Raw genomic sequence first — 144,179 nt, 5'->3', positions numbered from 1 at the left:
CGGTGCGGTATGCCCATAAGGCTGAAAACACCATGTGGTGCCAATTGGTTTTATGGTTGTTCACCATATGCTGCAACATTGTTTTGAGGACTTTGTTGACAAATTCTACCTAGCCATTGGATTGAGGGTAGTATGGAGAAGAAAACTCATGAGAGAAACCAAGGTGTTGGGATAACTCCTGAAATATCTCATTCTCGAAGTGTTTTCCATGATCTGAGACCAACTCCTTGGGAACACTAAACCGTGTTATGACATGGTTAAAGAAAAAATGTGCAACAGTGTCGACAATGTTATTATATGTGGGCATGGCCTCTGCCAATTTGGTGAAGTAGTCGACAATGACCACAATGTACTTATGGTCGCCTGAAGACGGAGGGTTGTAGGTCATGAAGTCTATGCCCCATTTACAGAAGGGGCCTGCAATGATGAGTGTATTTTTGGCACCGCTCACATATTTTGACTACTTGAATGCAGTCATGGAACAAGGTGGGCCAGAAATAACTGGCATGGAGGATTTTTTGAGCGGTGGCCATCCCCAATAGGTGGCCACCGCAAGATCCATTATGGAAATCATTTAAGATCTTCTCAACTTGTTCAAGAGTAAGGCATCGACAAAGGATGGTGTCGATGCCTCGATGATAAAGGACGTCTCCCATAAGGAGGTAGTGGGGTGCTTGGTGGTGAATGTGCCTTTGATCATCATGAGTGAGATGAGGTTTGAACTTTTGAGTTCATAGAAAGAGGAGGATGTCGCTGTACCAAGGGTCATCTGTTGATACAAAGAACAAGTGTTCATTAGGGAAGGCATCATTAACAGGGGACCCTTGGGTCTCTGTGGGGAGATATGTGATGAACTCGGCAAGGATAAGTACCTTCTTGATTTTGGGGGAAGCAAATTGTAGGTCAAATTATTGTAGAATAACTACCCATCAAGCCGATTTGTGGTTCATCATATGACAAGTGAGAAAATATATCATGGGATTTATATTTGTGATCACAGTGGTGGTCTGCAAGATGATGTAATGGCAAAGCTTTTGTATGGGGTGTACTAGGCATAAGGTGGTATTTTTGGCTAACTCATACTTCAAGGTAGGCCCATAGAGGTTCTTGCTAATGTAATAAATTACATGCTCTCTATTATCAGGTCCTTCATGAACTAATACCCCAACAACCGTGACGTCAAATTGATAGGTAAAGGGTGTAGTCCTTATTATGGTACGAAGGGCTAATTAATGGAGCTTGAGATAATGCATATTTTAGGGTTTCAAATGATTTTTGTGCTTTCTCATCCTAGTTGAAGGGAATTCCCTAACGAAGGAGGCATAAGAAGCCATGCGCACAAGTGGCGTAGTTTGGTATAAAGCGACGTAAGAAATTGGCCTTACCCTGCAAGCTTTGTAACTACTTTAAAATTTTTAGAGGGGAAACTTCCTGGATGGCCTGAACCTTGAGAGGATTGACTCTAATACCTTTCTGGGAAACAATGAATCCCAATAGTTTTCCTATGTTGATACAAAAGACACACTTGAGAGGGTTCAAGCGTAGGTTGTATTATCGAAATCTATGAAAGACTAGGTAGAGGTCCTCCAAATGATCAGTACACTTTTTGGATCGTATGGTAAAGTTGTCCAAATAGGCGAGGATGAGATGAGCCATATCATGGAAGATATAATTCATGGCTTGCTGGAAGGTGGTGCCAACATTTTTAAAACTAAAGGGCATGACTCGGTATGCAATTTTTTCCCATGGAGTTGTGAAGGTTGTTTTATACTGATCCGTTTCGCGAATTTGAATATGATTATACCTAGAGAACCTGTCCATGAAGGATAGGGACTCGTGACTAGCACAAGAGTCAATCACTTGGTTGATGAATGGTGTAGGGTAATTGTCCTTGGGACAAGATTTTTTTAGATCTTGAAAATCAGTACAAACATGAATGGTGCATTGTGTCTTCATGACAGGTACAGGGTTGGAAACCCAAGAGGTGTAAGCGATAGGATAAATGAAGCAAGCTTTGTGTAGTTTATCAATTTCCTACTTGATTGCTTCAACTTTAGAAGGGTGGAGATGACATTGTTTTTACTGAACGGGGTGAGCACCAGGCCATGTGTAAATATGGTACCCCACGATGGTGGGACTGATGCCTGACATCTTAGAGTAGTTCCATAAGAAGATATCCCTATATTCTTGAAATAGGGCTTTGTATGAGGTTACCTCTTCTGGGGAGCATGCTTCCCCCAATGAGATTTATTCAACAATTCCAGGTTTTAGATAGGAGGAATGACCTGTTATAGAGTTTTAGTGAACCCAACGTTTCAGACTACCAAGTGAGTCCATCATTAGGGGATGCATCAATAGATATTCTTCAGATCTTAATGATGTATCCAGGAGCTAGATTTAGGTTATATATATAGGAAATTGAAGAAAAGATGTAAGATGAGTTTAGCTCTGGATAATCTTAATTTCTCGAATTCTGATGCGCTGTCCATCATATCCCTTCCATGGTAGGATTTGATGTTGTTAAATAATGAATCCATACAGGTGAGGATAGTTTTTAGATAGGAGGAATGACCTGTTATAGAGTTTTAGTGAACCCAACGTTTCGGACTACCAAGTGAGTCCATCATCAGGGGATGCATCAATAGATATTCTTGAAATATCGACCTTAATGGTAGGTGAGATATTAGACATGTTCCCTTCCTTGAATGCATCTACCGCAGGAATGGGATTTTTAAACCAATCTACCTATCCTAGTGGCAGGAAATCCTTTGACTCTATGGTGAAAATATTGTGGGTCGGTGCATCAATAGGTACAAAGGATTTTTCAGGTATGAAGAAAGACAAGTGATGTAGGGAATCCCAAGGACACTCGGGCTTCGTCATGGCCTCAAGAATATCTTCGTCTAAGTGAAAAATATTATCTAATGTTGAACCGGGTTGTGAGAGGTTGCAAGGGAGGAGTTTTGTCTTTGCTGTGCTAAAAGACGAGAAAGACAATGATTTAGTGGCTGATTATGTAGAACCTAGCAAAGTTGAAAACATACAGATGGGATGGGTCTGCATAATTGGTGATGGTATCATCGTGGTGGTGGGCTTAGCAGTCTCGACACAAAAAAATGATGAACAAACAACACGAATCATGGTTTATACGGAAGAGGAAATGAATCGTATGTGATGTTGTGTGTCGTTAGCATTAGGTGGTGGAAAAATTTTCATAGTGGCGGATTGATGGTGAGTGGGAGTAGGTTCCTGCAATAATGTTGGCGTCCTAGGAAAAAATGTATCTTCCTCCATGTGAGGTTGGTGCTGGATTCTAAGATGTCTAAATGTTTGTAACATAGGACATGTCTAAGAACTGTGAGAGTTACTGGTGTAAATATTGCATGTAGAACTAGTGCTAACATAATAAATTGTGTGGCTGTTAGTATCAGCTATAGTGTGAGACAATGATGCTTGGTTGGTGTCATGAGGTAGGGCATTCCTGGGTGCTGGCAGTCTCTGGATCTTAGTATCAGCATGAGGTGTCTCTCCAATGTTAGGTTGTCTCAATGTTTCTCTTGCTGCTCGAAAACTTGGAAGGTATTGGCAATTTCGAGTATGAGATGATTAAGAGTAGATGTGACACTGATGGCGTGAGCGTATAACGTGGTTCACGCGAATAGGTCATGGAATATGGACCAATAAGAGAAATATGGCTCTAATATTGCCCAATTCCCATAATTGATTTACCAGATGGTTGGGTCTATTGCATAGGGCACACATGTGGGGTGATTTTCACAATCTTGCTTGAGGCCATTTTGTCTTCCTTCTCGATACTGACCAATAGTGGTGGGAGGTTACATGTTGATGGGTGTCTACCTGTGTCACAGATGATGTTTTTTCCTTGAATAAGCATAATATGGTCCTAGATACGTCATCCCCCACTGGTGTGGTATTATCCGGGGATTGGATATTTGTTTCAACTAATGTCGAGTTCTCAGCGATGAATCAACGCATGGAATCCAATGTTTCGTAGAATCGGGGAAGGTGTGGGAAACAACGAGTATGATGGTTTCATGCACAAATGTGGAAACTATGACATCAACGTTTGGGTCTATTTCTAGGGGCAATGTGAAGGGTAGGCTAATACCTCCTAAATGCCCGTAACTCAGGACATTAGTTAATGAAATGGTCTAGTTCATCGGATAAAGAGCACAGGAAGGTAGGTTGTGGTATCATTGATTTTGGTTGCCTCTGCGTATGGTGGGAGGTTGGGTGAATATGGGAGGAATATGAGCATGAATATTCTTCCCCAGTAACATAAAATATGGTTTTGGATCCATCATCCACCATTTGTGTGGTGGGAAGTGATGGGGCCATAGTATTGTCTTGGGTGAGTGCACTTAAAGCATCTTGATATCAAGGGATTTTGGGGCAATGATGAGTGTAATGCCCATACTCTATGCATATAACGCATGCATGGTTGGTGCACAATGGATTATTATGTGCATGTGTGGTATTTTCTCTAGTAGGTGGAGGGGGTTCAACAAAATTTTTTGGGGCATGTAGAAGAGATTTTAACTCATCTAACTCAACACATATATTGGTAGGGTTCCCGATTACTTCACACAAAGCACAGGGTGGAGGTACCCTGAAGGAGGAAGCGTTTGAAGCTTCCACCTTCTTGCCTTTTTTCTTATCCCTATTTCTGGCACCAGCTTGTCCTGAGGAGGGGCTACATGAATGGTGCCTGTCGAGGTAATACTTGAGTTTGTCGACATGGCCTAAGCGGCCAAATACCAAACCGGTATCTTCAAAGCCATATTTGGAAATTTGAGTGATTCCATGACTTGGTGTGAGACAAAACCAGGTGGAGGGTATAAGAAGGGTGTTTGGGTGATAGAATATGGTAAGAATGTAGAATCAACAATTTATTTGCTGTTGGTATCTGGAATTGATTCCTAATCTTGAGGGGTGTTTGATGAACTCATAACTCATACCAAGGCTCCTGTGGCTGTAGGAGTATCCTCCAACACAAGTGGGTCTCCAGGGTATGTCTCGAGGAGCATTGATGGTTTAAACTTACCAGGTCTGAATTCAATATAGGTTGTGATCAACTCGAGAGAAGATTCGACGAAAGGTAGCACACCATCAAGGGAAGTTAATGTCCTCTTCTCATAGTATATGAGTTGGTCAATTGTAAAGATTTTACGTCATGAGGGAACATCATTTCCATCAATATGGAAGATTCCACTTCTTTCATTTCATACAAGTAAATTCTTCCAAGAAGGATATTGTAATGCAACTGCGCGTCCAACACTTCTATGTCAATGAGCATCGTTTTACCGGTAAATTATACTGGAACTCATTGGTATAGGCCTACGGTAACAAAAGGGCTCCCATCGTATATTATGGGAGTGTTGTCAAATGGTTTGAGTTCAGGAGATCCAAGTTTTTGCCAAACTATTCTGGATATAATACATGTGGATGCTCCCTCATTGACTATGCAATGATGAATGGTGATATTCTGGACTGAGACTGGAATTTGAAAAGTGACGAATGATGGAAGACATGGGGTAGCTTTATCCAAGTAAAAGACCATTAAACAAGAATCAGTAGGGTCAATTTCTCCTTGAGGAAAGTAAGGCTTTCCTTTAGGTTGGTCATGTTTGCAAAACTTCCAATGCTGACATAGCTGAAGGAGATTAAGCTAAGTCATCGACTATGATATAGTTGTGAGTGGTATTTTAGTTCTTTCAAGTTCACCGTAAGGTTCCTTTGACCATATTTGGGATGGGTTCTATGGTGTATAGAGGGATTTTCAAAGGTTCTATAGGTGTGGCAGTAGTCGAGGTGGAAGGGTTGTTTCCTGGTGGAGTTCCGTACTCTCGGTTCCACGTTTGTAGGAGAACTTCTTCCCACTACTACTTATTTACCACTTCTTAATGGGGGAAAGGATTTTGGATTACTATAGTTTTTTTCTTTCCCCCCCCCCTTGCCCCCCACTACCTTTCATCCTCTTCAACCCAGGGAGTTGTGGGCAATGATGGGTGTAATAACCATATTCCCTGCAAATGGCACAAGTATGATTAGTCTATAGAATGGAGTTCTTGTTTTGACTTTGTGGGTTGTTATTGGTTTGTCCCTGGTTTGGTTTCCAGTTGGGGTTTTCCCCAACTTTTGCTCATGGGGGTTGTTGGTGGTTGTTTGCCCCACATGCAAGCTCTACCTTGGGCTTTCTATTTCCTTTCTTCTTATGAGAATTGGGTGGATTAGTCATGTTATAACTATTCAAATTATTTCTGCTGTTGAGGGAGAGAAAGTTTCAAAAAATTAACGCCTACATTATTTTGTGCAGGTGGGTTATTTTGTTGAGGTGGTGGAAAAGAGAAATATTGGTTCTTTTGTCCTTGGCTAGCATATGTGATTTGGTAAGTGGAAATGCTTCTGCGGTCCTAGGGGGATATGCGTTTCCCTGTGGGGGAGGATATTGGCTACCTTGTGTGGGGGATATTGGCTACCCTACGTGGGAGGGTATGGGCCCACTTGCATAGTAGGGTTTTGCAGAGGGGTAGGTTGATTGGGATAATATACTATGTTTTGTAGTGGAGGTGCTGCAAGTGTGGCACCAAATGGTTGGCCACTGTACGTATTTCCATAGTACTGGAAGATTTTTACTGGTTTATTTTGGGTTATGGTCCCAATCAATCCGTTTGCAGCACTATATGTGCCTAGTAACTTAGGTTTAAAAGTTTGCAGGCGAGGTGCATCTGGAAGGACATGGTAGAGGTATCCAGATTGCGTGTATATAAGCTCTAATTGTTGAGATTTGGCAATAGATTATTCCTCATTTTTTGGGGAGGAATTTTCCACATATTTTGATATTCCTGACGTGATATCTTAAAAACAAGGTAAGGAGGATTTTGGCCTCCAGATGATATTTTCAAAAACTATGACATTTATGCCACTCATGGATATGGTCTAATATGTGCATAGCAGATGTTTGTTTGAAATGGGTTAGGAGTTCCAATCCTGAGTCTTGGCAGACTGGGAGTTGGAAGAATGTAAGGAATGATGTGGCTAGGGAACTGAAGTTCCCATGTGACCCAAAGGGTTGGTCTATGCGCCATTTTTCTGCAGGCCCCATGAGGGTGCGTTGAAATAGTCGCAAGAGAATAATATCTTCTGTAATACTATTGGATGAACACCAAAGGTGAAAGGTCATAACATGGTTTCCTGGGTCTTCTCCTTGTTTCCATTCAAATTTTTGAATGTCCAAAGGGATCTTGGTGGGAATGGGTGGCCAATTATAGCCATGTGCAATAGGGTCATTAGTTAACTTGCTTAAATCAGGGAGATTTAAGGAAGTTAAAAATGATACTTGAAAATTCTTCACCACTACAAAATGATTTGAACAATTATATGTAAAGGGGTTCCCTAATGAGGATGGTTACCTTGGTGAGAACTGCATGGAATCCTAGGAGGGGAGTTGTGTGGGCTCCCCTAAGGGGTAGCGTGAGGGGTCCCCTAAGGGGTAGCTTGTGGAGTCCCGTGAGGGGTAGTGAAAGGAGTGCTTTGACGAGGAGGGGTCCCAATCAAAGTTGCACCGATAAAGGATGATCCTAGAATGGTGGCTATGTGGTGTCTTCTATGCCTAAATGATGAGAGACCTAACACACATCCTGGTAATGGAGGGAGGTTTTGAAAACGTCTAGAATGATGGGGAGTCGTGGGGTCCCCTATGGTGTCGAGTAGAGTGTGTGTTACTTTGTGTGATGAGGGAAGGAGATAAGTATCAAAGCAAGTAAATCACATACATAAAACAAAGCGAAAATAAAATGATTACTTTCCCATTAACTTATGCTATGTGATCAATCAAACAAAAATCGATTTTCATTTGTTTTTTCATATGATAAAATATCCTACAAAGACTTGTTTTTCCTTACAAATCTCCAAGTAACTGGGACTTGCAGAGATATCTTCTGATGGGTAGTGGGGAAACATCTTGAGAGAACAGGTATTGCTTTCTAGTAATTGAAGAATCAACTAAGGTAACAAATGAGGCTTTAGTGTTTCCTACACCTCCACCTATAGGGAAATGATGCCCTAATTTTGGCCACTAATATACCTGCGTCCCACGGGAGCAGTCGTGTCTTAACTTCTTGGGAGCCAGTTACTGGTACTGAGCACTAAATGGGTCTGGTAGCCCTAAATAGTACCGTACACACTAGACCTAAGCCAAACCCCCTATGAGTTGGGTATTTTACACGCTTGGGTAGTCTTTTCTGTGGGATGATGAAGGATTTTAAGCACCCTAAAATTCAACTTCTATGTTTCAAAGATGTTACATGACCATGGCAACGTATGGGATGCCTACCCCTAATGGTATTAACCTGAATTATAACTTCTTTTATGGCCCATGTGGGGAAATTTAGTTGGTTCAAGTTGTTATCACTCAAGGAAAACCCTGGCTGTAGGGAAAAACCCTAAGGTAACCTCATAACCTATTTTAGGTTGAAGTTGGCCCTTCAACCCGGAGAGGGATCTCTACATAGAACTAAACTACCCTATGGTCACTCTAGTAGAAGGTTTTGTGCAATTGAGTTTGGGTGGCCAAATTTAGATTTATGGATGAATTGGTTGGGTGATCTTCAAAACCATTGGGCATGGAGTCAACTATTAAACAAATGAGATCACAACTCCAATGAGCAGGTTGTACAAAGCATGAAAAGTCACAAGTCCTTTGACTGTTTGGGAGATTTAGAAGAAAGAGGGATTGAAAGAAACAAAATTTATAGATGGCTGGAGAAAAAAATATTAATGACTGATAATTTAAGAGAGGAGCATCAATGAAATCCAATCTCATAAACTAACATTCTCAGACATGGAAGAAGACAATTATATAACAGAGAAAATACTGACAGGGAGAAGTAACACATGAATTTCCTACTAATTGCTCATTAAACACTGTGAATACATTCAAGATTTCTCAAATATATTTGGACTAAAAGTGTTTTTACAATAAAATCCAACCCTGTTTACATATTCATAAACTATTTATATAGTGCTTTACATAACAATTTTACAAAATAATAGTCCTCACATAATTACAGAAACAAAGATATTTTAAATATCTTTCAAGTTCATGTATGCAAAAGATAAACTTAAAAATATCCTGTATGTCCTAGAATAACTATAGGAAAATATACTTGCATTCAGGCAAAATAAATATCTGTCAACTACCTCCCTTGAAAGTAGAACAGGTCCCAAAACTGTAGTTTTAGCTTTTCTGCTAACATAACAGGTCCCTCTGCAAAAATCCATCAAAACTACTTCTTCGTTCTTCTTCAACTCTGGTAGAAAATATTTAGCCTTCAAATCTGGAAATTTGTTTATTAATGTTGATCCTCTGCCTTTTAAATATGGAGTGGCTGTAGTTTTTTTCGCACAAGCTTGTTGACTGTCCATTCCAAACTGCCATTCCTCTTTTCCTACGATTCAATTGCTTCCGACTCATACGCCTTCAATTCTCTATACCATCTTATTGCAAAAGTCTCCATTTTATTGTTTCACCAATATTCCTCGGCCCTTGTGTTTTGCTCCTTGCAGCTGCTGACCCATTCATTTTCTTATCTTCTACGTTACATAATCAGAGCTTTCCTCTTCGAGACTTTTTAATTAAAAGGCATTACAAAACAACAAGTTTCAATGTTCCCTTGACCCCCTTTGTTTATCCCTTTCCTGCATTTGTTTTTCCATAAGACCGAGAGTTGTGACCATATCGCCTAGTCTTGAGATGCTAAGGCTTTTATTCATTGTTGAGGCTATTTTTCTTTGTTAATTTCTTAGAGCCTAAGGTTCTTTGAGTCTTAACGATCACGCACCATTCCCAACATCAGAGCCCCCTCTCAGCAGAAGTTTTTCAAGTGGTAAGTATTACAAAGCGTCGATATCCCTCAACCTTTGATTTTCAATGTTTGACTATGATGTCATCACTACCATGTGGCACCTTGTGAGTGGTGACACATGTCACCTTGATTTTACCCCTTAGGGCCCCTCGAAATGCAAAAAATGCCTTCCATGTGGTACCTTTCGTACCGCCAATGTCATGCTGATGTCAGATACCATGTAGCTTTATCGAAACCAATTCTATTCTGCCACGTTTCCTGCTTGAGGAGAAAGAAAAGGGCCTGTCCTACCTTGGTTTTGTGATGAATTTATTTGTAAATTTGTTTTAGTGTTCTCTGACGGTTTAACACTATTAGCCCTTTTGTATATCGTAACATTGCATATCGACACATTTATATATCACAACGTTGCATATCGACACATTTAAAATCGTAACATTTTCATATCAGAATATTTATATATCATAACATTTGAAATTCAGATTGTTTGCACTTTTTCGATCGCCGAATGTCGATATGCTCTGGACTTGCAATTTTCTGATTGCTAATTATACAGTACCCGCCAACTCGTCGATATCTCTGTGGACCTCTGATCACCGATTGACGTTATGCTAAATGATATTATACGCTCTGCGCCGATATGCGATCATTGATTCAACCCAGACCTCCGATATTCCTTCCTCTCAAAGGCTTCAAACCCTTAAATTTCAACATGCCATATCTTTTGATCCAGGAGTCCATTTTTGGACTTCCACATGTCGTTGGAAATCTTATTCAGAGCACTTTGCAATGGTGAGGGTCTGGTGTAGACTTTGAGTCCTTTTGATGCTTAGAAAATGATTGTAAACTTCTCTGATTATTTACTTATATTCCCAAAAATGTTGACAACCCCCCTATCAAGAAAATTTTCCTTGTTTATTACAATTTGAAATACCGACACTACAATTATTAGCATTTTCTAACAAATATTTTTAAAATGCGAAAATTTTATTGTGATAACATAAGTTAAGGTTTCTTTTAGGAGTCTTGCTTTACTTAGGGTTTGAGAATGTAAGCAAAAATAAGCTAAGTACAAAAATCTCCAAAAATTGGATGCCTTCTTATACAAAGCTTATAAAAGCTTAGTGTGTGATGTGTAATGTGTGTGCAAGTGGTAAAGTGAACATACAAAGTGTGATAAGATGTGGATATGCGGTGATCCTTTACAATATCCTCTAATTACACTATGTTTTGATTGTTCCTTGCATGAAAAATAAATAATGTGTGGATAATGGGCCACTTACTCTTTTTCCTATTACACATTGTGTGCCTAAAGGGAGATGTTAACTCAAGTTATTTAAGAAATCTTTCATATTCAAGCCTAGGTTCGCCTAGAAGACGCAAGGGAAGGAGAGATTACTTACTTTCTGTAGTAACACTTGGTCCCAGTCTCGAAAACTAATGAAATAAAAATGCTTTGGTTAGTAACAAGATTTGTGGATAATGGGCCACTTACTCCTTACTAATTAAGCTATGTGAGTTGTGAAAAATAGCAAAATAAGTTGAAAAATATGTGTGGAATGTGGCCACTTACTTTTCCCCTAATTAAGCTATGTGAAAATTTCAAATAAAAACAAATATAATATATTTAATTTAGAAGGCGGAGAACCCACAGTAATAACCATTTTTTCATCAACGTTTCAAATCCCAACGGGGATCCATCATCAGGACATTCTTGAATGATGATAGTAGAAGAGCTTTAATGAGGGTATTAAATATTTTATAATAGTATGAAGTGGGAAGATATGTCGGCTGTTTTCTTTAATCATTATTTATTTATTAAAACAAACAACCGACATATCTTCCCACTTCATACTATTATAAACTATTTAATACCCTCATTAAAGCTCTTCTACTATCATCATTCAAGAATGTCCTAATGATGGATCCCCATTTGGATTTGAAACGTTGATGAAAAATGGTTATTACTATGGGTTCTCTGGCTTCTAAATTAAAAGATATAAACCACAGATGTCTCAAATCCAGAAATATAATCTATTTAATCTACTAATATGATTAGTAAAGAAATCACACAATCTAAACTAACTGGAAAAAAATTGCTGAGGTGAAGGAAATTCACTAAACGCTGCCAATCACCTAGGAAATGAAATCTACAATGGTTTTTTGTGCTCTCTATAACCACGCAGGTTTTCTTGTGCACAAATGCGCATGCATGTCTATCTGAAAAAAAGCTACACAAACGACAAAAACAATTGAACAATAAAGCTTTCCAACTGAGGATGGGTCCAAAAGGTCCTGCAAATATTCTAGAGAGATGTTGAGCGCACCAAAAAATGATAACGTAGAGAGGAGGTCCTGCAAAAACAATTGTTAGAGTAAAAAAAGACCAAGCCCCTCACCAAATCTGTGGTAATGTTTTTGTAGCAATGGGGTACCAAAATACACCTTCTTATTAGTTCATTGTTCTCTACAAAGAAATCATTGATAGAATTGGTTGTTGTTAGTGGAAAAACACGAGAAAACAAAGCATTGCAAATAGTGAAAATAATTCATACATAATGGGAACTAAAAAATAAAAAACAAAACACATAAATAATGATTGATGAAGCAAACAAGTCAACAAAATATTAGAAAAGGTCCCCCTTTATTGATCGCTGGATGTAGAGGATGAATACAATAGATGAATACTAAACACTTGGAGATAATTCTTTGAGCAGTGGTGCTAAAAAATCATCAATAGTGAGGTTCCTTTCTTCCCTCTCTTTGCAAGCTTCTCCTCTCCCTCAAAGAAGTGTTAAGGCTCTCTCAATGGTGAAACCCTCTCCACACTAGAGTGCTGGATTATTAAGAAAACAATTGGCCAACACAATAATGGTCTACTTCTTCTTCAACAATGGAATGTAGGATTTCTTGAGAACAATTTTTCCAGCATAACATGTCCTTGTATTTGGTTCTCCAATGGCCTATTTAGATATAATTTTGAATCCCTCTTCTCTCTCTTGGTCCATCAATGAGAAAATGACCAATGTGTAGGACAAGAGGATCCCTCGGGGGCTACATATCTTCAGGGCGACTCGAATTTGACTGTCCTTGACTGGAACATGTCAGGGAATCTCATCTTCTAAGTGTGTGAAGTGGTCCTAAATCGCTGAGTCACACTTTTCTTTGACCACGTGACTATAGAAGGAAAAGCTGCACAATTGTCAATTTTGGCCTATAAATAGGCCACTCGGTTCAATTTTATATATAAGATCTTTGGAGAATTAAATTTTTTGAGTTTTCACGATGTCTTCAGCTAGAAAATATTCACTTGTACATTCTGCTAGATGAATTTGGGTTCCATTTGGATTTTACAAATGTGTGTTCAATTTTCCTGTGTTAACAAGAAAAATAGAAAAGGAGGAGATGATAAGAAAAATATAATAGGAGAAGAAGAGAGCACAAGGAAGGTAGGTTGTTGAGGGATGAAGAAAAGAAAAGGGAAGAATTGTGTAGGCAAGTAGCCATGGAAGAATTAAGAAGGTATGAGTAGGAATATGCTCACCAAAAGGAGGAGGAACATAAAAGGAAAGAATGCTAAAAGTAAGAAGAGGACAAAAGTGGGAGACACAAACAAGGAACCCAATACCCCTATCACACCAATAACAAAATTTTCCAAGGCACACACACCTATTTTCCTCAAGATTGATTGCATAAATGACATCCAGGAGCATGTAATATCCTTTGAGGAGTACTTCTACTCCAGATAGTAGTGAAGCATTTTTAATAGATATATGATGTGAAGAAATATTGCATCTCCTCTAGACATGTAAATGGTCAATGAAGTGATGATATGTGACCTATCAACCCCAAACCTTAAGAAAAGGGCGTCCAAGATGACTTTAATCCTAGGAGAATTCACTCAAGCAAATGCATATTTATTCAAATGCTTAATTCTCAACTTAGGCTAACATTTAGGCTTGGTTGCTATTAGGCCCTTATACTACTAGTGTAACCCCTTATTGTTATTAGTACAACCCCCTTATTATATTGTTGTACCCATGTAGTCCCCATATTATTATTATTGTGCCCCATAGAAGCCCAATATTGTTATTATTGTGCCCTTACATTATTATTCTTATGTCGGCTCTGATTATATTATGACCCCTTAGACTCCTATATATAGAAAGGAGGTCTTGTCATTTGTATCATCCAAGAATTGTTCATTTGTGTAATGTAAAGGCAGTTTTCCCCTCGAAGAGGCTGAATTATAAGGTGTTGATCTATCTTTTCTATCTCTTTGTGAGCTGGTTTCATAACATTTGGTATTAGAGTTTTGGATGCTAGGGTTTCGCTGCTCCAAACAGGTCATCGTGGAATTTGCGCTATAACTTTTTTTTTGCGACGTTGCAGATGCTAAAACAAAAACCCATTTGGGCCGAAATCGTTTTGAACCTCGAGTCCAAAATTCAGAGATTTTCGCACTATAGTTGTGGAGATATGATTTGAGGAAGTTGGCCTTTTTGCAGACTCCCGAATTACATTCCAAATAGGTGACCTAGGGAAAATCACCAAAACATTTGTTTTGAGCATCAGATTGAAATTTTGTAAGAAGTTACAGAAAGAGGGCAGACTGTAGTTTCCCGTGTATATTTTTTAGATCCTAAGGTCAAAACAGTGACACATGGTACTTCATACAAGTTCGCTCTTCTGAAAAGGTATATAATCAGGTCATCTTGGAAGATTGTGCATAACTCTTTCTTGGAGAATCCAATTTTGATCAGACTGGTGGCATTGGAAAGAGAAGATAGAGGGCTACTGCATGTCATAATTTCAGAATTGGAAGAGTCGAAATTATAGAGTTATAGTCATTTCAGGATCGAGCTCCTAAAATCAAGAAAAGGTGATATGAGGAAGTTTGATGGCAAGGATCCGGTAAATTGGATACTTCAGATGGAGCAATATTTTGATCTACATTGTGTACCATTATTACAAAAGGTATGTATTGCATCTTCATATTTAGAACCGGATCAATTTTTATGGTATAAAGGGATTTTTTCTCGTAAACAACTTGTTACGTGGTTAATTTTCAAGGAGGAAATGATAGTACATTATGAGGATACAAAGAAAAACACCTTATTTAGCCAATTGATAAATCTCAAACAAAAGTATTCAATGGCAGAGCACATTGAGGACTTCCAAAAATTGAATATAATGGTAAATGATATTCCAGAGAAGCAAAGGATTGATGTATTCATAGGTACTTTAAAGGATAACATTCAACATGAGGTTCGTTTGTGGGAACTTGATTCATTGGAGAAGGCATTCAAGTGGGCAAGAAAAATTGAAAGCGAATTTATGGAAACAAGGAATCCCACCACTCACGAATATAATTATGAAAGTTTTTCTTCTCCTAGCCTTCCACAACCTACAAGGATTACACCACAACAATTGGAAGAAAAAAGAGAAAAGGGGCTTTGTTACAATTGTGATAGCAAATCCAATAAAGGTCATAAGTGTGCTGAGAAGAAATTATTTTACATAGAGTATGAAGATGAGGAAGAAAAGTATCAAGAAACATCAAAAGAAGAGGATATATGGCAGGAATAAACCCCAAAGAAAGAAGAAATGAATTCGACCATATCTTGTAAAGCATTGACAAGAATTACCACTCCTCAAACTCTCAAGATAGAAGGACATATCAAGAAGAAAAAGGTTCAAGAAGTGAAATATCATATCGAGAAAGAAGAAATGAATCCAAACATATCTTGTAATGCATTGGCTGGAATTACCACTCCTCAAACTATCAATATAGAAGGACATATCCAGAAGAAAAATGTTCAAGAAGTGAAATATCACATCAAGCATCAAGAAATGAATCCGACCATATCTTGTAAAGCATTGGAAGAAATTACCACTCCTTAAAATCTTAAGATAGAAGGACATATAAAGAAGAAAAATGTTCAAGCAATGAAAGATCATATCGAGCATCAACAACAAGTTCTCCAACTTTTAAAGGATAACACCACTTTGGTGCAGAATCGAATGAAACAATAGGTAGATCAACATCGCAGTGAAATTTTTTTTGATGTAGGTGATTGGGTATTTTTACGGCTACATCTCAAGCAAGCTATTTATGAGAAGGAAATGTTGGCAATACTACATGCACTTAAGAAATGGCGACCTTACCCAATGGGAAGACACTTCAAGGTAAAAATGGATCATGATAGTCTTAAATACTTTTTAGAACAAATATTATCTTTAGAAGAACAGAAAAAATGGGTCACAAATATGTTGGGTTATGACTTTGACATCATCTACAGAAAAGGGAAGAAAATTTTTGTTGCAGATGCACTCTCAAGAAAGAATGAGGATGTGGAAGCATTGTTTTGTGCTATTTCTATTATCCAACCAGATTGGATAAATGAAGCAAGGGATGAATGGAAGAAGGACAAATAAGTGTGGCCACTCATTCAAAAGTTACAGAATATCCCAATTCAAACAATATTGCTAGAACTTGAAGAGGAAGGAAAAATCATATTGGAACCTGGAGCAGTCACAGAAATAAGAACCCGACAGTTACGAAATTGATCAATTTCAGAGTATCTCATCATGTGGAAGAACTTACCCAACGGATATTCCACATGGGAGGACAAGGATTTTATACAGAAGCATCAAGAACCACTCAAGCGTTGAGGACAACAATTTTTGAAGGAGAGGGGCATGTTAGGCCCCTATACTACTAGTGTAACCCCTTATTGTTATTAGTACAACCCCTTATTATATTTTTGCACCCATGTAGTCCCCATATTGTTATTATTGTGCCCCATAGAAGCCCACTATTGTTATTATTGTGCCCTTAAATTATTATTGTTATGTTGGCTCTGATTATATTATGACCCCTTAGACTCCTATATATAGAAAGGAGATCTTGTCATTTGTATCGTCCAAGAATTGTTCATTTGTGTAATGTAAAGGAGGTTTTCCCCTCGAAGAGGCTGAATTATAAGACGTTGATCTATCTTTTCTATCTCTTTGTGAGTTGGTTTCATAACAGTTGCTACCTTAGAGGAGTAGATAAAACGAAAGGAATATTCATAAGATGTGGTACTCAAGAAACAAGTTGTGGCCTTGAATAAGAAACATGTGATAGAGATGTAGTGGCTTCCTGAAAACCATGTACACTAATCCACCATCATAGGCGAAGAAGAAACACAACATACAAAAACTTCAGAGCTACATAATAAGATTCTACAAGAGACAATGGAGTAGCATCAATAGGAACTATCCACATCGAGGGAGTAGTTGGACTGGAAAAATATGGAATGAGTAGGATTGAAGGAATTCTAGTACCTGGCTCCAAGAAAATTTGATGATCTATGAAAATCTTGACAAAAATTATTTATCTAAATGAGAGTTGATTAACTTCACCATGAAGTGGTAGTCAAATTACAAGACAAATGGGAATCATGAAAGGCTGAGTAAGGTAAGGTTCAAGAATACCTATGGAGAATTAAAGAATACCAATCAAAATACAAGGAGAACCCTACAAGCATCACTAGATTAGGTTGAAAGGATTTGATAAAATATCAAACCTTCAACAACTATTGGAAGGAGACTACCCCTAAGTTATATATAGGCTAAAATAAAATGGTATAGCTAGATTGTAGGAGAGCATTGAGAAACTCACCACTAGATCCAACATGGCTACCACAACTGGATTAAATCAAACCTAGGATCAAGAGAAATATGAAGAATATAGTCAAATATTGGAAGAGAGGGCTAGTGAATTGCACCAATTGAATTGGATTGACTAAGTTTCCCTCTTAAACTTCCTTGTCTCTTGTTCAAAATAGGTCCTAAGTCTGACATTTTGTGGAAAAATCATTGAAATGAAGCTAGAATCTATTTCTCAATTTTGAAATAATCTACATAAAATGGAAAGTAAATGTGGTTGAAGATGCACCATCTAGAATAGAATAAGCATTGAATTATATTCCATTACATCTTCAATTCTTGTGTGGCTGGAAGTAGCTCAACATCACTAGCGAGAAGATAATAATAGTAGCCAAAAAATACAATGTCTAAAAGAAGGGAAGAACTCTATGGAACAATGTTAATGGAAGAGAGATATCCTTTTCTATAATGATAATATATTTTTATTCCCTCAATCAAAGTTGAAACAACAAATAATAAAGGATTCTCGTATCTCCCCCATAGAGTGACATTTTTTATTCCTTAAAACATGTCAAAGGTTAAAATAATAATTATTTGGGGCAAGAATTAGGATAGATATTCATAAATTTGTAAGAGAATGTCAGGTATGTAAAATAATGAAGGAGAGACTATCTAGAATCTAAGGTTACCTCAACCCTTACACATAACCAATTATGAGGAAATATATCAATCAAATGGATTACATGTTGACCACATTCTAAATGTAAGTATGTCATTTTTGTTGTCATTGATAGTCTCACAAAATATTTACAATTTTCTTGGAATTCAAAGTACAAATAATACAATCCAAGTAGAATATGTTTTCATGAAATCAACTCATAGGAATGGTATATTTATTGAAGAAATACTGAATAACGAAGATCCAAATTCATAAGAAAATTTTGGAAGGATTAATGGAAGATAATAGAAAAAACACTAGTGTAACGCCCCAAGGATGATCCTTGTGTATATTTTACATGTCATGTTTAGGTTGGTGAGCTAGGAAATATTTTAGGGCCTACATGCCCATGCACATATGACATGGCACACTAAGGTGAGGACAAGTGATATTGTGATGACATGGAAAGATGACATGGCAGAGATAGGTGGTAGGATGATGACATGAAACCCTATGGTCATGACAAGTGGCAAGTGACACATGGTAGTGTCATGACCATGATGTGGTATGATAGGTGGAAGAGAGTGATGTGGCAAGATAGGTGGCAGAGAGTGATGTGGAAAGATAGGTGGCAGAGAAATGACATGGCAGTGACATGGAAGATGATGTGGCTTATCTCAAGATTTGTGCTAGGATGTTGGTTTGGCAAGGATTAACAATGTTAATGAAATTTGTTTGGGTTTTTTTATGTTAATCACCTATATGTTAGATATAGGGTCTCCTAAAATACCCATTTTAAATTTACTACTCTATGTTTGGGGGTTTAAGGATTTAGATTAATTTATCCCCTACTTAGACTATATTTTCAATGTAGAAATACAAATTTCTTGAAATCAACTGCAATGAAAAACTAAATCATGCACTCGATAGCCAAGTGATTGGTGGGATAAAGTTGAGAAGTACTTGGATGAGAATTTTTTGCATATATGATTCAAACCCTAGTTAATATTTCAAATCAAGATATGAAAATGAAAGTACCCACAGAAAAAGGAAGGAGGAGAAGTTAGATGAGGTAAATAATTAATAAAATAGAAGAAAAATCATACTTGTGCATTATGCCCAAATAATAGAGTAAAAGTTTCTCCTACTTCCCTACATGAAAAATGAGAGTTTGGTCTTACACTCAAATATAAACACAATGGTCAAAGAAATACAAATACTACATGATTTTTTTTCATGGAAAAGTTTCTTATTTCACTCTATTTCTCTCATACAAAACTAAAAGAACAATGCATGAAAGAAAATAACTGGAAATGAAATAAATCTACCATAAAAACTAGTAGTACATAATGAGAACATCACCATGACAATACATAAGCAAGGGGGGAATCCAACTCTCAACAATTCTAGTAGAAATCTGACAACATCTCAATATAACCAAAGAATAATCGATACAATGCACAAACCCACTTTATTATTATCTCACTACTTGACCTATCTTCTTCTAGACTAGAGCACATTCCCACTCATGACTATTATTTATTTAAAATGGGCATAAACCTTTATGTAACTCCCACTCGGCCAAGACATACAACAAAAATATCAAACAAATTTTGTTGTCTCACCTAAACCCTTACCATTTTGAGCTATTTGCTTCAGATAGTTGTTCCACTTCAACATCCGAATTGATACTAGTTGTCCTACACATATTCATGAGACCAATGAGGCAAACTTAGATTAAATTTGACCAAATATTAAATTTAATTGCATGAATAAATATACTTGAATGCATGAATACCTAAATGAGGTCCTCTTGGTTTTAAGAATAAATTGTTGGAATCATTTAATCTTGGAGCAAACCTCCCTCCTCTTGACAAAGCAACAACCAAGTCAATATTGACTTTGTTGTTTCTCGATTCGATTGAGGGTGTTTTTCTCCAAGATTATTCAAATCCTAATGTATTTTCTACTAAACAAGGCCAACAATGTGAAGGTGGAAGCTCTCATGGTCCCTCCCCTCCACTTTTTCCTCAATTTCAGGTACCCAATCTATCTACTAGGAAATAGTTGAAAGCAAGACATTAAGATACACAAAGAAACAAATAACAAAAAATTCATTCATTCATTCATTAGTACATCTAAAAAATATTTTATCTCAATAAATTTTATCACAAAACATATATTTACATAATATGAAATAAGGTTGTTCTAATTGTTTTCAATGGAAAAATCACAACTTTTTATTAAGATAGTCAAATTTACATGTGCACATGCCGTGAGGCATTCATCCTCTCAGTAAAAAATGTGGTACTAAAAAATTAGGGCTCTAAATAAACAAGTAAAATAATTTATTATCAGGTTTCTTTCTCTTTTTAAATATGTATTTATCAAGAACATCTTGATCTTGGTACCCTTAAGCTATTGTGGGCTTTGTATGTCTTGCTGCTGACCTAGTCCTACATCTATGTTGTTGTAAGTGGGGCCAAGCATGAACTACAACAAGAAAAAAATGTTACATTCCTATTTATAGCTATTATTATTACAAGTGTTTTATTAATAAAAATAGTGGTAAAGTGTTGTTTACGTGCTTCGGTAGTAGAGGGAAGAGAAATAATTTTGGATGTCGCCATATGTTCCTCCTCTTGTCTGGCCTCATCCTATACATGTTGTGGAGTAGAAACAAGAAAGATTATAATTAATACACAATTTTCATTTACATATTTTTAATTGTAATCCATACTAATTTTTTTTATAACACGTGAAATACCTCAAGTACTGAGCTAAATATGAGTTCCAAGAAGCACTCTACCATCACTAGGCTCATTTTTTGTATCTACAATGCTTACCTACTTTTCATAGTCAAGCACAATACTTTATGACCAAAAATAATAACCAATAGATTGTAAAAGTAATAATTTATAAATGCTGCGTTGATTTTATTTACTTGTGTTAAAATTTTCAACTAGGGCCAAACTTCATGTGAGTCATCTTATTCATGGCTGATAATATTTTTATTAGATTCCTCTTGTCGAGAGGTGTAGGATTGATATATAGATCATCCGATTCTGATAAGTATTCATGAAGATATGAATTTATTTTGATTATGGAATTATTATCAAGCCGACCTACAATTCATGTAGGCTCAGAAGCCCAACAGTTGCATCTATTCAAACATCAATAGTTGTGTATAAATACTGGAGGAATTTTCCTCATTTTCACTCACTCATCTCATCACATCTCTCTCTCTACTGTGCCGAAAAGAGTCTCTTCTCTACTGCACAGAAAAGGGTCTCTCCCTCACACATGTGAAGCTAGAAGCTGTTGAAACTGAAGCTGTAATTGCAGAAGTAAAGGTTGACCTACGTAGACTAGAAGATCTCCTCATATGAACTGTGCTGTAGGTTCATCTGAACCTTCTCTGGAAGCCACAACTTTTGGTGGTGGAACCAAGCCGATCCGACGGTCAGTTTGTGAGATATCATCTGCTCTAGTTTGATGATGAAGCCGCTAATGCTGATGCTGTTGATCTAGGGTTTGCTACTGCTGATATGAATCAGGTTTATTGTACTATTTCTCTCTGCTAAATTATTGAAGATAAAAGAAGATTTGATCAAAGGGTTTCCCCACACATTGTGGGGTTTGTCCCAGGCTAGCCGCCACATCTTGTGTCTCTTGTCTTGGCTTGTTTTCTATCGATCACTTAATGTTCTATTTGCACTTTACTTTATGTACATGTGATTTCTAATTTGTGGAATATAATAAGAAAAATAAGTAAACTGTTATAAGCATAGAACATACCATAGCTTAACAACTTGAGTGTCACATTGGGTGCTAGAAGAATGTGAAGATGCCAAGCTTGTCCTACATTCAACCATGACTTGATAGGTGTGCTTGTAAGCAAGCTTGAAGTCTTCCTCCATGGCATGATATTTGAATTGCGACACTTGTAATTTTGCATGAGAATATGAAATTTTCTTCTTCTCTGATATTAAATTAAAATTGTTAATAATTTATAAATTGGATGCAATTTCTTTTTTATACTTACAATTTTTGCTGTGTGTTTTTAGTAACCACTCGGGACAAGACGATGTTGCCCATGTTTAGCTATTCTCACCTTTGTGGTTTTGGATGTATCCGGGAGCCTATATTATTGAAAATATTGAAAAAATTAAATAGATGTTGCAATGATGAGAAAACATCATAATTACATTATTAAAAGTGCCTCATACCTTCCTGATTTGGGTGGTGCCTTCCCTTCTTTTCGAAGCCCCTTCTCCTTATCATCTTCCACGAGGGCTTTCCACTTCCTCTCTGAAATATTTGGAGGGTGCTCATACTTAGGTTTCTTTTGCAAATGAACCTTGTACTGGTCTCGCAGATATTTTAAATGTAAGCCCGCCTTCGAGGTAACTCCAATTTTGTTGAAGGTACCCTCACCGAACATGCCAACCATCTTGTTCACAAGTTCATCCTTCAACTTGGAACTTTGTGATTTTCAATTTTTGCAAATGGTGGTCCCAAAGAGTTCCAAGGTTAGGTCATACATGTGCCTATAAAATACATTGTTTCCTGCAAAACAATATTATGATTAGTTAAAAATAATCACAAACTATAGGTAAATATCAATTATATTATACTTAATATTTAAAAAACTTCTTAAATATCTGGATTTTTCTCTAATTTTGTGGGGGACATGGTCATCATCTACCAAACACATAATCGGTAGTGTTCTAGTGCTAGTAACACAAGAAGATCCAAGAAAGATTGCTTCAAAATGTGCGATGGGATCTTCCTCTGTATCCACAACATCATTTACAAATCTTGGTGTATATTGTTCAGGGGGTGCAGATCCCGACGTGTGTGGTTCAACAAGGGTACGAATGGTCTCAATGACTTGTGTGTCACTCACAGGTAGAGCATAAATGATGCTACCAATGATGACTCCTATAGTCACACCAATATGAGGATCGAACTCCCTTAAAAACTCCTACAAAATAAAGAGGGTTTTTTTTATTATAAAGGATGAGATAATTAAAATCATAAATAAATAGATGAGATAACTAAATGAGTTTCTTACCCCATAGTGATAAAATTGGTCCATGAGGGTTTTGATTTGGCCTCTTATCTCTTTTGCCCGTGGCTGAATCAAAATTAAAGCACTGAGTTGCTTGTTTAATTTCATTATAAGATTTTTTATTGCTTGGATTAGATGAAAGGACAAAAAAATTTCTTCACTAAGCACTTCCTCAGGAGCATCTGTGGACTTCTCTGAGGATGGAACTTTCCCCTTGTCACCTTGTTAATCAAATAAGTGTAATTTGTAATTTTTTTCCATCATCCTCAACTATAAACATTCAAAGATTTGAATTTCATAAAGCATTTTAGATCAACAAAAAATTCCATTTTTTACATAAGAGGGGAATTTTATCCAGTTAAATACTTGCTCGTAAATATTATGATATCCCAAAGTTCATTATAACACATTAAAAAAAATCAGGAAATTCATCCACAATAATTCATAATTATATTAATAAGAAATCTACTACTGACATATGTCTAAATTTATATAGAAACTTCACATTATATCATGGCCAATATAAAAGGTTCTAAATTTATAAAAAACTTCATTATCTTGGAAGGCTCTTGGAAGAGGCATTATGACAAGATCAATATATATTCCATATTGTATAGAAACAATAGTTTAAAAAGAATGAAGGAATGAATTTGTTCAAGTTGGTCATATGCATAGTGAATCTTTCATTTAGTGTTATGATGCCTAAAAATATGAATTTGAATTACTCTATAATAGATAAAATGCTACTCTAGAATAAATCTTGTGGTTATATTATTTTACGTACAATTACATTGATGTTTACCTATTGTGAGGTTGGTGCCCTTTGACCTTGATCAACCTACCATAATATTTCAACCATGACATGTTAAAATGGTTCCTTAACTTACAAGATACTTGAAATTATATTGTAGTAAATGACAATCATAACATAAAATAGGCATTGCTTACAAGTTGGGTAAAAATGAATACATATTGCCCCTGTAATAACAATATTTATATCTATTTGATTCAAATTGTAATCAATGAGAAACTATTCCCTTGTAGCTATTGATTTAATGACACATATGACTACACGGGTTTCTTCACGCCCCTCGAATATGCAATTGGGTTGCTTATTTGTGGTCACGAGCCGTGTACTATTTATAAACCTTGCAATATTCCCTGATTCTTTTGGCCTTCCATCAATATACATAGTTGTGCCTTTACTTTGATCATTGTGTTTTAGTTATATATAATTTGCAACCACTCCATATCTTCGCATACTTTTGGCATATTGGACTAGCCATACCAAATCATTGTAGATGTAACGGGGTCCAACATACTCCATCAATTCAGTTAATCATTCATAACATACCTTTATTCCATCCATGGAAAATAAACCCATACCATGCAATGACGATGATGCAATGTGGTATATCCTTTTATTGACAAAAAAAATAAATTTTTATTTCAGGAAGATGATTGGGTACCCATTGTTTCACTAGATGTTTGTACCTCAAGGGAACCTCAATGTCATCTATGCTCTTATTATCATAAGTGTTGTAACTTATTTTTACCCTAGTTGTTTTCTACTTTTTCCTTTATGTTGAAAAAAAAAATAGAAAAGAGAATAAAAATAAGAAAAAAAGAAAGAAAGAAAGATATGAAAAGAAAAATGAGAAAAAAGAAATAAATAAAAATATCAAAAGAAAAGAATGCAAAAGGGATATATAAAAATATATATATGAAAAAAATAAATAGAATAAAATCCCAAAGTTTGCGAGCAAGTACAAATACTGCATTTATTTGTTTTATATTATTATTATTTTAAAATCCTTCATATCATTTTCCAAAGGGTTATTTTTTATTGTAAATAAATATGATTTGACACTATGTCACCTAGCGATAAAGCACAATTAAAAACCAATGGATGGGGTCATCCCCGCCCGGATGATCTGGGTTCCTTCAGCTACCAGAATCATCCAAGATCTTTTACTTCTATGATATTGTTAGAATTTCATTTAAAAAGAGCATAAAAGAACACATATGCATGCTTAAGCAAGAGAAAGCATGAAAACGATCATCAAGTCAAAACACGAGACATTTAATAACTGAGTTCGTCCAGTGTGGACTACATCTCTGGGCCTGGTGTTAAGATGGTGGAGTCCGCTTCATATAATGCTGGAAATGATGATGATGTACATGGACAACACTTTGTTATAGCAAGGTCATATGCCCTCAAACAAGAGTGGCTTGTCTCTCCACGAGATGTTTCGCTTACAGGAATTCTCAATCAAGACGACTTCCTCTCAGCATGACAAACTAACATGATGTCACACAATGTGGCAATGAGTATCCCTTAAACATAGTTACACATGGATCTCAACAACAATAAAAAGCATAACAAGTTAAATACATCTCACATAATGTGGCAAAAGCAATCCCACAACATAATATCAAGCAGGGATCTCAAAACATAATTCATCATCTCAGCAATTATGAAGGAAAACATGACATGACTACTTCATGTACATTCACTTTTGAATTTTGCCAAAACATGGAAGGCTCAGCTGCAAAACCTAACTGCATCACTGAATTTTTGTCATCAAGAAGTGTAAAATCGACTATCCATTTGTTGAATTCCGACACCGTCAAAATTTGGGGCTATAGGAATCTTTTAGATTCCCTGTGATTCTCCATAGATTCCCTTCTATTGGCTAACTGGAGATATGCAACTCAGATCACAAATCATATCTTGCCATCATGATCCTTGCGAGATTATGAGACTTTTGAGTATAAATTTGCTTGCATTCTGACTCTGGCGAATTTCAGCCTCCAATGAATTTGGAAGATTCCCTCAAGATTCTTCAAAGATTTTGCTCTGTTGAGAATCTGCAAATTTGTTGCTCAGATGATGATTCTAATTTGACGATTGTGTTGCTTGCAAAATTCTGGTTAAAATGACTATAAACTTCATATCATTATGACAAAATGAAATTTTACCTCCCCGGAGAATCTTCAGGCATCAAGGAATATTCTTTGAGAATCTGTCTTGAAATGCATGCAATCATTCTGCCTTCCGGATGTGTAAGGGTTTTGCCTTCCTGCAACTCACTGTTCCATAGGCTTGGCGTGCTTTTGTTCTGCCTTCGTTCGGCCGATCCTTCGTTACCTCCCCATGTTGAGCAAATGATGCAGGTTTATAAATTATACGGCCAGGCGAAGATAACAACAAATGGCCATTGGCCCATTGGTCAACTTACTGTGCTAGGAGCCGGAGATCCCAAGGTCAAAACTTGCCCACGTTAAATTGAAATAACAATATAGTTTACCTTTATAGCCAGCGATTATGAAACCACTGGCGACATTCCATCGAGAAGCGCGGTTACATTATTTTTGGAAGGACGGTTACATGTGGTGTCGAACTTTTATGTTATATTTAACAGTCGTTACGGTGACAGGTTTGAGGTGTTACGTTTGGCCTCCTAACCATATGCCATATGGCTTAACACTACCCACGATATTTGTTGATTTAACTATGGTAAATGTTTGTTTTAATGACCCTTTTTGATATGCGACATATCTTTACTAACCACTCCATACTAATTCGTTGGATGGCTCTTTATTGGTTGGATTCAAATATGCCCAATTTTTATGGCATAAGTTTAATATAACAAACTTTTTAATATATTAACTTTTGTTTTGTTAATATATATGAATTTTGGTTATTATGTTTATTTTTATTTTTTACAAGATATTTTAATATTTTGTTTTTTTATCTTTTTGTAGGAGAGAAGGAACCAATGGATGAGCACCAAGTGTCAATGGCTAATAGGCCATTAGTTGGTTGCCATGTAATCCGTGGGTCTCACTTGCTGATTGGGATGCCACGTGGCACATTGTGGGCCCCGCTTTTTACCTTGTCATGTCAAACTTTGAAGAGCTCTATCTCCCTCATACGAGCTCGGATTTGAGTGCCGTTCACACCGTTGGAATGAGGACGATGATAAATTTTGTATGTGTCTAGAGCCATCTGGATCACCGGATCAACAATGGAGGGTGAATTTGAGACCCCTGTGGATTTTTCGAAGATAACAGGGGGGTCCGAAAAGTTGATTTTCCGAAACTGCCCGCTCATATGTGGTCGCCTCACGTTGAGTTCGAGACCCCCCACTCCAATATTGTTAACTACCCACCCCAAAAACCACTCTTCATTCTCGCTTCCACTCTCACTCCTGTTCATACCCCGCCACTTGTCCCTCTCCTATTCACTCCCACCAAATAACCATTAAATCATTAGTTCCTCCCACCAAACAGCTAAGTAACCGTTAAATAATTAATTCTTCCTACCAATGTCTAGCGTATTAATTAGACACACCCAAAAACGGTTACAATATGCTAAATCCGTTAAAACCTCCTCTTTAAAAAAATGTATTACCCTGCATTCTCCTTTTTTTTTCACCATTTCTCCTTCTCGTAGCACCAGTGAGGCCTTGAATTTCACAAATACGCAGTCATCCTCATATGCCAGTCATCACCATAGCTTGGTAATTCGACACACTAGCTGATAATTTGTTGTTCAAAGATGTCTTCTCACAAAGGAAAATCAAAATTAGTTGTAGAAATCCCTACATTGCCCTCTGTAATTAACCTAGATGAGCTCCCTCTGGTCGATAATCAATACAAAATCTCAGAAACCCAGTGCGAGTTTGATCTATATGAACTCCACAATCAGGAAAACCAGAAATTCATAGATGTTAGTGATGAATTGAGTATCTGAGAGTCTTTCTTGCCTCAATTTGTCTTTCCCCAAGCTCATACCTTCCCAGAATTTTTCACGTGGTGCCATCTCAGGTATCTTCCCAGTCAGAGGGCTGTAATTGCCCAAAACAATGAAGTTTTATTTTCCATTACACTTGAATCCATATCCTGATCACTCCAAATCAATTTCCAAGCTCCTCTGCACCCCTTTTCTATTGATTCCCTCATGGAGATTTATCAGAAACTCACATTTCCTCAGCAAGCCTATATATTTGAGTCATTCCTATCTGAAAATTCTGAGTTACCTAGAACTAATCCGCTCTATTCCACTTCAATTTTTCCATAATGTCAAGGCAAGTTATTTCCATGGTCACTTTTTTGTTAGGTTATCCTACCAATACTTGGGCAGATGAAGTGATATTGACATTTTTATCAGTGTTATCTGTAGGTAATAACCCCTCGTTGATTTTAAATTAAAGTCAGTTTTTGTTGGACATTATTCATGATTAGTTTCTAAAGTTTTATGCTGAAGGTGCATTTAAACATCAATCAGTTCTTGTGTATTTACTTTTATTTCATCAAACAGAAAGGTTTAAATTCCCATTGCCGAAGTTAGATTCACAAGGAAAACATCAATCAGTCATTCACTGGACTTCCTTGGTAAGGAAGAACACATAAGAGTATTCCTTCAGTGACTTTGTAAACCAAATTTTGCATATTTCCTTATGTCTTCTTAGCAACGATGTAATACCAAGGATTTCACCTGAAATTAGAAGAATTTTGCACCTTGCTGACCAAGACAAAATTGGATACTACTAACTTTACTATAAGTATACAGAGATTACAATATATGGATGTGAATGCCCTCCCTACAGGTTACCAGTATTTGTGCCAATAAGGATCTTTGCCTTAGAATACATTAGGAAAATGATGAATATAGACGATATTCATTTTGTATCCAAGAAATAGAAAGCAGAATTCAAGCTGAAGGCACAAATTGGCCCTTTGATTGTCAATACTAGAGCTTTAGCAAAGGAGGCAGATAATTTGTTAAAGTAGATGAAATTCAAGTTGAGTTTTACTTGGTCCTATGATCCCTTGGGAATGATTTTGTTAAACACACATGGACAGCAAGAGAGATATGAAAGATAAAACATGCAATACATTTTTTATTAACATGAGATATACATTTATAGTACATTATGTGACTCTTGGGTTTCAGATCCCAAGGTCTCTTGGACTGCTTTGGTCTATTCGGCTTCCACACTAACCCATTTAGGATTAGGTGTCCAACATTCCCCCCCTTAATCCGAAGGGTTATGTATGAGTCCAAGAAGAGAGCTGTAATATAAACTGTGCAAAAAAATGCATGGCAGCACTAGGCTAAATGTGCTCTATGAAATGTTGGTATAAAGGGCAATGGTTTAAGGATGAGCACCAACACTGGAACGCTTAGTGCAGTTCCCGGAACTCTTCCAAAACTGGCAAGAAACTGAAGTTTTCTGCTAGAGGAAGTGATCCTATTGTTTTAAAGAGGGAAACCTTCAACCATAAAAGGGAGGTCTCACCCCGCATAAAAGGTAAAACTTCAACCTGAAAAGGGAAGTCTCAACCTGTGATGGTTTAAGGATAACCAACAACTCTGGAATGCTTAATGCAATTCCTGGAACTCTTCCAAAACTGGCAAGAAGCTGGAGTCTTCTGCTAGAGGAAGTGTTCTCAATTGTGTTCCTGGAACTCTTCCAAAACTGGCAAGAAGCTGAAGTCTTCTGCTAGAGGAAGTGTCCCAGATTTCCAACTGAAGGCATGTTCAGGCATCTTTGTCTCTGGCTACAATTCTGAAACTGGTGTGACAGGTTGTGGCTCAGGCTCACTTGATGTGGCTTTGAAGCTTGTAGATGACCATCATTTCCCCCCCTGTTAGATACAAGGTGAGAAGATGGAGAAAACTCAACTGCAAGACTGTTCAATACTCTGGAACAAGTTCTGACATGTGTTTGGAATATCTTCTTGGCTGTTGATGCCCATTGCCAAGAAGCGATCCATCCAAGATGAATCTTTTTTCTTGCAGGACGTTTGTTTCTGAAGCATCTGTGTGAAGAATGGCTGGTTTTATGACAGTGCTTACATGGATGAAGATCAAAACAGTGATCTTTCAGATGGCCAACTCGGTCACAGTGTTGGCATTTCACGATCTGTTGTTGTTGTTGTTGTTGTTGCTGTGGAAGAGGGGCAGAGTCTGGAACAGCTGAAGCTGAACTGTCATGAGGAGCAGTTGAACTGTCATGAATGAATCCAGCACTCTGAAACTGAATGGGCTTGGCATAGTCTAGAATATGAAAGGACAAGTCCTTGTCATATCCAAGACCAGTTCTGTGCTTGTTGTGGACAAGCTGTTCCCAAGGTCTGATGATGGGCTTGGGAAGTGCAGACTGAGTTTCTGCATCTGCATGTACAATTTCTGCTTTATTTGAATGAACAGTAACATTATTGACTTGCTGTTGATGGGTTGCAGTCTCAATGTTCTGAACAGAAACAGGTTCAGAATGATGTCTATTTTGATGTAGCTCTTCTCGCTGTAGTTGTGATTCAAGCTGCAAAAAATCAATGTTTTCTTGTGCATGTTGTAAAGATGTTTGAATATCTTTGAGAGTGTCTTTGCTGACTTTAACTGTGCTTCCATCAGCCGATAATATTAGAGTGTTTAAAAACTCCAATAATCCATGAATTTTCTCCATTATTTAAACAATCAAATCAATAAATGACCACGTTTCCTACTTTCGTACCAAACCAGAAATCTGACTTGTAGAGCTCCAAAATTTGTGTAGCCTCTGTTAGAAAAGTTCATCAACCGTATAGCCTAAATTAAGTAAGCTCTTGTTTCCAAACTCAAGCTGCCGACCAGAAATAAGAAATCCTTTTTGTTTCTCCTGCTTAATGGCATATGGAAGCAACCATAATTAAAAACACACGATAATGTGAGAGACGCTTTACATAGAGTCACATGAGACAACGTTACTTAAATGGACAACGGTGGTATATGGATAGCGTATGCATATGGAGGTATGAGTAGCGCAATGTTATACAAGGAAACAAATAGAAAACAATGGTATGTTAATGAATGGAGACAGCGTAAATATCAATGACTAGAGACAACATATGGTTAACGCTGCGATATCACAAGAATGGCCTCAAACTCTGTCCTGCTCTGGGTTTCTTGATAACAAAAATATCAGTTGGAAATTCAACTAGAAAAACAAAACGCAGAACCTTGGTGAAGATGCAAATGTGCTACCACCAAATCCAGGCGGTTTATTACCAAAAGGAATGGAAGACGATGTAGCTGGTGTAGATGCAATAGATGCTTGACCGAAGGCAATTGTTTGACCACCTGAAAGTGCAATCATAAAATCGACCCACAGTTTATGGCAGCGTATGGCTCTTCTTTTAATGGTTTATGGCAGCGTATGGCTCTTCTTTTAATGGAAAAATCGGCCCATAAGCCTCACAAAGTGATAATATTTTCCAGTTGATCTCGCATCAACCATCACATTCCCTATCATCTCTGCATAAATCTTACAAGTTGTGTCAAACCCAAAACTTGTTGGAACTTCCTTGGACTTAAGATCACCATCAATTGTTTTTGGACAGCCAATCACCTGTGTTTTTAACTTTTTCTCTCTGAATTTTTCTGCAAGAAGGAAGGCATTTGTATTTGAATCATCTCCACCAATGACAACAAGACCATCTAAATCAAGCTTCAGTACAGTCTCCTCCGCTTGCTTGAACTGTTCGGGAGTCTCAATTTTGTCTCGGCCACTGCAAGAAATAAAAGATGGCAAAAAAATCTGGCGCAACAACCAACAACTCTGCTCGCCAGCCTACCAAAACAGTGAAGACGACCCCTACAAAAGCCAATGCACGATTGGAAACGAAGCAAGAGGCAACAAACACAAAGGTCCCCCCGAAAGTTCAATCACGCCGTGAAAAGTACGAAAAGTATACTAAACATCTGGAATTCGTCACAGAACCCAGCAGAGACACGGGCACGGGCTACACCAATGGCACCGGGCAGACCGTCGATTGGTTATTGCCAAATCAAACGGGAAATTTTCATAATCTGACCAGAAGGCTGGGCTTCAACAGAGGTGGGCAAACCATTGATTGGTTATTGAACTTGGCATCTAATGAATTTCTAAATCTCACCTTCTCGCTGGGCTTCCAGTATAATGGTGTAGAAACAATAAAATGGTTATTACAGCAGGCAAAGCCCGCCATTGACAATAGAAACAATACACAGGTATATAATCATCCCCTTGCATCTCCCGCTACTGTTACAGGATACCCAGCCACATATTTCATTATTCCTGCTGGGCCACCTTTGAATCCAAACAAAGTGCTATCCTTAGTGTTATTTTGCACGTAATCGAACAATCCCGCAATGACATTGTGACCACCTGGAGCCTGGCCAACAGAAAGCACGACACCGATGTTCAATTTTCGGTCTAATTGTAAAGCCGCTGTATCGCTCGGCTCGAGATGGACCGATGGCTGTTCGTAGAGTTGCGGAAATAGTTTAGCAATGTCCTCTGGACTTCCAGCAGCGTGTATGGCTGTGTGGGTGTGAGAAGACGTCCAGCAGATCAAAATTCTACGGAGAACGAATAGCCATCGACCAGAAAGGAGACAACATCGACCAGGGCGAGGACGTACGACGCACAAAACAGAGACAAAGTTTCCGGCTTAATTACTCAAAATTTCCACAAAATATAGAAAACCGAAGAGAAACTTCGCATTGATGCTTGTACAGACTCCAAATCGTATCCAAAAAACATCTAACCATCGTTTTGGCTTCAGAAATCCATTTAACAAATGGATCCAGAAATGAACCCGTTTGAGCTCGACAATACTTTGAGAACTATTCCCAGAAAAGCCGTTTTTAAGGCGTATAATTAATTCAAAGGGTACAATTTTACCGTGGAAGAGGTGAAGGCCAGCGTAAATACCCCACACAGATCCATCTTCCCATGGCAGTAAAAACGCCTCCGATTTATTAGGCTTGGGTTTCAGAAACGAAAATCCAAAGGCCACTCACCTTCGAAGTCCGCAATCTCCATGATAGAAGGCGCTGGAATTCGATCTCCTTCTCCTTCAACGCACACTTCCAAATAATTCAAATGCAAATAACGCTCAGTGCACTGCAGAAAACGAATAATGCAGAACAAATATAATTTCTTTTGTCAGACAACAAATTTTAGTGGAGTATCAGGATCCCTATGGACAGGACAACGCTCAGGTTATGACAGCGCTCAGGTGAACGTTTAGGAATAGGACAACGTTCAGACTCTGTCAGGACAGCGTTCAAGCGTTTCAATGTCAGGATGACAGCACAACAGAAGAGCAGGGCGCAGGTTTTGTAAAAGGTATATGGCAAACAGACAAACATTCATGGACAGATGCGTTATAAGGCAGCGCTGGAAAAGAATATGGCACAGGGCCAGGACTGCTCACAACAGAGGAATGGCAGCGCTGATAGAGGTAACATCCTCTATTCTAAGAAATGCTCAGAAAAGTATCATCAAGAGGAGAGCATTGGTTTACAAAGGCCACACAAACAGGTGGCTCACAATGGAGCAGGGCAGGAGATCGCCCGCTCTGATACCATGTTAAACACACATGGACAACAAGAGAGATATGAAAGATAAAACATGCAATACATTTTTTATTAACATGAGATATACATTTATAGTACATTATGTGACTCTTGGGTTTCAGATCCCAAGGTCTCTTGGACTGCTTTGGTCTATTCAGCTTCCACACTAACCCATTTAGGATTAGGTGTCCAACAGATTTCAAGGTTGTGAGTTGAGCATAAAACAACACCATATGTACATACAACCAGGCTAGAGATAGGACAATATGTTAATAAAGAAGAATGGTAGGAAAATACATTACAGGAAGTTGAGGAATAAATTTTTAGTCAGATATCTTCAAAAACTCCATTTCCTCAAGAAAAAGAAACTAAAATATCAAGAGAATGTATGTCTCCTATAGACTCGGAAGCTCAAGCTACAAGTTTTACAATTTTCAAAAGGAGAAATAAGACAAACACTCATGAAGAGTCTCTAGAAGGAAAGAGTTCACAAGAGCAGGCTACAGGTGCTATAAGGTTTTCCTACTACTTTATTTCAACAAATTGAATAGATAACATGTTCTCCTATGTCATCTATCTCTCAAGATAAAATGCAACAAAATATTTTTACTAGATACAGAGAAATTAATATGAAGAAATAAGCATTAAAGGTCACTACTTATTTAGAATTTTGTAAGCAGTCTTCAACTACCCAACATCGAATTTTGTCTTTACTTGATACTGAAAAAGGACAATTTCAAATATCTTTCTTGGAACCTAAAGTTCAAAACCCTAAAAGTGTAGAAGATTATAAAACATCTATTTTTGCTTTTGATACTAAACAAATTCATGCCATTGATCAAATTGACCTTCATAAACAGGAAGGTGAAATGATATATTCTACATTGAAAAGTTCAGCCATGGTAGCCTCTAAACTACAATCTTCTTAAACAATATCCATACAGGGTTAAAAATGGAAAGAATGTCATCTTTGGCTAAAGATACTAGAATCAAAGCTCTTGAAAATTTGCTGATCAAACTAGGATATGATCCTAGTGATATCAAAGTAGCAAAAGAGATGATAAAAAATAAAAATGGTGACATTCAAGCATTGAGGAGGTAGCTTAAACTTCCTACTATAGAGCATCCACAAGCTAAGGAAGTTGGTCAGCTTGAAAAAGAAAAAGAAAAAGAAAAAGAAAACATGATCAAATTGATAGTTGAACAAAATATTCAAATTCAAAAGATGGAAGCTGACATGGAAACACTCTTAAAAGAAAAAGAGCAACAACTCAATATTTCAACTTCCATTCCTATAGTGACAACTTCTACAACAGGGACATCTGTAGCAACAACCATCATAGTAGAAACATAGTCTATTGATTCAACAGAACAACTGTCAAAGGCCATGACAGACCTATCTTTGAAGGATCAAGAAATTGAGAAACTCAAGATGCAACTTCAAAAGATTCAAAAACAAAAAATTAAGTCTGATAATTCATATTTGGCTGAAATTCAAAAGAATTATAAATTAACTTAGCAATTAGAAGTTTATGAGAATGAATCTTTAATTGCACAAACTATCGTTTAGGCTAAATAAAATATATGGATTGACATTAATGCATCAATGACTGTGTTATGGCCTTAAATTGATATTTTTTTTTTTGAGAAGGAAGATTTATTGCAGAGGTGACAAGAAGAAGTAGCATAAATAAAAGAAGATCTGGACCACAAACCAGGAGATGCCACAAGGATAATCAAAGTTTTAAACTCCGAGAAAAAATAAGAACTTGAAGAATTCAACAGTGAAGACAAAATCGAAGTTGTCTTGGAGGTGAGAAAGGTTCTAACCAAGAGGAATTTGATGCTACAACTTGAGAACAAGTGCCAAAATTTAGAGGTTCAGATTAAGAAATTTCACAGGAAATTCAATGCTCTACATTAGAAAGGACTCCCAGGTTTGCAGGATATTGGTGGAAAATTGATTCCACTTGAAGATTATCAACACAAGTTACATGAGGTTGCCAAAATTAGAGGAATTTTAACTGGTAAAGCCTTAATTGAAGGTTTACGTTATGGTTTTCTAATTCAACATGAAATTAAGCATATGTTTCTAACTAGGCACACTTTTGAAAATATACTGAAGTTGATGGGTCGTACAAAAAATTTATAAAAAAAATTATCCTTGGTGAAAAGAGGTGGGACAAATTATGTGAGCTCATCGAATAGGAACAAAATGCTAAATTTTAGGAGTAGACAACAGATTAATAGGGTCAATGAACAAAAAAGCATATTTATAGCTACAATCATCAACAACAACCCTCGAAATCTGTGCAAAGTGTTCAAATCAGTTCAGATCTAATATTTTTCACTTCTATTTTTGTAATATCCCAACTATTTTGGATGATATTATGTTTTCTAAATTTTTTAATTCAAGTTTAGATATACTTGAAATCGAACTCTATAAATATATTGTAATTTAAAGAAGAAAGGGTCGAACCCTTGTGAGGAACTAGTGGACATGCTTGTAACTTTCTAAGCTATTTCTGAAGTTAATAGAAGGATTTTGGATTCATTCTGAGCAACTTGTGTATCTCTATGAATTCTTATGGTTATTCAATTATGTATTCATTTTTATTTTCCCTGAACATGTTCAAGATAACATAGAAGTTTGGGTAAGATTAGATTGAATGTCAATCTCTCTGAAATCTCCTGCAAAGTTATCGTTATGAAAAGAGATTAATTAACTGAAACTTTCTATCTTAGTTAATTCCTCTAAAATTTTTAATTGTTTCCTTTTGTCATCTCTTTCACATGTACTATTTGGCTATAGAAAAATTCTATACGCATCTGCTATATATAACAAATTAGATGTTCAATCTGAATATTTAAGGAATTGTATATCTTCTTAAATTTTTCTTTCCAAATCATTTTAAAGCTTAATTCTATTAAGAATGAAGAATAAACCCTTATGTTTTCTCGGAAGTACTTAGGATTTGCAATTGTTTAAAAATTTAAGCATTCATGATCTATTCAAATTCAAAAACCTTATTTTAGATGCTTTGGAACAATCCCTTAGCCTAAGACTATCTACAAAGGACAACATCAGATTGGCGCTATTGTCGGGGAACAAATATTGAAGCTTGTTTCCCTGGGACAATGATTATACTTGCCTCTTAATGGTGAATAAGAGGTCAGTAGGCTAAAATCCTTCACTTGATGACTCTACATATTAAATTTGGCTTCACGCAAGCATACCAGATCATAGTTAGATCCAAAGATTTTCTCTCCTTTATCAGATCTAGAGAGATTAGTTAGAATTACATCAATTAGACATAGGTTAGAAGCCTCTCTTGTTACTTTTGCCTTTATTCTATCTGAAGTACCTTCGCAATTTCACCCTTCACAGTCAACTCCAGTACCTGCTAAATGATGAGATCTTCCTCCAAAAGTTTTAGAACTCCTTTCTAGAGAAGTAGATCTTCAAACTACACTTTTATTGCATCAACTTGAGGCTTTTGAACTTTATTCCCATTTTGAAACTTGTGATAGTGAAGACGATCCTAAACTTTCTCTTTTTGAGTTTAAACCACTTGATTTTAAATCTTCTTTTGTACATACTTATCCATCCATTTCTACTAAATCTAAATAGGAACTTAGTTTTTATACTAATCCTATAGCTTTTGAGGAGCCTGAAAAGGTTTTACTCGAAGTTCAAAAATGAGTTATTAATCCTCAATTCTTCCAAAAACCCAAACCTTCATCACCTCCTTCTTCTAGTAAAGTTGTCTCTCCTAAAAATACAACCCCATCACAACATAAAATGGCTGGTATTCAACCAATCGTGGTAGCACGTTATGTAGCCTTAGTCCTTCCACCTACAACCCAACTTCATGCTTTTCCTGATGGGTATTTAAAACATTTACCTAGATTTAATGGAGAGACTGTGCCATCTGTTGAAGATCACTTAGCTGCATTCCTAGATTTTGTTGATAACATGAATATTGAACATGAAGATGTCTACACAAGACTCTTTGTTCAATCACTTGAAGGAAATGTTAGAATATGGTTCAGACAACTTCAAGCTAATTCCATTAATTCGTGGGCTGAACTAGTCAATATTTTGAAAAATCAATGGGGAATTAAAAAGGATGTTGTTTATTACTTAACATAATTTGAAGACTTAAAAATAAAATCTGGTGAACCTATAGTTTATTTCATTAAGAAATTCAGTAACTTTATAACAAAATGCCTTCAGATTGCAAACCTCTATTTACTGCTACTAAGGTTAGGTTTTCTAAATAATTTGAAGATGACTTTTCTACAATTCTTAGGGAGAGAAAATCAGAAACTTTAGTAGACATGCAAACTAATGCAATTGAAGTTGAAGCTAATAGATCAACATCTGCTAAATTGAAAGCTAAGGCTAAAAAGAGGATGAAAGCTAGAGAAGAAGGTATCTAATCATAAAAAAATAAAGATGAAGATCACAAAATTGATGAAATAACCTATCTAATAAAAAATGAATGTAATAAAATCTCAAGAATGGAAACTCAACCTAGAGTAACCCAACAAGTTGCAAACATACCACAAGTTCAATATAGAAGACCTTTTCAACCTCAAATTTTGCAAAGACCAAACACTGATAAACAAATTCAACCTCCCCTAATGATTGATGATCAAGATCTTGAAGAAATTGTTCCTGTCAATACAAATGATATCAATTATTTTGAAGATCCATCATCATAGAATGTTATTGTTCCAATCACTCAAGATCAATCTTTAATTCAAAATCAAGAAAATTCTCAAATTTCCAAGTATCAAGTTTTTTTTGAATTCCTCATTGCTGAATTAAATAGAAGGTATGACCTTAGACCAAGACTAGGACCTGGTAGGAAAGATTTTTTTTTTTTTTTATCTTTGATGACCGTCGAGTAAAATCAGTTGAAACAAAAACATCATGAATTCAACCACATAATTAGTTACAAGAACAAGATATTGCTGAAAAATCTGTTCCAACTCTTTTTAATGTTGAAAAAGAGTTAGTGAGAGTTAAAATTCCAATCTCATTACTTGAACTCTAAAAAAATCTAGGTTATAAACATCAAGTCTCTAAATGGATTCAATCTTCAAGTGTTGATGTAGAGGGGGATGTCATTAGTTTACAGGATGAAAAACCTCAAGTTGTTTTTGGTCCTAGTTCAGATATGATTGATGAAAGTGTACCTCCTTTTTATGTCACCTTGAAAATTCATGATTACCTTTTATATAATTTCATGTTAGATTCTGGCACTTCCCATAATATAATGCCTAAAGTAATAATGGATCAACTTCAATTACAAATCACTAAACCTTATCATGATGTGTATACTTTTGATTCCAAGAAAGTTCATTGCCTTGGATTAATTAAGGATTTAGTTGTAACACTTGCTCAGATCCCTGTTAAGGTTGTAGTCTCAGACATTGTTGTTATAGATATTCCCCCAAAATTTGGAATGTTATTATCTAGATCTTGTTATGCCAAGTTAGGGAGAATTATGAAAATGGACATGTCTTATGCTACAATCCTAGTTTATGGAGGTAAACATTTAAGACTATACAAAGAAGTAAGGTTCATCATTACAATTTGTAAAGAAAATCAAGCAATTAATCATCCCATTTATGTAATTGATTAATATTTTGGATGCTTTAATTTAGTTGCTAACAATCTTCTAAATCCTCAAATCAACATTCAAGAAACTATTAATACCCCTCAAATTTTAAACACTAACATTTGGATAATGTATTTTGATGGAGAAATTTCCAAAGATGGGGTGGGGGGTGGAATTGTACTCATATCTCCTGATAAGAAAAATATAAGCCAATCTTTTAAATTAGATTTTGAGGTCACAAACAATGTGGCAGAATATGAAGCCCTAATTTTTGTTGTCTAGAATATGAAGTCTAAACGTTGAAAACTTGGTTGTATATGGTGATTCAGAGTTGATTCTAAAACAAATCAGAAATATTTGTCAAACTAAGCATCATAGGATTAGAGCTTATAGGAATGAAGATTGGGATTGTGTAGATAATTATTTTCAAGCCTTCAATATCACATAAATCCCAAGAGAATAAATATTCACGTTGATGATTTGACAATTTCTGCTAGGTCTTTTAAATACCCGATCCTCTGCAATTGCATTATCAAATGGAAGTAAAACACATGCCTTCCATTCCTGATAATCAAACAGTCACAATTTTTTGAAGATGATAAACATTTTGTTTTTTACAAGCAATAGATGAATTTTCTGCTTTACATGCAGAAGAAGAACACATTGATGATATCAAATCAAATGAGGATAATCAAAATTGACATTTAGAACTGAAAATTGTTGATCACGATATCATCCAGTTATAAAATGATTACATTCCAAAAGGATTAGTTTCCCTTGAATTTTTTTTTTGATCATAATGATGTTTCAAAAACTTTATTGTTAAATTCACAACAAGAATATGTTCATGACTATAATATTGGTACTTCTGAAGAAATCAGAAATGTTAAAATTTCAGCATCATTGCCTCAAGAAATCAAAGAGAAATATATTAATTTTTAAAAAAATTATAGAGATATATTTACATGGTAATATGAAGAATTGAATACCTATGACACAACCATTATTGAACATAAAATTCCTCTCAAACCTGAAGCTAAACCATTTCAACAAAAATTAAGAAGAATAAACCCAGTCTTGCTTCAAATCATTGAGAAAGAAATTAAAAAACTATTGGATGCAAAAATAATTTTTCCCTTAAGATATTCTGAATGGATAGCCAACCTAGTACATGTTAGGAAGAAAAATGGTGAAATAAGACTATGTGTTGACTTTAGGAATCTGAACAAATTGTATTTAAAGGATAATTATCCATTACCAAAAATGGACCAACTACTTCAGAGGGTTTTAGGTTCAAATATGATTTCAATGTTAGATGGTTTTTCTGGATATAACCAGATTCTGGTTAGTCCAAAAGACAAAGAAAATACAACATTTACAACTCCATGGGGTACATTTATGTATGCTAAGATGCCATTTGGTTTAATCAATGCTGGAGCAAAATTTCAAAGAGCAATTGATCTTGCATTTGTTGGTGAGATAAAAAAATTTATTGTCATTTATCTTGATGATTTAACTGTATTTTCTGATTTTGATGAGAAACACTTGAAACATTTGAGATTTTTTTTTGAAAGATGCAGGAAATATGAGATTTCTCTTAGTCCCAAAAAGTCACTTTTTGCAATGAAATAAGGAAAGTTATTGGGGAATATAATTCCAAAGGACGGAACTGCTATTGATCCAAAAAGAGTCTCAACAATTTAGGTAATTAGTTTACCTAGAAACAAAAAGGAAATTCAATCATTTTTAGGAAAAATAAATTTCTTAAGAATATTTATACCTAATTATGCTGAGATTGTGAAAGATATTACTGATATGCTTAAAAAGGATCATGAAGTAAAATGGACAATACAAGCTAGATATTCTTTTTTCACAGATCAAGAAAGCCATTTCAGAAGCCCCAATACTATCAAGTCCATATTACTCAAAACTTTTTAGTATCTTCTCCTTTGCCTTAACACTACCATAACTACCATAACAATTATCTTACTACAAAGGAATGGTGATGGATATGAGCATCCAATTGCCTTTTTCATCAAGGTGATGAGAGATGCTGGACTAAGATATGACATCATAGAGAAGCAAGCTTATGCCCTTGTACAAGATTTAAAAGAATTCAGGATTTATGTCTTACATTCTCTTGTTATTGCTTATGTCCCCAACGTTATAGTCAAAATAGTTCTAACATAACATGATACAGATGGAAACAGGGGAAGATGGATTGCCAAGATACTTGAGTTTGATCTAGATATCAGACCTAACAAATTGGTGAAAGGATAGGGTTTAGCTAAACTTTTGGTTGAATCAAATTGTAATATTCTTGGTATCAACACCATTTTGCAGATTTCAAGTGAGAAGAATCCACAAGAACCTTCTCAGATTTTAGAAGAGAAGAATCCACAAGAACCTTCTCAAATGTCAACCAAGAAGAATCCACAAGAACCTTCTTCCAGTTCAAATCTTGTTCCTCTTCCTTTACATATTGATGAATTTTTTACTTTCATATTAGTATAAAGACATAGTGAATTTTCTTTGAGATTTAAAGTATCCTCCTGAATTTACAAAAATCAATCTAGATCTCTTAGACTCAAAGCTATGAAATATTGTATCATAAATGCCAATTTGTATTGGAAGGATCCTTTGAATATCCTTTTATTATGTTTGACTGAAAGTGAAACTGAAGGAGTCATTGAACAGTTTCATGAAGGCATTTGTGGAGGACATTATGCTTGGAAGGCAACTGCATATAAAATTCTGAGAGCAGGTTTCTATTGGCCCAAATTGTTTGCACAGGTTGGAGCAAAGGTAAGAAGTTGTATCCCATGTTAGATATTTGCTGGAAAATAGAGGCTAGCAGCACTTCCCCTTGTCCTAGTTTTAATTGAAGCTCCTTTTTTACAATGGGGATTAGATTTCATAGGTGAAATAGTTCCAGCTTCTAGCAACCAACATAGATGGATATTAACAACCACTGATTACTTCACCAAGTGGGTAGAAGCAATCCCTGTTAAGAATGCAACTGATACAGTGGTCATAAAATTCATTGAAGAGAATATATTGTCTAGATTTGGGTGTCCACAACAAATAGTTACAAACAATGCACAAACTTTCAACAACATTAAAATGATAGAGTTTTGTCAGAAATATCATATTTCATTACATCATTCTACACCATATTACCCACAAGGTAATTGGTAGCAGAATAATCAAATAAAAGTTTGGTTAAGGTTATCAAGAAAGTATTGGAAAATCACAAAAGAAGTTGGGATAGTCATCTCAAATATGCAGTTTGGGAAAATAGAGTATCACCCAAAAGATCTACTAACAAGTCCCCTTTCCAACTTGTATATGGAACTGAAGCAATTTTCCCTACACAACTAGCATTCCCAGTCATGAAATTTTTACAGGAATCATATGAAGAAGCTGATGATTTTTCAAGGAGAATCAATCAAATTATTGAGCTAAACCAAGACAGAGATGAAGTTCAACACAAAATTCGTCAATATCAAAACAAAATGAAAAGTTTATTTGATAGGAAGGCTAGAGAAAGAGATTTTAGACAAGGTGATCTAGTTTTAAGATGGGATGCCAGAAGAGAGGAAAGAGGCAAGCATGGAAAATTTGATAATTTGTGGTTGGGACCATTCAACATTGCAGAAGTAAAGGGTAATAACACTTTCATTCTACACAACTTGGAAGGACAATATTCTTCATTTCCAGTCAATGGGCAATACCTCAAACACTATATTCAGTATTAAATGCTTGCAACCATGTTCATTGTAAATTTCCGGTTTTCTTTAAATTTCAGCATCAAAGTGTGTTTTCACAACAAAGACTCCATAGCTCGAGGAGAAGGCACATGGATCTGCAAGTTCTCTACATCCCATAGGGGGAAGCAGTCCCCAGATGGAGTCGATGTTGTAACTTATTTTTACCCTAGTTGTTTTTTACTTTTTCCTTTATGTTGAAAAAAAAGAAAAAAAAAATAGAAAAGAGAATAAAAATAAGAAAAAATGAAAGAAAGAAAGAAAGAAATGAAAAGAAAAATAAGAAAAAAAAAATATCAAAAGAAAAGAATGAAAAAGGGATATATAAAAATATATATATATATATATGAAAAAAATAAATAGAATAAAATCCCAAAGTTTGCGAGCAAGTCAAAATGCCCTGTTTATTTATTTTATATTATTATTATTTTAAAATCCTTTGTATCATTTCCAAAGGGTTATATTTTTTTGTAAGTAAATATGATTTGACATTGTGTCACCTAGTGATAAAGCGCAATGAAAAACCAATGGATGGGATCATCCCTACCTGAATCAATAATGGAGGATGCATTTGAGACCCCCCCACACTTTCGAAAGTTAACGAGGGGGTGGGGGGGGGGAGGTCCAAAAATTTGATTTGCTGAAACTGCCTGCTCATATGTGGCAACCTCATGTTGAATTCAGGACCCCCCACTCCAACACTGCTAACTACTCATCCCCCCTCTCCAAAAACCACTCTTCATTCCCGCTTCCGCTCTCATTCCCGCTCATATCCCGCAATTTGTCCCTCTTCTATTCGCTCCCACCAAATAATTGTTATATCTTTAATTCCTCTCACCAAGCAACTAAGTAACTGCTAAATAATTAATTATTCCCGCCAACGTCTAGTGTATTAATTAAACAGGCCCAAAAATGGTTACAATTTGCTGAATCCATTAAAACCTCCTCTTTTAAAAAAATGTGTTACCTTGCATTATTCTCTTCTTTCACCATTTCTTCTTCCAGCAGCACCAGTGCGGCCCCAAATTTCACAAATGCACAAACATCCTCATATGCCAATGATCTCCATAGCCTGGTAATTCGACACCCTAGCTGATAATTTATTGTCAAAGATGTCTTCTGACAAAGGAAAATTGAAATTAGTTGTAGAAATCCCTACATTTCCCTCTGTAACTAACCTTGACGAGCTGCCTCTAGTCGATAATCAATACAAAATCTCAGAAACCCAGTGCGAGTCGATCTGTATGAACTCCACAATCAGGAAAACCAGAAATTCCTAGATGTTAGTGATGAATTGAGTTTTTGGGAGTCTTTCTTGCCTCAATTTGTCTTTCCACAAACTCATACCTTCCCATAATTTTTCACCTGGTGCCATCTTAGGTATCTTCCCTGTCAGAGGGTTGTAATTTCCTAAAACAGTGAAGTTTTATTTTCTATTACACCTGAATCCATGTGCCAAGCACTCCAAATAAATTTCCAAGCTCCTCTTCACCCCTTTTCTATCGATTCCCTCATGGATATCTATCAGAAACTCACATTTCCTCAACGAGCCCGTATCTTTGAGTCATTCCTACCTGAAAATTCTAAGTGACCTAGAACTAATCCACCCTATTCCACTTTAGTTTTTCCAGAAATGTCAAGGCTGGTTATTTCCATGGTCACTTGTTTGTTAGGTTATTCTACCAATCAGTGGGTAGATGAAGTAATATTGGGATTTTTATTAGTGTTAAATGTAGGTAATAACCCCTTTTTTATTTTCAATTATAGTCAATTTTTGTTAGAAATTATTCATGATCAGTTTCTAAAATTTTCTACTGAAGGTGAATTTAAAAATCAATCAGTTCTTGAGTATTTACTTTTATTTCATCAATCATAAATGTTTAAATTCCCATTGCAGAAGTTAGGTGAACAAGGAAAACCTCATTTAGTCATTCACTAGACTTCCTTGGTAAGGAAGAACACAAAAGAGTATTCCTTTAGTGACTTTATAAACCAATCTTTTCATATGTCCTTATTTCTTCCTAGCAATGATGTAATACTAAGGATTTCACTTGAAATTAGAAGAATTTTGCACCTTACTGAACAAGCCAAAGTTGGAGACTGGTACCTTTACCAAAATTATACAGAGATTAGAATATATGGATGTGAACTCCCTCCCTATAGGTTACTAGTATTTCTTCTAGTAAGGATATTTTCCTTAGAATACATCAGTCAAATGATGAATATGGACAATTTGCATTTTGTATCCAGGAAATAGAAAGCACAATTCAAGCTGAAGGCATAGTTTGGCCCTTCCATTTTCAATACTAGAGCAACAACAAAGGAGGCAAATACTTTTTTAAAGCAGATGAAAGTCAAGTTTAATTTTACTTGGTCCTATGATCCCTTGGGAATTATTTCAAGGTGGAGAGTTGAGATGAAAACAACACCATATGTACATACAACTAGGCCAAAGATAGAATAACATGTTAATCAAGAAGAATGGAAGGAAAATACATTATAGGAAGTCGAGGAATAAATTTTTAGTCAAACATCTTCATAAACTCTAGTTCCTCAAGAAAAAGAAACTAAAAGATCACGAGAAAGTCTGTCTCCTACATACTTAGAAGCTCAAGCTACATGTTTCATAATTTTTAAAAGGAGAAAGAAGACAAACACTCATGAAGAGTATTCAGAAGGAAATAGTTCACAAGAGCAGGATACAGTGGTGCTATCACTTCCACAAATTGAAGAGATAACATATTCTCTTGTGTCATCCGTCTCTCAAGATAAAACGCAACAAATTATTTTTGCTAGAAACAAAGAAATTAAAAGGAAGAATGAAGCATTAAAGGTCACTACTTATTCAGAATTTTGGAAGAAATATTCAACTACCCAACATCAAATTTGTATGCACTTGGTATTGAAAAGAGACAATTTCAATTAGCTTTCTTGGAACCTAAAGTTCTAGTCCCTAAAACTGCAGAAGATTATAAAACATCTATTTTTTCCTTTGATATTAAAAATATTCATGCCATTGATCAAATTGATCATCATAAACAGGAGGTGAAATGACATATTCTACATTGACGAGTTCAGTCATGGCAACCTCTAAACTATGAGCTTCCTTGAACAATATTCATACACAATTAAAAATGGAGAGAATGCCATATTTGGGTAAAGATACTAGAATCAAAGCTATTGAAGATTTGGTGATCAAACTAGGATATGATCCTAGTGATATCAAAGTAGCAGAAGAGATGATAAAAAATAAAAATGTTGACATTCAAGCATTGAGGAAGCAGCTTAAACTTCCTACTACAGAACATCCACAAGCTAAGGAAGTTGGTCAACTTGAAAAAGAAAAAGAAAACATGTTCAAATTGATAGTTGAACATAATATTCAAATTCAGAAGATGGAAGCTGACATGGAAACACTCTTAAAAGAAAATGAACAACAACTCACTATTTCAACTGCCATTTCTATAGTGACAACTTCTACAATAGGGACACCTATAACAAAAACCATCATAGTAGAAACACCGTCTACTGATTTAGCAGAACAACTGTCAAAGGCCATGGGAGGCCTATCTTTGAAGGATCAAGAAATTGAAAAAATCAAGATGCAGCTCCAAAAGATTCAAGAACAACAAATTAAGTCCAATAATGCATATTTGGCTGAAATTCAAAAGAATTATAAATTAACTAACTAATTAGAAGTTTATGAGAATGAATCTTTAATTGCACAAACTATTTCTTAGGCCAAAGAAAATATCTGGATTGAAATTAATGCATCAGTGACTGAGTTATGGCCTTCAATTGAAATTATTTTTGAGCAGGAAGATTTATTGTAGAGGTCAAAAGCAGCAGTAGCAGAAATAAAATAAGACTTGGACCACAAAATAGGAGATTCCACAAGGATAATTAAAGTTTTAAACTCCAAGACAAAAGATGAACTTGAAGAATTCAACATTGAAGACAAAACTGAAGTTGTCTTGGAGGTGAGAAAGGTTTTAACCAAGAGGAATTTGATGCTACAACTTGAGAACAAGTGCCAGAATTTAGAGGTTCAAATTAAGAAATTTCACAGGAAATTCAATACTCTACATCAGAAAGGACTCACAGTTTTGCAGGATATTGGTGGAAAATTGATTCCACTTGAATATTATCAACACAGGTTACATGAGATAGCAGTGGACAAGACCAAGTTTGCCAAAACCAGAGGAATTATAACTGGCAAAGCGTTCATTGAAGGTGTTAGCACTCCTCAGTGTCCTAAGACTGAGAATGGAAGCCAAAGAGGTAACCTCAAACCAACCTTTTGATTTAGCATTTAGCCCTACCAAATTTGAGAGGGCTCTCTCAAGGATCTCACAACCAATGAAGTGACTGGAGAGGGAATTTAGATGTTAGGCTAGATATTAAGCTCAATGGTGTTTGATTTTAGGGTTTGCTGGATGAAGGTCTAAGTCTAGGGGGCTAGGTTAGGGTTTCCAAAAGATGAGTTTGCAGAGATATAATGGGGCAAGGTAGGCATGCTCAGTTAGCATTCTTGATTTGTCATGGTGGATAGGGTAGAAAAGTAAGGTTTCAAAATGAGCATGAGTTTCATGAATTCATTTTTATCAGAGGAAAATGTAACAAAAATATGAGAGTTTCATCAAAACAGAGCAAATACTTAAGAATTTTGTTTAACACTTATGAAACAATCACAAGAAAGCAATGAGATGGAAGTAGAGAGAACAAACAGAAGAAAAAACACTGCTAATGAACATACCACATGAATCCCACTATAATAACTGCAACTCCTGTATATTACTCCTACAAATAATCACAAGTACACTAGCTCCACAAGCTTTTGACTAAACAACATCCAACCCCTAATACTTTGAAATCTGAAGTATTTATACAATCATTTACAAAAATAAATATCTTGAAACAAAATTCAATATTTGTTACAAAAAATTATAAAAATAGTTTCAAACTGCTAATAATATCGGTCGGTTGAGCTCTGGTGCTATTTTGGGCATTTTGATAGTAATTGAGGCCTCAAATAGACATTGTTGTTAGTCCTATTGATTGATGAACTATGATGCTTTCCCTATTTTCTGCATTCTATTTGAGTAGAGGGTGGAATGGATATGCATAAAAAATGTCCTCGCTGTCCTCTGAGCGGAGGAAAAATGGATAATTTGGTGCTCTATGAATGGAGGAAATTACATGAAAACTAGTGGCTGGGAGTGTAAAAATGAACTGATTTTGACCATGTGAGAGGATTATGAACTGTTGATCTGGGCCGATTAAATATGGGTCATTGATTCGGGCCATTATATTATCACAATTGCAACAGGGAAAGGGACCTTTACCATGTTCCATAGTGTTTTGTCGACAAGCTGGACCCAAAAATTTATCAAGCACAACTTATAAAATATCTCATCTGGGAGGGTGGTTTGCTGTATAACTATCGCAAAGCAGAGGAGGGGCGTTTACACAAATTTATGGTAGTTTCCCGATTTTCCAGATGTGACAGTTTATATAATGCATCACATAAAATATCGCATTTGAGAGGGTTCTCGCACATCGCAATCTCAAGTTGGAAGGGACCTCGGCAGAGGAGGGACTTTGACTTGTACAATCCCTGATTGCGATATCACAATAGGAGGGGGAAGGAATTATCACAATCGACGAGAAAGAATCTATCGCAATCGACAAGCAGAGGAAATATTACAATCAACGAGGTTGAGGAGGGACCTACGTACGATAATCTGCGGGCAAATTGTGATATGCGATATCGGTGAAGGAGGGACTTTAAAATATACGATATCGCAATCACAAAAGGAAAATGGATACAGGAAGATATCGTATCGCAAAAGTGAAGGGACCGATAAAAATATGGTTTACGGGTCCCAACCCTTTAAAAAGGATTGCGGCATGATTTATGAATGTTTAAATGGTATGCGGCCAGATTTGGAATTTGAGATGGATTTCAGCTAGAGTTTGGATAACAACTCAATCTCGGTTAGAGTTTGAAAATGAGTTTTTCCAAGGAAAAAATGGGTTTTGGCTAGGATGTAAGGATTTTTCCAAGAAAAAATGGGTTTTAGATGGAATGAGGGGATTTATGAGGGAAGGTTGAGGGAGGTATATGGAGTATGAATGAGGATGTTGAAACAAGCTGAAATATCCTTGAACATTTTTTCCCTAATTACTACTCCCATGATGATGATCTAGGTGATGTCATGACTCTTTTTGACCATTTTGATGATTTGACCTTAATAATGACACCTAATGGATCTATGAACTGATGATTTGGACCTTGAAACTTGCAATATGACTGACCATGAGATGATGACTAAGATGGTGATCAAGACATTTTACTGATGACTCATCACAAGGAGTGATGGCATGACCAAGATGGAATTTTGACCATGAAATGAAGGGAGTAGTAACATACCTAGACACACTAACCAGTGACCAAATTTTTATTTGAAAACCTATTGAAACTATAAAAATTTGACTTAGGACCCTATCAACCATATTGAAAAGGTACATTTGATCACTGGTGAATGGTAGGACTGACATACACTAACAAAAGGTTTAAGTTATGATTTGTTAATTAAACATGAAATTAGGTGTCTATTTCTAACTAGGCCAACTTTTGAAAAATATATTGAAGTTGATGAGTCATACAGGAAATTGTTAAAAAAAATTATCCCTGATGAAAAGAGGTGGGATAAATTATGTGTGCTCATTGAATAGGGACATAATGCTAAATTTTAGGAACAATCAACAAATTAATAGGGGCAGTGAACATAAAAGCAGATTTCTAGCTTTAGTCATCAAAAACAAGCCTCGAGATTTGTGCAGAGTGTTCAAATCTATTATTTTTCAATTCTATTTTTGTAATATCCCGACTATTTTGGATGATATTATGTTTTGTAATAAATTTTGATTCAATTTTAGATATGTTTGAATCCGAACTCAATAAATATTTTTTAATTCAAAGAAGAAAGGGTTGAACCCTTGTAAGGAACCAATGGACATGCTTATAACTTTCTAAGCTATTTCTGAAGTTAATAGAAGGATTTTGGATTCATTCTGAGTATCTTGTGTATCTTTTTGAGTTCTTTTGGTTATTCAATTATGTATTCATTTTTCTTTTCCCTGCACATGTTCAAGGTAAGATAGAAGTCTGGGTAAGATTATATTAAATGTCAATCTCTTTGAAATCTCCTACAAAGTTATCATTATTAAAAGAGATTGATTAACTGAAATTGTCTGTCTTAGTTAATTCCTTTAAAAATTTAATTGTTGCCTTCTGTCATCTCTTCCACATGTATTTTTTAGCTATAGAAAAATTCTATGCACATATGCTATATATAACAAATTATATGTTCAATCTAAATATTTAAGGAATTATATATCTTCTTAAATTATTCTTTTCAAATAATTTTAAAGCTTAATTCTGTTAAGAATGAAGAATCAACCCTTCACTTTTCTTAGAAATACTTAGGATTTTCATCTACTTAAAATTTTAAGCATTGGTCATCCATTCAAAATAAAAAACCTTATTTTAGATGCTTTTGCACAATCCCTTAGTATAGGACAATCTACAAAGGACAAAAATAAGAACATGACCCATCTTTAGCGAGAAAAAAATCCATGTGTCTATGGAATTTTCTTCTAATACTTTCACCTCTAGTTGATCTTTGCTTACTAGACGACATAGTATATGTTTGGTCAATTTATTCTATCCTACTCGGACTTCCATCACTTGACGAAGATAGATATGAAAAATACATGTTTGGTTGAAAGTCCTATAACACTCCATCAAATGAGAGAAACTATTAACAAGTGTTATAAGGGAAACCACAAGAACATTGTAATAGTACAAGTGAGTTACAAGTAAGTTTTGCGTTTAAAATATTCAAGTAATATTTTAAAACTTGAAAACTTGAGAACATATTCATCCTAACCAATGTTGAATGAACTCAACCAATAACTTGAGAACTCAACACAATTTGATAGCATTTAATCTTCCATTACAAAAAAATATTCACATACTTCAATATGTTGAAGAATGTAACTACTTTCGGTGGAATAAAAGGCAAATTTGTTGGATGTCAAGGCTGTTGAGATTTGTAGCTTGGGAGGTACTCCAAAACCTAGGCTAGAGGGTTTTGGAGGAATTGGCACACAAAAGTGACTTGTGGGCTAAGAACCCAAGCCTATGGGCTTTGCACCCAAGTTGGTGGGTGTGGAACCACAAGGAATTTCAATGATTTGACACATGGAGGTGTTAGAGGACTTCGGGAGGAACCATATTCAATCAAAATCATCGAAATCTGAGTTGTCTATGATGAGATTTTTATTTTTCTATATGGTTGTTGGGTTTGCGCATGATATTTTTAAGTCTTATTGTATAATTTTATGAGTTTCCAAGCCCACAAGGGCAGATTAGATGAAGTGCTTGAGAAGTATATAAATTATAGTGAGGAGAAGCCTCATTCTCACCAACCCAAGTGCAATTCATCATAAGTGGAGAGCATCTGAAGTAGCCGCAACCTAAAGGAGTCTTGTCAAGCGAAGTAGGAGGCAATTTTGGGTCTATTTTGTCTCTATTCCAAATTTCTTCTCCCAATCTCGATATCTCTATTTGGAAAGAGCTTCTATAGGATAAATATAGACACATCAAAATACACTACCTAGGCATTTTTGATGCAATCATGTTAAAGAAAACTCAACAAAAATAATCTTACCACTGCCAGTAGGTGTTGCAACTAAAACATGATCATTTGATTACAAAGCACTGCAAATACTTGAGTTTGAATAGGATTGAAGTGTCTAAACTATTGAAATAGTGTTGCATATGAAGGATTTCTTAATGTAGACACATGAAGTGGTTGTAAGTCTAGAAACTCAGTTGGAGTTCGATATTTATTTGGAAAAATAAGATGTCTACATGAAACTGTTAGTATTGTTTTTGACCCCAACCACTTATCAAATACAACATGAATAAAGTATTAGGGAGGAATAGGTATCTTCATGGATAGGGACAGTTAAGCTCAAATTATGGTCATATTCAACATACTTCATTTTCAACATAAAATATTCGTTGATGGAGTATATATTCACCATTCTTGTCTTCTACTATTATCCAAAAAGGTTTGACATATCCATGATTTTTTCATCCCATTAAGAATATGGAAGGATAGTTGGTTCCATCTTCAATACAGTTTGTGTTATTGATTAGACATGGGAAGAAAGAGCTAGCTATGGAAACTGATTTGAAAAATTTATGAAAGGTTTTCCCCATTTTTTGAAAAGGAATGATCTCCCCAATCTCTTGAGCAGAGAGATCATAATATCGATCCCAAGATAAATATTTCTTTTCAATTTTGGTCCAAATATCATTTAGAATTCCTTTGAATTGACAAAGTGGAGTTTTAACACTCCACATGCACTTACTAACCATCTTGCATAGGTTAAGAGCTCTTTCAGCTAACAGAGCCCATCCTCTTTTAAGAACAATCTCAAAAAGTGCTCTCATGAGACAACCAACACTCTGGAAACATAACTAGAAAAGGAAATTTTTTGTAGCAGCCCTTTAGGATAGCCCTAGCTTATCTCTAAGTCACCTTCCTTGCCTTCATTCTTAAACTAAAGTCAAGTTCTTCTGTCCTCCCACAAGTCATTGACTTGTTTTGACCTCTAAACGTAAGCCTAGGGTGGAACGACCCCTCTATCTCCTAGCTATTCTACAAGTGAGGTTCAAACAAAACCATTTCTCTAGGAAGTGACATAGGCAAAGGGAATATCCCTTGCAAACCTTCCTCCTTCACTTATGTATCCAAATTTAGGATATGTGTGCCAAATTGAGGAGGAGATGCTGGTATTTGTACATATATTTGTACATTGGTTGTCAATACACCTTCCATATGGAAATTATAGGAAAAAGGGGAGAAATTCATGAAGGTTAGAATGGTACCAATACCCCTATTCTTTTTTGAATTCTATGAGGGTGAGGCAGGATTGTTTCCTTGAAAAAGAATAATGGAACCAAAATAATTGGTGCACCAAAATACTTAATCAATATTGTAAACCACTCCTAAGAATTTATCACATAAGGCCCTTCTTGTCATACTTGAAAAAATTATTTAGTTAGAATACTTGTCTCTCATGTGTCTAACATCAGAATGAGGCTAGTGCCACACTACCTAATATTATTTGTGAACCTTGTGTCATTTTTTGAGAACTAGTGCATGCCCTATACAACCTAACAATATAGTTTAGGGTTAAAGGCATTATTTTATAGCCATGAATGATTCCATGGGCCAAAATCCCACCCTTGGTTCACCAAAACCTTAAAATTCATATTATATGCCACTTGAGGGAAAAATATCTCCTATGGAGGTCCTATTTTATGTTTGAGAATCTAAAAACATCCCATGAAAACTAAATGCATCATATAGGGCCTATGATCCTAGGTTTCATCCCTTAACCATAACTCAGATAAGGAGACATATCCCCAATATTTCGAGCTTCATAGTCATGTGAATATTCCACTTATGGGATAAATATTATTTATAGAGGTCTTTGTATTGACTAGGGACCTTATGCAGAGACCATAATAGTAGTTCATAATGCTAATGGTGATGATAATTCAATTGGATAATGCATTTGATGAGAAAACACATCCTTAGTGTGTCATACATTAGAATCAATCCAAATCAAACTCATGAGGCAAATATTCCTTCTAGATACCTTATGTTATTTTTTAAGGCCCAATATGTGGATTAAAAAACTTAAAAGTCATGTTTAAGGCCTAAACTAGTAGTTTTTACCCCTTGATGATTCCTTGGCCCACAAGACTTGTCATTGGTGCACTATGGGTGCACCAAACCTTATAATTAGTCTTGTATGTCACTTGTGAAACAAATATTCCTTCCATAAGTTCTATGTCAACATTAAGGTCCCATGATTTTTCCATGAGCCCTTGAAGAGTTGGTATCTACAAGTAGGGATGTCCATATAGATGAAATCTAGGTTTTGTGATAATTTTGAAATATACAAGGGAAAGTGGATCCTAAATGCAATACAATAGATCTAGTTCTTCTTAAAGAGGAATTTTAGGTAGTTCTTAAAGATTTATTTGTTATAAGAATATATTTAAGAGGAACTCCACCTCTTGAAGTTCAAAGAATTAGATGGGGACTATATAGTCTAAGAAGAAAAATGGCACCAATTGAGACCTATTGAAATTTTGCATGAAGTGAAAAAGTTGGTGATGAAGGCCTTGGTGTGAGCATTGGAAGAAATGTTTGTGAGAGCCAAAGAAGATAGTTATTGCAAGTGCTAAAAAATAGTTAAATATGAGAAAGTAAGCAACATTTGGAGCAAATTTAAGTAGATCCATGTGACTATTGAGAACAATAGGATGATCATACTCTTTTGGATAATAAAAGTAATATAAAAGAATCCAAATGAAATATGCTAATGTAGGGTAGGGTTGGCACTGATTGGAGTGAAAATTATTTCAAAACTTGTGGAAATTTTTGAAGAGGGTAACTTGCATGAGAACTTGAAGGACCAAAAAAAATGTCATGAATTTATATGGGTACGAAAAATCCTTAATTCCTCAGTGGTTATGCTATGTGTGGTAGGAAGATAGAGAATATTTTAAGTGAAATATATACTTCCAGTAATTGTCAATTTTTATCACCCTTTTGATCTCTTAATGAAGTGAAAGAAGTTGATGTTTAGAAGCATCCAAATAATAACTAAATTTTAAATTAAAAAAAAAATGTAAAAAAAATTACTAAGCTTACCATTTTGGGTATGTTAATCACTCCCTCACAGTGTAGGTGGTGTCAACTTATCCTTGGATGGATTTTCAAGCGATCTTGTGTATCCTCCTACAAAAGACAGTAGCAAAATCGAATATAAAGAAAACCCTCAAATTAAACTCAAAGCTTGATGAAAAATGTTAATCCAAATTAGATTACCTCAATGGGGTTTGAAATAATATCCAAACTAGATGCAAATTGCAGTGATGACCTGCAAGAGGGTGATGGTGGTAAAATTTAAATTACAACATACCAATTCAAGGTTGAAGACCCTCAAAATTAAATGATTCAGCTGCAAAATGTCCAAGCAAGGAAATATTTTCACACCAACAAAGAAGGCATAGCTCTCTAGAATTGCGACCAAGAGAAAAAGGCCCAAAAAGGTATGTGAAAATGAGTGGGAAGTTAAACAACTTGGGAGAGTTTTGAAGGAGAGATGAGTGGAGGAAGCATGTAATGCTCACTAACAACATACATAATGTGACTCCAGGGCTTGGAATCACTCTCATTGCCTTTGGTGTCTATTTGTTCGTCAATGTAATGTACGCCAAGTTTTCCTAGAAAACCTCCATTTCTTCTCACTGATCTGACCTATTCCAAAGGGTAAATAGGAAAAATGAAGGAAAATAATATTTGGAAACATTTTATGGACATAGAACTGGAAGAGTTATTCTTTTGAACGTATTTGGGGATTGTATATGATCTCCACAACTATGCTAATTACCCATGTCTAATTTTTCTTTAAAAAACAAATTACATTATATCTCTAAGGCCCCAAACTAGAAGAGCAGACCCATTCATTCATGATATGTTGGAAGGACTAAGAACAACTCGATCAATGTCGCTCATGTATATCTTCTAGTGTTATGTCTTCTCAAGAGTTTGATGAGTGAGATCATGTTCGCGAATGAGATATATATTCAGATCTTTGAGAGCCAACGACATGATGTAGGAGGGTTCAAGAGCTAAAGGCGCGATGTAGGAGGGAATGAATGGTTTCAATAATGTTTTTTGTTTTTAATTTGAATTTGGTTTTTGGTTTTTGTTTTTATTATTTATTAATTTTTTAGTTATTATAATTATTAATAATTTTAATAATAATAATTAAATTTTAATAATAATAATGAAATTTTAATAATAATAATTTTTTTTAAATAATAATTAAAATAATAATAAAAATAATAATTAATATTTATTTATTGTTAATTTTTATATTTAATTTAGCTAAGATGTAGTGTAATGAAGGGGCAAACTTTCACAGAAAGTTTGATTTTGCAGGCACGATGAGAATACTAACTAATGAGACTACTACAGTCATGGAATAGGTCCAATTTTCTCCTGATAGAAGGTTTTAATCCAAAGTTGAATCCACAACCTCTACTTCTACATTGATAGATTTGCTTCCTAGTTCGAAGGGAAACGATGATATGACTCCCTTTGGCCAAAATAAACTCCTATCAAATGGCTACAACATGGTGCATGACGAAACCAAAGAGGGAGAACACATATCATTCCAATAAGATGAAGACATGACACAAATTGAGGCTCCTTCATCATCTACATAACAATAAATGTTTATTCCATACAACTTAACTTGAATTTGAAAAGACACTTTATGAGGAATCCTAGGTATTTATTGGTCCAAGTTGAAGGAAATGTGTCAGATATGTCAATGTCACTAATTGAATTCAACAATGCCTTCCTTTGTAAAATGAAATTTTGGAGGACTTCTTCAAAATACATGTGGGACACATGGAATAGGGTCAACATGTGGCTTCTCTATGTGGAGAGGGGAGCAAAGGATTATTCGTAATAGGAATCTTTCCTAATGCATCATAATTGAAAGCTTGAGTTTGAGAATTAATGTATTTGTCACATAAATAAACAAATGCACTTGGGTAGAACCCCCATTTTGAGAGATTTCCACATTTCCCCTTTGCGGGGGTGGGGGAACAACCACCACAAGTTTCTGCTACAACGGAGGAATTTTTTTTGTTAGAATAGCAGGTTCATGCGATGTGGAACTTCATTGAGATAAGTACTTGTGTATGTCATCAATGAGTGGAAAATGGTGGGTGAGATGATCCCTTCATGTATTTTACTAGTAAAATGGATCATCTTCTTATGACCAATATATGTAGTAGAAATAGTCATGTTTTCTATAGTTTAGTGGAACTTCTGACCCACTCATACTTTTGGCTAGTTTTCAAAACCACTAAATCATGCACATGATGTTCCACTCTAGTAATTAGTGCATAAATTTATGCAAACCATAGAGCCATTTCCAGGGAACTAGTATTTACTTATAAAAATGTGGCAACTTATGCATTATTGATCAGAACTATGGGAAATGTTTTGTGCTACTTTCCAATTCTAGGGGAAGGATACATCATATGCCAACTTACTTTAGCACATTCATAGTTCCAACAAATGGATCACTCATAGTGTCTAATAATAATTTCCACAATAAGGGACTCCATAGAAGTATATGTTGCAAAGGTGAACCCCACAAAAGATAATCTTGCATAGGAAAATCCCTATAATGTTGACCTTATACAGGCGCTTCAACATTTTCAATTTGAGGAAATAGAAGATCACCACATAGTTTAGGATACAAGTGATATTAATAATCTAGTATTCAAACATATTATTATGTGCCACTAGAGATGAAGCAAGTTAATATTGGGAATAAATCTAAGGTAAAATTTACAGTGCTAGGGATTACTTGTAACTTAGATGAGCTCCTCTGTTTGTAGTCAGTTTTGGGGAAGCATCGATTGAATAGTGCATGACGTCTCTGCACAAGTTCGTTCAAGGGTACATTCAGGTGAAATAATAAGGGTCGTTTGATCAGATTTCAATAATTTGGACTCATGATTTGGTACCAGTATGAAGGACCTCCACCACTTCGACGAAGCTCCGCAAAGAGCCACCTCCATACCGATTGAGTCCTTTCTCCTTTCATGCTTTATTGGTAGATTTATATTAGGCTTGGTTGATGGCTTTCTTTCTTCAATATCTCTTGTATTTCTTTCCCATCTCATGGGTACCTACCTTATATTTAGTGGATGTAGACTCGTCACCCCATTCAAACCACTTAAAAAAAGAGAGGTGATGACTGGTTATACTTGGCCTTGAAGGTTGAGTCTCATAGTTTGAATCCATGCATCTCCTATGACTACTATGACTACTACATCTAGCCAAATCAAGATTTTCACTTCCCTTAGTAGACATCAACGTACTAGTACTGATTTCTCTAATTATGGTTTTTCTTGTTTGTTAGTATTGGTGTGTCTTTGTATTGGTGGTACATTTGGTTTTATTGGTTTTGATGGTATTTGTCAAGATAGACCACAAAGGAATCTGGCTGGTTAAAAAAATACAAAAGCTTTAGATAGGCAGGACAATGAGCCTTTTGAATTTGGGAAACTCAATATCACTTTTATGATCTGTTATTTTATGAATTTCTTCTTCACACACACGATTATTGAGATTGGTTTGAAACTCCTTTTAGGGTTTGGTATCTTCGACCTCGAGTCATATAGTGTGAGGTGTTGTGTATGAGGCCAAACCTGAATCATATATTGGAGAGGGTATTCTCCCAACCTCAAGCATGTTTGTGATATGTGGGGTTCCACTTCCACATGAGCACTAGTATTGGGCAGTTGTGTAGGTGCGGATTTGAAGCCTCCAAATTCTCACCCAAGGAAAGCTCCGGCTATGATATGTAACACAGATGAAAACCAATAACCCATTTATGAAACCCAAAAATAAAATCTAAGAAATTAAAGCATAATTTCAACTAATTGGTAGCTTTAATTTTTACATTCATGGGGACTCATATCCTTAAATATTGGAAGTAGGATCATAAGAGACGTATAATAGATTATGTGTTATTTAATGAGGCATAATTCCTTTTCATATAAATGATGTTGATGGTGGTGATGATAATGATGATGACGACGATGACAACGATGTGATGTTGTTGTTATTGATGATGATGATGATGATGATGATGGTGATGGTGATGATGTTAATGATGATGTGGATGAAAAATATGACAATGGTGATGATGATGCTGTTGATAAAGATGACAAATATGATGGTGATGATGACAAAGCTAATGATGAAGGGAAAGAAGTTTTATTAAATTTAAGGGTAAAGAGTTTTCCCAACCTATAGACTGTGAAATACATTATAAGCCTGCAACTGGTAAATAATAATAAATAATTTCATCTCCTTAACATTTATTTATGTTATAATTTTTTTGTTTGATTGTCAAATTCTGTAGAAATTCTTCAAATTCTCTACAAATCTCGCTCTAAGACCATGTAGAAAATTTGACTGTAGATTAACCCAATAATTCAATATAACCAAAGCAGAATACTATAACCTACTTCTACTATTAATTTGCGGAAGCTTAAAGATCGAGATGAACACATATAACCAGAAGAAGAAGAATCAATGCATAATACGCATGAGAATACTTTGGGGAAAGCCTCAGCTAAAACCCCACTATCTGTATTATCATACAAGGTGGAAATACATAGGAATTATACAAAGCCTTAGCTCTCACAACTAGCCATCTCTTAGTACAATCCTCATAGATGCTCACAGGCAATCTTGGCTTCTCACAAGCCTTCCTCTCTGCCCTCCAAGCTCCTATTTCCTTGCGCTATTCTTGTTGGCTTGATGGGGCCTGACCCAGGTTCAGAAGTGATTTAGCCAAACAAATCCTGAAACTACTGGCCCTTTCGGCAACAGTCCGTGGTGTGTGGACTGAGGTCTCACTTGAGGTAGTATGGGAGGGTGCTGGAACTAGGTTTCTACACCCTAGGGATGTCTTGATGAAATCTAGGAAGTCTGCGACCCGAACCCGCGTGCTTGTGCTGCTCCGCGCAACTGTCTGTCCTTCGTAACTTGTGCAACTTCTTCTATGCAACTCTATAAAGAGCGTGAAGAGGTGCTACCTAGATACTTTATCTTTATTGTGCTATTATTATAGATCTTGACTTAATTGTGTGTACCCAATATTCTCATTAACCATTTAACATTCATAACAAGTGCGCGCAATCATAGAATTGTAAGAGATGCAAAGATATAACAGAAGCATAAACACACAGATCTACGAGTAGATGCACAATATTTCAAATCAAATTATCTTTTATTAATCCTGTGTTCCAGTGCAATCCCAACTCCGCCCTATGCACTCAGCTCTAGGGGTTTGCGCACACAGTTGCAGACTTTATTAGGCCTTTGCGCACACAACTTGCAGAGCCTCTTCCTAAAACTATAACCCGAGACTCGGACTTACAAACTCAGAGCTTAATTCATCATCAAAATAACATCTTCCTTTGCTAAAACTATGATTGACTTTACACTTAGAGCCTCGCTCTATTTATACAATCCCATGGTCTGCGGACCATGGGTAGGTCGACACACTTTACATTAAATTATATTATTTTAGGGTGGACAACTCTAGACTCTCGCGCTTCGCCCCTGCATTTCGTGAGGTCTTTACATTACACTTGACCAAAATCCGGGGAGGATTCTCACCTCAATAGTTCCTAGTGGATGATTCTTCCGCTCCACATCCCTGGGATTGTACTAGCCTTAGCTCTCATAGCTAGCCAGCATTTTGCGGGGTGAGGTGAGAATAATCCACTATGAAATACTCCCTCTCAACAAGAAAGGGATTATCTTCCAACTCGATCCTATCTCTATGGAACTCGAATCTACACTTTGACAATGCCTTTGTCAAAATGTCAGCATCTTTCTCCTTTCTCGAAATATACACTGCAGCAACATGATCCTCCTTGATCTGTGAAAAGCCACAGGTAACAAATCTTACCTTATGCTTCTCTACACTACCATCAGCAGCTTTCTTTACCTTTTAAAGCCAACGAGAAATCACAACTAACTTGTTCTCCGGTCTTAGAACCACGTCCCAAACACTGTTATGAACTATGGAGTCATACTCCTCCACCATAGCATCAACCCAAATCGGTTGTTGCACTACTTCCTCAAAGGAAGATGGCTCGGTATCAACACATTCCCCAGCAAGGGCCATGTATCTAGTGTACCTTTCAGGTGACCTCCTCTATCTTTGCTGAGAATATGGTGCTCCCACATTCTCTCTCGCATCCTTCAACAATATATTACCTTCTCTTGTGCATTTCCATCCATCTCTGGAAGACTCTGCTTGAGTGGATGTCTCCACTCCTGGAACCTCTGCATGAGGCTGCCCTGCATCAGTCTGAGGCTCCTCCTCCTTAGGAACCAACAGTTCCTCCACAGCCTATAGTTGGAGATCCCTCTCAAGGGAAACTCGCATGGCCTTCTGCTCATCAAACTTGAGATATCTGCAAACCACTATCCTCCAACTGGTAGGCAAGAACACTCGATAGTTGTGAGGTGTATCAGTGTACCCCACAAGTATCCCCAACTTTGCTGTCGTCTCAAGCTTATTCTGTGCATCCTTTGTCACATGGCAATATGCCGATGAGCCAAAAATATTGAAGTGACCCACATCTGGTCTTGTTACACAAAAATATCATCACCATGATTATTTGCAGTCAGTATGGGTCTATCATCACTTGTACTGTCCTCCTAAGCAAGTCTCAGACCTCAGCTCTTCAAATCAAGCTTTGAAAATGGGAGAAAGACATTAAAAATCAATGAAACTCTGGTTCCGCACTTTCTCTCACTGTCACCTATGGTCCCGCACCTTCTGTGTACAAAAACTGCGGACCTGCCCGCTCTGTCCCTAACGGTGTAGGTGCAGACCCCTATGAAAGTGAAAAGGCGCAAGTTTTATCTTAAAAAACTCACTTTGGGTTAATTCTAGAGGTTTCTAGAAGGAATTTTGACGTGGATTGTTCGCTCTGAGGTGGTTCATGCATCCCAAAAGAGAAGGAGCTAATCCCTTGATGAGAGGAGCTATCCCTTTGAAGGAGGGCTTTATCCCTTTGAAGGAGGACCTAGTAACCTCCCTCCATTGCACTATAAATACAGGCATTGGGCTGGTTGCTAAGGAGGTTAGAAGCTGAACATTTTTGAGGGTAAATGCTGGTGAAATCAAGACTTCCTAGTTGAGCTTAAGAGGAGAGATCACATACCTTTTTGGCTTCATTTGGGAGTGAGTGAAACTTGTCAAAGTAGAGGAGACTTTTTGCTAGACCCTGGGAGGAGCTTGTACAACGTCAAGGCAAAGGTTGTAAATTTCTTCTTCTTTTGAATTAATACAATCAAACTCATTTTTCTCAACAAGTATCTTATGTTATTTGTTTCATGGACTCCTTGACTTTCATGTTAAATATGTTTTATGCAATTGGCTTTTCATGTGCTATTTAATTTGTTTGCCTTGTTTGTGTTTGCAGATTCGCGAAAAGGAGCTCATTTGGATCAAAGGAGCGAGGGCATCCACAAGCTTGCATTGGACCTAAGGTAGGCCCTAAAAACACTTGTTTGCTATTGTTTATTAAAGCATATTTAGAGAAAGATAGTGTCTGGTTGGTTTGCTTGTCATTAGGTCTTCTTTAGATTCTAGGAAGGTCTATCTTGTTCGCAAGATCGACTTATTCCGTGTGACAAAATGGCGACTCCACTGGGGACTTGATTGTTTTCCTTGTTTTTACTTTGACCTGAGAAACTGTGTTTTTGTTTCTGTTTTTGGCTTGTTGTGTGTAAAATTGGGTAGAGTTTGTAGATCCAGAGTTATTTTTTGTTTTTCATAGCTTTGGGAGAGGACCGCACCCTAGCCGTTTGACACAGTGCGTACCTACCCGCAGCTTGGCTTTTAGCACAGAGCGGGACCGCACTTGTGTTAACCGTGGGCCTGCGGACCCTGTCAAAATTTTGAAAAACCCTAAGATTTTCTCTGTTAGTCAGGTTAGTGTTTGTTTAGAAATTGTTATCTACTGCCCAAACCTGCATATAACTTGTCAGAAGCTTTCCTTAGATTGATTTCGTTAGTGTTAGGGTTTTAAGTGAAATTCCTAGGAGTTTTGCTTGTTGGGTTTGTTTTTCATTTTGGTTGTGTAGTGGCTCTGAGCTTAGAAGCTGTAGAGACTTCAGATCACCTTAGTGTCTACCAGCCTTCTTATGAGTCTGACCATTTATGAAATCTCCCCTTGTTTGAGGAATCCGCTTTGAGTTTTCTCTTTACAAAACTTCGAAAAGCTTGTGTTTGAGAGTTTGGATTTTCATTTTCAAAAAGAAAACAAAATTGGTTGTTCTTGACTTATTTGTGATTCTGCATAAATTGGTCCTTAGCTTACATCTAGCTAAGTAAAACATCCTTAAAAAGATTTTTAGTAGGCTTTGACTTCAAATAGGTTTTTTAATTTGTAGATCTCAAAGTTAGTCATTTTCATAGTTTTGAGTGTTTTATTAAAAAATATAAAAATCTCTTTTGGAAAAAGTTTGTTTTGTAGTGATTGAGTGCGTTGAAACGAAAAAGGGAAATTTTTGTGAAATAACTAGTTGTCTCGTTTTTGAGTGCATTGGAAAAGGACAAAAACTCTTCTTTTAATTTGTTGAATTAAGAAAGATTTGTGTTTATAAAGTATTTGCATTCTCAAACTCTTTCTTAGTTAGGAGTTCATCGAAGAGAAAAAGATTGTTTAAATCATCTTAGGTGCATTTTTAGTGATTTTGAGTCGAGTCTTCATACCACGAGTTTCATCTCCACACCTTTTGACTTAAACAAAAACCACTAAAATTAATGCTTAAAGTAAAATTCACCTAGTAACATTTTTATTTCAAGGGCTCTGATACACCAACTTAGCTTAGGCTAGTGTCTTGGAGTAGGAGAGTAATTAACTCTCCAAGACAGTAAAGACAAACAAGTAGTTGTATCTTGTGGTAGGGAAGAAATCCAATTGTTGCATTTATGCTCTGGGAAAGCTCCTCTTAAAGGAGAAGCACGAGATCGTGTCCGAACCAGTGTGGGAATCAATCCTTCCTCATTGGGAATGATGCCAGATATTCACGTATTAAAAATGGTAAACCTCGGATTAACCATTGTCGAGGAGCCTGGGGTCACTTGTTGGTAAACCTTGGATTATGTCAAGGAGCCTTCAAGGGGATTGAGCTTGCTACTCTGCCCTTGTGTGTGTATCGGATCGTAGACTGTTCCCCCAGGTGTATTTGTCTCAGTTGGTAACCTTAGTGGCCATATTCTTTAGGACTCTTCCTGAGGTGACAGTGGTGGGAAGATCCCACTGTACCTGGAGCAGACGTCGGCTAGACTCACTTGGATTTTCTGGGGGGTTCACTTCACTCGAGACAATTAAGTGGAGGAACTTGTTCTAGTCTATTCATTAAGCAGGTTGCCGGGGTAACTGTTCCAACCACCATTTCTGTATTGAACTTTGCAACGTTGGATTTCATCACCAACTAGTGTTTTCAGTCCGGAAAGTTACTGTTTGTGTCTGTTTGATCTCCTAGATTCTTTAGGCGTGTGATTCAAATTTGTTTGGTTCTTTAGAGACTTTAGGTGTTTTTCATTGAAATTTTACTTTGTTTGCGTGTGAAGTAGTTAAAAGTTTTCAACTGTGGCTGAATTACCAAGACAGTCCCGTAGACTTCGGGGCCAGTCTCCTAAGTTTTTAAACGTGCTGAGTTACTGAGGAAGTTCCGTAGACTTCGGGGCCAACCTCCTGAGGAAGTACCGAGCCAGCTTGAAGGCTTGAAAGTCCTCGTAACTCCTAGAGACAGTAGAGTAGGGTCACCTGAGGAAGGAGAATCTTCTTTGATAGTACATCCTGATTTTCAACCGTTAGTAACAGATTATAATCCACAGTTAGTGTCTGTTTCCGAAATTGCTGGTAGCTTTTCATCTACTAGTGATATAGGTGAGGAACCTGAAATATCCAAGCCTGAAAGTGAATTTGCTGCTACTCCAACATTGGGGTTTGTTTCTCCAACTTCTAGTGGTCCTGGTTCACCTAGGGTAGAAAGAGTAATCACCCAAGATCTTCCTTCTAGACTTATTCCTATTGAAGAACTTACTCCGGAAGAAGAAGTAGGCATCCCTATCCCTGAAAATCAATCTGTTATTGAACTAAGGGAGCGTGAATCAATTTTTTACAGTCCACCTAGGAGTAGTTCTTGGTATCTTTCTTTGAATAATTTTCTAGAAAACTTAGGGTTAAGTTTTTCACCACCTCATGCTCCTTATCACCCAACACCTAGAGGTTTTTATACTCCCGTAAATATGTCAGGATAGTCATCCATGTTTACTCAATCGCCCGAATCTTTTTTGTACGGTGGTCCTTCTGTTCCCTCTGGGTATCAGTCACTTTCTGGTACTTTTTCGGGAGCATCTCCTCAACCCATTGAGCAAGGGTTACTAACTGGAAACAATGGTACTAAGATGTTGAGCGTAGAAGACATTCTCATGATGTCAGGTTCTATTCCCAATCCTCAACCTCAAGGTGGCCAGTTACCGCCTAGGGGGCAGCCTCAATTAACACCTGGGGGGCAACCTCAAGGTACACAGTTTGCATCTGGGGGGCAACCTCAAGGACAGTACATACCTATGGGACAGTACGTTCCTCAAGGTCAACCCCAGACTCAATATGTACCCCAAGGTCAACCCCAGTATCAATTTATACCTCAAGGTCAACCCCAGTATCAGTATGTGCCTCAAGGGTATCAACCCCAAGGTCAATACTCGAACCAAGGTTTCCAACCACCCTCCGGTCAAACGTATGTTCAAGGAATGGGAAATGTACCTTTGAATTATCAATCCTACCCTCAATTCGGTTATGGTCCTCAGTATTCTCAACCAGTTATGGGTCAGTACCCCGGAATGAATATAGTGTGGGATCCATCGCAAGCTCAACAGGTATTGCAGCTAAGTGTACAGTTGTCATCTCAAACTGGACAACCCTTAGTTTCTGGTTCACCCCAGCAACCAGTCCAATCTAACATTCAAACTTCTGTACCTTCGGTAGTTTCTCAGCCTGGGCCTAGTACACCTTGTACTCCGCCTCAAACGACTGCTACAACTGCCGCAACATCTGTTCAATTTACCCCACCTACTTCTGGAGTATCGACAGCTCCGACTTCTACTGTTCCTGTATCTACTCCTCAGACATCTTTACCACCATCTGGATCTACGATTCAAACTTCGGTTCAGATGCCTGTAGGACAACCTGGTTTAAGTACGGTTGTCACAAGTCAACCACAATTCACTTATCAACCGTACCAGGGACAGTACCAATTCGTTCCTGCTGTGCAGCAGCCAGTCTATCAGTATCAACCGTACCCTGGGTACACTTAACAACAACCTCAACAACCCCAGTATGGTCCAGTTAATCCTAGTTTTCTGGGAGGATACAATATCCCGAACGCGATTCCTATTCCTAGTTATCCTGGATATCCTCCTCCTGGGGCTGGTCTCATGACCCAGAGTTTTAGGGATCCTAATCGGCAGTTACCGTTTATCGCAACTCTGGACTTACCTGACTTGTCACGCCTAACGAAAAATCCCATTAATTATCTTCCGTTTTGGCCGCCAATGCCGAATAAGTTGCCCAGTGACATTCCCAAGTTCGAAGGTAAATCAGGAGAGGACCCGTCGAACCATGTGATGACTTACCACCTCTGGTGTGCGTCTAAGTCCATTACAGATGATTCAATCTTTCTTAGACTTTTCCAGCGCACTCTAATTGGTCTCGCGGCCAAGTGGTACATTGAGTTACCGCGAGGCACTTTTTATAATTTTAGTCAGTTAGCTACCTCGTTTTTAACTCATTTTCAGTTGCCAGTCTGATATGACAATGGCACGAAATTGTTAACTTCGCTAAAAAATCGACATCCACTTACATTTCAAATCATATTCATGAGTGGAGACGTCGACGACGTTTAGTGAAGGTATTTATTCCGGATCAGATCTTGGCCGAGTGGTTTGTAAAATCTTTGTTGCCAAAGATCACTGAAGATGTTGCTAAAGCCGGAGTTGTTACTGAGGAGCAAGTAATTGCTCAAGCATAGTACCTTGACTTGGTCTATACTCAGTTGGGTACGTTACACGAAAAAATCCCCGATCTTCCCAAGCAAAATCAAATCACTGTAGCTCCTTTGGTATCTCATGCCACCGATGGTATGATTAGTACGGTTAACACTAAAAGTAAAAAGAAGTCTTCCAAGAATTCTTCGCCTATCATAACTTTTCCTGATTCCCCAACAGGAGATTCTTCTGCAGATATCTCCGCCGATATTCACGTTGTAGAGTCATCTACAGCCAAATCAAAATCCAGTGGGAAGAAGAAAGGAAAGAAGAAGAATAAAATGGACAAAATTTCAAAGGAGAAACCTGAAAAGGCGGAATCCAATGATGAAAAGCGCAAACCTCATTATCCTTGTCTCTTTTGTGACGATGAACATTTTACAAGAGACTGCCCTCATCGTGCAGAGGTTGCGAAGATTTTCAAGGGTTCCCAAACTCCTGCTGTTTTGAAGGATCCTTTTCCAGCTCAAGACAATAAGATGATAGGTTCATCCTCGAATGCCAATGAAGAACCCATACTGATGATGTCCCATGTTAGGATTGCGACTCGATCGCAAGATTATGGTAGTAAAAGTCCTGTTGATGGTAAAGAAGCAGAATCTTCTCATTCTAGTCCATCAACCTCAGCTCCCGGTTCCCATCCACTACAAATCGAGAAACCTAATCAAGACTTGGTAATCAAACCGCCTGCCAAGGGTATACTTCGAAAGTCAGCTTTCAATCCACATGCGAGAGCGGCTCAGAATTATAACATTGTTGAGGATTTAGCTATTTCACCCTCAGCAATGTCGGCTTTGGAAGTGCTGCAATCATGTCCAGCACAACGTAAATTACTTTTTTCGGCTGTAGGAGCTGTTGACGTTCAGGACCCGAACCTAATAATTTTCGATCTAGAAAATAATACACCGCGTTTGCCTCATCAAATGGCTTTCCAGATACCAGTGATAGTAAAAAACAGGCCTATTCATAGGACTGTAATTGATGAGGGAGCCTCAACGTGTATTATGTCGATACAGTGTTGGAGATCGCTTGGTTCTCCTTCGCTAAATCAATCCCCGATAATTCTAAAGGCCTTTGATGGCCGTGGGTTTCATCCTTTTGGCATTCTATAGGATTTGCCTATAGGGGTTGAAGGAAAAACCGTTAGTCTAGATGTGGAGGTGGTTGATGCCCCTCTAGATTACAACCTTCTCTTGGGTCGAAGTTGGTCTTACGCTATGACAGCCGTCGTTTCATCTGTCTTTCGAGTAATAAAGTTTCCACATAATGGAAAGATCGTAACAATAGACCAGCTGGCTTACTTTTCATCTGACCCAGCCTCTTTGGAGAGTATTCAGCATGTTGGTAAAACAACTATCCCATATAAGGATGTTGGAGTAGGACTAGTTAAAGATGCCAGTTTACTGGGAACTTTTCCTTTTCCTCCAATCAACGCATCATCTTCATTTGCAACCATTCATATGATTACATCAGACACCTTTATTTACGATGATCCTTGGATCGCCCCTTCTGAATCTAAGGTAGACTCATTTGGTAATGCCATGCCTTTGAGTCCATATGAAATTGCCTATGAAGCCGTGCAGTCGTTTGCCGACCCCTGTTCAACTAAAAATGACTTAATGAATGTGGTCCGTGAGGAATCACTTTTCACATCAACCTCAGATTTAACCACGTTTTCTAAACTTGTTCACTTTGATGAGAAAATTCGTGAAATCCTATGTGTAGATGATTTACCATGGGAAGATCTCCATCACAGATCTTCGTTTTTACCTGAGGATGATCGTTTTGAAAATGATTTCTCATCAATTTTTACAACTGAATATGTCAAGGAACCTCATAATCCAATGAAACATCCCGATTCAGAGTTAAATTTGGGAAACATCTCTCGAACTATTCCTATTGACATTTCGGTTAAGCCCGGAATTGTTGAGAACATTCATATAGGTGCCTCGTGTACAGATGACGAAATTCAACTATATAAGGCCCTATTTCAAGAATTTCGCGACGTGTTTGCCTGGTCCTATGAGGAAATGCCAGGAATTGATCCCGCGATTGTTGTTCATGAGATCAAGACTTACCCGGACGCTAAACCCCTCCGACAACGTTTGCGTCAGATTCACCCATGAAAAGCTGCTACAATTAAAGTAGAAGTTGAAAAATTATTGAAAGTAGGTTTCATTTAACCGATCCCGTTAACGGATTGGGTATCGAATATTGTTCCGGTTAACAAAAAGCAGGGAACAATAAGAATATGCATCGACTATAGGGACATTAATCGAGCTTGTCCAAAGGACAATTACCCAACTCCCTATATCGATCAAATCATTGATGATTGTGCCGACAGCGAAATATTCTCCTTCATGGACGGTTTTTCCGGATACAATCAAATCAATATTCTACCTGTCGATCAACCAAAAACAACTTTCATTTGTCCATGGGGGACATTTGCTTATTGCAAGTTACCTTTTGGGCTTAAGAATGTCGGAGCAACTTTTCAAAGGGCGATGTCTTATGCGTTTCATGACATCAAGCACATTGTGCAACCCTATCTCGATGATTTGCCTGCTCATTCATTACATCGAGCTGATCACCTCGTCCATTTACGAGCAATCTTTATGAGGTGTACGCATTATCGTATTCGGTTGAACCCACACAAATGTGTCTTCTGTATAGAAACGGGTCGATTGCTGGGGTTTGTAGTTTCGAAAGCCGGCATTCGCGTTGATCCCTCGAAGGTCGAAGCTATCATCAAATTGCCTCCTCCTTCGAGTCTTCGCCAACTCCAAAGTTTGCAGGGGAAAGCAAACTTTTTACGACGATTCATTCCTAACTATGCCGAGGTTACAAAGGGTTTTACCCGGTTGTTGAAACAGAATACTCCATTCTATTGGGATGAGATAGCTCAGAAATCTTTTGATGCACTCAAACACGCGTTGACCCATGCACCGTTGTTGCATCCTCCCAACTACAACTAGGATTACTTCTTGTATCTCGCCGCCTCTCATTCCACCATTGGAATGGTTTTAGTTCAGGAAGATGAATTCGGAACTGAACATGTGATATATTACCTTAGTCAACTTTAAATCCAACTGAGCTAAAATGCTCACATGTGGAGAAATTGGCATTGGCAGCTGTTCAAGCTGTCCAACGTTTTCGTCACTACATTCTACTACGTAAAACTACGGTAATTTCGGATTGCAACCCTATGATCTACATTTTGACCAAGCAATTGCTAGGGGGCAAGTACTCTAAATGGATCGTTATCCTGCAGGAGTTCGACTTGGAATTTGAGAAATCTAAGTCTAAGAAATCTTTAGTTTTTGCGGAGTTAATGTGTGACTTCCCGCGTGCTGACACGGAAACTGTGGCAGAGGAGCCCATTGTGGACGAATCCTTGTTTCTAATCAGCACTTTAGATCCGTGGTATGGGGATATCATCGTTTATCTCCAGACCCAATCCTTTCGGCCAGAAATTTCAAGGTCAGAACGTCAAAAGATTCGATTCCAGTCCCAACAATTCAGGATTATTGGAGATACACTTTATCGCCATGGGGCGGATTCCGTTTTTCGACGTTTCTTAACTCACGAGGAAGCTGAAAGGGTTCTAAATGACTGTCACTCTGGAGCGTGTGGCGGTCATATGTTTGGGTTTGCCACAGCCCAAAAGATATTGCGCGCTGGCTACTTCTGGCGTCTTTATTTAAAGATTGTATTACGGTGGTCCGAAAATGCCACAACTGCCAGATTTTTTATCGTAAGATGTGCGCTCCACATGCTCCTCTCCACCCTATAATTTTCGTTGGTCCTTTTGCCAAATGGGGTATCGATTTTATTACATGTAACCCTCACTCGGACGGGGGGCATGCGTATATCATCCTTGCGGTAGATTATTTTACTAAGTGGGCCAAGGCGATGCCTACATTTGAGGCAGATGGCAAGATAGCTGCAATTTTCGTGTTCAATCATATAATTGCTAGGTTTGGTGTCCCATAAGAAATAATCACTGATCATGGGCGTCATTTTCGAAACGTTATGATGATCGAACTTACAGGCCAGCTTGGTTTACGTCACGATAGTTCAACCCCTTATTATCCACAAGCGAATGGTCTGGTTGAATCCATCAACAAAGTTTTAGTCATCATGATCTGACGAATCATTGGGATTCATCGGTCGAATTGGCACAACATGCTATTTTCAGTGCTTTGGGCGTACCGAACTTCAGTAAAAACATCAACAGGGTTCACTCCTTTCCAACTAGTCTATGGTTTAGAAGTTGTGTTACCCATTGAATGCGAAATCCCGTCACTGCAAATGGCCATCGAGTTACTTCCAGCCACTTCCGAAGAAGAAAAGCGTTTGTTATACTTGGCTCAATTAGATGAGAATCGACGTGATGCTGCATTGGCGATCGAGACTCACGCAAAACGAATGAAAGCTCAGTATGATCGAAATGTGACCCCTCGAAATTTCTCGGAAGGAGATCTAGTCTTAGTTTATGATCAAGCTAATGATAAATTAGGCGCTGGAAAATTCGTTCCTATGTGGCATGGTCCCTATGTTGTCAAGTGAAAGCTAGCCAAAGGGGCCTATGAATTGGTAGACTTTGACGGGGACTCTTTGGGTAAACCCAGAAATGGCCTTTACTTGAAGAGGTATTATGCTTAAAAGAATGGGTATGGAGATTTAGTTAGGATAGTTTTTCTTTCTAGCTGGTGTGTTTTAGTTTAAACAGTGTGCTTAGCTTAGAGAGTGTTTTTCGTCATTATTCCTGCTTATCTTGGTTTTACTCTTGATATTGCAGATGTCGATGCCTCTCCAAACATACATTGGTTTCGCTGATGGTGCTTGTCGTAATACACGGAACATCTCTTCCGCAGCTTGGGTTATCTATTCGCCCTCTGACGAGTTAGTATCTATGCATGGGGTAAGCCTCGGTCAAACAACGAACAACATTGCCGAGTATAGTGCAGTGATTGAATTATTATCTGAATCTATTTCATTTGGGATTCAGAGTTTGATAGTGAGGTTAGATTATGAACTCGTTGTATTATAGATTAATAGAGTGTATGCCATTAGAAATCCAGTGTTATTAAGATTATTTTTGAGAGTGCGTCTCTTGGAACGTGAATTTGATTATATTGAATATCAGCATATTCCAAGATCTTTAAATACATTAGCAGATGCAATTGCTTCTCGAATGTTAAATAGACATTTGCAATAATCATACATGTAAATTCAAAACCATTCCATGATATGATTTACAAGATAAGCTGGTAATAGCTATATATATATATATAGGAGTGTGTCAAAAAATACATCGTCCTCGATCATAGGTTGAAAAACACCTTACGATCGGCAAAAATGATAAGTACAAAAAACAAAAATGTCACATGTGCCCACAATAGGCGATCATCCTATCACTGGTGATGATCTCTATAAGAAACCACTGCACGGGCCACCTTGCAAAGGAACCTCCTAAAAGGTCCCGGGACCCCAATCACATAGCGCTGAAGTCGACGAGGAATGTCGTCTATAGTGGTCTCAGGAATATCTCCTGTCAAGCGCTCGAGATGACCCTCCAACTCGGCCAAAACCTCTACTGATTCGTCCTGTGGGGCTGGCGCGGGTGCAGCTGGTTGCTTCCTCTCGTAAGGCCGGAGAGCGGTGGTCGTTGTGGACCCACATCTGCATTTGAAATTTTTTACTATCAGTTTTGAGACGATGAAAAAATAACAAAAAAAATTAAAACACAAAAAATGTTGAAAAGAATTTTACCTGACTCATCCCACTGCTCTCCTGGTGGAAGAACCATGTCTGGGTCACCACGAAAATCTATCCCAGCGTAAGGGAAGTCCTGAATAGAAAAGACCTGGTTTTCCAGCCATTGGAAATACTCAGGTTTGAATCGAGCAACCTCTGTCCTCTCGTCCGGGTGACGGGCCATAACTGCGACCCATCGCATCAGTTTGGGCTCTCGAGGAAGCCCAGCTCCAACAGTAAGGTGCTGTGGGATCAGCATAGGAACCCTCTCCAGGCCAAAACTCACAACCAAAGCCCCATAACCAAAGGTCTTTAGTTGTCCGTTTTTGGCCCTGGTCAGTTGGCCTTTCAAATTGGCCAACACGGCATCGCACCAATTGAAGATGGTGCCTCGAAAGCAATCAACTGCCATACGCATCTGGGATCCGGTGGCAATATGTAATGCGGCAGCTCCGCAAAGTCTGGTGACAGTGAACGCAATCACCATGAGCTCAGGACGGGATATGGTCTTTATGTCTATCCCTTTGTCTCTAGCCTGGCTGTTGCAGTACTCTAGCCTGAGGCTATCGACAGACTGGCCACCTGGCCTAGCCCCAAACAGAGTCAAGTCTTCGCCTCTCTTAGGCAAACCAGTCAAGAAATATATGTCCGCCGGCTCGATTTCGAGCTGGTGGCCACCAATGAAGAAGCACTGGTCCTGTATGCTCCATCTGTCAACCAACCACTGTAAGAAATCCACCTGAGCCCTCATGCCAGGAATGGCCCAGAATTTGTACAAACCGCATGCCCTCAAAGCATCAAGTGAAGGCTGATGATTCCATGCGGCAGCATCCACGTCCTCATGCTCTCGTTCACGCCAATCTAGCATGATGTACTCTCTGCATCAAGCATAAAGACAAATTAAAATGCTAGAAATTATTTTGTGTGGTCCATTTTTGAGAATTTTTGGGTTAAAAACCCTTGCGACGGGGACCGCACCCTCCGGGTTAGACACAGTGCGTGGGACCGCACTTTGTCTACATGGAAGGTGCGGACCTCGAGCTTTTTCCCAATGGAGAAAAAGTCGGGGTCCGCAGTGGTAAACCTGCGAGCCCCCGCGCACGTGTTTTGTGCCTAAAAACCCTCCCAAAAATGAAATAAATGACTAAAACAAAAAATTAAATGGTTAAAAATGAAGAGTGGGATGATGTGGATTACCTGGAGAAGACGGCGTTCGATTCCGACGGTTGGATTTCCCGCAATCTTCAGGGGAAGTTTTCTGAGCAAAAACACTATTTTCTCACCCAAACTCAAACGGTAAAAATGAATTGACAAAGACCCTTTTTATAAGTTTTTTGAGTAAATAAATTGCAAATTTTTTATGTTTCACTTTGGAAAGGTATTTTTGCGACATTTTTATCTATTTCAAACAGGTATGAGTAATGTTTGTGTTTTTGTGCAGAATAAAGGATTATTCAGGCGAAATCTATCATTTTCGACGAAAAAACATGTAGAGTCACATTTAAGCTCTTTTCTGACTCCTGAAACATGAAAATATTACAGAGTGTTTCTTTTAAACTCGTTAAAACGGATAAAAGACGGTCCACTTACAGCTCTTTTCCGACCGTAAAAAACATGAAAAGATTGCTGGATTTTTGTCGTTTCAAATTCGATATCGGTTATAAAACGATGTGTCGTTGATCGCTTTTTTACTTTTTTGGGTCAAGGGCACTAATGACGAAAAGTACTCCTTGGTCGTAAAAGATCAAGCGGTTCTCTCAAGTATTATTTTATACTTTTTCGGGCTTGGGAGACACAAATTTACGAAAAAGGTCAACCCTGGAGTCTTCTTAAGTTTTTTCAGACTCTCTAAAATTGAAAAACGCCGAGTTTCTCCTATACTGGACTCGTTAAAATTTCACAGTAAAGGACCTGTTCAATTACAAACAGGAACGAACCACTCCTTCTTAGGGTTCGAATTTAAACTAAGTTGGACTCATCCGAAGGATGAGCTTATAATCAAGCAAATGTTATCCTCCTCAAGCTTGTCAAAAATAAAGAGGTACTTGCCAGAAATGGTGGGGGAAAAGAGAGAAAAATGAACCTGTTTGTCATACTTTGTAACCACTCTTGAACACGACACTTTTATTCACCTGGGTTGGGAAATCCTTTGCCTAACAGTTGATCAAACCACATTGAAAGTCTTTAGCCGATTTCTGGGTATTAACTTTGGGTCAATTGTCACCAAGCCATCTGTCGTGTCGTTATGTGTTCAAGAGGTCACTGCCAATAAGCCATTCATCTGCAAAATATTTGTCATCCATCTTGACCATCCCTGAGTCAGTCCTTGCAACTAAATTTCTTCAACTTGATCTATGATTTTGTGTTGTGGGCTTGCCTACGACGGATCGCTTTCTATCGACATCAGCTCATTATCTAGAAAGATGATCTAGGAATCGTCAGTACCTTGAGATCTGCATGCCTCAATGGCAGGTTTCTCGCCTTTGATGACAGTTTACATCATTGACTTTCGATCAAAGGATTCCGTGACATGTTCGACATCAATACATTTATTCGCATCTCATGGATTGTACTGGGTACTTTGAGAGCCATTGACATCACTGGTGGTTTCTCTCACACTTGTTAACAGTTTACATCATTGACTGGTAATCAAGTGGTTTCTACCATGTTCGACATCAACACATTCATTCGCATGGATAGAATCGTACTATTTCGGGAAGTAGAAATGAAGACCCTGGATCTAGTTTCCACAATCCAGGCTGCGAGGAATTTTGTATTCATTATATAATGGACTATTCATAAACAGATGGTTGCGTCCATACTGTGTCCACATGAGTCTTTACTTGTGATTTTTTACAAGATCATTCCTATATCAGAGCAGTAGTTAGTTTTCTAGTCAGTTTTAATCTGAGTATGGGAATGCCTACCTCAGCGATGATATGATCTCATATATATATCTTGCATTGAATGTTTTTACAGGTTCCAACCAGGCTCTCCACAAGATGATCCTCGAAATGATAAAGTACTTCACTCTTCCTAAATGATAAGAAATCCTCATCTACTACAGACTTCGCACTTTAGGGGGCAATATGTTACACAAAAATATCGTCACCATGATTATTTGCAGTCAGTATGGGTCTATCATCACTTGTACTGTCCTCCTAAGCAAGTCTCAGACCTCAGCTCTTCAAATCAAGCTTTGAAAATGGGAGAAAGACATTAAAAATCAATGAAACTCTGGTTCCGCACTTTCTCTCACTGTCACCTGCGGTCCCGCACCTTCTGTGTACAAAAATTATGGACCTACATGCTCTGTCCCTAACGGTGTAGGTGCGGACCCCTGTGAAAGTCAAAAGGCGCAAGTTTTATCTTAAAAAACTCACTTTGGGTTAATTCTAGAGGTTTCTAGAAGGAATTTTGACGTGGATTGTTCGCTCTGAGGTGGTTCATGCATCCCAAAAGAGAAGGAGCTAATCCCTTGATGATAGGAGCTATCCCTTTGAAGGAGGGCTTTATCCCTTTGAAGGAGGACCTAGTAACCTCCCTCCATTGCACTATAAATACAGGCATTGGGCTGGTTGCTAAGGAGGTTAGAAGCTGAACATTTTTGAGGGTAAATGCTGGTGAAATCAAGACTTCCTAGTTGAGCTTAAGAGGAGAGATCACATACCTTTTTGGCTTCATTGGGGAGTGAGTGAAACTTGTCAAAGTAGAGGAGACTTCTTGCTGGACCCTGGGAGGAGCTTGTACAACGTCAAGGCAAAGGTTGTAAAGTTCTTCTTCTTTTGAATTAATACAATCAAACTCATTTTTCTCAACAAGTATCTTATGTTATTTGTTTCATGGACTCCTTGACTTTCATGTTAAATATGTTTTATGCAATTGGCTTTTCAGGTGCTATTTAATTTGTTTGCCTTGTTTGTGTTTGCAGATTCGCGAAAAGGAGCTCATTTGGATCAAAGGAGCGAGGGCATCCACAAGCTTGCGTTGGACCTAAGGTAGGCCTTAAAAACACTTGTTTGCTATTGTTTATTAAAGCATATTTAGAGAAAGATAATGTCTGGTTGGTTTGCTTGTCATTAGGTCTTCTTTAGATTCTAGGAAGGTCTATCTTGTCCGCAAGATCGACTTATTCAGTGTGACAGGTCTCTTATCAGAGAAAGCTTCCTTTGGTGTCTTCATCCCAAGTATGCGATGCAGGCTTCTATTCGGAAAATAGACCGCTATGTTGCATGCCTCAGCCCACAAGTGAAGTGGTAGGCCTTGGTCATGCAACATTACCCATTCTGCCCCTAAAATAGTTCTGTTCTTCCTCTCAACCACCCCATTCTGTTGTGGGTTATGAGGTGCCATCAACTCTCGTTTAATTCCTTCTGTTGCATAGAAGTACTTAAAATATTGAGAGACATATTATCCACTGTTGTCACTTCTTAAGGCCTTGATCTTCTTCCCTGACTCTTTCTCGACCAAAGCTTTGAACTCACAAAACTTTGTGAAGGTTTGGTCCTTCTTCTACATGAAATAAATCCAGAATTTACGAGAATAATCGTCAATGAAAATCACAAAATACCTTTGCTTCGCTGTGGATGCCATCGAGAATGGTCCACACAAATGAGTATGAACTTGCTCTAAGATAGCTTTTTCTAGACTGTCTCGATCATGAAAGGACGACTTGGTGTACTTTCCCAAGGTACAACATTTGCTTGTGTCAACTTGCTCAAGTTTACCTTTGGGAAGTCCTGTAGATATCTGTTGCATTATCTTCAAAGCCCCATGATGCAAATGGCCCAACTGTTTGTGCTACAACTTGCCAATGTCTTGGCTTTGCACCAATTTTTCTTTCGTACTCAATGCTACACAATAATCTACCTCTAGTTTATAGAGATTCTTCACCCGAATCCCTATCCTCTTGGTCTGACCCATGGCTATGTGTCTTAGGAATGCCTTTCCTTTACTAAAGGAAACATTGTAGCCTTTGTCCTCCAACATCACGACTGATTCCAAGTTCTTCTTCAGTCCAGGCACATATTTCACATCTGTCAAGGTGAGAGGAGCTCCATGCTCCCTCTGAAAAGCAACCGTTCCCACTCTTGAAACACTATACCTCCCGTCGTCACCCATCTCTATGCACATCTTGAGGTCTTTCTCCTCCAAGGTACTGATTAAACTTTTACCATACCAGAGACAACCCATCATCGATGACACCATGTATGTGATGAGGGTAAAGTCCATTTCGAACTGAGAGGCTAATGCCTCATCTTTCGATCCTTTCGAGGATCCCTTCTTGGACTTCTTCGATGGGATATTAGTCACATAATGTCCCATCTCATGAAAATTAAAACATCTTACTTTAGACTTGTCACCCTTTTTCCCTCCATGAGAAGAATTCGATTTGAAATGGGAAGCCTTCCCCTTCCCTTTCCTTGCCTTACTTGCTAAGGCCAGATTTTCTTCATCATCACCCTTGGATGAAGAACCATCTCATGTGCTCCTCCTAATCTCCTCCTGCATGAGATCCGACCACAGTTGTTCCCAATCCTACAGTTTCTCCCTTCCATTCACAGAGTCCTGGTAGCTATTCCAGCTCTTTGGAAGGCCAAGGAGAGTGAGGCTTACCATATCATCATCGGAAATAGTTATTCCCACACTGTCAAGCTCATCTCTATAAGTGGTGAGCTTGTTCAGATATGTGGAAATAGTATCACCCTTCTCCATCTTGATTCTTCAAAGCTTATCCTTGAGCGCCAATGTCCTCTAGTCACTACTATTCTGGTAGAGGTCCTTCAATGTCTTCCACATTGAAAATGGAGTACCCTTCCCATGAAGACTCGAGACAATATGTTCTTGAACTCCCTCAAGGATGATTTGTCTTGCCTTTGCCACACACTTCTTCCACTTAGCCAACTCTTGTGCATTAGTTGAGGCTGGCTTTGGGATTTCTCGATCAATGAAATCCTTCAAGCCGCTGTCTTCTAATACAAAATCCATTCTATCTTTCCATGCTATGTAATTCGAGCTACCTTCCAAGGCATACTCAAGTCTCAAGCCATAGAACGCCATTGGCCAAACTTGAAGTATGATAAGAATTCTATTTTCACTTGCAACCCTGAACTTCAAACTTTGAATTTTCTTCTCAGTATACTGTTCACATCTCTGATAAACTTGGCTCTGATACCATGTAGAAATTCTTCAAATTCTCTACAAATCTCTCTTTAAGCCCATGTAGAAAATATGACTATAGATTAACCTGATAATGCAATATAACTAAAGCAGAATACTATAACCTACTTTTACTATCAATTTTCAGAAGCTTAAAGATCGAGCTGAACACATATAACCAGAAGAAGAATAATCAATGCACAATACACATGAGAATACTTTGGGGAAAGCCTCAGCTAAAAACCCCACTATCTGTATTATCATACAAGGTGGAAATACATAGGAATTATACAAAGCCTTAGCTCTCATAGCTAGCCAGCTCTTAGTACAATCCTCACAGATGCTCACAGGCAATCCTAGCTTCTCACAAGCCTTCCTCTTTGCCCTCCAAGCTCCTATTTCCTTGTGTTGTTCCTAGTGGATGATTCTCACCTCACCAAATGGAACACTGCTCTCACACACTGTCAGAACTACGCAATCCCCAAGGAATATTGATCCTTCTACATGCATGAGTTTTCTTTATAGGAAAACACATGAAACTGATAGTACATTGTCCTTGACATTTAGCTCAACTGGGTCTTTCTCAGAATAGACATGCATGAGTTTCTGATGAGGGAATATTCAGTTAACTGGAGTACAATAGTTGAGTGCATGCATGCATCAACTGACTATTAACTCTCTATTAGTTCCTCCAACAGTTCGGAACTAATTTAACTGGGCTTAACTCAGTAAACTGAGCCAACTAATTACAACTCAAATATAACTCACTCTTATCTCCTAAATTTTAGGGATAACTCTTGCATGACTTTAGAAAGACTTCTAACTTGAATTTCTCCAACTAATTAACTTGAAACAAATTAATTAATTATTTTCAAGTAGCTGTTAAGACTAAATTCAATTTTAATTCACAATTTAATTCAAGGACAAATTAAATTGGAATATTCTTGTTTCCACATTTCAACAAATTCTTTCTGTGAGTTGTATTTGAGTCTCAAAACCCTCCCATATCGTCAATGCATGCATATACCATAACCATGTCAAATTTTAGTGCATATGAGCACAAACTGAAACAAAAATCAATGTTGGCCCCATTCTCAAGTCACATCATGACTAGCTCAAGAGACTTCTGCAACCCTCTAGAAATCGATTCACTAAAACTTGCAAAGAATAGATAGTGCAAAACAATAAATTATACAATCAATTGATAACACTTTCATATGATGATGATGGTGATGAGAATAATGGTGATGCCTCCTAGTAGTAGAGAAACAAATATATCAATCAACACAAATCATTAGCTCATCAATAAAAACAAAATATTATCATTTGTTAGTACCATGTTGCATAATCAATCAATTATAAACCAACTTTTAACACCTAAACATTTGTTTAGTCAAAATTTTAAAAATCATTATGATAACCCCTTGTAGAAACTTCATTGTTACTTTCCATGATATATAAGAGCCCAAAATTTATAGAGGCTCAACATACTGACAAATATTTTGAGATATTTGATGCCCTAGTTGTTGAACCAAGTTGGGAACCTAGAAGGTCCTCCTTAAACTTAGGGGATTATTTGAAGGTTTTGGATTATTACATTTGTGAAGAATATCATCCTAGAAAAAATTTCTCTCATTACCTTGACCTTGGGCATAGCTACATCATGACTTGTACCTCAACCCTAGGCCTCGTGTAGCTTAAATGTCAAGGGGTATTTCATGGAAATATTTGAAGCCTATTCCGAGGGCTTGAGCCCTTATTGTATCTTTCCACTAAATGAATTATCCTTTCCCTACTTTAAATTTTTTCCAAGACTCGCCTATCACAAGTAGGGAATACTAGGACTCCTCCTATCGAAGAAAATATGAGAAGAGAAGGGGACTTAGGCTATGGTGGCAGTGGCACTTAATCCCAAATTTTTGTTATGCATCCTGTTATCACAAAATCATGTACTGATGGCTGCTACCAGTTAGACTTTATGTAACTACTTCAGACCAGACTCTTGGCTAAGGATTAGCCTCCCTAACCTGAGAGGGCTCTCTCAAAATAAACTACTGATTGTGATTAACACTAAGAGGACTAACTCTTGAAATGAGAACTTAATAAACATGCTGGTTGGACAGACAACATCAGATTTCTTCCATTGGGCTCATGGAGTCAAACACCGTTTCAGTAAACCATTCAACTACTCATTCATGGAAATCAAGGCATATAATGTCTAAACACTCAAAACATTTCTCAAAGGAACCTCAACTCATAAATATGCACAGGAAATCTGAGCAACTAGGTGAATTCAGAGTGATTGCACATCTATGGAGCTGTAAAATATGCAAGATAAGACAAAACCACATACATCTTGAGTATTTTAACACAATATGAATCTTGAGAAGAAAAAGTAATCTCTTATATTACTGCAACAAGTCTCTTTACACAAGCAACTGTAAAACTCTGTTTTTCAATAACATCCAACCCGAATTACATCAGAGTTTTCGCTATATATAGGAAAACATACTTAACTACTTCGAGTCTCCTCCTCAAGCATGAGGGGAGCTCGATGAACTATCATTAACTATCCTTATCTACTTTAAACAAACTCATTAAATACACAAAGTGTTGAGCTGTAATTACAAAGAGTCTTAATCAAACTAAAATTCTAATTTCATCTCCTCGTAGCATGATTCTTTTCTTGATCTTTGACAGCTGTCTTCTTGTTGGTTAGGCTGAGATGACTGGGCTACAGGTGCAAGGAACGCTGACTTTGGATACCTGAAGGCGCTGATGGATCATTTATCATTAGAATCAAAACCCCTGTTTCTATGGTCCCTGTCTCCTACCATCCTCCGAAAAACAAGCAACATGTCCCAGCTCCTTAAATATCCCAAAACTTACGAGCCTCACCATACTTCAAATGCGTTGGAAGCTTCATGGATAGCCAGGTGTATGAACCAAGAAGATACTCCTCGTATGCCATTCTGTTAAACCCTAACTTGTCATAAAGTAGCTTTTCAAAAATTTAACTTGAGACAAAAACTTTACCTTTACCAAAAGGTCCACCTGTCATTCTCTAAATGGCTAGGATAGCCTTGAGTGATATCTCCTTCATTACTTTGGCGTTTCCTTCAAAAATCTGATGACCTCACCATTAAACTGCTTATTTTCCTTATAAATCAGCACCTACAGCAGTTTCGTAGCGCGCTACGAAACTGCTGTTTTTACCAAAACAGAACGCATTTGCACTAAAGTTTCCTTTACTTGAACTTTTAACTTTCAAACCCTTTCTACAGGTGCCAAACACTTAGATGACTTCAAAAATAGTGAAACTCAAACAAAATTGACCAAAACTGAAAATATCACCTTTTCCTCAAATCAATGAGCTAGCTGACCTAGCTGCCTCTTCAAATTTGAAACTTCTTTCTTTAAAGCTTTGTTTTTAGCTCTCAGAGTCAGGTTCATTTGTTTGAGGAGTTTTGCTTGTTTTAGAGCTGGGACAGTCCAAGTATATACATCAGCCACAGATTCTGTCTGACCCATTAAGTTACTGCTGCCCTTCAACACAGCTCTTTTATAATTGGCATATCTCACAGCACGCTCCTTAGTCACATTTTTGGCTTTGACAATTTCTTCTTTGGCTGCTCCCACCTGATCTTTCATAGCTGTCCTCACTTGACTCTTGATGGCAATCACATTTCCCCCTTGGGTGATGATGACCTTCTTATCCTTGTCTTTATGTTTGACTGCCTCCACTGTTTTTGTCAATACATCAATTACCTCAGTTCTGGGTGACTTTACAGCCTTCTTTGCCTTATGCACTTTCTCCTTTACAGCTTCTTCTTCTTTATTCACCTTCTCAGCTTCTTTAATTTGCTTCCTCGTAACTGGCCTTCTTGGCTTGAACATAAAGGCCTCACTAGGCTCATCAAACCTTAATCTTTTCGAGGCTTTTGACTTCTTAGTGCTTTCAGGAGAAGATTGGGTCAAGTCAATATGCATAGGTTCAAGATGCACTGGTTCTCCTTGTTCAAATTCAATAGCCTCAAGTAGGTCACTTAGACTGGCCTTTGAAATTGGACTCTCTTCCACAGCCACTGATTTACCTTTCTCTTTACTTAGTTGACCCCTAGTTTTGACTCTTGATGTTTTTTCAGACTCAGCTGATCCATGAACATCCTTCTTTTGCTTGACTTTTCCCTTTGATGATGACTGAGGTGGCTGAGACGGCTCTTTAATAATCAAGGGTTTGACTGGTTTGTTTAACTGAGATTTAACTTTCTTTTTCTCACTAACCTCTTTCCTAAGCTCAGCAATAGTGGGTTCCTCCATCAACTCTTCTCTTTCTCTGAGTGGCTGTGGGGTGAGGCCTGTCTTGCTCTGGAACCCGACCATATAAATGAAAGACTCCCAATCCTTACCAATCTTTTGCAAGGCATCCATCACTAATAGTTTAACTAGGCCATGATGAAACAGTGATGACTCACAATCGTCCTTCCTCAATTGAATTTTATCACACATTTTACTGAGGCTTCGAAACAAGTAGAATGGGAGATCTATATGTGCTTTACCGGTGAAATGCAGCAACAACTTGAAATGATATGAATAAACTTTGTTATACCTGCCCTCACAAGTTAAATATTTTTGAATACAAGTAAGCAGCATAGCATAACTCTCCTTGACATAACTTCTTGGTACAGCTTTGGTCAAATCTTCATTCACATAGGCTTCCTTCAAGAATATTTTACAGGGGCTCATATCAAACTTGAAATTTTTGAACCACTCTTGGCCTCCTCTAGGAATCTCAGTCACCCTAGCAATAGCTTCTGGAGACACTGGAAATTCTAACATAGAAACTTTGGAACTCAAGCCTGTAAAATTTAATGCAAATTCCTTTGTTACCTGAGTGTGTCCTCCCTTCAGCTTCTCACAAAAACTCCAGCAACCAGCGTCTTTGAAGGCCTTTTTAACACCTTCCTCCCTCAATGTCAAGTCTAATCCTTCGGGTTCTGCTCTTTGGCACCTTCCTGATCGATGCTCTCTCTTCTCCATTACGCCTTGAAAAGTTTTTTGCACACAGTAACACCGGCAGCTTCAACTCAACAGGCAACTTCGAACTTTAGAACACGGGCTCGCTTGCAATGCAGCTCTTTTGAAGAAGAAATTCGGGCTCATTACAATTCAAATAGCTTAACATGTAAGCTGGCCGCTTCAAATAATGATGATAGAACATCATGACACAAGCATGCATGACAAGGATATTTAAATGAACCTAATGTGCATGACACTGAACCTATTGGGGAAATGATGCCTCTAAATGTTTGGAAGGTACATAAACTGACAACCATCTGACCGGACATAATGACTCATCCCTGGACATGACATTTTGAGAATGTGCGCTGCAAAATCCCGAATCCGCGATTTCGTAGCGCAGACGGTTATAATTCGGTGACATGTGCTGCGAAATGGCTGGCGCTACGAAAAGGATAAAACATTACTACGCTGCAAAATCAGCCAATCAAACAGCGCTGCGAAACTGCGGAAAAGTGCTGCGAAATTGCGAAAAAGGACAAATGACACATACGAGACAAGACATATCTTAATGAATCATGATGAAGGGTGACTCGTGGTTTTGAAAATGATTCTCAACAACTTCATTGAAGAACATGACACCTAAATGGTAAACATAGGAGAACAACCAAATAACATTCATTTTTACCCATGAAATTTTGGACTTAACTTATATACATGCCAATGTATTTCTCAGTGATAACACATCCAAGACTTGACCTACTAGTTTGTGTAATAACATTCATAGGTGACTTTATGCGGGGTCAAAGCATAATTTCCACTAATAATGATTAAATGGAAAACCTTGGAAATTATTAGACGAACCAAAGTTAAATTTTGAAATGATGGTATACATTTAAATGAGCTTCTCTTCATTTCAAGAATAATATATTATCTACTAAACAAGGCAAAACAATTGAAGGTGGAAGCTCATATGGCCCCTCCCCCATCACATCACTCTCAATTCCCTAATACCCAATCTATCTACTATAATATATTTGAAAGAAACATAGTAACATTTAAACATAAAAAATAGAAAAATAAAAATTTAAGGTGAATGAAAGAGAACAAACGAAGTGACGTACTTTTCAATATTTTGATATAATTAATCTTATTCCTCATCCAACTCATCATTTGTATCATCTAGTTCATAATTCATGTTCAAAGGATTTTCCATATCAACAACATCATCATCATCGCCTATATCATCATCTGGAACATGATTTTCTACATTTGGTTCAACTTCTTCAACTTGTTTGTCTGACACAACGTCAATATCATCTAGTTCATCCAAAATAACACTTTCTAGATTAACATATATTCCTTGAACTTCTTCAATGTATTCATATATCACTGCATGAAAGCCATACTCCTCTATATCATCTTCTTCTTTAATTTCATCTTCTTCCGCTACATTATACTTTACGTTCCTTCCTCTGGGATCATATCTAACAAAATATGACCAACCTGATTTACCTAGAACATCTACATAAAATACGTATTCACATTATCTTGGAAGAACATATGGCTATGATCATGGCTCAACATTCCTTGTAACAACCATCATAAATTCGTTAGCATACTCAATATTAGTTCCATCAGGGTCATGTTCACGGATTCCTAGTCTGAACCATTTGACACCGAACACAACTAACTTGAAGGATTTAATGTCACATTCAAGTATGTCATGCGAATACCCATAATATCAATTTTCATAGAATTTTGGATGTATGCCACCTCTAGAGGCAACATTGATAACCTGAAAAATCGCAGTTATCCCATTATCATAAGTTTTCATCTTTTCATCCAACCTTTTGATATGAAATCTGAGGCCATTGCACCACATTGTTTTGTTTTCAACTACAATATGTCAAACACATAAAATTTTCATTTTCAATTGCTAAGCATATTTATACTTGGAAAATTTTCCAATTAAGGAAAAAACATGCCATATGAATCGATATAATTGTTAAAAAAACTTAGTAGTATGGGTGAATATTCTTGTGTGATAATCTTTTATACCATATGTTAAATCAATTTCCCTCTGTGTAAGATTGGTATCTCCACTACTTTGAGCTTCTTTGACCAATGTAGACACACCATACTATGATAACCTACCATTATTAGCTTGTTTGCATCGTTCAATCCATACTTTCATCCAATCAATATTGTTCGCAACGTATAAATGTATTTCATCCCACTCTCGCCCCACTATATTAAAATAAAACAATTCACACACACACACATATATAATTAGTTACCATGTTATACCTTCATAATACTGGATTATGTAGGAAGACTAAAAATTAAATAAGTACGATATACATAGAAAAAATAAGTCATATGTACTACAAATCTCTACTATCTACTTAAATCTCACTTTCCAGATTATACCTTTCCCCAATATGTTCTCCCCTTCAAATTTGTTCATGGAGTTGACATCCCAAATGCAATCCAATACATTAATACTTTTTTCCTATTGTTGTGTCACACATGTGTTTGACAAACCATTTAACACCTTTAAGTTGACCAGCAACAATACAACAAATAAACGACATGTTTCTAAGGCTTCATAAAAAGGCTGAATTTTCCTCTCAAGTACAAGTATATCAAAAGCACGAACATCATACTCGTTTCCATCATCATCAATTCTAACATTATTAAATGTCTCCTGGATCAATCTATTTTTCCCATCTTCTTCAACTATGTTATCAACATCATTATCTTCTTCCATAGGATCATTAGCTTGATCATCAATATTTTCTCCATGTTCTTGAACAAATGATTGTACTACAACCACCTCTTCCTCGTCGAGCAATTCCCTAGGGGGGACATACTATACAACTACAATCAATAAAGTAATACTAGTATATATAACAAATATTTAAACATCGATACAAATGTTTACAAATATAATATATAAGGAAAACAAAGACAAAAAAGACAACACAAAAAAAGACAAAGACAATTTAGGTGAGACCAAGAAACAAAGAAAACAAATCAATGATGATGCTTGTGCAATTTATCAAGATATTTATGAATATGTTGAAAAAATCTAAGAAATATGTTACTTTTCTTGACATGTAGGAAGTGATACACTTTCTAAGATATATTTTCACAACCATAATAAAAAAAATATTGATCTTATTTTGCATTTATCATTATAATGTCGTGTTCTTTCTTCATTTCACTTAGAGACGTCCAAAAGTTTTAAGAGGATGGGTGAGAAACCATGAGCTTGGGTGAGAGCAAGAAACAAATACAACAAATCAATGCGATCACGAAGCTTGTGCAATTTAGCAAGATGTCTAAGACTATGTTAATTTTTTCTAGGAAAAGTCACCTAACAATGATCAAACCCTTTTCATTCCATCACATGTACAAATGTACTCAAAGTTTTCATTATATGTTTTCAATTATAAACTTTGAAATCAATAACCTATGTAAGAAAATCAAATAGGATCTCGTTACTTTTCATCAATACAATTACAATTAGTAGATGATAGAACTAGTTTCGTAGGAAGCAATTCAATTGATGTAACACTAGACTCTATATTTTGGACACTCTATTTTGATGGCTCTAACTGCCTTGAAGGTGTAGGTGATGGGAGCGTTCTCGTTGATCCACAAGGGAAACAACATCTGATGGCTAGCCCTTTGGAGTTCACGTGCACCAAAAACACGGCAGAATACGAAGGCTTGCTACAGGGCCTGAAAAAGGCCATTGATATGAAGGTAAAAAATCTTAGTCTTTGGTGACTCACAGATAATTGTAGACCAGGTAAAGAAGAGGATACACTGTAATCCGCCACACCTGGTAAGGTACCTACATGAGGTATGGAAATTAATTGAAAATTTTGATTCTTTTAATATCACATACATTCCTCAAGGATAAAACCAAGATGTCAATCTGATGGTTGGTATGGCTGTAGAACTTTTGCTTGATTTTAGATTAAAGAAGATTAAATGTTATGTTGAATTGATTTTTAGACCATCCGTGCCTGATAACATCTCAAATTAGTAGGTGTTCGAAGATAACAAGCAAATCCTTGAGTTCTTACACTAGGAGAAGACATTCAATAATGCAATCATTGATGAAAAAGAGCACGACGGGCTTATAAATGAGAGGGAAGATGAGGAAAAGGATCAATCCAATATGATTCCCAAGTCAATTATCAAGATGGATCACTTGTATGACCTGCATGGTAAATTCAAGAAGCCAACTAATTTCAAAACGCATAGCTCCTCCATGAAGTACGAATTGGTCAACCTTGGAACCAAAGAAGACCCAAAAACTGTTAATTTGGGATTGGGGTGCTCTCCAAAAGAAAAGGCTGCATTTGTCAAGCTATTTAAAGAATACAAGGATGTCTTTGCATGGACATACAAAGACCTAAAAACCTTGGATACCAGTGTTATGCAGCATGTAATTCCTTTGGAAAAGGAGGCTAGGCCCTACCAACAAAAGCTTCGTAAGATGCATCCAAGCCTAGAATCATTGGTGAAAAAAGAATTAAACAAAATGCTGGATGTTAAAATCATCTTTCCTGTCGGACACACACGCTGGGTAGTCAATCTCGTACTAGTGAGAAAGAAAAATGGAGACGTTAGGTTGTGTATCGATTTCAGAAACCTAAACAAAGCATTGCAAAAGGATAACTACCCTGTCCCTTCTATGGAACACATTCTTCAGTGCGTTTCTGGGTCTAAAATGTTGTCCCTATTAGATGGGTTTTCAGGATATAATCAAGTGTTGGTATCTAATGGGGATTAGCTGAAGACAACCTTCAACACTAAATGGGGCACCTACGCATATCGTAAAATTCCTTTTGGACTTATTAATGTGGGCGTCACATTCCAGAGAGCTATGGACATAGCTTTTTGAGGGTTGATTAACAGATCAGTAGTGGTTTACATGGATGACTTCACTATGTATTCATATCATAGAAGAGATCATATTTATCACCTAAAACAGATTTTCGAAAGCTGCCAAAGGTATGGAATATCGTTGAATCCCAAGAAGAGCATATTTGTAGTCACAGAAGGGAAACTACTGGGTCATATCCTCTCTAAAGAAGGGATTTTTATTGATCCTGAAAGAGTAGAGACTATCATGAGAATACAACCCCCTGCAAATAAAAAGGCAATGTAATCTTTCGTTCGGAAAATTAATTTCGTTAGGAAATTTGTTTTAGGTTTTGCAGAAATAGTGCGTCCTATGCAGCTAATGATGGAAAAGGACATTGTGTATAAGTGGAGCGATGAAACTAAGAAATCATTTTAGTGAATGAAGGAAGCCATCACAGAAGCTCCTGCATTGGTCAGCCCCAATTTCGCCAAGGAATTCTTCTTGTACACTTTTGCTTATGATCTTTCATATGCCACGATCCTCACTCAAAGAAATGATGATGGAAACGAAGTCCCTATTTCTTATATGAGCTCTAATCTTCAGGGAGCAGAACTGAACTACCCAGACGTGGAGAAACAAGGCTTTTCAGTTTTTAAAGCCGTAAAACACTTCCTCCCTTATTTATTAAAGGCCAAGACTAAAGTAATTGTTCCCCATCCTGCTGTAAGTGCCCTCTTCATGCAGAAATAAATGGGTGAATTGAGAGGCAATTGGATCATTACACTTCAAGAATTTGACCTCGAGATTAAGCCGACAAAGATAGTTCGAGGCTAGGGACTGTGCAGGCTAGCAGTAGAAGCCTTGGCAGATAGAGAAGGGGTATCTAAAGAACCAAAAGCACAGAGCATGAAAAATGAACAAGTAGAACGCAGGGAGGAGCCCCTATGGATTAATTGAGCGCTGATATATGAACGTGAAGCGTCAAAAGCCCTTTTGGATCCTGAGTCGTGGTATTACAACATCCGCTTTTATCTTACATGGGGGTCATGTCTTGAACACATGGATGCATCACGAAGGAGAGTGCTCAAATTGAAATATAATTAGTATCATTTGGCCAATGACACATTATACAGAAAAAATTATGATGGAATCTGGCTGAGGTGTTTGGAAAAGGATGATGTCGACCATTTCTTGAAAGAAATGCATGATGGCCCAGTAGGTGGTCACTATGGTGGAGAGACCACTGCTCAAAAAATATTAAGAGCTAGATATTATTGGCCCACAGTGTTTAGAGACTCGCATGCCTACACTTGGAAATGCAAGGTATGCCAAACTTCCACAGGACAAGAAAGAAATCCACTTGTTCCCCTCAGGCCCGTTATGATTTATCGCCCATTCCAACAATGGGGCCTGGATGTCATAGGCAAGATCACTCCAAACTCTTCATAGCAAACTATGTATATACTCACAGCGACCGACTACTTCACCAGATGGATCGAAGCCATCCCGATTTGGAAGGTAAACAAAGATGAGGTAATATCAATTATTAATAAATTCATCATCAACAGGTATGGCATCCCTGGCGCTCTCATATTTGATAATTCTTCTTACTTTTCATCACTGAAATTGCTTGAATTTGCTATTGATAAATCAATTCACATAAGGTATGCATCGAACTATTACCCCCCAGGGAAATGGAGTTGTAGAGTCCTCAAACAAGAACCTCATATGCATAATCCATAAATTTGTCATTGACAACCAGAGGAACTTGCACAATGCTCTAACAAATGCCCTTTGGGCCGATAGGGTCACCCCAAAAGTGACCTTAGGAAACTCCCCATTCTTCCTCGTCTATGGAAAGGAAGCCATCTTGCCTCTAAATGTTACCCTTCCCTCTTTACATCTCTCCCAAGCTTCAAGAGGAACCCCTTCAGCCTTGCTTCAAGAAAGGATCAACCAACTGATGAGGTTGGAGGAATTGAGAGATAAATCCATAAATAAATTCAGAAATCACCAAATGATTATGAAGACGTGGTTTGATCGCCATTTGGAAAGAGATAAAGGTTACCGAGTAGGAGAGCTAGTCCTGAAATGGGACAAGTTGAATGAGCCAAAAGGTAAACACGCAAAATTCCAACACATATGGTTGGGCTCATTCCATGTTGTGGAAAAAATTGGTCAAGGAACTTACAGGTTGAAAAATTTACAGGGAGAAACTGAAAAACTCCCTGTTAATGGCCAACATATTGTTAGCCTCCTGTTGCAACAGGGTTTCATCTTTCATGATTGACATTTTTACATGCCAAATATGTCATACTTTGCAAGCTGCAGTGTTCCATATTTCCAGAAGAGACCAAAGAAGAAAGCCATGAAGTGTGCTAGTCCAAATGCCACTGCTGATTCCAATTTTGATGAGTTGTTCCAGTTTTGAAGAGTTTTCATTTAAGGGAGGTCCAAACAGTCTAATCTTGGTCTCCCTAGGTTTCGATTTCCTATTTTAGAATATAGAGAATGCATCTGACCAAACAGTTTAATCTTGGCAAATTTGTAGATAGGTAGAGAATCAAAGGGACCCAACTGTTTAATCTGGGCCATGGCAGAAATAAGTGTAGAGATAGATAGGAAACATTCAAAAGAAAAGTTGTAAATCTGGGTCTGCAAGTCTAAGTGCACCCAAACCAAAAAAGAAGAAAAAAAATGTTAGGTGAGTAGGCTGGGTAGGTAGCTGAGAGGTTGCAGAAAGATGACTTATGATCAATTTTATGTTACTAAGTGTATATTTTTCCGGATCACAGTGCAGGCATTTTTCATTCAAAGAAGCTCAAAGGTGGACATCACTAACTCCCCCTTCTTCTACTTCCCTAAGTCACTTACTAACTTCCCAAAGAGGTCAAGATCTGCTTGATTCCTCTTAGTTTCATCATCATCCATATCAGTTGCCTTGGTGAAGATCTGCTTCACTCAAGGATTTTATTTCTTTTCAAATTCTTTTCCCCAAAATTAGCCTAAGGCCCCTGACCTTAGCGCCATTTTATCATCACCATATTAACCACTAACTCTACTATATAACTCCCTATCAGTCTTCCCCTTTCCCCTACTAAAAGAATGTATATAAAACTCCCCTATGTAAATATCCCCTCCCTGGCAATATAGCCATATTTTTTCCAAGTCTGGGAAAAAATGGTCCACCTGGGGCTGTTTTTAGCCCATCCGAGTCATAGCAGGAGTTAGATGACACCTAGTCATGCTAACAACCTCTCCCCTAGCCCTAAAAACCCTCAAAGACCCTCTTTTCCGCCCCCTTACCTTAAGTTTTGGGCATAAATCGTTAAACCCACGCGCATTAAACCCATGTTTTACCCCTTATCCCTAAGCCCCAACTGTAAATACATTAACCCGCCCATTTTAGACCCCATAACCCACTTTCCCTAAGTCTAAAACCCCCGCCGCGCATTATTTAAATCGGGATATTCCTGCGAATATCCCCGCCCACTAACCCGCCGTTGCCTCGCCCTTCCCGCCAACCGTCCAATCGCCGTGCGCCCAGATCAACGGTTGACGGGCCGTCGCATCTCCGAAACGCTCGAAGGTTAGCGTCCGGGAGATGGGCGGTATTGCCGCCGTACTCCCGCCACGCGTCACCTCCTGGGCTATGGTGGATCCCCCTCTGACAAAACCGCTCATGCCCAAAGGTGGTGCGCCCCAAAACCAGAAACCGCCCCCTACCTGGTGACGTCACCTGCCTGCGTCACCCCCCTGCCCAGTCACCATGACACGTCATCCGCCTGCGTGGCCCTCCTGCCACTGTACCGCCGAGTCACCTGCCACGTGTCCTGCCACATCTTCAGAGCCGCCGTACTGCCACATCACCTCCGTACGTGATGACGTCATCATGCTGACGTCACCTGCCGTACGAGGTCCCATCGCTGACGTCATCATCACTTTTTTGGCGCGAAGGGCAAAAATCGCACTCCGGAGCCCCGGAATCAGTTTCTGAGGCAGTTTTTGATGAGCAATTTGCGCCTAATGGGGAATCTTTAGGGAATATTTTCATTTTGCAGCCCCCAGCAAGCCAGAAAGGCGCCGAATGACCCATTTTTCTTCGCGAAGCTTGCTGAAAGTAGCAGAAGATAGTTCTAGAGGAAACAGAGGCCAAACAGTGGCCATTAATTTGTGATTAGACCCACAACAAAGGAAAACAACGACCCAGTTTATTGTCAAAGAGTATCAAAGGAAGAAGAAGAGCCAAAGAGTATCAGTCAAGATTTTTTAGGGGCTCGAAGCACTTGAACATTGATGAGCCCCCCAGAAAGTCAAATCAAGAGGCGTAAGCCCATCCTTGCCCTCAAATCACAGTTAAAGCTTTAAATGCAGACAAACAACAAAAAAGCAGAAACCCATACACATTTGTTGCAGAAAACACTGCACCAAGCCGCCAAGGACTACATCATTTACTCAGTTTTGATACGGCAGCCTTGAGCGCAGCCTGAGATATTTTTTTGCATTTATTTTTGGATAGGATTAGGTTAAGTGATCATCTTTCTTTCAGACCTGTTTAGGTCAAGTTGTAATAAAAGCAGTTGTAGAGAGTTTTTCCCTATATATACCGCCCTCTACATTGTTACAAGGGTTGGTAAATTGAGAGTTTTCACTAGAGACTCGCATTGTATACCCGAGTTTTTTCTATAATCAAAGATTGCTGAAAGCTTGGAGAGCAAACTGTCTGTTGTAAATGAATGTTTTTGGAGATATGAAGATGGAATTCTTGTGCTGCAGTCTGAAGCAATAAGTGCATCTTACCTCTGTTTATTGTTTACCACTATCTAAATAGCAGAAAGAAAGAATAGCTTAGAATTTGTTTAAGTACACGCTATGCTCAATTTCTGTTGTTTCTTTATGTTTTCCTATGAATGAATTGGTTATGAATGTGAATTCCCCCAGGCTCATATTTACCCCGATTCACCTGTGTTTTCCAATTATCTAGGGATTCTTTACTGCCCCTAGGTAGAGCTCTGTTACCCCCATCTGTTAAGCTGATTGAGAGATTCTTAACTGCCTCTCATTACTTAGCATTCTTTCCATCATTTAAACCTGAAATATTGTTTCATGCGCAGCTATCTTGCTCCATTTTCCCTCTCTTATGACCGAAGAAATGCACCAGCAGTTCTCCTCCTCGACTCCATGCCCAATGATTTGAAACTTCCAGACTATGCCTTGCCTCTCTGTCTGAAAACATCAATTTTCCCACCAAAAACAAAACAAAAACCCTCTGAACTCAAAACCTAGCCTAAAATCCTTTTCAACAAAGCCAAATTTAAAAGAGAGAGCCCTCTCTGATTGCAGGTTGGCTAGAACCTGTAGTCCAAAGTTGGTCTGTGGTTACCTCGGCCGTATCCTTTTCCGGAGCTTAAGGACAACCTGAGTGATAACATAATGGCGACTCCACTGGGGACCTTCCTCAAATAGTTTCACGAAGAAGGTAAGAAAGCTCCGCTGAGACCATAAATCAAACTTTCCAATTGTTGTTTATCTCTTAAAACTACAGATGAAGCCTGAATGTCAGCCAGGAAGCCTTTGAAACTGTTTTTTGCTTTGCATTAACAGGAGTAAATAAATGCTGCTTCAGTCAATCTTCATGCTAGTTTTAAGTTACAAATAAGCTGTCCCAAATTTTAATTAGTCCCTTGTTGATTACAAAAACATTCCCAGGAAAAATACCCAAAAAACAATTCGGAAGCTGGCTCCCAAGAAAAATCCACGATATACAAGGTCAAATCCAGATCCCAACCCTCCAGCTGTTTTTGAAAACCCTAACATAATCTCGAAAATCCTTAGGAAGCAAGAAAGACAGGAAAATTTTGCTGATTTGAGCCCTGAAACAGCTTACCCTAGCTGTATTCCGACTCCTGTCAAGGTTTTGTTCCGTTCAACCCCTATTTCCCTTAGTTCATCATCTACATCTCGTAGTACTCCTTCCACACCTTCATTCACTGTACATACTAACACTACTGTTGTTTCCAGCGTTCCAGTTACTCCTGTGATCCCCGCTACTCCAGTTGTTCCATTTATCCCCGTTTTTCCACTTATACCTGCCAATATGGCTAATAGATATGCACCCCTGCAATTACTTGCTAATGTTGGGGCTTTACCTCAAGATTACCAATCTAAAATCACATATTTTGACAGTACCGGTCCTTTCACAGCCCTTCAGCACACCAAAAAGATGCAAGACTATTTTGAAAACTACGAGATAGATGATGATAGTGTAAGAATGAGAATTTTTGTTCAGAGTTTAACAGGTGATGTAACAACTTGGTTCAGATCACTTGCTGCAAATTCCATAACCACCCCAGATGAGCTTTACCAATCCTTTACCAACAGATGGGAGAAAAAGAAAGACCCCTTGCACATACTAGCTGAATATGATACAATCAAACGAGGTCCTCAAGAGACTGTTTTGGAGTACTGTGCAAGATTCAATAATGTATATAACGCAATACCACAGAACTTAAGGCCTCCACCTGACCTTGCCTTGTACAAATTTCCCGATGGATTCGACCTGGATATGGCATACTAGTTAAAAGAAAGAGCTCCTCAGACCCTTGCGGACATGCAAAATGTTGCTGTCAGCGTAGAAGCCAATTTAATTGCTAAAAGAAACAGAGCTGGAATGGAAAGAAGAACCACCTTTAAGGAAGAACCCTCAGCTTTTGATCAAAACCTTGATGCTATCATCAGTGGCCTGCAAAGGCTGGAAGAAAGAGTAGAAAATGTTGAGAGAAAAACATCATGGGAAGGACAACAGTCTAATACCATAAGGAACCCAAATTTTAGGAAAACGTAGAACACAAATGCTGGTAGGCCTATCCAAGACCATGATATAAGACCCCCTTTCCAAGATAATTATGTTGAAGGATCTACTTCTAGTGAACCCATAGAGGACACTCACATGAACTTAATGGATCTAAAGGGAGAGCACCAAACTGTCTTGTCCCAAGGAGACCAAAATGAACCCGATTACAATCAGTTTCAGACTTGGTCTGGCGAGTCTTTTGATTTTAAACAAGGTTATGATACCGCTGTGTATGAAGTACACAAACAATATAAGTTGAGAACTAGGACCATTGACATTTCCGAACCTAGTAAACCAAAGGAAAGCAAACAACCCAACAAGACTAAAGGCAAGGCTGTCATAACAGAACCAGCTGATATACCTGTTCCAAACCCGCATCAAGTGACTGTAGAAGACATAATAGAAATACAGCCTTCCAAAGATCAGCCTTTTCCACCTTCTTCCTTGAAAGAAAGCTCGAACAGGGTTCCAAAAAACTTTCATGAAGTTGAAAAACCGCAAGCAAAAACTTCCCATAACGCTGATAAACAAGAGCAAAACCCAGACAATTCAAATGAAACAGAAAAAACTGCCATTATCAACACCAAGACTCCAATGGAAAAGCCATTTAATTTAGAGACAGAAATATCTAAGTTAAAAATATCCATTCCCCTCTCAGAACTTGCCAAACACGATGTATATAGGCAGCAAATTCAAAGATCACTTCAAATGCCAGAGGTTAAGGATGATGTAAATGTTTTAAACGACACCCCAGAGCTACTGTTTGGCCCAGAAGTTAATGGAAAATCAACACATGGACCGGTCCCACCCTTTTATGTCAGTTTGCATATACATGACAAAGTTTTGCACAACGCTATGTTTGACTCAGGGGGATCGCACAATATTATGCCTAGAGCAGTTATGGAAAAACTGAATCTTGATGTTACAAGACCTTACAAAGATTTATACTCATTTGACTCAAGTCAAGTGAAATGTCTAGGCCTCATCAAAGACTTGTGTGTCTCCTTAGTCCAATATCCAAACAAGACCATCCTCATGGATGTAGTGGTTGCTGACATTCCACTAAAGTACGGTATGCTCCTGTCAAGATCATGGGGAGCAAAGCTCCAAGGATCCCTTCAATTAGACCTTTCCTATGCCACCATTTCAGTCTTTGGGCAACCAAAGAGACTGTATAGAGAAACGCTCATGAAATATGTGGTAAGTAGTGAGAGCAAGCCTGAAAATTTTCCCATTTACTCAATCCACTCTGATATGGATTCCTTTATTTTGTTTAATGATGATACAAATTATCCAATTGATAATGAGCCCTTTATTCTAGAGCAAAAAGCACGCATCAACGAAAAATTAGTTGCACACACTGATGAAACTGCCACAACAGCTAATGCAACCAGCATACCAAAAGAACTTTCCCAAACAGATGTTTCGAATCTGCCCAATCCTAAGCTGACTGACACTTTAGGCATCAACCACAAGCAGGAAATCACATGGTATTTATAATTTGATGGCTCTGTTAACAAGTTAGGAGCAGGGGCAGGTGTCTGGATTCACAATACATATAACAACCATGCAGAAGGTCATGCCTACAGACTGAATTTTAAATGCACAAATAACATGGCAGAATATGAGGCTCTGTTGCTAGGCCTTAAACTCCTCAAAGATCTAGGAGCTGCAAAAGTGTCTATTTTAGGAGACTCTGATTTAATTATACAACAGATGAAAGGCAATTTTGTAACCAATGACAACCGAATGAGAGCCTATAGGACCGCTGCTACTAATATACTCCAGGCATTCACTGAATTCAAGCTTGACAAGATTTCCAGAAATCACAACATTCATGCACATAGCCTAGCCACCTTTGCTAGTACATGCAAGCTTCCTTTTGACCCAAACCATCACTTCACAGCTGAAATAAAACATAGGCCCGCTGTCCCAAATAATGTTAAAGATTGGCAAGTGATCGAAAATGATGCCCAGATTAATGATTTCCTCACCCTTGAGCATGAGTTTTCGAATATTAACATCGACATGGATGCTATGAATGGCTCCCAACACCAAACAAATGAAAATTAGCAAGATATAACAACTGCAACAGTCAAGCAAATCCTGAAACCAACTATTTTTGACAAAGAAAACATAGAACAGTTGAAACAAATACACTTGGAAGATATAGCCAAAACAGAGGCAGACATCATTGACTTAAAGGATAACTTTCTGCCTACTGGCCTAACCCCATTAGAAGACATGTTTGATGCTAATGATGTGCCAAGAAAGCCAAAATTGCAGCCCATAAACACTGATATAGAGGAACAAAACATTGGGACAGCAGAAAAGCCAAAAATGATCAAACTGTCCAAAAATTTACCACCTGATCAAAAGCCCAAGTACATTGACTTATTCAAAGAGTTCCAAGATGTATTTCCTTGGAGCTATGAGGATCTGAAATCCTATGACACCTCGGTGATCCAACACACCATTCCTTTAAAACCAAACCAGAAACCCTTCAAGCAGAAACTTAGAAGAATTAACCCTATGCTTCTTCCCCTGACTGAGAAGGAAGTAAAGAGGATGTTTGAAGCAGGCATAATAGCACCCATCAGATTTCCTGAATGGGTGTCTAATCTTGTTCCTACGAGAAAAAAGACAGGCGAAATCAGACTCTGTGTAGATCTCAGAAATTTAAATCAAGTCTCCCTAAAAGACCATTACCCTTTGCCTAAAATGGAACACATCTTGCAAATAGTAGTGGGATCATCTAGAATCTCTTTGCTAGATGGTTTTTCAGGTTTCAACCAGATACTTGTTCACCCGGACGACCAAGACAAAATTGCCTTTACTACACCCTGGGGAACATTTAAGTATGTAAAGATGCCATTTGGTCTTAAAAACGTTGGTGCTACCTTTCAACGTGCAATGGATATTGCTTTTGCCAAAGAAATACATGACTTCCTAGTTGTCTACCTTGATGACTTAACCCCATTTTCCAAATCTGATGAAGAACACCTCAAGCATCTCAGGCAAATTTTCATGACATGTAGGAAATATGGCATTTCCTTGAACCCCAAGAAGTCTCTGTTTGGCCTTGAAGAAGGCAAATTACTTGACCACATCATATCAAAGGATGGGATCAGAATTGATCCCGAAAGAATACAAGCCATCCTCCAAATCCCATTTCCAAGAAACATTAAAGAGCTACAAGCATTCCTTGGGAAAATCAACTTCTTGAGAAGATTTATTCCAAATCTAGCTGAGCTGATAAGATTGTTAAGCAACATGTTAAAGAAGGATGCCAAGGTAAAATGGTCTCTTGGAACCAAGCAAGCATTTGAGAGTATCAAATCAGCCTTAACACAAACCCCTGTCCTCACTAGCCCATAGTTTGACAAAGATTTTATCATATTTTCGTTTGCATCTGATCACACTATAGCCGCTGTCCTTTTGCAAAAGGATGAACAGGGAGCTGAAAAACCAATCGCTTTTTTCAGCAGAGCCTTAAGAGACGCCCCTTTGAAGTACCCAATAATGGAAAAGCAGGCCTACGCACTTGTTAAGGCCATCAAGGATTTCAGAGTGTACATTTTATATTCACACGTGATTTCCTATGTCCCACATGCTGATGTAAAGGACATATTGACTCAAGAGGGATTAGAAGGCAAAAGAGGCAAGTGGATTGCAAACATCCTTGAATATGACATAGAAATAAAACCAACCACGCTGATAAAGAGACAAGGTTTAGCTAAACTGATGTCTGAAACAAATTTTCAAGCCTTAGAGATTAACCAGCTGGACAATGAACTGGAGTTGGCGACTCCACAGATCAGTGAAATATTTTTACAATCCCCATGGTACACTGATATATGCTTTGTATTGTTAAACCTATGTGCTCCGCCAGGATTGTCCAGAACCAAGAAAAGATTTTTGAAAATGAAGGCTTTAAAGTTTTGTGTTATAGATAGTGCATTATTTTGGAGAAATCATGAAGGTATATTGCTTAATTGTTTAACCATGAATGAAACTAACAATGTCATGAAAGAATTCCATGCAGGTGACTGTGGAGGACATCTATATTGGAAGTCCACTGCTAATAAAATTATAAGGGTTGGTTTTTATTGGCCCTCCCTTTTTGCAGATGTAAAGAAGTTTTCCATGTCATGTCACAAATGCCAAATTTCTGAGGGCAAGAGAAAGCTGTTACCCCTGCCCCTTAAACCCATCTCAACCTAACAACCTTTTCAACAATGGGGTCTTGAATTCATTGGAGAAATCCATCCCTCTTCCTCAGGCCAACACAAATGGATCCTAACATCCACCGACTATTTCACTAAGTGGGTTGAAGCCATTCCCTGTAGACAAGCCAATGACACCATCATTATCCAATTCCTTGAGTGCAATATCCTTTCTAGATTTGGCTGCCCTGAGAAAATCATCACTGACAATGCCGCTGCCTTTAAGTCCAAAAAGATGATCAATTTTTGCCATAGATTTCATATTACCTTGGGCCACTCCACAGCCTATTACCCTCAAGGTAATGGCTTGGCCGAATCATCTAACAAAAGCCTCATCAACATCATAAAGAAAGTGTTGGAAGAAAACAAGAAGAACTGGCACAAAAAACTGGTAAATGCCCTATGGGCAGACAGAATTTCAAGCAAAAGATCAATTGGGACGAGCCCTTATGAGCTAGTATATGGCATGGAGGCTAGATTTCCTTCATCCCTGGGCATTCCTACTATCAAACTTTTACAAGAGATTCAGGCTGAACCAAATGACATCCAAAGAAGAATCAATCAGACCATCCATCTATAGCAAACCAGAGAACAAGTTTATGACAGAGCTCAAATTGTGCAAGAAAAGCTCAAAAGGATGTTTGATAAGAGAGCTAAGGCTGAGGATTTCAATGTTGGTGACAAAGTTCTAAGATGGGACTCAAGAAGGGAAGACAAGGGCAAACATGCCAAGTTTGATTTTCTATGGAGAGGTTCATTGGTTATTTCTGTTGTTCAGGGAAATAACACTTATTTTCTCAGATCTGTAGAGGATTGTTCTGCTGAAGAAGGCCCTGTCAATGGCCGTATGCTGAAACATGACCATGATCCCTTTTAAGGGACACAATGCAGTTTTGTATATATCTTTGTACAGTCTTATTTGTGTATATCACCACTCTGTTTTTATTTTTTAAGCAGGGTGATTGTTTAAAGAATAGCAGTAAATTCTATGAAGACGTCGCTGATGCAAGTGCCCCAGTTCTGAAAACTTTGTCTTTGCACCAATTTCAGCAAAACAACAAAAGGAAAACTGTCACATTACAAGCAATTCATGGTAGAAAATAAATATCCGCAATCAAAGGCATGTTCCAGCAGCATTGTACATAATTATCAAGCACGCAGAAGAAAGCAGGCGATGTTGTACAGTTCACAGTAATTCAGTTGAGGAGGAGGTTGTTCATAGTTCAAAGTTTATATTTTTAGTAGCCAGAACAAATGTTTCCAGTCTACAGCAACCACAGAAGATCAAGGCAGTCTGACCTGCTGTTCTTGGCTTTTCACAAGGAAAAGCCATCCCCAAGTGGAGCCACTGTTAGCCTCCTGTTGCAACAGGGTTTCATCTTTCATGATTGACATTTTTACATGCCAAATATGTCATACTTTGCAAGCTGCAGTGTTCCATATTTCCAGAAGAGACCAAAGAAGAAAGCCATGAAGTGTGCTAGTCCAAATGCCACTGCTGATTCCAATTTTGATGAGTTGTTCCAGTTTTGAAGAGTTTTCATTTAAGGGAGGTCCAAACAGTCTAATCTTGGTCTCCCTAGGTTTCAATTTCCTGTTTTAGAATATAGAGAATGCATCTGACCAAACAGTTTAATCTTGGCAGATTTGTAGATAGGTAGAGAATCAAAGGGACCCAACTATTTAATCTGGGCCCTGGCAGAAATAAGTGTAGAGCTAGACAGGAAACATTCAAAAGAAAAATTGCAAATCTGGGTCTGCAAGTCTAAGTGCACCCAAACCAAAAAAGAAGAAAAAAATGTTAGGTGAGTAGGCTGGGTAGGTAGCTGAGAGGTTGCAGAAAGATGACTTATGATCAATTTTATGTTACTAAGTGTATATTTTTCCGGATCACAGTGCAGGCAGTTTTCATTCAAAGAAGCTCAAAGGTGGACATCACTAACTCCCCCTTCTTCTAATTCCCTAAGTCACTTACTAACTTCCCAAAGAGGTCAAGATGTGCTTGATTCCTCTTAGTTTCATTATCATCCATATCAGTTGCCTTGGTGAAGATCTGCTTCACTCAAGGATTTTATTTCTTTTCAAATTCTTTTCCCCAAAATTAGTCTAAGGTCCCTGACCTTGGCGCCAGTTTATCATCACCATATTAACCACTAACTCTACTATATAACTCCCTATCAATCTTCCCCTTTCCCCTACTAAAAGAATGTATATAAAACTCCCCTATGTAAATATCCCCTCCCTGGCAATATAGCCATATTTTTTCCAAGTCCGGGAAAAAATGGTCCAGCTGGGGCTGTTTTTAGCCCATCCGAGTCATAGCAGGAGTTAGATGACACCTGGTCATGCTAACAACCTCTCCCCTAGCCCTAAAACCCTCAAAGACCCTCTTTTCTGCCCCCTTACCTTAAGTTTTTGGCATAAATCGTTAAACCCGTGCGCATTAAACCCATGTTTTACCCCTTATCCCTAAGCCCCAACTGTAAATACATTAACCCGCCCATTTTAGACCCCATAACCCACTTTCCCTAAGTCTAAAACCCCCGCCGCGCATTATTTAAATCGGGATATTCCCGCGAATATCCCCGCCCACTAACCCGCCATCGCCTCGCCCTTCCCGCCAACCGTCCGATCACCGTGTGCCCAGATCAATGGTTGACGGGCCGTCCCATCTCCGAAATGCCCGAAGGTTAGCGTCCGGGAGATGGGCGGTATTGCCGCCGTACTCCCGCCACGTGTCACCTCCTGGGTTGTGGCGGAGCCCCCACTGACAAAACCGCTCATGCCCAAAGGCGGTGCGCCCCAAAACCAGAAACTGCCCCCTGCCTGGTGATGTCACCTGCCTACATCACCCCCCTGTCCAGTCACCTTGACACGTCATCTGCCTACGTGGCCCTCCTGCCACTGTACCGCCGTGTCACTTGCCACGTGTCCTGCCACATCTTCAGAGCCACCGTACTGCCACGTCACCTCCGTACGTGATGACATCATCATGCTGACGTCATCCTGCCACATCATCATGCTGACATCATCGCTGACGTCACCTGTTGTACAAGGTCCCATCGCTGACGTCATGCTAACGTCATCATCACTTTTTTGGCGCGAAGGGCGAAAATCGCACTCCGGAGCCCTAGAATCAGTTTCTAAGGCAGTTTTTGATGAGCAATTTGCACCTGAAAAAATAAATTAGGCCTGAATGGGGAATCTTTAGGGAATCTTTTCATTTTGCAGCCCCCAGCAAGCCAGAAAGGCACCGAATGACCCATTTTTCTTCGCGAAGCTTGCCGAAAGGAGCAAAAGATAGTTCTAGAGGAAACAGAGGCCGAATAGTGGCCATTAATTTGTGATTAGACCCACAGCAAAGGAAAACAGTGGCCCAGTTTATTGTCAAAGAGTATCAAAGGAAGAAGAACAGCCAAAGAGTATCAGTGAAGATTTTTTAGGGGCTCGAAGCACCTGAACATTGATGAGCCCCCTAGAAAGTCAAATCAAGAGGCGTAAGCCCATCCTTGCCCTCAAATCACAGTTAAAGCTTTAAATGCAGATAGACAGCAAAAACGCAGAAACCCATACACATTTATTGCAGAAAACACTGCACCAAGCCGCCAAGGACTACATCATTTACTCAGTTTTGATACGGCAGCCCTGAGCGCAGCCCGAGATATTTTTTTGCATTTATTTTTGGATAGGATTAGGTTAAGTGATCATCTTTCTTTCAGACCTGTTTAGGTCAAGTTGTAATAAAAGCAGTTGTAGAGAGTTTTTCCCTATATATACTGCCCTCTACATTGTTACAAGGGTTGGTAAATTGAGAGTTTTCACTAGAGACTCGCATTGTATACCTGAGTTTTTTCTATAATCAAAGATTGCTGAAAGCTTGGAGAGCAAACTGTCTGTTGTAAATGAATGTTTTTGGAGATATGAAGTTGGGATTCTTGTGCTGCAGTCTGAAGCAATAAGTGCATCTTACCTCTGTTTATTGTTTACCACTATCTAAATAGCAGAAAGAAAGAATAGCTTAGAATTTGTTTAAGTACACTCTATGCTCAATTTCTGCTGTTTCTTTATGTTTTCCTCTGAATGAATTGGTTATGAATGTGAATTCCCCTGGGCTCATATTTACCCCGATTCACCTGTGTTTGCCAATTATCTAGGGATTCTTTACTGCCCCTAGGTAGAGCTCTGTTACCCCCATCTGTTAAGCTGATTGAGAGATTCTTAACTGCCTCTCATTACTTAGCATTCTTTCCATCATTTAAACCTGAAATATTGTTTCATGCGCAACTATCTTGCTCCATTTTCCCTCTCTTGTGACCGAAGAAATGCACTAGCAGTTCTCCTCCTCGACTCCACGCCCAATGGTTTGAAACTTCCAGACTATGCCTTGCCTCTCTGTCTGAAAACATCAATTTTCCCACCAAAAACAAAACAAAAACCCTCTGAACTCAAAACCTAGCCTAAATTCCTTTTCAACAAAGCTAAATCTAAAAGAGAGAGCCCTCTCTGATTACAGGTTGGCTAGAACCTGCAGTCCAAAGTTGGTATGTGGTTACCTCGGCCGTATCCTTTTCCGGAGCTTAAGGACAACCTAAGTGATAACACATATGAAGAGATACTTCCAATAGCCACCACATGGTGGTTACCTCCTGAATAGGTTAGGATTCATTTTATTTCTGTTGTTAGTTTAGTTACATTTCCGTTTTTTCCTTTCTTGTTTTTCTGCAAAGTTTATTTTCCTTCTGCTTTGAATTTTAGTCCTTTTCAGTGAACTGATTTTAGTCCTCCAGTCTTGTTTTTGCCTTTCAGATTGTCTGCATTTTCCACCTTCAGATTTCGCCTCCTTCATTAACCTGCTAATAAGTCTGCTGATCCTAAATCCGTCATTACCTTGCAAATCAAACAAATTTTCAATCAGCCCATAAGAACTTGAAAATCAACTATGGAATTCAAACCAAAGCCACTCATTGGAATTTGTTGGGAGATGGGTAAGATCTGTTGATAACTTGGATATCTGGAGCATGTAGGAGCATCTTTATAAAAAAAAATATGCGTACCTACAGCTGGACTGGCATGGAGGGACACTGCATTTTGAATAAATCTCACTCAGACCTAGCCTATACTTGCCTATAAGGTTTGTAGTCATTCTCCATTGGTCCCATCCACCACACTAAATTTTCCAATACTTGTTATCTACAAGTAAATCTCCTTTCATGTGCTAAACTCACTGTCATATACCATGTGGAAAATCCAATTGTGCTCTAGTCCTTGTGCCTGAAACTGGAAGGACTTATTTAAAATAAAATGAAATGTCAAGTCCTTGTGCCAATCTGGAAGGATAGGTTGTTTGGGAAGTTGGTTAGAGTAAGGACTATTGCTGGGCTCAGAGTACTGGTTGACAGCAAGCCCAACCTTGCTTAAGCGGTTTAAAAATATGGCATGATCCATGACTGCACCCCATTCAACCATATGAAAATATAGCACTGAAATTATCATATAAAGTGCAGATAAACATATCTACATCAAGTTTGAAGAGAAATAAAGTGCTAAGGTACACACCTAAACAGGTATTGATAGACCAGTGATGGCCCCAAAAGGATTTTTGAAAGTGGGAAACAGGTAAAGGAAGGTCAATAAATCCCATAACACTACCATTGGAGAATGCCTGTCAAAACCCTATCAGTAAGCAGAATATATTTGTCATTATCCCACCTGAAGCAATTAATGTTGAAGTGAAACCCATGCCTGTCCATCTATACAATTTGCATTTTGAGTTTATCTTAACACCCTGATGTTCTAGTGATCCAAATTTTATTTGGAAACAAAGATAATTGGTTCGCCCAACAGTTCACCATTTGTTGTGGCCACAACCACCACCCTATCAAAACCTGCCTTGGTAGCAATTTTGAATGGGTCCCCTAAAAGTTGATCTTTCACCTTCTGAATGATCTGTCTTATCCCATAAGACTTTAACTCATTGCTGAGTCAAACCTTCAATTCCCAGTGGTTGAGCACCTTTCTTTAAATATTTTCCGCATGATTCATCTCTAGCCCTACCTAACCCCCCATTCATTTCCTCCATCGGGACCTTTCCAACCCCCAAAAACCTTCTATAGCACCTCATTCCCATTATAACCGTTTACAATGGAAACACTTTGCAAATATGCATAAATCACCCCTTTTTGGCCTATCACAATCAACACTATGCACTGCTCTCTTCCAGACCCGACGGAATTATCAACCCAAATTTATATATTTCGGGTTCGGAGCTATATCACATATCGCTATTGGCCAGGTCCAACGCTTATATATATATATATATATATATATATATATATATATATATATATATATATATATATAGCACGCCACTATTTACTAGACCCGATGGCTTTATTAAACACGATATATATGTTTAAGGTCTGCAACCCCATCGCTTATTGCAATCGGCAGGGTCCAGGGCCTATATATAAGGCACATCGCTATCACCCAGACCCACCGATGATTATAGATTCGGGCATATAATATTTCAAGTCCGGCCTAATGGTCGGATGCGAGTTTTCTTGCATATTCTTTTGTTTTTTGAAAAACATTGAAGTCTTGGTTTTTCAAAGGCAAGCCTATGATTGTGGACCCGCTGTGGCTATTAACCTCAACACATATGTATTTTGAGTCTGCCTCCCCCATAGCTTATCGCAATCAGCAAAACTTGGGGATCATATATAAAATACAATGCGATATGGCAAACCCACCGATCTTATTAAACATAATATATATATATATTTTGGGTCCACCCTTGCCTCATCGCAAATCGCTATCGGCGGAGTCTAGCACTCATGCATAAGGTGTGATACCATATGGTAGAACACGATAATGGTTATAGATCTGGTACATAATTTTTGAAGTCCGCCTTAGGATGCGGTTGTTGTTTTCTTGTGTTTTCCTGTGCATTTGATAAAATGTCGTGGCTGGGGTTTTCAAAAGGGAAGCTTATGTTGTGGATCTGAAGGGATTATAAAACATAGCTCATAAGATTTGAAGTTTGGTTATATATCCCAGCCATGGGGTTTTCCGTGTTTTCCTGTGTCAAGTCCCTCCACCATTGATCTATCCTTCGTGGATCCAATGGTCCATGTGGATTTCGGGTGAACGAGTTGCTCGAGGAATACCCGCTTGAAAAGTGGTATCCTCTTTCCTCATAGTTGCTACATGTCGCTTTAAGAGTGGAATCGAGGGCCTTCATCTAATACTGGTTACCACTTAGACCCCTTCTGAAATGCCATCTAGTTCAGTGTTATGAAATGATTTTCAGTATAAATTGGATTTTCGCTTGCGAGACTTATGCAATGCGCGAGTTAAAAACCAAGGGGGCGATTCTTTCACGCTTGTTCCTTTGATGTTATAAGCGCTTCATGAAGGCAAGATTTGTGTTTTTTAAGCATTATATCATAATTGCATAAGTATGACTGATGTTGGTTATCTCTGCAGGAGAGGACCGAGAGAAGGCAAGCGAAGAGTAAAAATAAAACACATGAGTAGATCTGGAGAGTCCATATATGCGGATATGCCATTTAAAGAGGTAGCCCTAGGCATTTCGGTCGAGTTCCACGCGTTGCCTGTGTATTCCGAAAGTGAAATTGTCCTAGGTTTCATCATGAAGAGATGACACACAATCATCCTCTTCTAATCAACATCTATTCATTTCCTCAGGAAATGAAGCACCCCAGTGATAGGACATGCCTTCTACGTGTCAACAGTGACACCGATTGTTCTACACCTGTGTATTCTGGTCTGTATATTGAAAAGAATAGGAGAAAGGCAAAAGGTTAAGGGAAGACCGAGAGTCATTTCCAATGGATATAAGTATTACCTCTGGATAGGAGAGAAGGGATTTTTGTTTGGAGAAAAACAACTTTGATTTATTATGAATAAAGGAGACTGTTTGGTTCAATGAGGAGCCTTTTGTTTTAGATTTAAGATCCTTTGCTTTTATGTGTTTTGAGATAGGGTGTTGTTGCTGGCATAAATACAAATGTGTTTTTTTTTTTTTGTGCATATTGATAACGATACAACTTATAATTAGCCTTGGTTGTTTGAATGTAATTCTTCATCGTAGTTAATTCTTAAGTAGTCCCTGATTTGAAACTATGTTAGACATCAGTTGCAAGCTTTACTTCCATAAAAAGGAATCTGTATTCGTGTATGAATGATTGGATTGCAATTGAGAATTGATGCAGCCTTGTTCTTATGTGAACTTGTAATTGATTCATTTAGACTTGGAATTCATATATGATGTTTAACCTCTCTTTTGTCATGCTCCTGCAGGATAGATTAGGATAGCTAGGACATAGACTAGAGTAGTTAGAAGTATTATAGATAGGATTCAATACATAGAGGTTAGCTATTTTATTTTGTCCATTTAATTGAAGTCTTCTTCCCAGAAGCAACCTTTCAATGCATTTAACAGTTTGTGGGGTCCCTTAAAACCCATTGGAACTAGCCATTCCAAACGAAAGCAGGCTTAATTGGGGTCTGTGATTGGGTTAGTTCCCCTTGTTGGTATAGCAAAAATTTTCCATGTCAACACACCGCGCTAGAGTCGGTGGAGTGGATTTGCAGAGTGAATCAGTCGAGGTTGCTGAACCTGTTATGGGTGCCCCACTACCACCGCTCCAACATCAATCTAATTGTGATCAAGTAGTTTCTAAACCTAGTGCATGATAGCTATTTGTGGTTGAGCATGCCAATCCCCATCACTAATATGATGATCCATCGAATGATGCCCTTGCCTCACTCAGGGTTGAATATGGCCAAGGAGTTTGGCAGAAAGACGAGTGAGCGCGACCTCACAGTGAAAATGAAGGATAAATTCAAGCTCGAGAAGAAGTTGTGCGGGTACTCTATAAACTTAATCACCGACCCTGCGGTGAAGGTTTCCACATAGATCCTTGCGGGAAAAATTATGAGAAAATGTCACACAGACGAGGTTCCAACACCAGTGATTTCTTTGATTGCCCAGTGCACGAAGGGTGTACAGTTCAACTAGGCGCGCTACCTTTGTAGCAAGTTCATTGTGATTGTAGAGAGGTGCAGGATGATAATAAAACATTCCACTCTCTGTGGTTGTTACTCTCCATTTTGCTCGTTGCTTGGGGTTTGTGTTAAGAAATTATATATTACGGAGCAATGGAACACATAAAATATTGTAGAAATATAAACACAGAAAACCCACGAAACAAGAGAGACACAGATATACGTGGTTCACCCAGTTTGGGCTACGTCCACCCTGAACAGCCAGTCCTTCCTTTCTATTATCGAGCAAAATGAAGAGACACAACCTACCGCAAATTCGCTGTAATATCCTTTGTTTTCTCTCACAGTCTCACCTCTCTGTTTCTCACACACAGAATACACATCTATATCTCAGCCTCCAATACAATGCCCTCATACAAAGAGAGGGGTTGCCTTCTAGGGCAAAAAACCCTAAACTAAACATAAGTTCTACCGTCAGATCACCCACACCCCCCGCGTGGAGGGGTGTACAAACATCCTGGGGTATACATCCGGCTGAAACAAAGACCTCTGGACAATCATGCTCCACACACAACAGTTTGCTAAAGGACAATCAATTTCCTCTTGTGGATAAGGATTTGCTAGAGGTTGCAAAGTTTGCATCTCTCTGGGCCAAAAAAGATGTTGCGTGGGTCACAAAGACCAAAGTATTTTGGGTGTTGATGGAAGTGAGCATTCGCATGGCCACCATCTAGAAGCTATGGTTGTCACCAACCGTGTTTGAACAACTTTAAGCAACTTTAAGGGTAAGTGGAGTTCAAAGATGACTTCCACTGTGTATACATCTAGGCACGGAAGGATCCGCAACGAAAATGGTTCAACCTACCCTACCTCGCTACAAATGATGCTATTGTGGAAGTCGTCAAGCGTTGGCCGATAGAGTGGCATTCTCCATCTGATCTGGTCGCAGGGACTAGCAAGTCCGTGTAGAATAAGAAGAAGGAAGCGACCAAGAAGAAGGTTCAACAGTTGGCTGAGAAGCGAAAAAAAGAGGCCGAGGAGAAGGCCCAGGTGGAAGCGAAGTGCACCATGAAGCAACATGATGAATAGGAGGAGCATGACTCCAAGTGCAGTGCTAAGTCTCCTTCACCCCGATAGGTTACATTTAGTAACTTCACAACTACAAAAATATAACAAAAATATCTTGAGTGCTATACTTCTTGAAAATTTTGTATGAAGTAGATACCTTCACAGAAAAACACATGATTGATAGATTCTTAATACTTTAAATGCTATAGGAAAATAAGATTTTTATGCTATTTGAAATTTTATGCTAAGATGTTTATTTATATGAAATTTATTGTACTTCTCCAACTTCATCTTTAGTTTATAAAATTTGTCATAACCTCTCTTTTCACATAATGTAAAAGATTTCATTCCATGCCTTGTATCATGTTTAATTTTTTTTTTCCTCATAATATAATGCATATTTACCTCAACATTTTTGTAACAAAAATGTTGTAGCTTGTTGTACCTTAAAATGTAAAATACACAATGTATTGTAAATAATATTTTTATTAATAAGATGAATTTACAAGGATTTTTTTTTAATGTTAAAATGAAAGTCTTCTTATATACCTAGGCATCCCATGAAAAGGCATCCCCTTCATGACTGATCATGTCTTTTAGACATACCTTTCCATTAAACTAATAACTATTTAAATAATCATTACTTTGATTATTTATTATTTATATTTATTTATATTACATTATATTTTATATAAATTATATTCATGACATTACCCCCTTCTTCAAAAAGCTTTGTCCTCTTTCTTCACCTTGCCCACGACATGTGTAAGTGATACTATTGAGCTTTATCCAGTCCCCCTTTGATATATCTATATATATATTATTTTAAGTATTTATTAATATTATTTTAAATATTAATTATTATTATTATCGAAAGTAACTTTATAAAAAATTATTATAATATAACTTTATAAATTAATAAAGTTACATTATATTTTTTTTTATAAAATACTTTATAATTTGTTAAAGTTCTTATATTTGTTCCTAATATATCGCCATGTTTTTCTATCGTTGACCGATGTCCTTCTATCATTGACCTAAGCGCACAACTACTGTATGAGATTCTTAATCCATTTTTGAGCCCCAATTACCCACACATTCCCTCTTGGACCAACCAGTTCCTTTATTCGGGTAACCAAATTCTTGAGGCTCAAATCCTTGTGCGCATGCACCAGAACATCCTGATGAGCTTGGGGGTACCTCCAACATGATCTCTGGTTCAAACCCACTTGTCCAAGCGCGTAGGGAAAATCTGCACAGGTAGGATATCGACCATGGTTGCTACCAAAATAAAATGAGGTTCCTCACCCTTTCCAGCTTCATTTTCATCTGACATCATCTTCGCTACACGTCGCAGTAACGAACCATTAAAGTCCACGAATTCAACCGCCATTACCACCACAGTCCGGTTGTTCCTACTCGACTTAATCAACTTGATTCCCACACTAGGCTCGAAATCAAAGTTGGTCTTTTGGTCCTTCACTTGACCGTAATGTTTGAGGAAATAACACCATACAAAAACCAGCGGGGTTTCTATTTCTTCAACGCTCTCTACCTTCATTCTTTTTTTCTTTGGCATAATGTATGTATAACCAGTCTACTTGATTTCATAAGAGTTAACATAGATATGATTGAATTAGACATAGATGTTTGTGGTAGATATTTCCCTTACACGCCAATTCGTTTTAGAACCAAAAGCGTCCTGCTCATATGGACTAGTTATGGTCAAAATCATCTCATCACTGTGCATATTTTAGTCCTCGTGCTAACTACAGTGAGCTGTCTTTCTTCGTTTTCTTGCTTTTAAATTTCACCAATCTATTTTTTTTTTTCCTCGATAAATCTAGTCTATGCTATTATATTATGTACATGAAAGCATTACAGTCAAAGAGTCAAGTTGCCCAAGGCCTACAGTGGCTCGTTGGGCTAGCATTTCGCCTTTCAGTATTGGCCCTCGCAGGGGCATCATTTCCAGACAGAAAATTGTTCTCAAACCAGACAAAAATCGCCCGCGCAGGGGCATCGTAGCAAAAATCCCACCCTCGCAGGGCCGTTAAAAGACTGACAACGCCCTTACAAAACCTACTGACATAACCAGAGCGAACAAAGACATATATATAATCTAGAGAGCCACAAACAGAGACATATAACCTATACCCGACATAGACAGGAACGAAAGACCTATCCCAGACCTGGACAAAAGTGGAGAGAGATAGAATGTGCCTTTGGACGCTAATCCTTGGACTCTTCCTCAATAATTGGGTACCACTCGTAGCATTCGGGGAAGCCTTCCCATTCTTCCCCTGCGTCCCTCTTTGAAGTCGACGCCTCCTGCTCCTGAGGTCGTTTGGGAGCCTGTTCAGGTACCTCCACGGGATCTTTCTCGACTTTTTCCAGCTGTATGCCTGGGAGCTCCTCCTTGCTGCCCGAACCGCCTTCACCTTCCTGAAAATCCTCAGTGAAAAGAACCGAGATGTGTGCATTGATGCAGGAGTTGTCCCTCGAGCTGCCCAGAGTGAAGATAGTGGACCCGAAAGCTGGAAGAGGGTGCGGTCCAGCACTGGGATTACCCATGTCCATGTGTTGGCTTGCCTGGATAGGAGTGGCCCCTGCCCTTCTGTGGCAGTAACAACAACAGCAGTGGTGGTGGGAATCCGCACCAGGGTGGAGAGAAGAACCTCCACGAGCAGATCCCCTTCTACTGAGCATCCTTTGCCTGGGTCTGACCATGTTTGCAGGGCTGCCGTCGGCTTGAAGCTGAGCGGCGAATGGAGGTTTTCCCGGAGAGTGTCTCCCCCAAACAAAAATCAGTCCTTTTCCCCCCGTTCTGAGACGAAGCTCACCAGAACAGAAACAACAAACAACAGAATATATGAGCTCGCGACTTCCCGTGGCTTCTTGAAAGCTAGCTGGATCGACACGAGCTGTGGCTTGAATAATGAGATTGCCCCCAGGAACCTGAGCTGCGTAATCCTCACTCTGAGCAGGGACCTGCAGCAATCCCTCATCCATCTTAAACCTCTCGACATTCTCTCGAAGCCCGAACTCCTTAACTTCTTCCTGCAACCTCCCCATTTCACCTTACGCATCATTGAATGCTCTGCCTTCGCGTCTCCTCTCTTAACTCTTCGGCGGCGAGAGGCAATGAATTTCCGGGATGAACTCGAGGCAGCACATGTCAACCATGTGGCTCCTCGCTGCCACTCTTACAAACACCCGCATCCGGGAAGCCTGCATCTTTTTGGATCAGGCTTTCACATTCCTGGACCTGGAGATTGTTCGGAATGATATTGAGGTTTCCAGCCAGGAGGGTCTGTTCATTGTCTACTCCAATGTTGGCCAGGAGGTCAGCTATCTTGTTGCCTTCTCTTTTTGTGTGATTGAAGGAGATGGCTTTATTATTGCGCAGATCTTGTTCAATAGCCTTCAGTCTCGCTTCCAGCCTCCAACTTGTTGCCACCTTCCTAGCTTGAGAGCCGTTCTGAATGCGAGTAGCCATGTTTATGAGAATCTGGGAGTCACCCTCTACAATCAAGGGTTGAAGGTTGAGGTCCCAGGCTAGCAGGAGACCTTGCCAGAGTCCCTCTAGCTCTACGGAATTGTTGGTGTCCCACCCTATATTTCCAAAGTAGATCTGCAGAGGATTGCCTTGATGGTTCCTCAAGATTCCTCCAAAGGGAGCTGCTCCAGGATTGCCTTTGGAAGCCCCATCAAAGTTGAGTTTGTATGAGTTAATAGGAGGGGCGTTCCAGCGGCTGTTGTCCTTGATGCTGCTATTAGAAGGGCAGTGCTTGGGAGCTTCTTGTGGCAGTTGCAATTGCCAATTGTCGAGAATGCTTTTCTCAGTGTCTGTGGAGGGGAGATCCTCCTTTGTCCAAGCTCGAAGCAACATCGTTTCTTTGAGATTCCCATGTAGCCTATTCCAGATTTCTTCAATGGGAGTGCGTTTGTTTTTAAATATACGTTTGTTTCTTTCCTTCCAAGTGCTCCATAGGACAATTCCGGGAATTATGTTCCATAGGTGGTTGAGAATCTCACAGTTGTAGGGGTTCTTTGGCCATAGTCTTAAGGAGTTGATGATGTCGTTTTCCCCTCTACATCTTTTCTGGCATCTGAAGCTCACCTTTTCCCATAACTGATTGGCTAGAGGGCAAGTGTCCAAGAGGTGTTGAAGAGTTTCTTCGCTTTGAAAGAAGTTGTGACAAGCAGAGGGATCATGAAAGTTTCGTCTCCTTAGTTTATCCCATGTGAGAATTCTTTTGTGTCCTACCAGCCAGAGAAAGTAGGAGATTTTGGGCCATGATCCGAGACCCCATATTCTGCTCCATATTGGATCTGGAGGAGTGGGGAGGTTGCAGACTAACTTGTAAGCTTCAGAGGTGGTGTAAGTTCCTTTGGGTTGGTATCCCCATCTTAGGATATCATTGCCTTCATCATACCTTATGCTTCTTTTCCTTAACTCTTTCTTGACCTCTTCTGCCTCCCGAACATTTGTATTGTTGAGTATTTGGTTACTTTGTCTCCATTTTCTGAATCCATGCTCCATCTCCTGCGTCCAAAAATGTTGGACTTTTGCTTGCTGCTGCTCCTGCATGTCCGGTATCAGAGATGGATGAAGAACACTAGTAAGCTTGGGCATTTGGTTCCAGGCATCTGTCCAGAATCTTGTCGTGCTACCATTTCTAATTTCCCAAAAGCTATGCTGTTGAATTAGCTGATGATGCTGTTTGGCCGCATTCCATATTAGCGACCCCTTTTCGGTGGGAATAAATCTGATGAGCTCTTCTTGAGGTCTATTGTTGGCATATTTTGTTGTCCAGATTTTTACCCAAGGCTTTTCTGGATTGGTGATCCATTGCCACCAGATCTTGGCGTTCATAATGGAATTGCTGTACTCTGGGTCCCTCAGCCTGATGCCACCCTTGTCTTTGGGCATGCATACAGTAGTCCATTTAACCAGCGCCCACTTGCGATTAGTTGCCGAGCTGCCCCATAAAAAGTCACGCTGAAGGTTCCTTAGTCTTTTTAGGACCCATTTAGGCGTGGCTAGGATAGAGAAGAGGTAAAGAGGCATTGCCTGAAGGACAGACTTGATGAGCACCACCCGACTGGCTAAATTTAGAGATCTATAAGTCCAGAGGTTGAGGCGGGAGTCAAGCTTCTCTAGGAGAGAGCGCCAGGCTGGATGCTTTATGGCAGAGGCAGTGAGGGGGGCCCCGATATATTTAGAGGGGAGGGTTGCAGAGGGGATGCCCAGAGTGCGAATGAAAGCAGATTTAACAGAAGGAGGTGTGTGAAAGAAGAAGATCTGCGATTTGGAGCAATTGACATGGGTGCTAGAGGCTTCAGAGAAGTCATTGAGAAGGGACTTTAAACGAGAGGCTTCCTGGACAGAGGGGTAGCCGAATAGCATGGTGTCATCAACGAATTGCTGATGAGAGGTGGCAGGGGTATTGTGAACAGAAATACCTTTGAGCTGCTGAGAATGGAGGGCATGTTTAATGTGTCAACCAAGACCCTCAGCCATTAGCACAAAGAGGAAGGGGGATAGGGGATCCCCTTTCCTGATACCTTGAGAGGGTTTGAAGGGGCGGGAGGGGATACCGTTCACAAGGATGGAAAAGTGAGTGGAAGTGATTAGGCTCATGATCCAAAGGATCCACATGGAGCAAAATCCAAAAGCTTTTAACATATGTTGAATATAAGTCCAGCTGAGTTTATCAAACGCTTTAGAGAGATCCAGTTTGAGTATCATACATGTTTGCTTTGAATGCTTGAGGGAGTGTATGATCTCATGCGTGAGGAGAATGCCATCCATTATCTGTCGCCCTTCCATGTACCCCGATTGTTCTGGAGAGGTGAGCAGAGGTAAGAGAGGCTTAAGCATGTTTGCAATGACTTTAGATATGACTTTGTAGATGATGTTACAAAGTGCTATTGGCCTGAATTTATCAGGAGTGATGGAGTCCTCCTCTTTTGGGATAAGAGTGATGAAGGTGGAGTTGAGGGAGGGAAGAAGCCAGCGGAGGGCTCTTGATTCTTCAACAATCTGCCAAACCTCCAACTTTATCATGTCCCAGAAAGCATGAAAGAATGTGGTGGTGAATCCATCTGGGCCAGGGGCCTTTGCTTCTTTGAGCTGGGACATGGCATCATCCACTTCCTGAGGGAGAATGGGGCGCATGAGAAGCTCATTATGTTCCTCCTTAATGAGCTTTGGTACGTTGCTAATTATTTTCCTGATAGCCTGTTGCCGATCTACCCTTGGTTCATTGTGGATATGTTGGAAGTGATTGAGGAGTACCTCTTCGATTTCCTCATGCTTCTCTATTTTTTCTCCTTCTTGATTCTGGATGAAGGGTATGTTATTATGCATCCTTCTCTGCACCGTGGTTCTGTGGAAGAATTTGGTGTTGCGCTCCCCCTCCTTCAGCCATCTAACCCGTGACTTTTGCCTCCAATAGATTTCCTCCTGCTTTCTTCTATCCTCGAGCTGGCTGTGGATGAGCCTTTCCTGTTCCAAGGTCGCTTCCGTATGCCCTTCTATGATAATCTTTTGATGTAGATCCATCAGTTCCTGATTTAACTCTTGTTGCGCCTTAAAAATATTTCCAAAGGTTTCCCTATTCCATATTTTTAGATGATTTTTTAGAAATCTCAGCTTCTGTTGGAACTGATACATTTTTGATCCTTCTGGAGGGACAAAGGATGCCCACATTGTCTTGACAAAGTCTTTGAATGTAGGGTGCGAGATCCAAAACCCTTCAAAGCGGAAGGGTCTCTTTGTCAAGTCTCCTGGTCTTTGCCATTGTAGAGCAATCGGCTAGTGATCTGATCCTGTGTGTGCAAGGATAGCCGCTGAGATGTCTCCTCCGAGATCTACCGCATTGTCCGAGATGACGAAGCGATCCAATTTGGAGGCAATTTGTTGTTTTCCAGCTCTGCGATTGCTCCACGTGAAGGTACCATTACAGAATGGCATATCTATAAGAGACGCCGTTTGGATGAAGTCTTTGAAGCGGTCAACTTCTGGTTCCATTCTGATTCTCCCTCCTATCTTCTCCTCGATTTTAGTGATCATGTTAAAATCTCCTGCAGCAATCCATAATGGGCGCCTCCTGTTGTAGCTCAGAGCTGCTATTGTGTCAAGGAGTGCAATTTTGCTTCCTGTATCTTGCGGGAAGTAGACATTTGATAGGTTGCCATGTATATTGGTGCCCAATATATGAAAGGCCACCTGTATGAGGTGATGAGAGGCATGAAAGTCTGTTAGGGTTACCACTTGGGTATTCCATGCTATAGCAAGCCCTCCTGAGGCTCCCGAGGCATCTACTGCAACTGAGCGACAGCCTGGCCATGCTTTTGAGAGAATGTTGCCTAGAGTAGTGCTATTGCACTTGGTTTCCTGGAGAAAACACATCTGTGGATTTTCCATTTTGATCATGTTTTTTAACATCCTGAGTTTTCCAGAGCTGTTAAGCCCCCTTACGTTCCATGATACCAGCTTCATGGTTCAACTGTTAATGGAGGGCTTGTAGTATTTCGTCAACTTAGCATACCTGCCTGAATCTACCAGGATTTTCCCAATCTCAATCGTTCGCTGGAGATCTGTTTTTCTTCCTCTCTTTTTAGTGTCCTTTGGGCGTAGGTTGCCATACCATTGACTTCCTGGTTGTATCCCTAGTTGGTGTTGATGGTAGGCTCTTAAGATGACCACTTCGAGCTTATTGAGTTGCGTCTCGGATATCGTATCATATGCTCTCTTTTTGCATGCTAGTTCTAATTCCAGAATATCTAGACCGTGTAGATCTATGCTTTCTGGCTCTTCTTCCATTTGTTGCACTTGACTGCTTTCTTCTATATTGATATCTGAGTCCTGGGGGAGGTCAAACTTTCCGTCGACTTCCATATCCTTGTGAATCTCTGCTGTTTCTTTCTGACTTCTGCTGAGAATAGTTGGGATGATGATGGGGGGCTGAGATTTGGGAAGGGGATCTGAGGGAGGGGGATGGGCTGAGGAAGATGGGCGAGCGGGGTTGGACTCTGAGATCAGGGGTTGATCTTCAGAGGTCTGAGCAAGAATATCGAAGCTGTTTTTTGTTACAGGGCCTTGGGGTTTGTTAGGCTGGGGTCTGAACCCATTCTGGGGCTTTTTATGCGAGCGCTTTCGACTTGGGACCTTGGTAAAGCCATCCTGGGTTAGGTTTTCAGACAGGTCAGGGGTGTTGGCTTTGGCATTTTGAGGGAAGTCTCTGAAGAGATGCTGCAGAGCATGGCACTTTCTGCAACGAAAGGGTACGTGTTCATAGTCGAGAGGCTGGATCCATTCTTCATCTCGGTGGGCGAGAGTTACCGATTCTTATAGAGCTTCATTCAGGTGGATAAAGACACATATTCAAGCATAGGAGATGTACTTACGGGATTTGGTTTCTTCTGCTGCTCTAATGTATTCTCCCACTCCATTTCCTATACCCTTGAGAATGTCCTCGTCCCAATATTCATCTGGAAGAGAGTACATTCTGATCCAAACCGGCGCCCAAGTGAGGTCTTCTTTATCTGGATTGAATCAAGGAATCCATTCCCTCAGATACAGTCCTGCTAAGTTAAAAAAGTAAGGCCCTGCACCCAGAATCCTGTATTTGTCCTCTAGACAGAAAAAGATTGCAGTAAAGGAGCCTTTCGGCCCTAACTGCAGAGTGACATCTCCTTTGGGTTTCCACTTAGCCGCAATCCAGCCATATAAGGCTTTCTTAGTCGGCCAAAACCCTATGAACTTCCCAATGAGGGCATGATCCTTCATGAACTCTATTCTTCTATCAATCTTGTCTCCCGGCAACTCTATTCGTGGCCGTTCTTTGGCCACTGGTCGGCATGTTGAAGAGGATATCTTCGGGCCTTCTTCTGGAGTTTCTCTTCCTTCTTGTGTATCGTTGTCTTTGTTCTTCCGATTTCCGATCTCCTTGTCTTCATCTTGATGCTTTTTCCCCTTGTTTAAGATTTCCTGATCTACATATCCAAAGATAATCGTTTGCTCAGGATCACGTTGTGAAGGGGAGGGCTCTGACGCCCTCCCCTGAGGTTGTTCTATTGCGCGACGCTAATGTCCTGCAGCTCTGTCACGCCGCAGAGGTTTCCTTTCAGTCTCTGGGCGTATTCCGTGTAGTGCAGTCGGCGCCGTTGAAGGATTTCTCAAACCCTAGTACCTTCCTCCCCCGCAGCTCCGTCCAAAGATCGAAAAGTGAAATTTACAAATTTAATTTCACCAATCTATTACCTTTGTTGAGAAGGGGGATTTATCTCATCTCCAAGTATAATAACATAGATTTCTTATTGGGTGAATGCTGATGTATTGACATTATCCTTCTTGGCATAATCATATAGTATAAGGTCTCTCAAAGCAACTTCCACTTTCATCCACTGATAATCATTAAGGCTAGGCCAAATTTGGTGTGGCTAAGTAACAATGGTCTTGTTTGGTTTCAACAACATCTTTACTTTTTGATTATTCACATGAAGGGCACGAAGGATCAATATAAAAAGAGAAAATTTTGTGTATGATGAGATAGTCTTTATCCAATCATTATTTTAGAGTTTCCAAATATAATTTTGTGAATAAGGGGATCTAATTAATTAGGAACTTAATTCTTTGTCTGGTGCATTATTTTTCAACTTTGCAAATGTTTGTGTTACTTCAACCTCGTTAGCATCAACAAAATCTATTGATTTGCAAGGAAGATAAGACTCACAACTATCCTTTTTGATCTCATCCTCACTTGTCATATATGTCTCTGCTAAAACACTTGGGTCAAACTCCTATTCTTTGAAAGTATTTGTAGAATACATTTCCTTCTCTATGAAACATCCTTTTTCCTAGTTAGAACATTATTTATTGTTAGTTCCTTTCATGTCAATGTCAACCTCCATTGTAGGTTATAAATCTAGTGTTTTAAAAGCCTTTAGAGATTTTGTAAATGATTTTTTTATTTGTTTTAATGATCCTTGAATTTTACTTAACAACTCAAATTTAGATTTACGAGACTCGCTTAATTCCTCAAAATATGTCTCCATGATTTCATGATCTAAGCTTGATGGGAAAATTGTGCAGTGGATAACGTCCAAAGGGTCAAATGGCTCTAATACCATTGTAACAAAAAAAATGTAGCTTATTGTACTTTAAAATGTAAAATACACAATGTATTGTAAATAATATTTTTATTAATAAGATGAATGTACAAGGATTTTTTTTGAGTGTTACAATGAAGGCCCGCTTATATACCTAGGTAGGTGCGCCTTCATGATTGGTCATGTCTTTTAGACATGTTGTTGGACACCTAATCCTCTAAGGGTTGGTGTGGAAGTTGAACAACCAAAAGGAGTCCAAGGGACCACTTGGAATATGAAACCAAGGGTCACTCCTATGTATTATAAATATGTATCATTGTGAATAAGAAATGCAATCTCATGTTTATCTTTCCTATTTTGTCTCCGCCATGTGTGTGTTTAACATGATATAAGAGCGGGTACCTTCCTAACCTGCTCAATCTTGTGTCAGCCACTAACTTTGTGGCATTTCTGTGCATTTAAGCTTTTCCATCGATTATTTTGTTGCCATTTTCAGCCTGGCATGAAAAACGCTCCTCCTCACTATGCACCTACTTTGACGCTCTAAAATTTGCCTGAAAACCTGGGTACCCCTTTGCCAAAAATATGTTGGAGGAATTTGGTAAATTCAAGAATGTTTTTCTGACTAGCCGATCAAATCTGACATAATGTCTCCCTGTCACCTTTTTGAAGATTGTGACCTACTATGTGCATTGAATGCCATAGTCTGTGCGTTGGCTATGGATGGTATATATTGGTTGTTTCTGCTAAAATATGATTAAAAGATCTGCCTTAAAATTCATTGTATGTCGTGAGAATTGGTTGGAATTTGAATTGTATGGTGAAGCTTATGGTTAGAGCTCTAAGTTGAAGCAACTATGTATTCTTTGTACATAAAATGGAGTGAGTCTATACATCTTATGTGTTGAAGGAACAACATCCTGTCTACTGAGGTCAAGTCTGTGGAATTAAAGCGCATTGATGTGGATTGAGAGTGAGAGTGATACCTGTTTTAATCTTTGTCCAGAAATCTGCCCCATTGTTGTTGACTACATGGAGAGTACACAATATAAGAACTAGGCATAATCATCTACTCCGAAGGTCGTATTTCGCTTGATCTCCTCACCTGTCCTTTTGTTTGGAGGGAATACCTTTGAGGTAAGGTGAGCTCAATACATGAACCTGATATTGTAGGAATTTAATGTGAGCTCAATATCTTCAAGAAGAACGGATGTCGTATCTGTATTTCCAAATAGCAAGACGAGATGTTGCAATGCTTTAATGCGTTCACCTAGCTTCTCTTTACACACCTTCATCGGAACGCCTGTAGAAGCTTCTGTTCTAGGTTTCTTGAAAGCCGCATTGGAAGGCCCTGCTTGATCATTGCTTCTCTTGTTCACTTGTACACTCTCCACCTCCATCAACAACATTCTTTTGCAAATTATTGTTACTCGAAGATGTGGAAGGAGAAATGGAGAGGCTGTCTCCGGACTTCTGTTGTTGGATGACAATAGGTTTAGGGTTTGCGCTAGTATAAGGCATGTCTAGTTTGTTCTTATTACTATTGAATGTTAGGATATTCAATGACTAAAAAGTAGCAGGAGCCTTAAGAAGGCTAGGAAGCTGAACAGGCGGAATTGATACTTTGGTAAGGCTTGAAATCCTTCCAGCTCGAGGTTAAGAGAATCATGTAACAAGGTGTTGGTAGGTTTGGCCAATCACTCTCCATAACACCATCCTCATCAATCTTTTGTTTTTCATGCTGCCACATAGCAAGTGTCAAATCTAGATCCTGTTGTAGCACCTTTTGCTCGGCTTGAAGAATTTTGACATGATGATACCAATCGCCTGCCTTTGCTAGAGATCCATAGTGTTGGCATTGTTGATTTAATTGCACATGAAGTTCAACAACCTTTTGTTTCAATCTTGCTACACCTGCTTCAACAAGTGCTATTTCCTCTAGATCTACACGTGTCTTGGAATCCATAATGCGAGCACTAGAAAACTGTCCTGAAGACATGCTGAGTCCAATCTCCAATGCTATGATGAGATCTCTCTCAGCCTGTAATTTTTCTTGTACTCTTGCTACATCTTTCTCAAGTGATAAGTGGCATTCATGCAAAGTTTGTTTCGTTCTCTCCAAACTGGCTTGTAGAATAGCATTTTCTTTGGCCTCCTTAGCAATCTTGTTGCATAAGTCATTTTTAGTCATCTCAAGCCTCTGAATTGCAAGTTCTAGTTCTCTAGAAGAATCAGTCAGCTCGGAAAATTGATTCTTTTTGTTCACAGAGTTTCGATTCGAAAGTGAAGGGTGCTTGATAATCGATACAAAACCATTTGATTTATTTATAGATTTGGCACTGCCTACACCAGGAGAAGTTCCAAAGCTAGAAACAACAAGTTTGGGACTTGTTGGAGGGGAGGCAAATGTTCCCCAAGGTAATATACTTCCACTAAGTGCACGGTCTCTACGATTATCATCTTCTGCTTCCACATAAGTGTCCCTAACTTCTTCTACTACACATTCATGTCCAAAAGAACTCAATGACTCCAAATGTTTGTCAATTGAACTCACTTCTTCACTAACTCACTGCAATGCATCAACTGCAGTAATGAATGCTCTATAATTACCAACAATGACCTCTTGCATTTTCTTTCTCAAGTGCTCTGCATCTAAATTGTATCCCTTGTGCTTCATTTGCCAAGGGGCAAATCCAGGGGCCATGGCTAGTTGAGGATTTGAAACCAATGACTCCATTACTTTGCAAACAAATGTTAAATTTGAAGAATTATTGAATTTTGACCTTCCAAAAAGGGGCTTGACAAATCACTGCATTAAAGATACTTCGTTGATTGTTTCAGAATATTCCTGATTCTAGCACTGGGTGAAGGTACTTGATTCTTTTGAAGCTTTAATTCTGCGATGAGAAATCAGTTCGCAGGGTTTGATCTAGCTTCCTTGGAATTAATTGTCTTTGATATCTTGATGACATAAACCAGGCTCTACTAGAATTGTCGAAAAATTTCATTTGCAAAGAAAGTCAAAGATTGACTCTCTTTTTCATAGTGTGAGTAGTTTGAATAATTTGAGAAGTAAGTAAATTGCAGTAGCAAGTCATTTGTTACGTTGAAATTTATATGCGCTATCTGCTACAATGATTTGGTGATATTGGTATCCTGCTACTCATCTAATAGTTGTAGCTATTTATCAATTTATAAGACAATTTGTAGTTGAAGATAACATCATTTTATTGGTTTGAAATGGATTGAAAGGATGATGTATTGAAACTACTGAATAATTTAATACATTCCGTAGTTGATGAGATGGTTAAGAACAACAAAACCTCTCTTTACAATATTAAAATTTGTCTCCAAAATGCACAAGAGAATATTGAGTTTTTGCAGCTTGAGACAAAGCTACAACAAGAAGAGCTACAACACGGTAAGCATAATTCTATTCAGAACATTGAGATAAACTTCCATATTGTTGAAGTTCATTCAGATTTAGTACCCAATGAAGCAACAGTTATACATGCAGATGAAAAAATTCAGTCTGCACTTCCCATGTCGGTCATCAAACCTTGGGAAGAGCTTGTCCACAATAAGCACATAACTGCTCTTGGATATGACAAGGATGTGTCCTTTCATATTCCAGATTACTCAAATCCCATCTAGTTTTAGAGTGCTGGATTCCTTCATGACAGTTCACCTTCAGCTGTTCCAGATTCTACCCCTCTCCCACAACAACATCAACAGATTGTGAAATTCCAACACTGTGACCAAGTTGGCCATATGAAAGATCATTGTTTTGATATTCATCCATGTAACCGCTGTCATAAAACTAGTCATTCTTCAAACATATGCTTTAAAAACAAGCCTCCTACAAGAACAAAGATTCATCTTGGATGGACCGCTTCTTGGCAATGGGCATCAACAGCCAAGAAGATATTTCAGTCATATATATGAACTTGTTCTAGAGTATTGAACAATCTTGCAGTTGAGTTTTCTTCATCATCTCACCTTGTATTTGACAGGGGGAAATGATGGTCATCTACAAGCTTCAAAGCCACATCAAGTGAGCCTGAGCCACAACCTGCCATACCAGATTTAGAGTTGTAGCCAGAGACAAAGATGCCCCTGATCATGCCTTTAGTTGGTGATGCCTCTTCAAAGAATTGGGGACACTTCCTCTAGCAGAAGACTTCAACTTCTTTCTAGTTTTGGAAGAGTTTGAGGAATTGCATTAAGCATTCCAGAGTTGTTGGTCATCCTTAAACCATCACAGGTTGAGACCTCCCTTTCATGGTTGAAGGTTTCCCTCTTCAAAACATCAGGAGCACTTCCTCTAGGAGAAGACCTAAGCTTCATGCTAGACTTGGAAGAGTTTCAAGAATTGCACTAAGCATTCCAGTGTTGGTGGTCATCCTTAAACCATCTCCCTTATACCAACATTTCAGAGAGCTCATTCAACCTAGTTCTGCCATGCATTTTTGCACGTTTTGTATTACAACACTCTTCTTGGACTCATACATAACCCTTTGGATTAAGGGTGGGAATGTTGGACACCTAATCCTCTAAGGGTTGGTGTGGAAGCTGAACAACTAAAAGGAGTCCAAGGGACCACTTGGAATATGAAACAAAGGGTCTCTCCTATGTATTATAAATATGTATCATTGTGAATAAGAAATGCAATCTCATGTTTATCTTTCCTATTTTGTCTCCGCCATTTGTGTGTTTAACGCATGTCTTTCCATTAAACTAATAACTATTTAAATAATCATTACTTTGATTATTTATTATTTATATTTACATTTATTTTATTTGTATTTTATATAAATTATATTCATAACAAATTTTCGGGTGCATCACATGGCTTCCTTTCGAACTTTCCTATGTTGTAACAAAATGCATCATTTCAACTTTTCATTAGTCATGACAAAGGGAAATTTTGAAGTGAAATCTTGTGCACCTTCTCCTCATTGCATCAATTATCGTCAACCAAGCAACAAAAATCTACTGCATTTCTTGGATTTGATAAAGGACAAAATAAAATCCCATTTATTTCAACTAACTATTTAATACTTCAATGTTAGGTTGTCCATCAAACATGGGTATTTAAAGCTTCACTTCAACTCTCAAAGGAACATTAGAAGAAGAAGAAGGTGAATTGTTTTTATCTAATTCACTAGGTTTCTTACCTTTGGTACTTTGTCTTCTTCTTGCTCTATATTTATTGAGTTTGATTCCTTAGCCTTTTGCACTTGCCATAATATAACCCACACTATATTCCTACATCCAAAACTATGTAAGATTTCTATGCTATTTGAAATTTTATGCTAAGATATTTATTTATGCGAAATTTATTGTATTGCTCCAACTTCATTCTTAGATTATAAATTTTTTAATAACCTCTCTTTTCACATAATGTAGGAGCTTTCATTCCATGCCTGTATCATGTTTAATTTTTCTTTCCTCGTGATATAGTTCATATTTACCTCAACACTTTTTGGTGCATCACATGGCTTCCTTCCAAACTTTCCTATGTTGTAACAAAATGCATCACTTCAAATTTTCATTAGTCATGACAAAGGGAAATTTTGAAGTGAAATCTTGTGCACCTTCCTCCTCATTGCATCCTTGGAATGTTTCCTTTCTCACAAAATATCATATGAACCAAAGATTTTTTTAATCCCAATGTATCACAAGGAAAAGCTTTCAATTGTGACATATCACGCAGATTATTAGTTTACAGTTGCACAACATATCAAATCACTCTAAATATTTTATTCCCTTTGATGAATCGCATAGCCCAAAAGATTCTACATGCAAGACACATCACATCACTTCAATCCAATCAAATCCTCAACAATATGATGAGCAAGAGAAGTAGGTTATAATTATGTAGTAACTAGTCCCATATCACACAATCCATAATATGATAGTGAACAATTCATCAAAACTCAATAGTTGAGTATATAGTTCTTTGCAATATTATAACGATGACTAAATTACAAATTTGAGGCATGTTTAGTGGACTAGAAGTAGTCCTAACAATCAGAATGAAAACTACTTGTAAAGGGACCAAGACCAAACTACATAAAGACATATTAGGCCTATTTGAAAGGTCTGATTTGAAGCTACAACCACTCTAAAAGGCCACAATCATCTTCATAAATATACAATTTTGTGAAATATTATAAGGATGACTAAATTACAAATATGAGGTCTCTTTAGTGGACTAGAAGTAGTCCTAACAGTCAGCATGAAAACTACTTGTAAAGGGACCAAGATTGAATTGCATAAAGACATATTAGGCCTATTCCAAAGGTTTTATCTAAAGCTACAACCACTCTAAAAGGCCACAATCATCTTCAGAAATATAGAGACTTAAATAAGCCATTGCCAAGGCTAGAATCAACCTTTCACTCTAACAAACTGTGACACTTTGAAGAAGGATCAAATATGCATCCTTTTTGAAAGAGCTCTAGATCTCTTTACAAAGTCATTTTGTGGTAATTGAGAAGCCCTAGATTAAATTCCATTCAAGAAGTTCATTCAAAGAGAAGTCAAGAAGCATTTTAAAATGATTGTGCCAAAGACCGAAATTAGCATAATTTCCTAGGATCTTGGATGAAAAAGGAGAGCCATAATAAAAAATTATGTTAGTCACCTTGTGGAGAGAATCTTGAAGTTTGTACTCATATCGACGGAGGAATTATCTACACCTTGGATTGTGAAGAAGACCTGTAGCAACACCTACAGGATAACCTGACTTAGTAAAAGAGCATAAAATAGTCTCTTGAAAGAGTAATCTTGCTTGGCATTCAAAAGATCATTGGAAGTCAAATTTTTCTTCAACATAAATAGGAAGATTGTGGCAGCCATAGCAGTGGAAATACCTTGGACAATGAAATCAAGGAGAGGGCTTTGTAGCAGCCTCAAGTGATCATGGTCGACTAAGGTATGTGCATTTGTTTTATGCATAACTGGATGAAAGGTTTGCTTTTACATGTCTTATGGTTTTCTATGATCATAAGGTTTGTAGACTTCATCTTTGGAATCTAGAGATTATAAACCCTAGATGATGCTTGAAGTAGGAAAACCCTTGTTAAGAAAGAAACCCTAACCCTAATCTTTTTAAACCCTAGCTTTTGGTTTCTAGGGTTTATAGGTAGTCTAAGGTATATGAAAAACCCTAGCAAGGGTGTAATTGGATGGAAATTGGGTTCAAACCCTAGGGCTAATGTTTCAAGGGATATATAAAGGAACTTAGGATTTGAATCTAAAAACCCTAGGAATTCTCCCTCTTAGATACCATGGTATCCCTAGACTATAAAAATTATAATCATGCTCTTATACTTGTGTATTTTGCTTGGTGGTACTTGTTTATGAATATTGTAGAAGGAAGAAAAATGAGAAGGATGACTAAGCAAAGAAAATCTTGTGTTTTGATGAGCATGATGGAAGGATGGAACTATAAAGACCTCGAGAGAATTTTTGCTATCAAAGTTCATTGAAGGAAAAATTGTAACTTGGTAATCAAGTTGGATCCTTGGGCACTCTAACCACGAGGATATTGATTTTTTGAAAATGTCATCAGGGTGAGGTAATTGATATTTAATATTGGAGTTTTGGTTAACGTTTCAGGGGTACATGATGAGAATTGAGACAAATTCAACTGTGTGGATATTGAGGGATAGCTCAACATCTGGTACTTGGCATGTATAATTGTTTTATAAAGGGTTTGCATAATGCAATGACTTAGGGTTTTTGCTGCATGTTTTGAACCTAGGGCTTGTAAATTGCATCTAGTAAAAACTTGTTAGCATTTAGGGATTGTCAACCCTAGATGGAACTTAAATATGAAAAACCCTAGTAAGAAACCCTAATCTATTTGTTCCCTTATAGAAACCTAACAGTGTGAGAAGATAAATTGAAGGTAAAAGGATATCACCTTTTTGAGAAAGATATGATTAAATGGAAACTTGGGAAGGCTCAATATAATGACTTCACTAAAATTGAAAAGTTAAAAGTGATGTGCAAAATTAATGACCTGGAACTTGTCACAAGATTGAAGAAGATGGCTCCATGAAAAGGAATCAAGTTCGATGTGATGAGATGTGGAGAAAAGTGGGAGCCATGCAGCTATGAAGAATTGACTGTTGATACTCTTATGAAGAGAAGATATAAAGCTTATGGATATGACTTCCCAATTAGAAAGGAAGTCAAAAATCACCTCTATATTTGAGGGGGAGTAAAGGAGTTTCCTTGAATAGGAGAAAGGACCTATTATCAAGTTAAAAAGGAGAATATGATATCCTCTTTGGTTGAGAGGGAGTGATGTTGGACATCACATGTGAATTCTCTACTTCATATGTCAAGCACTTGACCAGGACTAACAATTGTAAGTGTAAGTGAAGGCCTTGGAGGGAGAATGGTAGAGGATTGGATAAGCATTTGTGGTTTCCTTGAGGATAGAACATCCAAGAAAGGAAAGAGAATGACACTCTTTTAGGATGTGACAGGTATCCAAGATAAGAGTGGGCGAAGAGGATTGATATTATTTAAGGATTCAGGGCCAAGAATCCAAGATAAGAATAGTCCTAAAAGGACATACTTTGTGGACATCCCACAGATGGGGTATGTGCCTTGTAGAGGTAGTGTGTTATCACACGTAAAACTCTCAGGATAATGGCCTTGAATGAAGTAGAGCTTGTCTAGTTAGGCCTCAAAGATAGTGCTAGTTGATCATAATGTTGATGCTTACAGTTGGCTTATCAATCCGACTTTTCTTATGAGAAATTTTTAAAGGGAGTTCTGTCCTTGTACAAATTAGACTATTATGAATGCCTCCCTAGTTAAGATGGAGTTTTGAAGAATGTAACTAGTTTCGGTCTTCATAATTGTCATTTGACTCATGTAATGATGTAAATCTTATTTGGAGAAAGAAAATGATGTAAATAATTAAAAATAAAATTATTTTTGGAGCATGGGTTTCATGCTCAAGTCATTTTTTCATTAGGTCAAGCATCCATTGAATGCTCCTAGGGTTTGTCATGAGTCAAGAGTCATTGTCACTTTGTAAAAGACCCTTGTGGGAACTTGTATCAAGAAAAAGATAATTTATTTTGTATTTGGTAGTGTCTAGAGGGATCCCAAGAACAAGTCAGCTATCCAGGTAAATTTGGCCTAGAGTGGGCTTAAATAACCACTTATAAGGCTATATAAAGGAGGAAATTCAACCTTCGTGGACATATATCAAGCATCAAGTTTGGGATCGATCTACAATTAAGAAGTGCGGAAATCTTAGAAAAGAAGGAGAAGGCCAACGAAGGAACGAAGAATCTTTAGAAGAAATCGAAGGTCTGAAATATGTCCCTTGTTTACCACACATGCAAGTGCCTTAGGGTGTCTAGGGTCTGAAATTTTAGAGGAATTTGAAACCTGGTTGGGTAAGGATGGAAGGCTCGAAGACGTTACTTCGATATCCTTGGAAGAGCCTTGTCTTGTTTTGTGAAAGAAAGGGTGACTAGCTGGCTTGGTTTTTGGTCGGAGCCTTGGTCTAGGGTTTGGTCTTGGAAGTATCCTTTGAAGTAGATTCTATAAGAAGAGAAGCTCTTTTGGGTTTTCCCCTTGCAGGGGTTTTTCCGTAGCTAGGAGCCTATATTTTGTGTTCATGTGATCTTCATTGTTTTATTTTGGAATTGGTTTGATGATAAGAACATACGAATAAACAAAAGAAGAATAATATATTGTCACAAATAATGTTAAAGAAAGGAAAGGTGAATTAATATGTTGCCCCAATGAATTTTCCAATAAATCTAGGGCCTCATATATATTTATCCAGTGATCCCTTGAGGAGGATATAAATTTGTTTTTTATAATTGTTTATTCACAATTTTTTCATATCTAAATCTTAGCTATGTAATATAGTATATGAAATAAGGGAATAGGTTCAAGAAAGTGCAATGACAAAGTGAATAAATGGACATATTTTCAATATTTGGTAATAAAACAAATGCTTAATAAAAATAATGAAATATTGAATGCTAAATGTAATGTTACTGTTTTGAGCATCCTTAAGGCTAATTCAGGAGTGGATTGGCTTGATATTGATCTATTAGGACTTGTAGAGGGTGGTTCATTTAATTTGAGGTGGTCCACAAACTATTGAGTAGTCACTTTTGTGGATTTGCATGGCTATCGAATAAATATTGGCAACAATCTGTGCAAAAACTATTGAAGTTCCTTCGCATGGTTCAAAATTTTAAATGAAACAATAGGAATATTTGGTTTATCCTTGTTCATGATGATTTTTAGTCTCACTAGTACACTTGAACATGTCATTTTTTGGTGTTGTGCATTCTTGGTGAGTGCAGTTGGGTGTATAATATTCCTGTGATAACAATCAACTAATGATATCCACTCTTCCACTCACTTCTGCTACTTTCCTACCTAACACATGCCCTTTCCACATGGAAAGTGGATGGGCCTCTACTTATCTAGTAATTAATTGTGTTATTGTGCTTTATTTAATTATCACTCACTAGTACACGATTCCATCGACATAACACCTATCTCCTGCACATGGCCCATAGTTGGTCATGCTAATGATATGTGTTTGTAGAAAATTACATCACACATAACACTTTGCTATCTTCCTACCTTGTCCTACAAATGCATTTCCTTGCCATGCATCATCTTTCTTGAGATAATCATGCCATCCACTTTGGCTCTATCTCCCAGGTCACTGATGTAAGGTACAACTCAACCAATATTATTAGTATACCCCATGTATCATTGAAATACATCCCATGATGAATTCTTGAGGAAAACACCAATGGTATCACATAAGGAGATAAGTAATAATAGCCACACCAATGATGATATTCCTAGAAATTATGGATGGGTGGGAGATGGAAAATGTATAGATACACCCAAGTTCACATGATATGTAACCAACAAGGATGAAATAATAAACTAATAACTAGAGTCGTTCTCATGCTTGGGGAAGAACATCATGATAAAATGTCAAAATAACCTACAATTACATGCCATACAAGCCAAAATGTAAAGAAAATTTGATGAGGGGAAAAGGTGGAGTGTCAAACATATAGGATTAGAGTAGGAGTATAAGGTGAGGGAAAAGATAAAATTCCTGAGTGATTAGTTAGAAAATGAGAAGAAGAGGGAGGAAGCCAAGGATTTTACTTGGGGAAATGTGGTAGTGTTTCTGTTGCAATGTGGTACCAAAAGACACCTTCTTGGTAGTTGGTTGTTCCCCGCAAATAAATCACAGGTAGAATTGGTTGTTGTTAGTGGAAAAACATGAGAAAATAAATCATTGCAAATGGAGAAAAAAATGCATACATAATGGGAACTAAAATCTAAAAAAAAAAACACATAAATAATGCTTGATGAAGTAAACAAGTCAACCAAATAATGGAAAATGGTTCCCTTTATTGACTGCTGAAAGTAGAATATGAATACAACAGATGAATACTAAACACTTGGAGAGAATTATTTGAGTAATGGTGCTAAAAAATCCTCAACAAGGAGGTTACTTTATTCACTCTCTTTGCAAGCTTCTACTCTCTCTCAAAGAAGTGTAAAGACTTTCATAATGGTGAAATCCTCTCCATGTTGAAGAAAGTGTAACCAGGTTCAATCTTCATAAATGGAATTTTGATCTTTGTACTTGTAAAAGAAAAAGAATTATTGTTTTTGTAAATTGTAAAAATGAGTTTCTTGCTCATTTCATATATCAATCACATGTTTGAGTGCTTATAGGAAAGTCAAAGAGTCAATATTGAAGACCCATGTGGGCATGTTACACCATGTAAACATATGTATTAGAGTCAAAGAAATATGTTAAGGGTGATCCTCCAAAGCAAAGACAAATATCCTCTTCAAGTCAGCTCAAAGAAATGAATTTTTGGTGCACCTAAAGTCAAGTCAGCCTCACTAGCTCAAGTCATCCCAATAAGAGGGAGAGATTCCTATATATAGGGCCATTAAACCTCACAACTAGACCATCAATCATCTTTGAAATTAGTGAAGAACAAAGGTTGAAAAAGAAGTGTGAAAAAGGAGCATTGAAGTGATTCTAGGGCAACGAAGAAGAAGGAAGAGAAACCGAGTTTAGGAGGGATATTTTGGGGCTAATCTCTACCATACGTGTGAAGGAAGAAGGGTAATTCTACTATAATTATAGAACCCTAAGTGCAGCAACATAAGAAGAGGTGTTTTGGGTGAAAAAGAGGCTCCAAATACGCCTCCTTCTCAAGCGAAGTAAGTCTCACCTATATTGAAAGAAAGAAGCAAGAAAAAGGGCCAAGTACAAGTCTATATCAGCCACATGTGTGAATAAATCGGACCTGTAGTAGGGAAAAGAGGATCAACCTCTCAACTGAGAAATATCTCTCAAGGGAGGTCTCATTATCTAGTCTAAGTTTCAAGGAAAGGGAAGATTGGAAAGTGAAGTAGAGAAGGAAAGAAAGACTCCAAAGAAGAGGTCTCTAAGGAGAACTAGGGTTTCTACAAGTTACCAAAAAAAGAGGCATCAGTTGCCAGAAGAAGTGTGAAGGAAGAGATCAAGGTGAAAAGCAAAAGAAGGCATTGATTGAAGGACAAAAGGAATAGAGACTATGTCTCTTGATTGGAGGATATACTAGTAAAGGGTATAGGGTTTGGCATTTGTCAATTGAAGCTTCAATAAGAGAAATTTGCAGAAGGGTTTTCCTCTCTAGGAGAGAGAGGTTTTGCCTTGGCTAAGAGCCAACATCTTGTGTTCTTGTCTCTTTTGTTTTTGATAATTGTTTGATGAAGAAAGAAACAACACACTAATAATATTTGTGTTAATAAGAAAAAGTAAAAAGTGCTTCACAAATAGTTATCATCGTTAGAAGAATATCATCATACCTAGATGCCCTCGATTATTCAACACTCCACACTAGAGTACTAGATTGTTGAGAAAAAAAATTTCCAACACAATAATGCCCTACTTCTTCTTCAATAATGGAATGCAGGATTGCTTGAGAACAATTTTTTCAGAATAACATTGCCTTGTCTTTGGTCCTCCAATGGCCTATTTATATATAATTTTGAATCCCTCTTACATTGGTCCATCAATGAGAAAATGACCCATGAGTAGGACAAGAGGATCCCTTGGGGGCTGCATATCTTCAGGGCAACTCAAATTCAGTTGTCCTTGACTGGAACATGTTAGGGAATCTCATCTTCCAAGTGTGTGAAGTGGTCCCGAATAGCTGAGTCACACTTTTCCTTGAATGCATGACTATCGAAGGAAAATAAGTGCAATTGTCAATTTTGTCCTATAGATAGGCAACACAATTTGATTTTGTACATAAAACCTTTGGAGAATTTAAATTTTTGAGTTTTCATGATGTCTTCAGCTGGAAAATATTCACATATATGTTCTGTTGGACGACTTTGGGTGCCATCTAGATTGTACAAATGTGTGTATGATTTTTTGGTGTTAACAATTTCCCCTTGATGTATGAGGTTAGGAGCAGACATATAACCAAAATACATCACATTTTTCTTTTCTGACTGAGAGTCTGATCAACTTCTTGAGAGAGAGAATAACTTGTTGCAGAGATGAGTAGGGAAAAACCTTGACTGAGGATAAAGATAACCATGCTCTGAAAAAAAAGTGTCTATATGAGGCGGGCATGTCCCATGCTTGTTATGATGACTAGTGACTAAGTATACAATCATAAGAAATATTCTTGTCAATTCAATGTTGTAGTGGCTGACATGCTAATGGCTTATGATGGTAATTGCTTAAGACCTCAAGGGTTCTTCTAACTAATAGACTGGATTAGGTATCCCCATGCATAAAAAAGGTCAAGAAATGTTGAATCAGGTGCTCATGAATGCATGTCTTTGACTCTGGGTACCTCCCATGCATCAAAATATAAGCACTGCTGAATGAGGTGCTAAGAAATCGTGGGTCTTCGACTAAATGAGAGAACTACAATAACCACAAAGTATGATACCACCCTGACATGAAAGATTATGTTGGTGTCGAATGTCAGGGGGACCAATGACATCAATGGGAAATAATGATTCCCATTGTGCCACCTGAGGATGTCCCTTATGGGGGGGAGCACCCAAGGTACTGCCTTGATCCTGGAAGATGGGTGTTGAAGTTGATAGGAAAAAGGCATCAACCACCCGAAATGTTGATTTGAGGAATCATGATGGATAAAGATGACTGTAATATGGTGGGTCAACAAGGCATGGTAATGAAAGTGGACAGTATGAATGGATATGGTCAATTTCCCAAGGTTGGAGCTATAATGCGAGTGGTGACAATCAAACTATTCTTTTGGGGGGAAGGTCCCCAGAGTCGGTAGGGTATCCAGGGAAGTTGTGAACATGTTTTTACTGGCATGGTGAATGATCAATGGATAAGGTGTTGATCAGCGAGCTCCAACCAGGGGAAACTACGAACTGTCATTGGGTATGAGACACGAAAATATGGGTGGGAACACTTTTCCTAAAAAATATTTGTACACCTACCAAAAGAATGTAAAGGTGGTTTGGGATGTAAAAACACAGAGATGGGTGCCCCATAAAAATTGTGACCTGCATGATGATGAAGTTGAGGTGTTTTTTGCGGAGGGTAGGGGCCCCATTGGTTAGTCTTAATGTGGGGTTGATGAGGCAAATTAAGTGATGCAAATGGGCTATGCCAATGGAGAGATAATATGCCAAATGTAGAATGTGTTAGTGCGTTAGAATTTATCTGTCATGAATAACCGAGGTGGCCTAGGAGTGGGGTTGGTAAGAAATAAGTGAAGAAGAGAAGAATGAGGCTAATATTCAAGGCATGCATGTGAGATCGCTCTCGGGCCTAAGTATATGGTCATGGATCTAATGGTGTGAGGGGTCTACGACATGAGGCGATCCATGAATGGGAAGGTTCTATTGATTGACATGGACGTTTGCCATGTGGAAGGGGAGGTGATGGTAAATGTGGTTAAGATGATGGACCCTATGGTGCATTTTAGAGAAATGATGTTAGGATATGCAAATCTTTATAGGAAGCCTATCATTATGGGTGGAGAATGAAACCTTCACTATCGACAGCCACCAGGGTATTGATTCTGGAGGGAAGTTACTGAAGTACTTGCAACCTTGACAACCAATACCCCAAGTGAAAACATCTTGATAAAAACATATATAAGTTGAAATGTGTTGAACAAGATGAATCAAAGAACATGAGAAGGCACACTTGAAGGGATACTCTGAACGTGCGATGAACCCAATAAATGAGTTTGGGGTTGAAATGGAATAGAGGGTACCGTGATGAAGATGGCCTGGTCCTAATCCTTATGTCTCTAATGGTTTTGATAATGGAGGTCCTGAGCTCCTGCACTGGGATACAAAAGATGACAAAGGGGGCGATATATAGGGAAAGGGGGTGATATGCCACCTCATTTGTACTTGTTTCTCTGGAGCGCTGAGTGGTTCCAGGAGATGTTTTCTCGTGTTGCGGTCACCCTGTGCACCCAGGAAGTACGCGAGGAGAGATAGGTAAGAGATCATAACCCCATCTTTGTGATTTTGGTAGTTTAGGTTAGGTAGGTGATACAGGGTGGCCTGTATGGACCTACTTTTAGGCTAGAAAGGTTGACCGTGTTGGCGATTATGAGATAGTTTCTCGGTCCTTGCAAACGACCAACAATGAGGCACTGGCTCCCCATGGGTATAGAAAATGAAGTTGCACAATCTATGTGGTTGTGGGTGAAAAAATTGTGGGGTCATTGAATTGATGACCCCACAGCTTTCAGGGTGACAAACATGAAATGTGTGTTAACTGTTAATGAAACAACTGCTTGTTCTACACGTTTTCACACAGAACAAATAGGCGACCATGGGGCCAACGTCCTCACGGCTTGATGGGTGACTACCACACTGACTACACACCTGGATGGCATAATTGCACGGTGAAATGTTCGTACGTTCGAGAAACAGATGCGCAAAAACACGACTATTATGGGGACAGGCTTGTGAGAGTGTAAAAAGGGTGAATTTGAGATTTTGAGGCTAATTTTCTGATTTTTTGCATCCTTTTTGGTAGTATGGGTATGTTGTGGAGAGAGAGCGATTGGGAGCCTCTTCGTCTAGTTATTTATAGTGATGCTGGGAGGAGCGCTACTTTAGCATGATGGGGATTACTGAAGTTTTCTTAGAACCCCCTACTGAGGTCATAGGATGAGTTCCTACACTTTTTGATATCGTAATGGGGCCCAGAGCATGAGGTGTTCCAGATTCAGGACAAAGATGTTCCCTTTACTGCAACCGTTGACATCAATTTTGTTACATGAATGCTTCCTCGTGGAGAGGTATTGCAGATGCCGCTTCTGATGGGGAAGGTAGATATTCATGAGTGGGTGAGGGCTCTTTGTCAACCCCATGCTATTAATCAGGGGAGCGTCCGGGTTGGGACTGTTACGGATCTAGCCAAGCGGGTTTCTTTGGAAATGATCTTACATTTATCTGGGTCAGACGCCCCTCATCAAGTGTCTGGGCCACAAATTTCCGTCTTAGAGAGATTGCATGTGGGCCATTTCTTTGATTGGGCTAGATTTTTACACAGAGGGATGACATCCTAACTCATATAGATACGATGGGGGTAGCCTTAGAGTTTCTACTATGCGACCATCCTATGTAGTATCCTCTATGAGAGAATGGTGATGCTATTCCCTATAGTAGAAGTGTTCCCAGGGCCTGCAAGAGACCCACGGATTTGGTTGTGGGCTCTATTTATGCCTCAAGCTGGTGGAGGTGAGGTGGGGCATTACTGGAACCCCACGGTGGAGGGTTGGTTTAGGTTCAACCCTTAGATTATTATGAAGTACCCATTTCATGGAGTGGACTTCAGGGGTGATCTAGACATGGGAATTCCTCTAGCTATGTGGTTTGTATTTTTCTGCAACTATGTTTACTTTCATGTATTTATGATGATACCGATACCATGAATGTTTGCTTGCAGATGTTGGGCCTCACAGATGACTGCTAGTTTACCTGGTGGGTAATCATCCTCAAAGGTTGGGTATAGATGGTGTGACAACTGTGCCACAGTGACAGAGGGATGACAGGGTTCAAGAGGACCTTGAGAGACCAACTCAGTGCTGGCACATGGAGATAGGTAGTCCCTTTGGAGAGGGAGGCATCTCTCCTACCTCAACGGAGATGACCATAGTGCAGGAGCATGTAGAGACGACAGAGGCTCGGGCGGAGGCTATAGAGGCACAACTGAGGGAGGCGAAGGATGCTTGGGGTCGAGTGGTGACCCTACTGAGGGGGATGCACGAGGAGGGTTGGGTGGGGTTAGGGGAGGAGATGGTGGAGATATTCATGGATCGAGATAGAGCGCAACATCTAGTTATTCATTGTATTACTATGATAATGGTGATTGCTCGTCTGATCTTCACACCATATGAGGTGGGGGGACCTCAAGTAGGGGGTGCTGGGGGTGGTGGGCCTCAATCCTAGATGTTTTTTGGATGTATGTACAAGGGAAAACACCCATTATGAGGATGCTACCCTATTTGATGACTTATTTTTTTCTGGCTCAAGCTAGCAGATGCATCTATTTTTTGTACACACACATATAAGATGAGTATTTCTTATGGCTCTCATGATGTGTTATGATGTGCATGCTTTTATACATGTGATGTATTTCTTCATTTATTTGATGGATATGATGTCTATGGTTTATGTGTCTCGATGATGGTACATATGTGATACATGACAGTCTAGGATTTGATTAGCTATATGATCAACTATATGATTTCAATCTCTTGTTATATGTGAAAATGTAATATGATCAAAACCATGAGCTAACCTTTGTGCATGTAGGTATTTCCTAAAAAGGCATGGATCATGTACTTTGAAGTCTTTGCTCAATTGCGAGACAACAAGTTGGGAATAAAGGAACACATGCAGGTAACTGATACCTATATGGGAGGCATCGACCTATGACCACATCGTATTCAACTTGATTATTGGTGGCTGACTCGATACATAGCCTATTGTAGTGAAACGGTGTCAGGTAGAGAGTATATGGCTAAGTTTTGCGACCATCGAGAATCACTGTCGATGAACTCGTGATGATAGGTTGGTGGGTGATCCATCTGTGACATAGGATGAGAGAGTGATTTTAGTGTACATCTATGATGAGGTGGTCATCATAAAAAATAAGTCATTGTGCATACATGTTTAGGGGTAGAATTTTTTGAGGTAGAGCCCACTGACAAGATTTTTTAGGAAAGTCCCATCCGAATCTACTAGGATGTATTCCCCCTTGAGGAGAAAATGTTTAATAATCTATGGGACCTTCCATAATGTCTCAAACTTCCCCAGTCCTAGAGCTTCTCTGGCAACAACCTAGCGAAGGACTAACTCCCCTTCAATGATTGATCTAGGGGTGACAGTGGGATCGAAAGAGGCCTTGGTCTATTTTTTGTGTGCTTCATTATGCTGAAGGGATGCTCACTGAATTTCCGACTGCACCAATATTTACTCTAAAGGTGTGGTGTCGGGGAGAAGTTCAATGACCGAGTGTAAGGTAGGGATATCACACTCGATGGGGAGAACAACTTCAACCTCGTAGACTAAATGGAAGGGTGTGAATCCCATGGATGATTTGATTGGGGTGCGATATGCCTGTAAGGCTGAAACCACATGTGGTGCCAATTGGTTTTATGGTTATTCACCATATGCTGCAACATTGTTTTAAGGACTTTGTTGACAAATTCTACCTAGCCATTGGATTGAGGGTAGTAAGGAGAAGAAAAATCATGAGAGAAACCAAGGTGTTGGGATAACTCCTGAAATATCTCATTCTCGAAGTGTTTTCCATGATCTCAGACCAACTCTTTGGGAACACTAAACCGTTTTATGAAATGGTTAAAGAAAAAATGTGCAACAGTGTCGACAATGTTATTATATGTGGGCATATCCTCTGCCAATTTGGTGAAGTAGTCGACAATGACCACAGTGTACTTATGATCGCCTGAAGACAGAGGGTTGTAGGTCATGAAGTCTATGCCCCATTTACAGAAGGGGCCTGCAATGATGAGTGTATTTTTGGCACCGCTCACATATTTTGACTACTTGAATGCAATCATGGAACAAGGTGGGCCAGAAATAACTGGCATGGAGGATTTTTTGAGCGGTGGCCATCCCCAATAGGTGGCCACTGCAAGATCCATTATGGAAATCATTTAAGATCTTCTTAACTTGTTCAAGAGTAAGGCATCGACAAAGGATGGTGTCGATGCCTCAAAGATAAAGGACGTATCCCATAAGGAGGTAGTGGGGTGCTTGGTGGTGAATGTGCCTTTGATCATCGTGAGTGAGATGAGATATGAACTTTTGAGTTCTTAGAAAGAGGAGGATGTCGTTGTACCAAGGGTCATCTATTGATACAAAGAAAAAGTGTCTATTAGGGAAGGCATCATTAACAGGGGACCCTTGGGTCTCTGTGGGGAGATATGTGATGAACTCGGCAAGGATAAGTTCCTTCTTGATTTTGGGGGAAGCAAATTGCAGGTCAAATTATTGTAGAATAACTACCCATCAAGCCGATTTGTGGTTCATCATATGACGAGTGAGAAAATATATCATGGGATTTATATTTGTGATTACGGTGGTGGTCTGCAAGATGATGTAATGGCAAAGCTTTTGTATGGGGTGTACTAGGCATAAGGTGGTATTTTTGGCTAACTCATACTTCAAGGTAGGCCCATAGAGGTTCTTGCTAATGTAATAAATTACATGCTCTCTATTATCAGGTCCTTCATGAACTAATACCCCAACAACCGTGACGTCAGATTGATAGGTAAAGGGTGTAGTCCTTATTGTGGTCCGGAGGGCTAATTAATGGAGCTTGAGATAATGCATATTTTAGGGGTTCAAATGATTTTTGTGCTTTCTCATCCTAGTGGAAGGGAATTCCCTAACGAAGGAGGCATAAGAAGCCATGCGCACAAGTGGCGTAGTTGGGTATAAAACGACGTAAGAAATTGGCCTTACCCTGCAAGCTTTGTAACTACTTTAAAATTTTTAGAGGGGAAACTTCCTGGATGGCCTAAACCTTGAGAGGATTGACTCTAATACCTTTCTAGGAAACAATGAATCCCAATAGTCTTCCTATGTTGATACAAAAGACACACTTGAGAGGGTTCAAGCGTAGGTTGTATTATCGAAATCTATGAAAGACTAGGTAGAGGTCCTCCAAATGATCAGTACACTTTTTGGATCGTATGGTAAAGTTGTCCAAATAGGCGAGGATGAGATGAGCCATATCACGGAAGATATAATTCATGGCTCGTTGGAAGGTGGTGCCAACATTTTTAAAACTAAAGGGCATGACTCGGTATGCAATTTTTTCCCATGGAGTTGTGAAGGTTGTTTTATACTGATCCGTTTGGCGAATTTGAATATGATTATACCTAGAGAACCTGTCCATGAAGGATAGGGACTCGTGACTAGCACAAGATTCAATCACTTGGTTGATGAATGGTGTAGGGTAATTGTCCTTGGGACAAGATTTTTTTAGATCTTGAAAATCAGTACAAACATGAATGGTGCATTGTGTCTTCATGACAGGTACAGGGTTGGAAACCCAAGAGGTGTAAGCGATAGGATAAATGAAGCCAGCTTTGTGTAGTTTATCAATTTCCTACTTGATTGCTTCAACTTTAGAAGGGTGGAGATGACGTTGTTTTTACTGAATGGGGTGAGCACCAAGCCATGTGTAAATATGGTACTCCACGATGGTGGGACTGATGCCTGACATCTTAGAGTAGTTCCATAAGAAGATATCCCTATATTCTTGAAATAGGGCTTTGTATGAGGTTACCTCTTCTGGGGAGCATGCTTCCCCCAATGAGATTTATTCAACAATTCCAGGTTTTAGATAGGAGGAATGACATGTTATAGAGTTTTAGTGAACCCAACATTTCAGACTACCAAGTGAGTCCATCATTAGGGGATGCATCAATAGATATTGTTCAGATCTTAATGATGTATCCAGGAGCTAGATTTAGGTTATATATATAGGAAATTGAAGAAAAGATGTAAGATGAGTTTAGCTCTGGATAATCTTAATTTCTCGAATTCTAATGCGATGTCCATCATATCCCTTCCATGGTAGGATTTGATGTTGTTAAATAATGAATCCATACAGGTGAGGATAGTTTTTAGATAGGAGGAATGACCTGTTATAAAGTTTTAGTGAACCCAACGTTTCGGACTACCAAGTGAGTCCATCATCAGGGGATGCGTCCATAGATATTCTTGAAATATCGACCTTAATGGTAGGTGAGATATTAGACATGTTCCCTTCCTTGAATGCATCTACCGCAGGAATAAGATTTTTAAACCAATCTACCTATCCTAGTGGCAGGAAATCCTTTGACTCTATGGTGAAAATATCATGGGTCGGTGCATCAATAGGTACAAAGGATTTTTCAGGTAGGAAGAAAGAGAAGTGATGCATGGAATCCCAAGGACACTCGGGCTTCGTCATGGCCTCAAGAATATCTTCGTCTAAGTGAAAAATATTATCTAATGTTGAACCGAGTTGTGAGAGGTTGCGAGGGAGGAGTTTTGTCTTTGCTGTGCTAAAAGACGAGAAAGACAATGATTTAGTGGTTGATTATGTAGAACCTAGCAAAGTTGAAAACATACAGATGGGATGGGTCTGCACAATCGGTGATGGTATCATCGTGGTGGTGGGCTTAGCAGTCTCGACACAAAAAAATAATGAGCAAACAACACGAATCATGGTTTCTACGGAAGAGGAAATGAATCGTATGTGATGTTGTGTGTCGTTAGCATTAGGTGGTGGAAAAATTTTCATAGTGGCGGATTGATGGTGAGTGGGAGTAGGTTCCTGCAATAATGTTGGCGTCCTAGGAAAAAATGTATCTTCCTCCATGTGAGGTTGGTGCTGGATTCTAAGATGTCTAAATGTTTGTAACATAGGACATGTCTTAGAACTATGAGAGTTACTGGTGTAAATATTGCATGTAGAACTAGTGCTAACATAATAAATGGTGTGGCTGTTAGTATCAGCTATAGTGTGAGACAATGATGCTTGGTTGGTGTCATGAGGTAGGGCATTACTGGTTGCTGGCAGTCTCTGGATCTTAGTATCAGCATGAGGTGTCTCTCCAATGTTAGGTTGTCTCAATGTTTCTCTTGCTGCTCGAAAACTTGGAAGGTATTGGCAATTTCGAGTATGAGATGATTAAGAGTAGATGTGACACTGATGGCGTGAGTGTATAACGTGGTTCACGCGAATAGGTCATGGAATATGGACCAATAAGAGAAATATGGCTCTAATATTGCCCAGTTCCCATAATTGATTTACCAGATGGTTGGGTCTATTGCATAGGGCACACATGTGGGGTGATTTTCACAATCTTGCTTGAGGCCATTTTGTCTTCCTTCTAGATACTAACCAATAGTGGTGGGAGGTTACATGTTGATGGGTGTCTACCTGTGTCACAGATGATGTTTTTTCCTTGAATAAGCATAAGATGGTCCTAGATACGTCTTCCCCCACTGGTGTGGTATTATCCAGGGATTGGATATTTGTTTCAACTAATGTCGAGTTCTCAGCGATGAATCAACGCATCGAATCCAATGTTTCGTAGAATCAGGGAAGGTGTGGGAAACAACGAGTATGATGGTTTCATGCACAAATGTGGAAACTATGACATCAGTGTTTGGGTCTATTTCTAGGGGCAATGTGAAGGGTAGGTTAATACCTCCTAAATGCCCGTAACTCAGGACATTAGTTAATGAAATGGTCTAGTTCATCGGATAAAGAGCACAGGAAGGTAGGTTGTGGTATCATTGATTTTGGTTGCCTTTGCGTATGGTGGGAGGTTGGGTGAATATGGGAGGAATATGAGCATGAATATTCTTCCCCAGTAACATAAAATATGGTTTTGGATCCATCATCCACCATTTGTGTGGTGGGAAGTGATGGGGCCACAATATTGTCTTGGGTGAGTGCACTTAAAGCATCTTGATATCAAGGGATTTTGGGGCAATGATGACTGTAATGCCCCTACTTGTCACGCGGAATCAGTCAAGAGTGCGGACACAACCGACCTTCCTAGAAGTCTAAGACGTTCTAATGACAAACAAAACAAACTGGAGCTATCCTTCTCTAAACATTCATTATAATATGAGAAATCAAGTGTTTCGTTCTTACCTTTGTCCAAACGCTGTTGTAGAAGTCCAAGCTTTGTTGATCTGGATGAGCTCCTCCTTTTCTCCAAAACCTGCAATCACCAACAGTCAAACAATTAAATAGCACCTGATTATAACATAAAACAAAGCATATTCAACATATAGACCAAGGAGTACATGAAATAACCCATAAACAACAAGTTATTGAGAAGAATGGACCAATTTGCATTAAAGGTAATCAAAAGGAACCATTACAACCTGAGCCTTGGTGTTGTGCAAGCTCCTTCCAGGGTCCACAAGAGTCTTCCTCTACTTTGACAAAGCTCACCCACTTCCAAATAGAACAAACAAAGATGGCAATCTCTCCTCACAAGCTTCTAAATGGGAGTCCTAATTCCTGCAGCATTTACCCTTAGAAATGTATAGCTTTCAACCTCCCTCCTTCTGGCCCAATGCCTGTATTTATAATGTTCAAGAGGAAGTTAATCAGGTCCACCATCAATGGGATAGTCCCCTCTTTGGATGGGATCACTCCCTTATTGATGGGATAAGTTCCTCTTTGGTAGGAGTGCATGAACCATCTGGAGGCGCTCAATACATGTCAAACAACCTTCTAGAATGCTCTAGAAATGACCACAAGTAAGTTTTTGAAGATAAAACTTGTGCATTTTAACCTTTTCAGAGGGACGCACCTGCCCCTTTAGATACAGAGCGTCCTTGGACGCAGACCTCATGAACAATAGGTGCGTACCCGCAGGCAAGGTTTGAGAGAACCTGCGTACCCAGAGATAAACACATTTATAAAGACTTTCTCTCTTTCTTGGAGTTTGACATGGATAGTAGAGGCATAAGACTTGCTTAAGAGGGTAGTATGACTGTTGATAGAGCCATACCAACTGTAAATAGCCATGGTGACATT

At 38.5% G+C, this 144,179-nt stretch overlaps 1 protein-coding gene across 1 annotated transcript; it reads right to left on the bottom strand.

The window, feature by feature from the left end:
- Positions 1–31,494: 31,494 nt before the first annotated feature.
- LOC149188996 (pyrophosphate--fructose 6-phosphate 1-phosphotransferase subunit beta-like) lies at positions 31,495–111,305 on the bottom strand. The gene is made up of 6 exons (XM_089410097.1): positions 111,142–111,305; positions 85,542–85,645; positions 85,118–85,371; positions 33,111–33,213; positions 32,369–32,628; positions 31,495–31,887 (listed from the first exon to the last, which is right to left on the bottom strand). Exons 1-6 carry the CDS (start codon positions 111,303–111,305, stop codon positions 31,495–31,497), a joined length of 1,278 nt encoding a protein of 425 aa, XP_089266223.1.
- Between the last annotated feature and the right edge of the window lie 32,874 nt (positions 111,306–144,179).

The sequence above is a fragment of the Pinus tabuliformis genome, chromosome 3_1 (genome assembly GCF_031772625.1).
Source record: "Pinus tabuliformis cultivar Carrire ecotype Pingquan chromosome 3_1, CPIR1, whole genome shotgun sequence".
Lineage (NCBI taxonomy): Eukaryota > Viridiplantae > Streptophyta > Pinopsida > Pinales > Pinaceae > Pinus > Pinus tabuliformis.
This window is presented reverse-complemented; position numbering and strand designations above follow the sequence as displayed.

Coding starts and splice junctions, on each gene's coding strand:
- LOC149188996 (XM_089410097.1), bottom strand. CDS start 111,305: ATGGCGGTTGAATTCGTGGACTTTAATGGTTCGTTACTGCGACGTGTA. Junction 85,372..85,541: donor TGTGACATTAAATCCTTCAA/GTTAGTTGTGTT, acceptor TATTTTATGTAG/ATGTTCTAGGTAAATCAGGT. Junction 32,629..33,110: donor GGAGATTGCGGACTTCGAAG/GTGAGTGGCCTT, acceptor ACACCCACACAG/CCATACACGCTGCTGGAAGT.